We start from the raw sequence: 140100 nt of genomic DNA, 5'->3' as shown, positions 1-140100 counted from the left end.
TTTAAATACTTTGGTGAAAACACAAACCAAAGCCAGAATGATAAACCGCTGTATGAAGTAGCATATGTAGAAGGACACGTACTAACCCATAAGGGTGAAGTCATCTGTAAGGACTTGTGGTTTTCTGTACAGGCTATTTATAGTTCTGCTGTTAGAGTTGCCACGTTGATACAATGTATATAGAGGATAATACTGATAGAACTGTACTATCCTGTTTCCAGATCTTCAGCAAAAGTTACAAAATTCCATCCACTACATTAACACACATATGTTTTGGGCAAACCGTCTCTGGAGCTTAGGATCACCTTTTCTGGACTCCTCAAGAACAGATCTTTGTTGTGATGTTTATATTTGTCCTTTGTCTAAAGTCTTACATACTCAAAAGTGGGATAACTAAATATTTAACAAGAATAACAGGTCCAGAATATAATATTATGTTACAATGTTGGATGAATATACCTCAAACTTATTCTGGGTACACACTACAAGGTTCTCACCCAATTATTGGGTCAATCACACGATAAACTACTGTTCGGCCCAATATCACCTTAGTGTGTACGCTTCAACAATTAACAATTATCGTTCCAAAGCACATCGTGTAGTTTGATTATTTTTTTTTTTTAAACTAAAAATCTTGTTTAACGATGGAACAAAGTCGTTCCAATTCTGCAGTGTGTATGTACTCACAATCGGCAGTGTCCATAAAGCTCTATGGACTGTGCAGAGTCACAATCTTTTCAGCAGATGATTATGACAGATAAAGAGCACAGATCTGAAGGTAAATCTTGTAAAACGTGTATAGCGTGTACGCATGAATCGGCAGCTGATCAGGGCTATCATATGGTAAAATCGTTAAAGATATCGCATCGGGAAAAAATTTCTGTAGTGTGTACCCAGCCTTAGTTGTCAGAAAACTTAGATAAGAAATAATTGTCACTTCCTGCTTGTCTCACATTAAGGAGCCTTAACAGATTGGACTAACTGCCCGGGGACCATCATCCGTATATGCCAGATTTATGTTTTCTTTGGGTTTTAAATTCTAGTGATTTTGGATTCCAGTACCTTCCAGTAATTTCCTGAAAATATATAAATGTTGACAAATAATATTGCTAAACTTGCTAAATACAAATGATGAGTACTTCTCAGAATGCCTAATCATTTGGTATATCAATAATGTACTACACATGTACTTTGTAAGTACAAGTGTATTACAAGTCTTATAGACCAGCAGTGAACACACACAGTGCCTGATTTAATTGTAAAATTGCATCTTTTACACACATACAAAAATGCGTCCACACACTTACATTTCTACAGCTGTATTTTTAAGTTGCACGTCTCAGAATATATGCGACTTTGCGTCCAGGCGTATCTATATGCTTGATTCAATGATGCGGGCTTTATAATCATCAAATCGTAAACTTGAACCAAGCCTGTGTGCACGCGTAACGATGAATCATCTAAGTCAAAATCATTTGCATCTCACTTGTGAAGATCCTGGTCACTCCAAGCAGAAGTATGATCTACGCTCAACTGAGAATACAGCTACACCTGAGTCACATCTTTATATCCAGCTCTAAATCAGGCCCATAACCTGTGACCTGAACAACAGATTTAAATACCTGTTCTTACATTTTACCTGTAAATATATATACTCTTGTACATGTTACTGCAGCTGTTCTTCCCTTCTGTGGCTTTGAATCCACATTAAGGCAAATGTGTGTATTTGGGATTTTCCATCCCTATAATGCACACTGAGTGCAGAGGAACACATGGAGATGCACAAAGGAGTATGAGATATGCTGTATACATTAATACACAGCACTAGGTGAGATCTGAGATAACTATCCATACTGACAAGATTCAAGGTCACTGGACTGGAAGGGGAATTATACCAAGGTAAGAGCATTGTTTATTAGGTCTCCTACAGATTGGCTTTAACAATCAAACCTGATAGAAAGTATCATATCCCTGGCTGCCAGGCAACAGTTATTTTCTTTTATTTTTTAATCTTTGACTAATATTAGAGTGCCCCCTATTTCTATTACTGGCTTGCATGGGTCAGCTGATATCGCTGAGATATCCTGAATCTAATTTTATAGTAGTCCGGTGCTGTCTTTCTACAACTCGCAATAATTTATTCATTAGTCATTTGTAATTATCGATAATTATATTTGATTTTCAGCTATTTTACTATGGATGCTGCTTCCAGACAGACCTTTGTTTTCTTAAAAACATCAGTAGAGACTGGTATGGGTCTAGGGGGGTCTTAAAGCTCTGGATGGTTCTCCACCACCTGTTTAAGTAATTTAAACTCCACAATGATGATGACCATTTTGCTGAGATATATAGATATATAGATATATATATATATATATATATATATATATATATATATATATATTCCCTCTCTCCCTCCCTCTCTCCCTCCCTCCCTCTCTCCCTCCCTCTCTCTCTCTCTCCCCCCCTCTCTCTCTCTCTCTCTCTCTATCCCTCTCCCCACCCTCTCTCTCTCTCTCCCTATCCCCCACCCTCTCTCTCTCTCCCCCCTCTCCCCCACCCTCTAGCCCTATGGCTGTAAAACGCAGATAAGATTTCCTGATTTAAGTATTCTGGAGACAAGGGAGGATCAAGCTTAATTAGCATGGGAATAGCTTCCCCTCAGTGACATGATAATAATGGGGGCTGAGGAAGGAAAGTTTGGGTTTAAAACCCTATGACAAACTATCCTTGGGGGTCAGGCTTTAGGGGATCAAGCTTATCGAAAGCTGTTCCAATTTTGCCGTTCCCCCGCCATGCAGAAAGTGTTCTATTATCTCATTTTTTATTCATTTCATTTTTGTAACTATACATTTTTTTTTCAATTGATTCTGTATCTCATTTGTCACATGTTTTATTACTCCCCGAGCACTGTACCTTTTTTTTTTTATTAAATCTCAGATTTTAATAAGTTTGTCCTTGCCACTATTGAATTCATAAGCCTTTTAAGAAGAGAAGTATTGCTTGGCTGTATTATCCATTTGAATGCAAGTACGTGAATGGGTAACCTGTTTGACTAGTATGTGCCAGCATGTACGTTTGTGTTGTAAAGTTCCAGGGTCGTCTTGACCTAATACAGTAGTTGGTGGCAGCAAATAAGTTCTGTATGGGTACAAGAGAACTGTTTTGGAGTGGGATTCAGCTAGATCAGTAACCGGTATGATAAGTAAGTACAAGATGGTGCTATCCCCTTACATCGCCATCCTTGTCATGTGTGCGGTCAGTAAGCTTGAGTTGAGTTAACAAAAAAGTTGTAGTGAATGAATATATATATATATATATATATATATATATATATATATATATATATATATATATAAAAGCCTAGCGGCGTGTGTGTGTGTGTGTGTGGGGAAAAAAACTTTTCTCAGAAAGGGCTCATCCAATTGACCTGAAACTGACATTATTTGACAAAAAAATTATAATAGTGAAGTCCGCTAACTTCCATCACCCCCCCTTCCCCCCGTGGGAGGGGTAGTAAAGGCTAAATTTACCAGTTGAGGGCTCAAGCTCTTGACCGTGTGGGTATTTATTTACCAGTGCCTGTGTTTGGTCATGGACGATTGTATGTCGCATTTTCACGAGTACGGAGAAGCAGTGATGTGAAGGTTATGAATACTGCCCTTCCAGGAAGACTGATTGAGCACAGCAATAAGGTGTTTAGCAGAAACGTTGTGCATCGAAAGGTTTTAGAACAGTAAGACGATGGAGATTAAGGATGTGCCGATGAAGGATGAGGTGATGGAGAAGAATGATGAGGTGGTGACATGTGGACAAAACCACGTTAAAAAAGGGCGCTTACGTCGGGAAGTAACGCTCTTCCCCTGAGGAGGCCTGGCCTAGCCCCAAATGCATGACAAGAACCTTTTTAACACCTTAAGTAGCTTGATTTGACTAGAATACATGAGTATCATGCACGGGTTAACTTGTATGTGTGTATATATGTGTGTATATATATATATATATATATATATATATATATATGTATATATGTATATGTATATATATATATATATATATATATATATATATATATATATATGTATATTCTTTTCAAAGTTTGTCCCCAGTGTATTTGGTAGCAGTAAAGAAAAAAAAGAAGGGAAAAAATATTGACTATAATGATGCACACAGTTTAAAATAATGATTTCTATTGAGTCACTGTGGGTCATGAGTTTGATTCCCAACCATGGCATTATCTATGTGGAGTTTGTTCTCACATTTCTGTGGGTTTCCTCTGGGTGCTCTGGTTTCCTACCACACTTCAAAAGCATACTGGTAGGTTAATTAGGTGCTATTAAATTGACCTTAGTCTCTCACGGTCTGTAAGTGTATGTTAAGGAATTTACACTGTAAGCTCCAATGGGGCAGGGACTGATGTAAGCTCGCTGTACAGCGCTGCGGAATTAGTGGCGCTATATAAATAGCTGATGATGAATGTTTATATCCAATCAATATGCTTCCACAAAGTAGGCTTCTTTATCCAGAAGGACTATCTCCGTCCTCTATCTACCTTCCATACACCCTTTGTTGGATAGTATAGAATTATTGTGCCTGAATTTTTTTTTATGGCATTCATATGTGAATTGTTGAATCTAAAAGTTTAAAGTTATCACTCATGTTTCCTGAATCCGTTTTAACCATATGGGTGGACAACTTATGTTAGATGTGTTTGGGGGTTAATGGACTTTTCTGTTTGGCTGTCCCTGATCTCTTTCCTTTTCTGGTTGGAGGTTTAATTTTAGTACAGGTTGTAACATTTCTGCAGGGAGGATATTTTCCCAGGAGGGTTTATTAATTATTCACAGAACCCTGGGGAATCTGTGGTTTTTGACATATTTTTCTAGTGTAATTAAATCTCGCCAATATTTTAATTTCCTTGTGTCGCAGTTTATCTAATTTAATTTATTGAATAAAGCAGCATAGATTTATCTGTTAATGAGTTATCATTATTGAAATGACTTGGCTATAGTGGTGCCTTAGAATCATTTGAGTTTTCTGGTATTACTATTAGTAGAATTATTATCTTTTGTAAAGTGTCAAAATATTACACAGCGAGGATCGTGATAACAAGTGTCATACAATGACATGAAACAGAAAGTTAATATGGCCCTGCCAAAATGAGATTACAATCTAAGAGGTGTCGGGTACATGTGATAGGTTTTCTTAAGAAAAAAAAACAAAAAACTTTCTAAGGTTTTTTCTATTCTTAGTTTTCTACCTTCTAAAATAAAGTTGTTCATCGTAAAATCAATACAATAAATATTAATATATTGTTGTTGATTGGTAAAGCATCACCGCTGTGCTGGAAGGTGCGGAGAAGAGTAGAGTGTACATAAAACGGATATAAAAAGTAGATACAACAAGTACAGACGTGAAAACAAAGGGTCAGAGGTTCTTCATGAGAGAGTGTAAAAACGGCACAGATGTTACAAGAGGAGTGAGTGTGACAATAGTGAGGTTGTACCAGTGGGAGTGGGGTAGGTGGATTTTATAAATTATTTAAAGATTTGAAGGGCGGGAAAGGGTTATATCAGTCGTGTTAGGGAATTTCCATAGAGGATAGCGGCACAGGAGTGAATGGGGGTTATCGGGGAGAAGGGAGAGGCTCAGGTCAAAGGTAGGCCTAAGAGGACGTAATGGAGAGCGCTTCAAGATGAGGTTTGAGGTGTGTGAAGGAGTGTTCTTGAGGAGTGGTTGAGTAAATTACATTCTGGAGTATATGGGCATTTTGTGTAGGGATTTGCAGAGTCCTATGGCAGATGTGGAGCGGCGAGTGAGGAAGATCAGTTTTGTAGTGACATTTAGGACAAATTGAAGTGAGGGGACTGACAGATAGAAGGCGCTTGCAGTAGTTGAGAGATAAAATAATGGATGTGTTTTGGATGCATATTGGGTAAGAAAAGGCCATATTCTAGCAATATTTAAAGGACAGAGGCAACAGGAATGGGGCACAGACTAGAGGGGAGGAATAAAGCAGAGGATGGAGTCCAGGGTGACACCATGACAGCAGGCTTGGGAAACTGAGGGAATGGCGGTAGTGTTGACTGTGAGAGAGATTTGAGGGGAGGTGATGGCTCCGGGAGGAGTAAGGCTAATAAGCCCTGTGTAAGACAGTGCAGAATGTGCATGTTCTCCAGTGGTTTGGTGAGTATGACTGATGTTATCCATACATCATGTTGTCCTTCTCAGTCAACATAATAAAGCATTTATGGGACATTCTGGAATGACCACTGAGACTGCATTTTTCTCCATTATCAACCAGGCATAATTGTGGAGGATGGCAGCTTTAATGACCTATTCAATGCCTCAGTACCTACAGCCTGCCCATGGGGTCCCAATGCCCTATTATATCTATCCAACTGCTGCTATCAAATTGACCCAAGTCTCTTTCTCTGCCTGTGTGTGTGTGTGTGTGTGTGTATGGACTGATGCGAGTGAGTTCTCTGTTCAGCGTGCGGAATTAGTGGCGCTATATAAATAGCTGCTGATAATATCCTCCGGAATTCAATTCAAATCACCTGCAAAGCCCTTAACAACACCTGTATATCTATATATCTAAGGACTATCCTTGACCCCCCTTCATCTCTGATAGCCACCAATAACCATTCCACCTATGGAATTGGAGCTTACCCTACACTTGCGCCATTTGTCTCCGCTCTGCCTTTTTTCCCTCTAGACTGGAAGCGCTCTCATGAACAGGGCCCTTTCTTACTCTTTATTTTCATGTCTGCACTTATTTGGTCTTCCCTTGTATGTTCCTGTTTGGTATACGGACTGTTTCCCTCACTGTGTCACCTTACGGATCAATCGCAACAATAAAACTATAATAGGAGAGGTTCAGTGATACGTTTAGTTTGTTTAGTTTAGACTTTACAGCTAAACACTTTCTGGAAATTTCAATATTTGGTTTAAATTTACAAAAACCACTTGTTTTTTTTTTTCCACAAGAGGTCTGTCATCTCTCAAAAATATGTATCTTTCCCAAACACAACTTGAATTTACCTAACGTAAGCTTGTTTGTCAGGCTGCATTGTGGCATTGTTATGCTGGCCACTTGACTTTCCAGGATGTGAGCCGTAGAGTTAGCACTAAAACATAATATTAGTGCCATATACTAGTGTTAGTGTGTTAACCATCCATTCCCACTCAATCTTGTTTTAACATGTTCAGCCTGTAAACTAGACCTTGTCAGCCTCATTATAAAACCATGTTGGTATCTTTAACATAAAAAAAAATCAGGATTTGTCTAATTGTGTGTAGGAAGAGAAAGAGACTTTTTGTTAAATGAGGATTAGGGCAGCTTGGTAATTTACCTCTCTGGAAGCACCAACATGACCTGTTTAGCAGTAGTCTAAAAGGAACCACTGTGTGATGACGTCACTGCATAAGATTATTTAATTATAATTTAAAAATAATTCAGAGCAATTGAGTCTCACAATATCCACTAAACGGGGCACTATCCTCATCATCATCATCACCATTTATTTATATAGCGCCATTGATTCCGCAGTGCTGTACAGAGAACTCGCTCACATCAGTCCCTGCCCCATTGGGGCTTACAGTCTAAATTCCCTAACACACACACACAAAATCAACCTACCAGTATGTTTTTGGAGTGTGGGAGGAAACCGAAGCACCCAGGGGAAACCCACGCAAACACTGGGAAAACATTCAAACGCTATGGTGTTTCCATTGGTCTGGGGTTCCCCTGATTATGCTCCTCACCAAGGTTATTTCGCTATTTCACTGCACTAACATTAGGGACGGACTGTCAGCAATATCTTCTGCTTTCCATTCCTGAAAATTCCTGTATTAAAGTTAGGTTTCTTCAGGATGAAAGCTATGCTTTGTATGGCTCGGGCTTATTTATTGAGCATGTCAAATTTAGATTTGCATAGCTCTACATGATTTGTGGCTATGTTCAGTGGTATAGTATGAGGCTTTTGGTTATATTTATAGTGGATATGGTCTGGTACTCTGCAAAACACTTGATCTATTGTTTTATTTGTAAAAAAAAAAAAAATAACTTTTATTTTCAAAACCGTATGGTATCTAAGTAAGCAGCCATTTATAAATTCTAATGACAAACTTTAGAAGTGGAATGCCATAAACAATGTAGATAGATCTTAATATCTGGGTTTGCGTTGGTCAGAAATTATAGTTCTGCTCTCGCATTTCTGAAAACACAGGTGGTGCCCTCTATTCAGAAAAACTGCATTAATGTGATGCCACACCCCTTTCCTAGTAGGCCACACCCCTTGACTTACCAACTTCACAAACCTCCCCTCTGGGATCTCCCGGTCAGGTGGGAAGTGCAGGAGGGGTGATGCGCCAAATAACTTCATTTTGGCCCCACCACTTGCGGTGAAATGTAGCTGGGAGCAGGTCCAAAATGCTCCAATTTGCCTCAAATCATATCCTTGAGGCCCCCATCTCAGCCTCTTCACTAGGAAGTGGATGGAATCCGGGAGAAATTTGGAAGTTTGACTAAGTGGTTAGCACTTCTGCTTCACAACACTGGGGTCATGAGTTCAATTCCCGACCATGGCCTTATCTGTGCGGCGTTTGTATGTTCTCCCTGTGTTTGCGTGGGTTTCCTCCTGGGTGCTCCAGTTTCCTCCCACACTCCAAAAACATACTAGTAGGTTAATTGGCTGCTAACAAATTGACCCTAGTCTCTTTCTATGTCTCTGTCTGTCTGTCTGTGTGTGTGTGTTAGTAAATTTAGACTGTAAGCTCCAATGGGGCAGGGACTGATGTGATTTTTCTGTACAGCGCTGCGGAATTAGTGGCCCTATATACAATAAATAGATAAATGGTGATGATGAGAGTAGACAAGCGTATGTACAGTACATGCACATATCATGTCTGCTAAGTATAAGTAAACTAACTGACTGACAATTAACATTCTAATTTGTCTTCGTAAAAAACAAACAGATGATTAAAAATCAGCATTTTCTGCATTCACTACACTTTTGAATAGAGGTGTTCAACTTATATTCAATATTTTTGCACTCTCTTGTGCTATGTGTGTTTAGTTCATTTTTGGTCAGTTTCAGTGTATTATAAAATTAGTCTGAAAAATATATTGGTCGTCTATGGATTTTGTTGAGTTAACAGACATGGGAACTCTGCTTATAGTCGGTCATTGTTTACTGACTTAGAATTAAGCTGTTTCATGGGTCTTTCCATCTTACGAGGTGCAGAGCTCAGGTGGGAACAAAATCCTCCGCCTAGCTGGGCCATCCTCCTTATTGGCTAGTGGGAGTAGGCCTGCATCATTGCAGATATTAACACTTTCAAACGGTATATTCATTGATATAGTCAATATTCTTTTAATTTGGAGAAATTGCCTATAGCAACCAATCAGATTCTAGTTATCATTTATTTAGTACATTAATGACAGCTAGAATCTGAGTGGTTGCTATAAGCAACATCTCCACTTTTTCAAACCTCCAGGAGTCTCCCGAATTTTGGGGAGACTCACAGAAAAGCAGGCCTCCCTCCTGGATCCCACCCACTTCATTATTGAGGTGACTAGAGGTAGGGCTTGATGGCACAATTCGCATCATCATAGCCCAATCCCCTGCACATGCCATCTGACCTTATAAATGTTGGCAAGTATAATTTTTTTTATATGAATATCTTAATTCTAATTTTAAAATTTACTATGGTCAATCATGAGAAAAAAATAATTTTTGGGGATCTGATTTTGTCATTAATACCGAAATAAAACAGTTCCATATTTTTACCTCTTGCAAACCTACTGCAGGCAACTTAATTTTAAGAGCTAATAGTTGTCACCTGTTTCATATCCTCATAAGTTCCTGTTGGTCTTCAGGGCCTGTCATGATTGCTTTAATTATTCATTTTTTCACAATGAATTGACTGCACTGTTGGGTGCACACCTATGTAATCCTATTTCAGATGCACTTTCTGTATGATTTCACCGATTGAAAGCCCTGATCTCAACTCTCATAGCCATCTGCTGAACAGAATGTGACTCTGTCCACACTCTACAGATATCTGCCTACGCTGATGGTCGTGGGTACATATACACTTCCACATTTTCCTGACATCGTTCCATCGTTGATCTTGGATTTTTAGGAAGTTTAGAAAACCAAATCAACGGATGCAATATGTTTTGTTATGATAAAACAGGGATACACATTCTGAACTTACTGTTGTAAATCTTGTGATCTGCACAATAATTTCATTAGTGTGTACCCAGCTTCAGTCATTTAAGCCACTTTATCTCTGCAGAGGACAAGATCCTCTTTCTTTACTCACTATCTACAAAATTACTGGCATTCCATTGATCAGGCCATTTAATAAACGTGCCTTTTTCCCTTTTATCTGGAGTGTGTCCTCACCAGTCGTGACCCGGGCTGGGGTTTCCGAAGTCAACCCCTGGTCAACCCTTCGTCTAGATCTGCAACTCTGAATAGAGAACAAGACTCAGTCGGGGGCACTGAATTTGAGAAGAGGTGAGACTAATTAACTGTGAAATCATAGATCTAACCTCCCCTTTCTCCATTCCAGGTACGCTGAAGTACCCAGTAGCCCAGGAGCTTGACTAGAATTCTAATGCAATGTATGTATGTTTATATAATGATATGCACTGCACACAAAATTCAATATGTTGTTTTTTTTCTACACGCAGAATGAGAGAGAATACTAGTGCTGTTATCCTTCAAACACTTCCAAATGTTTCATGTCTTGTCATAAATATAGTACGGTGACTTTTAATTTTCATATACAAACCATTACACTCATGCCCAGAGTAGGTAATGCTTAGATATTATTTATACCATGTATTGAAGTGAGGTAATGTGCTGCAAGCTTGATGGTGTCACAGGATGTGTATATAGCAGAGTGAGCATGTTCCTGCTAGCCGGTGGTTGTCACCTTAACGGTGCTGATAACACCGACAGTGTCTACCACGAACCAAAAAAGCAAAACTGACTTGGGCGACTGCTAATAAATGCTGACTGACCTTATTAATGATACAAGTCCCCGATAGTGTGCAAAAAAATCACGATCATCATTAACAGCGGCAGCGTGTTTTTACGTCATGTTCAATGGCGACCTCTATAACACTATTTTTAAAGCGGCAATGCCGCTTCTCAGCACACCTAACTCTTACAGATAGGCTTATCGTTAGGAATAGGGTTAGACTTAGGGTTACAAATTAACCCTATCCCTAACCCGAAGTCTAACCCTATTCCTAACGATAAGCCCAACTGTAAGAGTTAGGTGTGCTGAGAAGCGACATTCCCGCTTTAAAAATAGTGATATAGAGGTCGCAATTGAACATGACGTAAAAACACGCTGCCGCTTCGCTGTTTGGCAGTCAGATGGGCGAGTCTGGGTTTGGCAGATGCCGGGAGAACATTATCTGCCTGACTGCATTATGGCAATGTGAAGTTTGGTGGAGGAGAGATAATGGTATGGGGCAGTTTTTCAGGGTTTGGGCTAGGCCCCTTATCTCCAGTGAAGGGCAATCCAAGTCATTTTGGAGAATGCCATGCTTCCAACTTTGTGGCAACAGTTTGGGGAAGGCCCTTTTCTATTCCAACATGACTGTACCACAGTGCACAAAGCAAGGACTACAAAGACATGGTTTGATGAGTTATTTGTGGAAGAACTTGACTGGCCCGCACAGAGCCCTGACCTCAGCCCCATCGAACACCATTGGAATGAACTGGAACGGAGATTGTGAGCCAGACCTTTTGTCCAACATTAGTTCCTGACCTCACAAATGCTCTACAGAATGAATGGGCACAAATTCCCACAGAAACACTCCAACATCTTGCGGAAAGACTTCCAAGAAGAGTAGAAGCTGTTATCACTGAAAAAGGGGGACCAACTCCATATTAAAGTATATGTATTTAAATACATTGTCATTACAGTCCCTGTTGGTGTAATGGTCAAGCATCCGAATACTTTTGTCCATATAGTGTATATTAATGCTTGGGTTTGTGGCTTTTTTTTAAAATCTCAATGGGGGTGCAGAGATTTTTTTTAAGCATTGTTCTCTCTTTGTTTACATTTCTAACATTCCACAAAACTAGCTTAGATGACTTTTGGCATATATCCTTGTGTTAAAGCATACATTCACATGCTCTGACACCAGGGCTGATGTGCAGGGTTTATCTCTCAGCAGGTTGACAAATAGACAGGGTGTTTATGTAAAACACCCCGATGTACACAGCAAAACACCATGGTTTTGGCCTTGTTGCGCCTCTATGGTCTGTCCGTACCTTTTAAGGTGCACGTTTCCTCTCCGCTCCCAGTAGCCAGTTACTCAAAGTAAAAGCGTACATTATTGTACACAGATAAAGAAAGTCTTAATAGCTGCACGTGCAAAAATGAAAACGTCACATCAAAGTTCAACCACCTACCCGTTCAGCACCACTCCTTTTAATTAAATAAAGTGCCCCCCTCCACTTTGTTGGCTCGCTGAAACTTGCTCTTTAAACAGAAATATTGTCTCTGCTCTGCAAAACAAGGCCTACTCTATACATCCCTCAGGGCCGTAACGAGGGTGGTGCCGTGGCCCAGGGCGCAAAGCCAAGTGGGCGCAGCAGCCGCCCGCTACCTGCCTTCATACTTTCAGCCCTTAAGTTACGCTTAGAAGAGAAAGAGGGCGAGATTAACTAACCAGAGTTTGATGCTTCACGGCGGAAGTTAAGGACAAGCATCAAACTCTGGTAAGGTAATCTCTCTCTCGTCCCCCTCCCTCCTCCCCCTCCTTAGATGGGGGGCGCCGGTGCCCTGTCTCGCCCAGGGCACCAAAATGTATAGTTACGCCATTGACATCACTAGGCATACTTTACTCTTGTCCCCTCTTGGCTTTTTAATGAAGAACAAAATGGGATTAGGACTGGGCTATAGCAGAAGAAGGGGAGACTATGGGGTCTATTTACTAAACTGCAGGTTTGGAAAAGTGGAGATGTTGCCTATAGCAACCAATCATATTCTAGCTGTCATTTTGTAGAATGCACTAAATAAATGACAGCAGTTTAGTAAATCTAGCCCTAGGTGTGGCGCATCCAATAGGATATTACCCCGCAGCACAAGTGGCTGATGACATTAAGAAATCAAAATCTTAGCAAAGCTTATTACTGACAGTTGAAAATGATAATTTATGAAAGAAGAACTGTTTATAACTAATTTGCATTGAAGCAACCTTAATAAAATCTGTGTAAAGAAGATATATATTTTTGAAAAGTTGAACTCAATGGACGGGAGTCTCTCAACCTTACTAACCTTACTAACAATGTAACTTGGAGCCAGGAAATGAACATTGTATATTATGCTCCACAAGGGGTGAATTGGGTTGGAATCTATCCAGTTGGAAGCTGTCCTTCGTCTGAATAATAAGATATATAAAGCAAGTTACTGCTCCCACAGAGATTGCCATACACTCCGAACAACAGGTACTAGAACACGCACCCGTACACTAGGACTTGCGTAATGAAATGCTGATAAAATGTAGCAGCTAATGACATTGTAGCTGTCAATTTTCTTGTGCTGTTTAGAAAATGAGAGCAAACATCTGCTGACGAAGACCAGAGCAATACCTTACAATGTCAATCGGAGTTGTCTGGTGTCTTAAGAATTAAATGTTTTATCACTTGCGTCCATCTGGTTTTCATGAGTCCGACATGCAGGAGAACTAGTTGAAAAGTGCATAGATGTGAACAAGCCATCCTAAAACACAAACACCCACCGTGCTCTTTATCTTTAAACAATGTGCTGCTTTTTGCATTAATTCAATGACAAATCTGTCTGACCCTTGACTTTTCAAAAATAGACTTATCTTTGTATATTAACTACATACATTATTTGTTTGAAAATAATCTGCACAAATTTGCAGCACTATATCCTGTATTATTTTCACTGTCCTTTTCTGAAGAATGTTCATTGTGTTAAACACCTCCGATCTGTCATGCTCTCCTGTGAGGTATTAGGACCACCTATACCCGTTTTAGAGAGCTTTACAGTTATGCACATAGCTGAAGTGGTCTAAACTGACCCTGTGATTTATTATCAACCTCTGTTATCATGCCTGGCAACGGTCCCGATTTTGTCATGATAAGGGTGTGGAAAGAAAATAATGTTTTGTATGTAATTATTTATTTATTTTTGTCTTTCGAAGTATTATTTGTAGTGTTGACATTTACTGTTGCTGCAGATCAGTCCAGTAATTAGGATCTCTCTGTTATAGGGCAGAATCTATTTCTTTTATGTCTTGCTCTGTGAATAATAACCCCCCACACTTTTTCAGATTCCTCTTTACACACCCTACTTAGGTATGTTAAATTGTAATATGGTTTTCAGGAGATGGTGAGAGACATCCGTAAAGAAGAAATTATAGTGGCCGCTAGACAGCAGCCCACAAAAAAGGTTAGTGAGCATTTCCATCAAGTCTGAAATAGAATGCAGCAAGAGTGAGCTACTACAGGTGCTCAAATAGCCAGGGGAACGAATCGCCCAACTTTTGGCTGCACAAGCCCAAAATACCCATGGTGGTTCCAGAGAGTCTAACAGCAGAATGAGTTCTACAAGATGCCAGGAGAATAGGAGAAGGAAGCCTTCAAAAAGGTTGTTACGTTTGTGGAGAAATGGGCCACATTGCCCTACTGTGTGCAAATTGGTGGAACCGAAGAAGACCCCCCACTCCGCCAACCCAAGATACCAAAACATTGGGAAACGGGAATGGAGGTCTATTTGTAATCTGTACATATATCATTGGCTGAGTCACCTGTCTGCAATATAGCGACATTCATATAAAACAGGTTACACCTAAAGATACCCAAGTTAAGTACCAACATTTCTACAAGTGCACCATCGTGAAACAGTAAATATTATAAACTATTTAATAGTGTTAGGACTGTGATTATTGCTTTACGTTATTGTTGCTTTATAATTTTCACACTGTGTGTGAGTGGAGAGTTGGGCGGCAGTGAATGCGCGTGTGGCAGCCATCTTGCTCTTTGTCATTCCTGGTCACCGTACTGTTGTCATTGATTATTATCTTCCCCATTGTCTCACTTACCCTGTCCAGAATCTCCCCCTCATTAAATCTGCATTAACCCTTTTATTTCCCCCAAAAAAAACACCCAGTTGATTGTTCATAACCACAGTGTGTGGTCCATTATTATTCAGAGGGTTAGTGTGGTCGGGTACAAGGGGCTTCTAGGGAAAGGAGATATTATAGTTTCATGTCATCTGATAAAGATTTTCTGGTGATGCGTCAGTTAGGTTTATAACGAAAACCTACTTCACAAATCATATGATATTGTATATAAAAACGAAGGACCCCATCATTATTATGTGAAGCATAATACATGCATTATTTTTCATATCTTTGAGTTTACCAGTGATGTAGGATTCCTGATAAGACTTATTCAGCTTTGGACAAACAGGAAATTAGTATCACACACTTTCCTCTTCAGCTCTGTGTGAGGGTAGGGAGGAGTCACATGACAAAGTCATATTCCAAGCCATGACTGCGTGCAGATCTCTGAGTGGTCTATGGGCATCTGCTGATCATGTTCTGATGTCAATGATATAACCTGCTTTATTTACAGTGCATTTTATTTCAAAGTAAAAGTTATTAAGATTTCTTATGTCTGCTCGAAGTTCAGTTCCTCATTTTTACCTTGATTAATTGCCGTTTGAATATGCAGCCTATCAATTCACTAGGAACTAATCACGACACTAAGGAGGCACTTTGTGCCTTATGCCTCAGTGATATCACTATTTCCTAGCACTGAATGCAACTGAGAAAAGACAATTTTATGTTTCTTTCTTTCACCATTTTTATTTGTGTTGTTTTCAGCTTGGTATTCAACCCACACCTATTCTTCCCAGTAAAAAATAATGGATACACTAACAAACAATTACTAAAATAACTAACAAACACACATGTGTTTCATCTGTGGCCCGTGAAGCAGTATTCTTCTGGGAAGTGATTGAAGGTCCATAAATCGTCACCTCACAATACCCTGCAGTATACATCGGTAGGTGGATGAAAAGGAGAAAACTACCAGCAATATGAATAATAAACTAGAAAACAAGTGTGACATTAAATAGAGTCTCCGGTTGGGACAGGTTGTCAGAAGAATTGCTGTGTTCTTCTCATGTCGGCCTATCCCTGTATTGTGTGGATCATCAGCTGAACACCGGACATTCCAGTGCTTCTAAATGGAGTTATTATTCTCGATAAGAGGCAGAGATCAATAGTGTAAAAGCAAAGACAATTTTATAAATCTAATTCCTTCTACATTATTGCATACTGGAAGAAAACAAACTTTGCCTTTGCCCTGGCGTGTATAGGCGGAGATTACAGACGCCTGGAATCCCATCTACACAAGAATTAATATGTAAAAGATACTACGAAAGGTTAAAAAAAAAAAACCTCACCGAACTGTATTACACTCATGGATTATGATGTAGGGCCCTTTCATGTAAACCACACATTTATTGTTCAGTGTATTAAGTTAAGTAAAGAAGGAGATTTTCATCCTGAATTACCTGATGGGCCCTGGTACAAGCACAGGAGGGACAAGGAGGAAATACTTCATCCCCGCCAAATCATCCCTGTTCTCGTAGGATTGACGATAAGGGTACACCAGAGGCTGCGCACTTATATATTTGTAACAAGAAATCTTGTGATATTGTCATTTGTCATCACTGGGATTTCCTTCCAGGGTAGAAAAACCTATTAAATAAATGTATGTGCAAGGGAAAAAATTAAAATGCGATGGCAAAAGTGACAAAACAAAAATAAAGAATTATAAATAGTACCTTGGCTTCTGGTGCTAAAACAAACCTCAACTACCTCTCAAACTGCCCTAAAAAAGTACAGTAATCCATTATGCTTCCAAGTAAAAGCCCCATCTCTCCTGAAAAAAACAATATAAAATGTATCTACTAAGGTTTTGAAATAAAAAGGTTGCACCCGGCAAACGTGCACAAAACAGCAACATTGTTCTAGTTATTAAGGGGTACATTAAATATGTTCTTGAAGGGGTTGTGGACTCCCAAAACTCAGTTTTTGGGTACTCAGTATAATGAAGATGGATGTAGTGACCACCTGTACCCCTGGATCTGATACTGGAAAACTGTAGAACTGTCACATGTTCCTGTGCTTTAAAAAACAAATCTCAAACCTCATACACATTAACTATAACAAATATTCCTGGAATTTAGGAAGTGAACATTCTTACAAGTCTGAAGATCAAGCCTGAACTGAAATCTATCTTGCGGGTTATCTAACACGTAGACGTTTTCACTATTGCTCACTCTTTACACAGAAACACGTATATCTTGCTCTGTTTGTTTTACATGTGTACAATATTTGTACATTATTGTATTATGTTTATTACATTATACACAATACATTATTATATATTACTGTCAATATCCCCAGGACATTTTGCAAACCCAGAAAAGCTTGGGGGTTTTGGGGTCCAACCCACTTAACAGAGATAGATATTAGATATACTAATAATATTTACAAATATTCAGCAGTGTATTGGAGATATGACCAGTTTACATAAAAGACAGCCCTGGTCCGTTGCTATAGGGTCCTGTAGCAGTTGTATTTGTGACTGGGCCTGGGTCTTCAGGGGACCACCACCACGTAATGAGCCATATGTAGGACTGTGGTTGCAGGTCAGAGTTGAACCTTACAGGAGCATAGGAAATGTTTCACTCATTCATCTCTGGTGCAGTGTGTTTCAGCAGATTTAAGAGACTTTTCATTGTGAATTTCTTTTGATATTTGTAGGTCATTTTTATACAAGGGAACACACATGAGCGGTAACTCTTGGCTAGGAGGACTGACTTTTACTTGTGAAAAGGGCAAATAGCCGCACCTAGGATGGCAGAATTGCAGTGGTGCCGCGTTGGCCTGTTCTTATTTTCGATGCATATGTAATTTTTCTGGGATAAGGATGTGTTTTTTTGGTTGGCCAGCATAAGCATCCCAGTTGGCCAACAAAAAAAGTCCATGTTCATTTTTAATTACTGGCATAATACATTTTTATAGTGGGTATGTGGTGGAGGTTGGTATAGCGGAGCTCTGTGATTGGTGGGTGAGGCAGACAGCACAGCAAAAGTTGCTTAGGTAAGCAAAAAATTAAAACCATGTCTGCTGGTGGGCAAACTATTATGGGGTCCACATGATTGCTGGACCTTTTAGATATTTAGAACAAACAGCTATTATGGGATTGAAAGGCAACACACAGTGAGCCAAAAGTGCCCTCCCCCCATTATTAATATAAGTAATGTTATATATTTATTGTTTGGTTAAAAGAATGTTTAGTACAGGAATGTAGAGTTCATCTGTCTGGGGTTCAGGTTCGGGGAACCGCCAGCAACTCGGCTATACAATGAGAAGTCTTTCTCTAGAATAAAGTATAAACGTTGTACAGATGAGATGGAAAAAAAAAACAACCACTCTTAGATTTTAGAGTGACATTAAATAAACTACAGAAGCCACCATTGAATACATAGCTCACCCAGACACTAGGGACGATGTCCTAGGAATCATCATATAATCTCTTTCAGGTGAGCATATTCGCTTTGTAGCTTCTTTCAGATTTTTGGCTTTGAAAACATTTTACTTTTATTGTTTGGAAAAATATAAAGCGTCCTAATGCGGAAGGAAGTGGGCCCACTAATCACAAATCCAAATCATTGTGTGATTTCTTCATGGAGCTCAACTGCACGGAGAAGGTAGGGTCCCATGTGTATCTATATATAGTATACAGCATATACACCAATCAGCCACAACATTAAAACCACTCACAGGTGAAGTGAATAATATTATCACGCTACAATAGCACCTGTCAGGGGCTGAGATATATTAGGCAGCAAGTGAATAGTCAGTTATTGAAGTTGATGTGTTGGAAGTAGGAAAAATGGGCAAGCGTAAAAATTTGAATGCATTTTGACAAGGGCCAAATTGTGATAGCTAGATGAGTGGGATAGAACATCTCCAAATCAACAGGTCTTGTGGGGTGATCCCAGTATGGTTAGTAGCTATCAAAAGTGGTCCAAGGAAGGACAACCGGTGCACCAGAGACAGGGTCATGGGCACCCAAGACTCATTAATGTGTGTGGGGTTTGAAGGCTAGTCTGTCTGGTCCACTCCCACAGAAGAGCTACTGTATCACAAATTGCTGAAAAAGTTAATGCTGGCTATGACTGGAAGGTGGCAGAACACAGTGCTTTGCAGCTTGCTACGTAGCTGCAGACCAGTCAGAGTGCCCATGCTGACCCCGTCTACTGCTGAAAGTGCCTACAATGCAATGGAAAAAGGTGTCCTGATCTGATTAATCACATTTTCTTTTACATCATGTGGACGGCCAGGTGCGTGTGCGTCATTTACCTGGGGAAGAGATGACACCAGGATGCACTATGGGAAGAAGGCAAGCTGGCGGAGACAGTGTGATGCTCTGGGCAATGTTCTGCTGGGAAACCTTGGGTCCTGACATTCATGTGGGTGTTACTTTGACACGTACCACCTATCTAAACATTGTTGCAGACCAAGAACACCCCTTCTTGGCAACGGTATTCCCTGATGGCAGTGGCCTCTTTCAGCAGGATAATGCCCCCTGCCACACTGAAAAAAAACGTTCAGGAATGGTTTGAGGAACATGACAAATAGTTAACGGTGTTGACTTGGCCTCCAAATTCCCCAGATCTCAATCCGATCGAGTATCTGTATGATGTACTGGAAAAACAAGTCTGAACCATGGAGGTCCCTCCTCGCAACTTACTGGACTTAAAAGATCTGCTGCTAACGTCTTGGTGCCAAATACCACAGGATACCTTCAGAGGTCTTGTGGAGTCCATGCCTCGACGGGTCAGAACAGACTTTCTCCATGTAATGTTATCTTTTTTTTATGTATTTTTCTAAATATCCATTATTATTTTTTTACCAAATAAATAGTTAAAAAAAAATATAGACAGAGACTATGTAATATGTAGGTTTTGAGAGTCTGATGGCTTGATGAATTAAATTTAACAGCAATGAACATAATCTTTAAAGTTTATCTTCAGCAGCTGGAAATGTAAATAGAAATACACTATCTTCGTCAACACAAAAGGATGTTTTAATATTAACAGTCAACTTCAGACACAATGGAGGCAATAAGGAAGCTCCCTCTTGTCTTTATCTAGGGAACAGAAAGTAACAAAGAGGAGGCCACTGAAGATGTCATGAAGCTCTCAAAAACAGCTGCAGAACATGAGAGAGAATGGTAGGGATGCACTTACACACTGGAATCTGTTAAAGCAGTGTTTCCCAACCCAAGTCCTCCTGACCCACTAACAGTGCATGTTTTTCATATCTCCTTGCTGGAGCACAGGTGGTTTCATTACTGACTGACACATTGTAACAGATCCACAGGTGGTGTAATTATTTCCCTTGTCAGCTGGAAAATCTGCACTGTTAGGGAGCTATGAGGACTGGGTTTGGGAAACACTGGGTTAAAGTGTAATAGAATACATCAATCTACTATATAAATGCCTAGTGGCGTGTGTGAAAAAAAACAAAAACCAAGCTGCAGTGCCACCTGCTGGGCAGAGTTATACACTGACCTATATATTTCTTGAAGGAGAAGTGACAGTTGGGAGTGGTTGGTGGTTGCCGGGGGTGACAGTGGGGAGTTTTTAACACCTTAAGTAGCTTGATGAAGGATGTAGCGATGAAGATGAAGGATGAGGTGATGGAGAAAAATGATGAGGTGGTGACATGTGGACAAAACCACGTTAAAAAAGGGCGCTTGCGTCAGGAAGTAACGCTCTTCCCCTGAGGAGGCCTGGGCTAGGCCCAAATGCATGACAAGAACCTTTTTAACACCGTAAGTAGCTTGATTAGACTAGAATGCATGAGTATCATGCACGGGTTAACTTGTGTAATATCTTTGTTCAGTGAGCCAGGAAGAGATCATATTTAGGAAAGGATCAGACGTCCTTCGGAAGGTATGGTCCCTTCCTTATCACACAAGCAAATAAAAATATTAAACCCACAGTTATCAGCCTATGTAGTATTTACAGTACTGTCCCTCCAAATAAGGCATTGGAAATGCAGAGTTACCTGTGACGTCGGCAGTTAAGAGGTTAAACTATGTTTTAATTTTAATGTGTATTGAAAAACTATCAGGATGCAGATGAGTGTTAATAATTAGAATGCGATGAGTAAGTGTCCCTCTTTTGAACACATCAGATGTTGGGAGGTAGGCACCCATGGTGCACACTTATAATAAATTAGGGCTTCTTTAATAACATGGTGCAAACAGCAATGATGTACTGTAATCCGTATCAGCCAATCAGATACCAACACTCATCAGCCTAACGCAGTGTTGAGATACATATAAAGCTCAGAGGGCTGCCTGTTGTCCATCTCTGGTCTAATGTAGCTAACACCGCTGATTAGTTGCTGTGGGTTACACCACAACATTGCTATGAAAGATTGGGACATATTTCTATGATATTTTAAATAAGATTTTACTTATGCAGAATAAGAACATACGACAAGAGATACTTCCAGCAAAAACAACAATAGAATTGATTGACACAGCACAGCTGATGAGTATCAAAACCAAAGACACTTTCAGGAGCTTGGCCTGTCGGTGATAATAAGGGACAGTTGGGAACTGTGTAAATGTATCGGAAAACTCTGAACAGGAAATTCCTGCTTCAAAGCAATGCCGAGATGACTCATCCTATGTGACATGTGTTACCTAGTGGCTGGCATAAACTTAACCCTTTTAACACGAGCAACGTATGTTTTTAACTTTTTATCCTGGGCAAAGTTTGATGTCAGCAGTTCCTCCACCCAGTTGCCTGCCCTGAGGTGTGTGCTATACTCACATGAGAACATGAGACTACATACGCAGTCATCTGTCCCTAATTTTTAAGGACAGTGCCAGCTTCCCTGGAAACGTCCCAATTTTTTCATTATTGGCCAACTGCACATTAAAAATTTCGCTCAGCATGGCAGATACGATTTCTGTCATATATTTTACACTCTACACTTTGTAAGTCAATACTTGCTGAGGATTATTTGAAATGCAAAACAGAACACTATTGTCAAATTCACTAAACATGCTGGGGATTGTAGTACTCCGAGGCCTGCTGCTGTGATAGTATTGCATGTAATCTGCATATGTATATACATATGTGATAGAAATCCTTTATGACAGAGGTGTGTACTTTCCAGCAGTTGTATCATTGCATGTCCTGCCAGCTAGCGGCTGGTAGGAAATCCTCGTATTCACGGTTTCACAACAGCTGCAGAGCCAGAGATTGCCCAAACCTGTGTTATGACATAACTTACTCAATGAGGATCCACTATTTGAGTATAGTCTGCAGAGTCTACACGGAGTGAATCTGCACCTCTATCTATGCTTCATACATAGGTGTACAACCACATTTCGCTTTTGGTAGCTGCCTCTGTTAAATCACTGTGCACCTTCTTTGATGGATTGTGGGTCTAGTTAGAAATACACATTGAGGACAGAGTAAAAAGGTTTCTGTCTACTATCACTATAGAACCGTCCCTAATTCCAGCATCAATTATACATACCTCCCAACTGTCTCTATTTTGTAACGAGGAACATTAAGGGGTACATTTACTAAACTGCGGGTTTGAAAAAGTGGAGATGTTGCCTAGGGCAACCAATCAGATTCTAGCTGTTATTTTGTAGAATGCACTAAATGAATGACAGCTAGAATCTGATTGGTTGCTATAGGCAGCTTCTCCACTTTTTCAAACCAGCAGTTTAGTAAATCTAGCCCTAAATGTGGCACAGCTTTGTCCCACAATGGATGTTTTTTGGGGATTATTTGGCTGGGGTTTGGGCAGATTAGAGGTGGGGCTTATTTGTCCCAATTTTTCATGTCTCGTTGTTGAGAAGTATCATTTATTTATTAAATCTCACCAAAGAGTGATGGGACAACAGAGCTGTATTATGTGTCACAATTATATATTTGAATATTTTCATTACATTGATAGAAATTAACTTTCTCATATAAAAAGACGAGTTTGAGACCCAACCTCTACTCCTCCTGGGACATGTAAAAATCAAGTCCTATTGCCAGGAGAAAACCCCCATCTAAATAAGGAACACTCCGATAAATGTTCTCTGTTCATTTCTTGAATCACATTTAAATATATTGTCCCACAAACCTTGTTTTTGCATGCGGCCACAATACAAATGACATACGAGTGCCCAGCCCACATGTAACTAAGAATATCCCCATCTGCCAACTTCTCCCATCTGAGGATACAAAGTTTGGAGCCAGCTTTTCGCTCTTCCATAAAAACTGACGCAGTTCATCAGAAATCCGTGTATGATATCACAGATGCCATTTGCGAAGAACGTGCATTTTTCATAAATGAACTTTACCATCCCTTAGAATAAGTGTGCAATAAAGTATACAGAAGTAGTTTTCTGTGCAGATAACATATCTTATACTATGTCCATTTCTATTCATGAATACGAGAGGTAGTTGGTTCCATCCTTATAGAGTTAAGTATGATAATAATACTATTAGAAGATACTTATTTTAATTATACTACTGCCTAAGAGAGCTGAGTGCAGAAGTTTCACTGAAGTATAATTATGGTTGATGTTTCAATTTATTTCAGCTGAGCAAGGAATATTGAACAGCAGTCACCACTCATGTTGATTAATGCAGAGAAATAAACATTTCCTTAAGGGTACAAATGTAGGCAATACTAGAATCATTATTGTGGTTTCGCCAGGCCCAGTGGGTATTCTAGGAATGGCATAGCCAATATAATAGTTACACAGGAAATTTGACAGCCTGTGGGGCCATTTAGAAAGCCAGTCCACATAAGAGCAGCCTGTGGATTACAGTAATACTTAGCCGTACATTGCTGTGGACTATCTGAATGTCCTAGATAGGAATATCCAAGAGATGTGATGCAGGACCTTAGGGGGAGGTTTGTGGTTGGTGAATACAGGAGCAGGATAGTGAAAAGTGATATTGTTAAGTACTATTTGATTAAGATAATTAACGTAAGATTAAATATTTAATCTTTATGGAATAGAGTCCAGTGTTGGCTAACCTGTGACACTCCAGGTGTTGTGAAACTACAACTCCCAGCCAACCCTTCCAGCAATAAGGTGCTATATATTGGCAAAGCATGCTGGGACTTGTAGTTTCACAACACCTGGAGTGTCACAGGTAAGCCAACACTGGAATAGACGGTAGCTGAGAGAAGGGAGTAGGTAGACTAGTTATGTGCACAAAGTGGTGGAAAGACTGAAAGTAATAAATAATCTCGATAAGAGAGATAATATATAACTGTTAGTATAAGAGAAGACGTATGTGCGAGATAGTGAATCTAGTTATAGTATGTGTGGTGGTATTTTCACACCACACATACATACGGCCCTAGGGCCGTGTGGCCCTCCAAGCCTTCACCTAGCTCCTAACTGCTTTATTGTCCGGTTTATTTGTTATAGCTTGTAACACTTGTTTAAGATGCCTGCTGATCTGTTATTACAGATAGGTGTCTTTCTCTGATTAAATGTATTGTTTTAACTTATTACTGAGACTAAGCGCTAGATTTACTAAGCTGCGGGTTTGAAATAGTGGGGATGTTACCTATAGCAACCAATCAGATTCAAGCTATCATTTTGTAGAAGGTACTAAATAAATGAAAGCTAGAACCTGATTGGTTGCTATAGGCAACATCCCCACTTTTTCAAACCCGCAGCTTAGTAAATCTAGTCCTAAGGGTGATGTGCGGCCCTTTCGAAGGTCAGAGGGCCGAAACATGAGGCCTCCAAAGGGTGTCAGCTTGCCTATCGCTGCTACAGAGGATGAACAATTGTGTTGAAAATTAATATTAATCTAGATGGGTAATAAGGATCAGGAGAGGGGGATATGTGATAGAAAGGAAGGTAATATGTGTTGGTGTGAGATAGGGAATAAGAGAATGGAATTCAAATTAGAAGAAAACTGATTAATGATAACGGGTCAGTTATCAGGTGTGATCAGAGTGCTCAGAAAAATCTTATAGCTTAAAATCATTTAGAGGACATAATAAACCAAGTAAGTTAATAAGTAAATATAACAGTGAAAATGTATATGTTATTTGGTAAATAAATGTAGTGTGTTAAGCAGTGATATGACTGTGTCAGAGTGAGTGAAATCATAAAACGAGTCAACACTAATTGGTATACAATTATAATGACATAAACCATGCATATATAACTAATATATAGAACTAGAGATAAAAATGTAAATAAAAATAATGATATAGAAAAAAAGCAAAATGGAAAAAGTAATGAAATAATGACAGTGCAGGGAATTGTGCAGTAAGATAAACAGTGATTGGGGTAAAATAATGCTGTAAGTAGGATTAGTAAAGAAGGTAAATCAGTAATTATGCGAATGATAAAAGGATGATTAGTAAAAGTTAATGAAGAGTGGATATATGAATAATAAATAATAATATAGGCAGCGGTTGAAGTAGAAATTTAGAAGTGGCGATATGGAAAATGTAAGTGAATGGAATTTGATAGGTTTACAATTAAAGCAGTAGGAGAAGTGGGGGTATGGCATATTATTGTTCCCACTTATTTATATAGCACCACTAATTCTGCAGTGCTGTACAGAGAACTCACTCACATCAGTCCCTGCCCCCATTGGGGCTTACAGTCTATATTCCAACACACACACACACACACAGACACACAAACTAGGGTCAATTTTGTTAGCAGCCAATTAATCTACTAGTATGTTTTTGGAGTGTGGGAGGAAACCGGAGCACCTGGAGGAAACCCACACAAACATGGGGAGAACATACAAACTCCACACAGATAAGGCCATGGTTGGGAATTGAACTCATGACCCCAGTGCTCTAAGGCAGAAGTGCCAACCACTAGGCCATCGTGCTAATACCTGTTTAATGGCATACCACCGTATACCGGTCCACTTCCACCACAGAATATAGGTCTTAATAAGTAATAACAAGAATTGAAAATGTTATGCAAACTGTTGCAGTTGTAGCCTGCTATGTAAAAGTAGTTTCAAACGTTTTCACCTCCGACATTGGCTTCCTCACAGAACTCACTGATGAAGCCACTATCTGTGACCAAACACGTTTTGTATTTTAAAACTAGTGAGTCTAATGCATTTGAAAACTACTTTTACATAACACACTGCTACTACAGTTTGCATACCTTTTTATTTCTTGTTATTACTTTTTATGAGCTATTAATTAGCCAATTAGGCTTTAAATATCTATGGTATTTTATAGTAAGGTTGCATGTCATTTTTTTTTCTAGTTTATGATACTTGTGATAGATTTTATTTTATATTAAAACTAGTCTTTATTAATGCTCTGGTGTAATGTAATTATATATAGTATTAAAGTAACGTCTGTGCCATTGAATAGACAAAAACATAAATGGCTACTGGTTAGCATTAATACCTGTTTATTAGGTTTGTAACTAGCATAAAATAAGACAATGCGAGCCTTAATCATTAAGGAGAGAGAGAAGCATAAACAACGAGTATATTTACACCTGGGCAAAACCATATTGCATTGGAGGGGGAGGTAGATTTAAAATGTGGGGATGGATTTTTAGTTGGGGTCACACATGTCCTAGATCAACTTTAAATTTCAGTGTTGAAATAAAAATATCAAGTATTTGTGTGCTACATGAAAAAAACAGCCAGTATTTTCCCTATGTGCAAAATAATAAACTAATTTGCACCCCTTGCATTGTAACATGGTTTGTTCAGGAGAAAATGTTCTCCTTTTTTTTTTTTTTTTTTTTTTTTTGCTTTGAATGACTCAGGATGCGCGTATTTTTAGATTTATTGCCAGTTACTGTGAAACCCACACTTTTAGTGCTAAGAGCACCAGTCATCAGTTTTATAAATGCCCCTTATTGTCAGCCCATATTCAGCTCATTGTGAGATGTGAAGGCCAAGGGAAAAAATTAACTAGCGTCTTGATTTGAAGAAATGCGTGGCTAATACGTGTATAATAATCACTGCACATGCATAAGGGGCGTTTTACAGCGACTTCTTAAGTCCCCTATTTATCTTCACAGCTTTTTCTGTTCAAGGAGTACATATTGCAGGCCCTTAATGGGTTTCCTGCAAAATATTACCTCAGGTTTGTAATTAGCTTTGCAGCACAAGCCTCTGTGTCATGTGTCACAAATTATGCTCTGCTAGCAAACCATTCTCTTTCACTATAAGATCCCCCTTTCACTTCCTCTTCATCAGGGGAGGGCTGGCAAATTTTAGCCCAGGGGCAGAACTCAACTCAGCAGCCTATTTTGAAGGAAAAATAATGCAGGTGTCCCACCCCAATGTAGTCCACTATGGGACTGGCTCGGGGGCCAAATGCCCCCCCCTGCCCCTGCTCTTCATGTATTTAAACAACTTTGCAGTCTTCCCAGAGTCACTCAGAATTATTTTGCCAACATTACACAGTAAACCCACATTTATGCTTCATTCCTTGGAGAGAAAAAAAATCTGCATGTTTTCTATTTAGCATTCTGGTTTTAATGATTATTTTCTGTACTGAGCTACCTGACAGCAGGCATTAGCTGATAATGTTAATTAATTATGAAGACAAAGGCTGCATAATGACAAAATGGTTTATAAAGAATAGGACAAAAAGCTGGTTGTGTGGAAGCTTTATTCAGGAACACAACAAATGGAGGTTGTAATTTATATTTGAAGCACCTGACTGGAAAATTAGACAGTTTAGCTGCTGCAAAACCTCTTGGACATTGTATCTATCCCCTTAGCTTACAGATTTTATGAAATAGCTTGACAAAAATAGTGGGAAACTAATTTTCTAGACAGGTTCTGAAGCAGCTGTGTCTCTTGCAGTAAGAATGCTGAGTGGATAAGGAAGTTAGTCCAGGACTAGTTCCTCCTGTGGGGACTGCTTCTGACATGATATCTCAGACAGCATTATCCCCTTTATCAGAGTAAAGCTTCCAGTCTGCACGGCCAGGCGGTGGTGCCACAAGAGTTTGCATTTTGCAGGCTAGAATATGCCACTCAGCGGTCGTTGTTGTCAGGCACGTCTGGAAGGCTGGCTGCATACTGTAACTCAAGGTAGCTCCCAATCAGAGAGCTGAGAGAGGGCAGAGCCAAGCCCTGCCCAAACCCTGTGTGACTGTCACACTCTGTCCCTGTGGTGCTGCTGTGTATGTGTCAATCCTCTGAGCTCCGGACATCTGGGGCTGATCCTGCTCATTACCAGCAACATGTCTACAGACACAGGTGGAGGGTGAGTATAGATGGCACCTATGGGCCTGGCATAGCCAGCTTGTGGCACTCCAGGGGTGAACCTCTCGATCAGATGTTTTGCTGTATGTATTGGACTGCGAATTATATCCCTTCAGCAAGTTTTGTTACATGAATCTCTTATGTAAACTCTAGAATGGAAACCACACACACTACAAATGAATGTTGCAGCACTTTTTGTGGAACGTGTGTTAATGAGAAAAGTTAAGATATTCATAAAGGTTTGCATATATAATGTTGATATGTTTATTACCAAAACCACAATTATTAATCAAGTAGTCTCATTGGTATTTATCTTTTGTAGATTGCATGCTCTGCGGTCTAAAAACAACTCCCTGGCATTTCTGAGCACTTATCATGTGTCTTTTTTTAATTGTTTCATGCAGATTATTTCCTCTTTGTTTTCCAAGCCTTTGAACAACAGGCTGGCTGCAATATTCTATTATTTCCTACAATCACAATTTCGCTATCCTGATGTTATTATCCTACAGTTCCATTGTAAATGCCAGTGTTCTGTTCTGATTGAGTAGAGTGCATATATAAAGACTCATCATGTCCTTTATCTCTGGCTCATTAATAATATACGCTTGTTGCTGTCCTGGTAACCGCTAATTATCCCTGGATAGTGCTGCATGGTGGGAATTACGTGGGTTGTTCATTCAGGGGTAATAAGGTATAAGTAGAGTTACTGATAAAAGGGACATTTGGGTCATCCAGGATTTGCATCTACAAAGAGGAGTAGATGATGTTGAACAGAGAGAGCAATTTCTGTATGATGCATTCGAAATGTACAAATATATAAACAGCTTGAAAAAGCCAGTGGAAATGATCTCAACTAAAGTTCACAAGAATTTTTGATTAAAGGAGCACTCAAATCTGAATCAGATATAAATCAGGTATGTAAAGTTCAGAGCTAATTTAACATTCCACTGCAGCTTGTTAAAAAAGTAAAGTATTACCTGCTCAGTCCATTACAGACAGCTATAACTTCTTCCGCCTTATTAGCACAGTGTCTTAATTGAATCTGAGTCATAAAAGATGAGAATGCAGTCATTTTATTTACTGTGACATCAGCGTCCAGTGTATGAATCAAACAGTTTACGCACTGCTTTTCTGCAGAGCAAGTCTGTTAAGTGGTCAGTCATTGCCTGCCTATTCAGTTAGAGAAGCACATCCAACCTAACATGGCAGTTTGATGCAGACGAGTGAAAGACAGCATGGTGCAAATATTTAAGTATAATCACTTCAGTTATTTCAGGTATATAATTCAACTCTGCTATATACAGCCTTTGTCATATAGTAATGGATTTTTTTATCCCTCTTAATATATAAATATTATAATTATTTTAACTGAAGCAAATAATAGTATATTGTCTGTATATTCCTTATAAAGCAAAAAAACAGCATGCCCCACTTCCCAGAGGCTACCAGCCTGCTCTGAAAATTGCTGGTGCTCTTCCATGCCTGGATGATTACCAAGATTGGGACCCTTGGAGTGGCACCTTTGCCACCCCAGTGCTCTCAGTATAATGAGCAGGGTTCCCTGAGACTATTGCCCATAATACCAAAAGAATGAAAAAGAACAAGGACTAACAGTTTTAAAATAAACTTTATTTGCATAACGGAATACCCAGAACCCACGTTCCCCCGGTCAGCCAATCACAAGTGGCTAGCGTGAGAAAACCCTTGTGATTGGCTGTCTAGTGTGATTGCTGGTAACCCCCAGTTATAGTCATTTTGCGTCAGTCAGTCATAGTGTATGGGTGCGTCAGTTTTGTACAGGGATTGTTTCTGTTTTTGTTCAGTTACTTACATTTTAACTATGATCGATCCAGAATTTTATTTTTTTTTTCAAATTTGGACTACAAGTGATTAAGAAAAGACAAAATAAAAAGTGGGAAATGATGCTATTGAGGAGTCTTTTATTCAGTTAAATTTTATTTTAAAATTCTGTCTTGTTTATATATGTTTTATTTTTTACGGATTCGATATAATAGACGGGGATCTTGCGGTCTCTATCCACTCCAGGAGTACATCTGTGTCCCCTCCCTCCCTATAGAGGCACCAGGCCTGTGCTGGCCAGCCTGGGGCTAGTTTATACTACAGCGGGGAGCACTGTCAGAGATTTGCTATCTAATATCAGAGTTGCCTGTTACTGACATTATCTGTCATGTTTCACTTTCCTTCATCTTCAATACACTGACTATTTATTCAGAGATTGAACTGCTTACTTCTTCATAGGGAATGTGGGCATCACGGTGGCTCAGTGGTTAGCACTTCTGCCTCACAGCACTGGGGTCATGAGTTCGATTCCTGGCCATGGCCTTATCTGTGAGGAGTTTGTATGTTCTCCCCGTGTTTGCGTGGGTTTCCTCCGGGTGCTCCGGTTTCCTCCCGCACTCCAAAAACATAATGAGAGGTTAATTGGCTGCTAACAAATTGGCCTTATTCTCTCTCGGTCTGAGTGTCTGTATGTTAGGGGATATAGATTGTAAGCTCCAATGGGGCAGGGACTGATGTGAGTGAGTTCTCTGTACAGCGCTGCGGAATTAGTGGTGCTATCTAAATAGACGATGATGGAGGGAATGCCTGTCACACAAGTCCAGATGAGGTGTAGAAAATGATCTTAGAGTGTTAGTAAGTTGGAATTTGAAACACCGTTTCACTTATTTCACCATACGCGTTTCTTGAGATGGCACCTTGAAACGCGCTTCGCAGGCAAATAAGTGCAGTTCAGGATCACATTTTTTGCAGGTCAAAAATGAGCCTTTCTGACTGACCACTAAATAGCAGTAATGCAGCTGACTTAGTACACCACCTCTATCCAAACTGTACCGACATAGCAGCTTCTTATCAGCAGAGACTCAGATTCCAGAACTAGTTTGTCAGTATAAAATATCCATTTATCACGTTCGCATGTATTGATAGATGACTTAAAATGTTCTGTTGCCACTACCCGTACTGCTACCTCTTTTTGTGTTGGACATGTATATATAGTTCAGTATAATAGGGCTCATTTCTCCTGTCAGTGACAGTCCCGGTAGTAGTGTATCCGGGGGTCGATACGTTTGGCTCCTGGGCACAATCAGTAAAACATTCAATGTTGGGCCGACAATGTGGAACGGACACCTCAGCGGTTGGAGTTGCTATGGAGACATTATGACATCATCAGGGAATTCTTCTATTAAAGTGGTGACCAGGGGCTGACTGTTAAATTTTAGCCCCGGGGGCGAGACTTTATTGCCTATTAGGAACATTTTAAAGGAAAAAATGCAGGTGACCCAGCCCTGCCATAAGGGAGTACTTTTAATATATCCCTAGTGAAAAAAATACAATTTTTTTTTTTTTTTAATGTAATAAAAAAGTCAAAGTGAATGGCCCACCAACTCCCTCCCAGCACATAAACACTGTGCCACCTATTAATATTAATATTGCGATAAGACAGAAATCAACTGTCAAGTTTGTTTGCTCACTTTCGTCCCTGTCTTACTTAATCCCACCATAAAGACCTCTGCGCACAGATGCTTTGTACCCATGTGCAGTTGAAGCATATTTTGCATAAAAACAAACAAAACAAATCTCTATATTCCATGGAAAGCGTGTTTCTTTTGTTCCCGTTATGCCTTTTATGTTTTATCTACGAGTACCCATGAAATTAAAAGTACCTTTATAAAACGGTGCTAGAAAACGACGGCACTATCAATGCTCAGATAAAATTATAACACCAGGGTAGATTATGATGTGAAAAAGGTATTCCTGGTGACAGACACACCTTCGAGACTTGGAATTTAGTCTGGTCATGAAGGTATGACCCAGACCATTATGAACCAGGGAAACCGTGTCATCATTACATTGCATTTTCCATTTGTAGTTCAGACAGATCACTTTTTAGTCATATAATGTGTGTGTATAGATAAATATATATATATATATATATATATGTAGAGATAGTTATATACAGAAATGTCAACTTCAGTGTTAACATTTTTTATTTTACAGTGAGATTGATTGATTGATATATTTGGAGCCGCATAGAAGTTAATACTTGTACACGTGTCCTACCATAAAGTGTAATGTCAATATTTACTATGCATGGTATGGCAAAGATACTATGTACATCAGGGGCAAACGCAGGATTTCTAGAGGCGGGTTTCAAAATGTTTGATTTTGGAACAAAGCAAAAACAAACTTGCTGCAATAAGACAGCAACAGACACTTTTTTTGTAGTTAAATTGTTTGTAAATGAGAAGTTTGGTTAAGTCACAGAGTGTAAGATGTCATCTAATAATAACTGGTGGAGAAGCAGCTACTGAGGGGCGTTTGCTCCACTTTCCGGTTTTACTCCCAGTTTTTGGTAAAATTGGAAAATTTCATGAAATCCCGGTAATTCTAATTTACTTGAATAATGTTTAATTATTCTGAAAAAAACATGGGCCGCCGCCAGACTTTTGGTGGGGCATACGCAGTGGAGATTTTCCCAAATGTGCAGTAGGAGAATGACCTGAAGAGAAGTGGTACTATGCAGTGTCCATTTGTATAGCATGGATATGACATAAAGAGAAGTGGTACTATGCAGTGTCCATTTGTATAGCATGGATATGACATAAAGAGAAGTGGTACTATGCAGTGTCCATTTGTATAGCATGGATATGACATAAAGAGAAGTGGTACTATGCAGTGTCCATTTGTATAGCATGGATATGACATAAAGAGAAGTGGTACTGTGCTGTGTCTATACAGTCAGCATAACAAAACAATTCAGAATTGCACAACAAAAATTAGTCGTGCTATATTCAGATATGAAACAGAATTAAAACAATAAAATGTACCTAATTAAAACAATAAAATGTACCTAATTAATACATGTTACAGAAAAATTAATGAGGCATAAAAGAGCCTATTTATTAATCCTGTTTCACAGCAAAATCCCCCGAAAACGGCAGTTTTCAGGATACAGCCACCTTTTAAAGTAAAATTGTAATTTATTAATAGGGCATCGCAGCAGATATCGTGCCTTTTTCTTTGATGTCTATGGCAGACTTGCCAACTCTCCCGAAATATCCGGGAGACTCCCGCATTTTGCGAGAGTCTCCCGGGCTCCCGGGCGAGTGTGGCAATCCCCCGCATCTGGATAATTCTGCCCACTTCCTAGTGAAGTGGGCAGAATTAAGTCCCAAACGCCGCGATTCCCGGTGAATCGCGGCGTTTGGCCCCGCCCCCGCTGTCAAATGACGCATTTTGCGTCATCACGTCATGGGGGCAGGTCCAAAATGACGCCACTTAGAGCCCCGCCCCCCTGTTACGCCCACCTCCTCTGCAGGCTCCCGGATTTCACCAACAGAAAGTTGGTAAGTATGGTCTATGGGGACTGCTATTTTGCACTATTTAACAATCAAAAATTTTGGAAACTTGTGCACAATGGCATTGAAGCCTATGGGGGGATCATTGCAGTAGAGGGATCTTCGAATCCCTCACCACGTCTTACTGCTCTCCCCTCCGGTCACTGTGTCAAAGGTGGTCACTTTGCGATAGTGACCATAGAAGAGATAGGATACAGGTGTTCACAGGAACAGCAGTTTTTCGTGACTGCTGCTCCAGTTGAAGATTTTTAATAAATACAATATTTCAATAATTATCTTTGCGATAAGGATTGAAAGGGATGGTGGTTAAAAAGCAGTGATTAATAAATATGCCTGTAAGTAGCTGTACATTAATGTGAACACTGCTTTACATAAATCTGACCATCTAACCAAATTAATATTACTCTACAAAACTAAGTTAATCTCCACTCACACCCAATTAAAATAAAAACTATTAAAATGAGTGTTCTAGTTAGTTTCCCAGTGCTGCATTTCAGACTGCAGATGATAACAGGTCATTTACTTTCTGTATTTTCTATGTCAGACAAACACTAGAGCACTAAGTACAAAACTGTAAAAATATTACACTAGAGAGAAAAGTGACGGTGCCCATTTTGTTGAGGCCAATGTTCATGGGAACATATGCAGAGGCTCATGGAAATGTGTTCTAGGCTTCAGACAATGTGTGTTAGTGACTTTATTATACATACTAACTGGGAGGTACCATGATTACATAAAAGGGGGTTTCTGGGTAACTGGAAACCCCATCAATGTTCTCCCCTGTACATTATCCAAATGGACCTTTCTCTTTAAATACCTTTTATATAGCCTCTTATACCTCCAAATAGCCAGTAGGCCTCTATATAGCTTCTCCCCCATTTAGCCAGTGTACCTTAATCTTGTCTCATGTGGCAGTAATTAGCTATTATCCCTATAGTCAATATACCCATATTGTTACATACTCCCCCCAGGCATATAAGACTATGTAATATAGCATCCAGTTGCTGTCCCTATAGCACGGTACTCTCCCTATCTTGTCCTCAGGAGCATAGGGTGGTCTGTGGGAACACATGTTGGGGGGCCCAACATGGCCCCATGACTTTCACTGTAACTAATCATTTGGGACCAGAATTCAATCGCGCTGCTCATAAAAGCCCAACGTGTCACTGATGCGTTGTCATGGTGCTGATCATGTGATGTGGGGGACACGCGGCTGCCAGCGTGCCGTGCAGCATTGTCATTGCTTAAATGTGACGATCACTGCACCACTCCACCACCGATGCACAGTTCTGCTACTTAATAAAGTCCTAGAAATTTGTGTATTTGCAGTAGAGTAAAAGTTACAGTTACCATCTACACTCTACAGCTCCTGTAGTAACTAGGAATATACAGTACAAAGTTTACCACATCACATTAACTCTTTGGTCCAAATCGGCATGCAGCTTATAGAGTACATACCGTTGAACCTTCGCTTGAAGTTGGGGAAGCCAATAAACTTCTCTCTCAAGGAGAGGTGGGCCCAGGTTCAAAATTTGTCAGGGGACCCATAATTCTCATGGGTGGCTCTGCTCAGGGGTAGCTGTAGTCACTGGTCCTCTTGTCTGTTTGACCCCTACCTGTCTGTCTCTATTAATTTAATAGCATAGTGCAGGGAGTGGGACAAAATTACTAGAGACTCGGCTTGGCCAAAAGTGTGTAACTGTCCAAGAGTACATGCGGCTGTGAGAGTTGTCAGGTATGTAATTAGTTTTCACTTTTTTTTTTTAACAGGAAACCGAGATACCCCTGTGATGTTAAATTTGCTAAGCCCATAAAACGTCACCTTTATAAAACAATCTAGAATTATTAATATTAATAAGGTCAGGGGTCTGTATCCACAGCTGTGTTCAGGAGGAGAAGGTTTCTCCTAGAAAAACAAGGAGAACCCACTTCCAGACACAGAACCTTTAAATCTAACAAAGTGTTAACCTTAAGAAGTTTGGATGATGCAATGTGTCAGTACAGCTGATTGGATAAGCTATGTCCATTCCAGCTTTATTGAGACATTGCATTGGACTGAGCAATGCATGCATTCAAACTTCTCTAATTCTGCAGGATTTAACTGTAAAGACAAAATATAACAAAGCATGATAGGGACTGGGCCTGATTGCATCAGAATAATATACCCATGGCAGGGAGATTAGGGATCTTGGAGATGCGTTTATCCAGTGCTGACCTTTTGTTTACCAAGGGCAGGAATCTTCAGAAACACAATATGACAGCGATACAGTAACTTTATCCTGTTCTCCACGGTTTCAGAATCCAGCACACAGCTACACTTTAACTGGACAGACTGGTTTCAACTGTGTGGACTTCCACATTTGGGTAATAGAGCAGAACGAGAGTGAGGAGGTCTATACACACCTCTGTCACCACCTGTACTGCGCCTGATTCCAGAGGCAGAGTGCAGCAGCACTGAGCAGTAAACATCATGGTTACTCTGGAACACTTAGCACAATGCCTGCCAATTATAGACCAAGGCATTGCGCAGGGAGAGGAGGCGTGGGAGGTAACGGGTTAGGTGGCACTGTCCCATTCTCCTATCTCGTGTGACACATGGCAGCTGCCTCATTTCACACACACCCTTCCCCTGCCCGGCACCACCTCTGTGACGTGACCTGAACACAGGTAGAGAGTGCAAGGCAGAGAGACAGCGAAAACAGGCAGCTCACCTGAGATTACTGGTTATGTCAATGTTGACATTACGTTTCCCAGAGGCTGCTACCAACAGGGGAGCAGGTGATTCTTACCAGAAAATAGTCAAGGAAAAAAACCATGTTGTAATATTGGGCTCTGTTAATATAAAGCCTAATTGGAGCCGTAGGACAAATGTTATGTTAAAGCATTAAAAGCCTGCGATGATTTCCAATAGTGTTAACCATTTTGTTGTTATTAGATTTATATTTCCACTCTTTCTTTTATTTTTACAGCTAACGCCATCCATTAATTTTCTAGAGGCATCGGGTAAATTTTATTGAGGTACACGGCGATGCTCCCACTGTCAAATACAAGTTAAGCTGTTGGCATTATTGTTAACCATGTTAAAATGGCCACTGAGATGGCTGTGTGACCAATAGGACGCCGCAGGCTATGTGCCTCCAGCTTCGTATTGGTACGCATGGTCACACACCTCTCTGCAGGTTTCGGGCAGGGCTGTGAGAGGAACCACAAAGTCATGGGACATACTGTATGTGTACATGGCAGGGGCGCACGGAGGATTTGTCAGGGGGGGGTTTCCTCCACCCCCGGAGAAAAAAAACAAAACTAGAAACCTGCCGTGAATGCGCCCGCGCATGCACGCCAGCTCCATTTCGTCTGCACTGTAGTATACAGCAGCCACGATGCTGTCAAAGAAGCGTCTGCGCGGTGCTGTATACAATACAGCAGTGCCGCGGACGCTTCTTAGACAGCGCCGCGGCTGCTGTATACCACAGTGCCGATATGTAGGGCACTTTTTCAGCGGAGGGGGGGGGGGTTTCTGGGTCTCCAGAAACCCCCCCTGCGTGCGCCACTGCATGGAGCAGGTCTGAGGCTCTACCTGAGAATCCTGCTTTAAGACCCTTGGTTCCATATGCAACATTTGCAGCTTGAAAAAGAGTTATGTATAGTAACCAATAGGATGTTTGCTTTCATGTTCTAGCCTAAACTTGAAAAAATAACAAATCGGTTGATATGTTCAACACCGCCCTATTCTTTTACACCAGTTTCCTTTACATTTCCACTAATCGCTGCAGGATACTCTTTAAGGTGATCTTAAAGATCCACTAAATCATAAGGTGAAATCTCTTTGTTGTAACCACTACTTCCTATAATCAACCTCTCCACCCCACTCCCACTAATGCCTTGACGTGCTGGAGATAGGGGGCCTGATTCATCTATGGGCATAAGTCCATTTGCATGTTGTATCTTGCGTGACAAAAATCTGTGCATGCGTCACAACGGGACGTACCTAAGACTTGAAGGGCGGAACGGGGTCTGGAAGGAACAGACGCATGTAGGTAATGTACAGTAAGGCCGTGCCTGTACATGGCAGATTCAAGTTCAGAGCATCATGTTCGTCCGTGTTTGTTAGCCGTGTCATGGCACCAGGGCAGGTGTAAGTGCCGACTGATAGTGATGACTGACTGATAAACTATGAAAATGCGTTTTATGTGCAGTACACATTAAGAACAACCGGCTTTATGTATTTCATGTAAAAAAAAAAAAATGTTTTTATTAATGAATATAGTATTAGGAGGTGCAAATTTACTTTAGAAAATATTTCTTTGTCATACGTTCTGATGGGATTTTGTGTGGCACAGATAGATGCATGTGTGTATCCTGCCACCACGTCTACTTACAGCAAGTAGCTTATAGCCAGAGCGTAAACAAATGGAAATGTATCTTGAGATCCGCTTGTATTTGAATAAGGCCATACGTGTGTAGACGTTCTGTGCAGTTTTTTTAAATGCAGGTTCTGTTTACATTGTGTTCGAAGGTAAATCAGTCACTGGGTCTCGAATTATACGTTTGTTTTGAACTTTCAAGTTATTCTTCTGTGGGAAAGTGCATTTATGGGTAGTGGAGGTTTATGGGAGGTTGGACTTTGTCACGTTTTTCTTGTTTTATCACCATGTGCATTTCAGTGCAGTTCAAAAATGACTATTGCCGAGGATGCTGGTTTGCTTTTACAATATCTCTTTTATTAGGTATATAATGGTGGCTCATTCTAGGCTTGTAGACAGGGACTGACTGAGGGATGGCTGATCTGCCATTACAGTCCACTAGTCATCCTTGCTCCTATACAATGTGTCTCACAGAAGGCTTGAAGGCTGTGTTCAAGGGAAGAACTGACCAGTCGAGTTTTTCCGTTGATATCACACAATCCTCATTACTCCCCCACCCCCCAATCAGGTTGCGAAAAATTGGACAATTTGATAATCACCAACAGTTGCTCACACACCCATTGAATTACTAGACTAAACGCCAAAATAAATTGACAAAACACAGGAATCCATGCCAGCATATTACTGTTCTTCTGGAAAGATCTTAAGAAGGGGATTTGTGAATAAATTAACTCATTGCCATGTTACATTACTGCATCTAAGTACTGCTGAGTCAGAACTACTTGTCCAGTGTGCTTTGATTATTACAAGCATTTGGGAGCATTATTGGGTATTAAGTATGTTTGTGACACAAATTGGCATGGATTTAATTTTGTTGACACAGGGAGGTCTGGATTCCAATGCATTTATGAATATAGACATATGCATTTTAGAATTATATGATTTCTCAGGCAATTGATTAACACTTTGATCCCATGTTGGCACAACTGATGTGGGCTATTGACTAGAATGTAGGATAGCAGTCATTACACATCAAATCAACACAAGGTTTCAAACTGAGCGTTTTCAGATTGTAATGAAATTTGGTATAATATATGCTGCCATGGGTGTAAAGAAAACCCCCAAATCTTAGACTGATTTGTACACTGGTTTTGAAGTTATATGCCTTTAAAGCTGCAATTTTTTGAAAGAAAAAATAGCTTTTAACATTTCTTTAAATTGCATTTGTAGCTCACCTATTTGAGCTAGAGAGTTGGGCAAGGTCTCATTTTAAACCTCTCTCGTATGATATATAACACGGTATGTTTCAACAAAAATGAAAGATTTTTGACTTTGAGAGACAAAATTGTTATTCCCAAAAAGCCAATTTTTTTAATTTTTGAAAAATATCTCAAATATTGTTCATGCTGTTGTTGATAAATACCCAAAGTTTTATTTTGGGATCATCTGCTACAAGAGTTTTCACTTTGGACTGTTTGTTAAAATAACGAAGATGAGAACTATCTAGGTCTGTTTATTAATTTAATTTATCTCCTTAAACAATCCCTTTGATGTATATTATATACAGTGACACCGTATGTTAATCCTGAAATATTTAGAACGTGCGATAATTTTATGAATTTTTTATGAATTATGAATTGCTTGATAAGTGTCTGATTTTAATAAAATATTTTTCCTTAGCAATGTGCGTGTTTATATGTGGCGACATCTGTGTAACTTTATCAGTTTATCCATGGGACTGATTTGTTGTTTAATTTCTGTAAACAGCAGTTAGAATCTTGTGTTTTATTAAGCTATATTGGCACTTGGTCTGAAAGTTACCCATTAACTGAGAACGCAAAAAGTCCTAATTCTATCAATATTTGTTTACATCAGTGATTTGGTATTAGAGGGCTTACATCTGGTCCCTGAAACGGCCCGCTATGTAATTTTCCCACCTTGGAGGACAATAATGCAGCTCTGATGTGAGTCCTCTGTGGTGTGTTTATCCTGCCTGTGTGTGTTCTTGAGGTGTTACAGACGTCTGTGTGGAGGAGTCCTTGGTGATTTCGCATCACCTAGTAAGAGGAGATTCATGTGTGTTATCGTGACCTAATAGAGCTCTGGGGTTTTATGAACTTTGCTATTTTGTTTTAACATTTTATTTCCAGCTTGTACTGTGCATGCAAATATACCATTCATTCTGTCCAAGGTAGCTGTTTATGAACAGGGCTAGAGAAATCTCATTTGGATATTTTTCAAAACTGGTTTGGCAACAATGTCTGAAAATAGTCACTACAGAGCAAAACATCCTACTGCACATGGCCACAATTGTTGAATATGCCCGCGGCGCTAAAAGTATTACCGTTATTGGCTCAGGGAGCTGCGAGCTGAAATCCAGCGAGAAATGTCCCGTAATAACGGTATTTACGCGCACTATTACGGTAATGACGGTAATAGTGCGTGGGGCGCGTTACTTTTGGCAGTAACGCCAACAATTGAATATGCCCCTAAGGGTAGAGTATGAACTGCAAATAAAAGCGGAGAGAAAAAATACTGTGCATCCTGGCAATGTAAATAACTCCCCCTAAAATTTACCCTCTAAAACCCTTCATCTCATTTAAATAATCTCATCCCGCTGTTACGAGCGTCGGTGGCTCCTCTCTTTCTACTGAGGGCCGCCTCTCGACTGTTGCCCTGACAGCCGCAACACTCTTTCCTTCACTGCCGCGGCCCGGCCAATGTGACAGCAGGGCGCGTGCGCACCACAATCTAATTAATTAACGGCCTTCTGAGGCTTACTGTGAGCTTCTGTGTCTCTCCTCTGCTGATTGGCCCATCTATGTATTTAAGGCAGGGAGGGCTTAGCCTCCCTGCCGGTTATATTGTGTCCTGTGTGCCTCACATTGCTGACCAGCTCCACGCCTGTGGATACTCTGCTTACTTCTTGATTCCTGTTGTGACCCTTGGCTTGCTGACCTGCTCTGCCTGTCTATTGGATTATCCTGCCTTGCAACCTACCCTGACCTCTGGTCTGTTTCTGTTTTTTCTGTTTGCTACTGACCCACAACCTTTGGACTGCTCCTGACAGTCTTCGGCATCTCCGGTTACCTTCCTCATCTGCACCACGGTAACCATTAAATAAACTTTTACTACGCTAGTGTGAAGTACTGGGGGCATCCAAGTACCTGTGAGGGCTCCTAGCTCTACGGGAAATGCGGCTGCTATAGGTGAAGACCTCTATCCGTTCTGTTCTTCTTATTCCGTTAACCATCAGCCGTAACATCCACAAAACTAAATCTTGTTTTGTATATGGGTGCATAAGTAGATGTACTCATACATCTAATCATACGCGGCAAGGAATGCCCCTGATCCACCCAACTGCTCCCATCGGCTGGTGCAGACCTTTGTACCCTGCAGACACTGCATTCATCACTTGCAAAATCTATGTGCTTCCATTACACAGGGTGTACTGCTGCAGAACTCTTTGAAGTAAGAAAGCTTTATTGAATGATAATTACACTGTCAGACAAGTGACATTCATTAAATGTATATGCATTTATATGTCTACACCTGTCTGCTATAAAGTGTAGAAATGTGCCCAAACATATATATATTATATATATATATATATATATATATATATATATATACATGTATATATATATATATATATATATATATATATATATATATATACATGTGTATATATATATATATATATATATATATATATATATATATATATATATATATATCATTGCCCAAAGTTCTGTGGTATCACTGCCAGTGGCCTTCCTCATGTTAGTGAAGCATTGTGAGATATACAGTCTGAATACTGCCACAAAGATTGACAAAGATGCTCCTACAATTTGCATTTATGAGGGTGGTTAAACAGTAGAAACGCAGACACATTTTATTGTCATATAATCATAAACATGACAATAATATCTGTTATTTATAGAGTGCCACAACATTCCGCAGCTCTGTACAGTGGGGAATTGTAATTGTAGTTGGACAGCAAACAAATTACTGAACTAACAAATATACTATATAGTATGATATGGAACATACAAGAAGCACATTCAAGCATAAATGGGAATGAATAAGAGGATAAGATGAAATATTACAATCTACTATTGAGAAACGAGGATAAACAGGAGGGACATTGGGGGTATTAGCGGGGGCAGGCTGGGTTGGCGAGAGCGGAATTAGGTGGGACAATGGTAAGTTTTGATGAAGAGGTGAGTTTTTAAGGAGCGTTTAAAACTTTGAAGTTTGATTGGGCATGGGAAACGTTCCATAGATGGGGAGCAGTACTTTAATCATATTTGTTTTGTTATTACATAAATATTAATATATGATATAACTGCTATAAATAAAAATTTCTACTAATGTAGAACAAGGTCATGTTAACAAGCATATTAGGGTAATCCTCCAGTTATCACCTTCCCTCTTACTTCATTTACATATCAGAGACACAAATCTGCCATATTTAGTATTTGCTTATATTTTCTAACCTGTACCAGAAATGTTTCCTATGCATCCGTTTTCATAAATGTCCCTGTTTGTTCATCTCCCAATATGCCATCCTTGTGTACGTAGGTCCCAACTTGGACCTAGACGGATACTCTTATTACAAAAGAAAGCTCAATCATGTTGTAAATGAGGGCATTATCCCATGGTATTCAGACCCAGATTAAGACCACATATGGTCCTAGGCAGTGTACCAGTCTTGGGGCACGAACCTTCGATTTTCTTGGTGGCATGCACTGTGCCCTCCTAATTATTCCATTAACAGACAAATTGTACAGCCCGCCATTGCCAGTTTCTCTGCATATTACTTATTACAAAAATCCCCAATGGCGGCTCCTTTATTGAACCTATCCTAGCGATCAATTAACAATACATAGAAACTTCTAGTGACTGATTACACAATACTGATAGTATTCTAGTAACTGATTATACAATACAGATAGCATTCTAGTGATTGATTGTAAAATATGGATAGCATTCTAGTGATTGTACAATATGGATAGCATTCTAGTGATTGTACAATATGGATAGCATTCTAGTGATTGTACAATATGGATAGCATTCTAGTGATTGTAAAATATGGATAGCATTCTAGTGATTGTACAATATGGGTAGCATTCTAGTGATTGTAAAATATGGATAGCATTCTAGTGATTGTACAATATGGATAGCATTCTAGTGATTGTACAATATGGATAGCATTCTAGTGATTGTACAATATGGATAGCATTCTAGTGATTGTACAATATGGATAGCATTCTAGTGATTGTACAATATGGATAGCATTCTAGTGATTGTACAATATGGATAGCATTCTAGTGATTGTACAATATGGATAGCATTCTAGTGATTGTACAATATGGATAGCATTCTAGTGATTGTACAATATGGATAGCATCCTAGTAACTGATTGAACAATACAGAGAATTCTAATGACTGCTTACACAATAACGTTCTAGTGACTGATTGATTGAACAAGGCGGATAACTTTCTAGTGACTGAGTCATTGAATAATATGCAGGAAGTTCTGGTGACTGATTGAACAATAGGCATAGCATTCTAGTGACCGACACAGAAGGCTTTCTAGTGCCTGATAGATATATAAATACATAGTGAGTAAGGAAGGAACCTTTTTACAGAAACGGTGATAGATTCCTAGAATAGCTTCCCAGCAGTTGTGGTCAATGCATGGGACAACTATATAACTTTTGTTAAGAATAAATATAAATATAATCTAATATCTAAAATATGAAAAGAAGAAAAGAAAACAACAAACAATAAAACCCTAAACAGACACATAAATAGAAAAAAAGCAGACTAGATGAACCTGTATGTTCTCTTCTGCTGTGAAAGTCTATGTTTCTGTGTATGCCGAGAGACAACTCTCTGCAGACCTCCAATCCTGTGGTGGCTTTACCGTGCAAGACCTCCAAATATCTGCTATTGACACAATGCAGACCCCAGGTATCTGGTAGATTTGCTATTCAGATCCCAGATCTTTGGTGGCAACGCAGTGCAGACCTTAGTACTCTACTTACCCTTCTTGCAGTCCTGTTCTGTCTCTGGCACTGTCCACCAAGGTGCTGGGCTTCTGAAAATTCACATTGTTTATAGGGAAGAGGCATTAAAAGAACATCTGAAAAGTATCTGACGTTCTGAAAAGCACCAAGTCAACAAAAGAAAACCAGACCAGACCCCTTAGTATCCCTCTTGTTTTAAGTTTGGGACATAAAAGGTGGACAGTTGGATAATGTTGACATTATGTATCCAAAAATCCCAGTGTAATTTTCAGTAGGTACGTCATATTTTATGGTGTAAAAGTTATGTCCGGCTTTGTGCTTGTGTAAAATCACTACAACGCTAATTAGGACATAAGTGGAGACTTTTATGAAAATTGGTGCACAGGATAAAGGTGCTGGAACCTTTAACTGATTTAGGTGTTTACCAGACTATGCCAGAAAAGTGACAAATTCTGATTGCTATGGGTTACACAACCAGTTTTCATAAATGTCACAGTCTAGATTAAACACATTTGCCTGCTGCAGAGGTAATTGATTTGTTTGGTAACCTTTTTTTTTTTTATTTCAATATATTGACTTTATACTAGTATACCTGGCTAATCTTATCTAAATATATCCAGATAATCTTGACATTTTGCATTTCTGTAACATTATCCCCATCCTACAAATATTCATTGGCATAGATACAGAGTGCATTTGCTGGGCTAACCTGTCTCGTGTTTTGTCTATCCAGGCAGCCAGTCTCGGACTTAAAGACCTCTCTCTCCGAATGTATGATAGCGCTGGACATGTTCTTAAACAATAACTTCCAGGAAGCTCTCAGCTATCTCCAGGCCAAGTAAGACTCCTCCTAATTTGTTTTGTCTATGGTTATCCCTGTGGATGTTACTATTGGATCGCTCTCCATTGGAGGCACATTCATGATTCAGAACTACTGTGTGCTGTCAGCACAGTACATGTGGGTATGGGGACAATGAGAACAGAGGTTTCATGGAGATGTCTAAACATGTCTGCTGTAAAGTATATCCATAGTTCTTCTCCAGTTAGACACCTTTGTCTGGTGGGAATGTCCTGAAGTGTGGGAGAGATACTGAAAACAATAAGGAGTGTAGACCTACGTCAGGGCTTACTGCAGGACAGTCTTGGTTTTTCCTGTTGTATATGAAAGTATAGTATAGAAACATAACAGTTGGCGACAACATGGAACCAGTTGATCCATCTGATAGTCTCCCTATTTCTTTGGCTAGATTCTTTTCCATTTTGTTAAGGAGAAGAGGGGTGATTTAGTTATGTGGTCTAACAGCAGCCTTATGTTTAGACCATAGATGTTTGAATTCTTTAACTGTCTACACCTCCTCTGCTTGGAGACTGCTCTGTGGCTCTTACTCTTTAAAGAATAACCTCCATGAGTTATTGTCCCCCTCCAGTTCCAGACTCTATGGGGGGCTTTGTCCCATTCAGAGGGAGGTGAAGGGGTGGCTTATCTGGGTCTCCTGCCAACATAAGGGCACCATGGGCTATCGGTGACAAACTCTGCATTAAAGCTCCTCTAATGCCAGGGCCCAGATGTGAGAATGTTGGGGAAACCTCCGCTCCACCTCTGTCACCAGCTTGAGGGAAGGTTATCTACCATGCTGGTCCTATGGCGTTCTGCAGTACCTTATGGCGGCGCCAAGGAGTGCAGTGCAATGCTGTGTAGAGCTCCCCATGTTATACTGGGGTTTACAGACAATATAGACCGCCAACTCTGTAATACCTGCATTATATAGATCATGGATCAGATTTGTTTTTTTTGTCTGATTTATTTGTCATGGTCGGGCTAACAGTGGTTGGGTAAATATGATTTTATTTTTCTCTATAAACGGTGGAGTCACGTGGCGCTGTTCTCTATAAACGGTGGAGTCACGTGGCGCTGCTGTCTATAAACGGTGGAGTCACGTGGCGCTGCTGTCTGTAAACGGTGGAGTCACGTGGCGCTGCTGTCTATAAACGGTGGAGTCACGTGGCGCTGTTCTCTATAAACGGTGGAGTCACGTGGCGCTGCTGTCTATAAATGGTGGAGTCACGTGGCGCTGCTGTCTATAAACGGTGGAGTCACATGGCGCTGCTGTCTATAAACGGTGGAGTCACGTGGCACTGCTGTCTATAAACGGTGGAGTCACGTGGCGTTGCTCTCTATAAACGGTGGAGTCACGTGGCGTTGCTCTCTATAAACGGTGGAGTCACGTGGCGTTGCTCTCTATAAACGGTGGAGTCACGTGGCGTTGCTCTCTATAAACGGTGGAGTCACGTGGCGCTGCTGTCTATAAACGGTGGAGTCACGTGGCACTGCTGTCTATAAATGGTGGAGTCACGTGGCGTTGCTCTCTATAAATGGTGGAGTCACGTGGCGCTGCTGTCTATAAACGGTGGAGTCACGTGGCGTTGCTCTCTATAAACGGTGGAGTCACGTGGCGCTGCTGTCTGTAAACGGTGGAGTCACGTGGCGCTGCTGTCTATAAACGGTGGAGTCACGTGGTGTTGTAAACACTAGTGCTTTTTGAATTGGAAACTGGCAGGCTTTGAATGCTTGCTTTGGCACGCATTCAGTCACTCCTTACATTTAAGGTGGGGAGGGCTCCTATTCTGTCGTACAAGAGTGATATTATCACCATAGCAGCACAATGATGTATATTACACCATTATGGCCAGCTGTGCATTGTTACCTTCCTCTACATTGACATAAAAGTTTGTGACTTTATGACTCACTGGGTTCCACCCAGCATTGTCAGTTATTTATTTACCTGAGGAATGCACAGCTGACGGCACCTTTCTGACTGGTTTACTCACTCTGGGTAGAGAAATTATAACATTCAGGGTCTAAGACATGTCACTGTGGGTTATGTTCTAACATAACTCAAAGGTGTAAATTGCACTATAACTACAATTTGCATTTATTGTCTAACTCTGTGATGGACGACCTGCACGTGCGGCCCTCTAACCTTCAAAAGGGCCACATACTACCCTTAATCTCAGTAATGTGTTAAAACAATAAATTTGCTTAAAGAAAGAGATATCACATGCCCTTAGACTAGACCCGGCATGCCACTCAAATCCAAAATTCACCCCAAAACTTCCCTCAGATCCCTCACAATGCCCAAATCACCCATATGCCCTTTAACACCCCAATCATCTGAAAACGCCTTTCAGACCTCCCACTTTCTCTAAAACACCCGTCAGCTCCCCTCTCACTTATTTAATAAGCTAGAGAGACAGGGAGGCTTGATGGGGCATAAACCACCAGATAAGTCCACTTGACAGATAACAGCTAACTGTGGATTGTGGTTTAGTGCAGATTTACACCTCTGCGCAGTGTAACTGGAGGTGAGGCCTTTTCCCTCCTTTTCTTTCTTGGTTATGAAGACAATGATCGTTTTGAACAGATAATAAAGGAGGATTATAATTCATTTGGAAACGCCCCATTTTGTTTTTAATACACAGGTCCAAGGAGAGTATGTACCATGCACTCACGTATGCCACCATTCTGGAAATGCAAGCCATGATGACCTTTGACCCTCAGGACATAGTGAATGCTGGGAACACCATGAAAGATGCCCAGAGTGTCTGCCAGAGGTTTGTAGGGGCACACAATATTTACCCATTCTCTGGGCATGTGTGGCATATTGGTCACTCACTGGTCTTATGAAGTAGAGTGTCATCTTTCTGGATGGTTAGACTTTATTAGTGTGCACAAATTTGCAACCTATAATCACACGCTTTATTTGCAAATTATAAATCTACCAGGGGAGCTGGTACCATATACAGCTATAAAGGGCATTGATTATGCTCAGAGAAATTACAACTTTTTGAGGTAATCTTATATTAGAAAATATCCATAATTAGTCAGAAATAAAATATTGTCTGTGTATTTTTTTGTACATTTCTGAGGTGTTATGTGCACTGATAGAGCACAGGACACCACGACGCCACCAGAAAATATGGATAAATTCACAAACACTGCACTAAAGCATGGAAAATAATTCCTGTATAACTGTCTATGTTCATAAACACGTAAAAAGTGTAAAAAAATAAAGAAATAAAGAAAAGCACATATGAATGTGTTTAGATGCTGCTCTAATTTGTTATTATTGTGTTTCATTAAGAGAATAAACACTAGCGGGGGAGAAATAGATCTGTGTGGGTGGATCTTTAGACTAGTGCGCTACATGGGCAATTAAATGTCATGTATAATCTCAATAAAGTACATTATGACTAAATCTAATTATATGCAATTATTTGCAAAGAAGAAAAAAACGACTTCCATGATGTCACTTCAATTTGTTTGGAACCTCTCTACCTTCAGTTGCATAACATTGCATATAGTCTATGAATAATTGCATCTCCCATCAAACTCAATGGACACAATTAATTGCATGAAGCTTATGTGATATGATTTCAATTGTAACATGACGTGATTGAATAAGACCACCCCACTACATTGTAGGACATCTCCCTGGAAAATATTTGCAAAACGCACGATTGAAGCTTTGGTGACCTAAATGTAAATTGTACTGTGCTATTGGTGCAACGTGCAAAGTTTAGTATTTTCTTGCTGGAAAAAAAAAAGTAACCTTGTGTAAAAATACAACCTCCCTCTCCCACCAGCGTCTGGTCCTGGTTAGAATCCTGTTTGTTTTTCCTCTCTGTGTTCTGTATGGGAATATCGGCAACGTGTACAATTCACAGTACAGCTGAACACCTTTATGTGTTGTCTCACCTCCAGGTTCAGGAAGAGATCTACAGTCGCAGACTCTTTCAACAATTTAGTCCACGGCCAAAGTCTTGATCAGTTTACGGAAGGTAATTTATTGCTTATTTACATTTCATTATTTAACCACAGCGACAGCTGTATTAGCAGATGACACAAAGTGGGAAGAAAGAGTTTTATAGTGATATAAACGCAGTACTCAGAGATATATTTCTCTCGGTAGGTAGGAGGGCAGAGGAGCTTGTAGTGACATCAGATCATTTGTAACACATTGCATTTTGGATAGGATGAGATGTGTGAAAATCAGAACATATTGCAGGTACAGAATGCAGTGGATTCCAAATTCTCTTAGGCACCCCTAGGGTTTCCATCATTTTTTAAAGACATCAGCCAAAATAATTACCAAGTTGCCCCCCTGCCTTGTGAGATCGCCAAGGTACCCCAGGGGGGCGCACAGTTTGTGAACCACTGCCTGAATCTCTGTGGCAATACGTGTCCGCTGTTCACACAGCCGCAGTGTAAATGCGGGTCATTCTGAATGAGCCCTAAGGATGTTTACCCCCTTTCTCTCCCGTTATTATTATTTGGGATTATTTATTTGCAATGTGACAACATCCACTAATCCATAGCATACAACCATTAGCATTGATTAATCTGTTGCTAGTTAGCAAAATTAAATCAGTTATCTGCTTTCTGGGGTTCTGTCCTTTTACACATTAAGGGTAGCACGGTGGCTAATTGGTTAGCACTTCTGCCTTCCTAGCGCTGGGGTCATGAGTTCAATTCCCGACCATGGCCTTATCTGTGTGGAGTTTGTATGTTCTCCCCGTGTTTGCGTGGGTTTCCTCCGGGTGCTCCGGTTTCCTCCCACACTCCAAAAACAAACTGGTAGGTTAATTGGCTGCTATCAAAATTGACCCTAGTCTCTGTCTCTCTCTCTGTCTGTGTGTGTGTGTGTGTTAGGGAATTTAGACTGTAAGCCCCAATGGGGCAGGGACTGATGTGAATGAGTTCTCTGTACAGCGCTGCGGAATCAGTGGCGCTATATAAATAAATGATGATGATGATGATTATTAGTGAAGGCCCGCGCTCTGCTCAACACCGCCAATCGGCTGAAGTAAACGTCTGCTCCTCCTCCGCAAACACCATCTGTCTCTGCAAACCCATGTGCTTTAGTGGAGGTCTAGGGGCCCCTGGGCAAATGGAGGCTCCTGGCACCTCAAAAAAGGATGTTACACTGCGTCTCCGCTGTGTCACACTTTGCATGTTGCCCAATGCATGCTGGGTAAATGTGTTCAAAATATTTACTTTTCTTTTTTGTCTTTATTGATGTATGACTGTACATAGAACAAAAAATAATCAGATTTTGTCATATTAATGCAGGAATATAAGTAACAAGAATCACTAAGACCCTGACCTTAGTTCTAATAATGTAAAATGACGGCGTGTCCTTGTATTGCAGATGAGATCCACGCGGAGGTGTGTTACGCTGAATGCCTTCTTCAGAGAGCGGCCCTCACCTTCCTGCAGGTCTGACGTGTCAGTGTTACAGTCATCATAGATAATTATCTTATGTCTTTAGTCGCCTTTTGTCATCCTATCTTTTTTAAATATTGAGGCACAATAGCCAAACGTGGATTCCAGATCATATACTGCCATCTAGGGGTTATTTGTGGCCCAAGGTTCACTGGTACCTTCCTTATGGCATGTTTTTTTATCATTATTTAATGATTTTATTTATGTTGAACCATAAACGAGGAAGAGGGAGCACACCAACACAAGTCATTTTCTAATATTTGAGGGAGCCACAATCGGCTTAAGCATTGGGAAATTTTGGGCTCGTTAGGCCCCTTGGACAAACATTTTGGTGTGTTTGTTTAATGGAATCTACCCCAAAAACATATATGTATATAGTTGGTGCAAGACATATACAGGCTGATACGGTGATCAGGCATCAACTGAAATCAGGATTGCCCCATTCTAACCTTTCCCACTCTATGGTGTTACTACGGAGCTGTGGTATGTGTTTAGACATGGACAGCGCAATATGCACTCCTGGAGATGCGCCCGATCACACCAATTGTGTGAATTAGTCATCTGTACATTGACTCCTTGGACACATGTGATCAAACTGGAGACTGGCAACTGGCATACTATACTTCTGCAGCCTACTTTATTTTATTAAGGGGTGTTTGACTAGTGTCTGAGCACCTTATAGTATTAAGTCTTCATCTCCTGCTTGTATGTGTGTCCTCAGTTTTGTAGTGGGTGGGGAGAGAACAACCTGTAGCCAATCAGATCACGGAATGGAATGTTCGCAGCAGCAGGAGATGAATCGGCAGATCTTGTGGGAGGCAGCGACCTGTCCACTTATGTTAGTGGGGTCAGGGCTGCATGGGACAGTGTCATGATGTGAGGAAGAGAATAGAGGCAGCAGACTGATCGCTAAGTAGCAGAAGGAGCAGGGTCCTCTAGCAGCACAGGGTAGTGATTGTAAGGATCCTCCTGTCAGACTGGTGCAGTAATACTGGTGTGTCAAATGTATCTTTATATGCAACAATGTTCTTACATCCAACTTGTTTTTAAATAACAGTAAGCTGCTGCTTAGCATGTTGGTTCGCCTGTTGTTGCTGAAATACAACTTCCATGATCTCCGGCAGATATTAGGAATTGTAATTCAGAAAATAGAGTGCTGAAGGTCTCTATATTTGCAGACTAGCTATTACTATATGCATGTGGCTCTCTACCTATTGTAGAACTGCAAGTATAAAACATCTGGCTGGACATGATGGGACTTGTAATTCTCTAACAGCTGGAGCACCACGGGTTGTCTAAGCCTCTTAAATGAAGACTTCCATAACATGTCTCACATATTTTAGTACTATGTTTTACAAGGTTAATGACAATGTTACAGATTTGAAAAACTCAGTATGTTAATTAATATTAGAAAAAAGCAATTAACATTTTGAACAAATTAAATAATGACTCTCTTAATTACTTCAGGATGAAAACATGGTCAGTTTTATCAAAGGTGGCATCAAGGTCAGAAACAGCTATCAGACGTACAAGTGAGTATTATTCAGTGATAGCGAGGCACATATCACAACATAGAGTAAGAGGCATGTACTAAAGACCCCACCAGTAAAATGCAACCGGATGAGTGAGACTTGGTGATTTACTCATGGTCTTGGTAAAATAGAGGAGGAGCTGATAAGATTTGGAGGTGTGGCTTGGTTGATTGAGGGTGTGGCTAATTCTTATATCTAGTTTAGCAGTTGGCTGGCTCAGTCACATTTTATGGTTGAGTGAGCGAGTTACACTGTTGCCTCCCTGCTTTCTCCTTCCTACTCAGCCAGTTGGCGCAGATGGAGGTAGTCAGTTGGGCAGATTTTACTTTCGGTGTGAAGAATCCAATCTGATTGGATTCTGCCAGTTTAGTCCGACCATTGGGACATGCACGTGGTATGATATGCACCTGATTGGTCAGCAAGAGACCAAACAATGCATGACATCCTCATGCTGCATATATGGAACTTCTGAAATTCTGTATCAATCAATAAATCAATCAGTCTTATTTGTATCTTTTTGTTTTTAAGGGAACTTGATAGTCTTCAGAAATGCGCCAATTACGTGAAGGGAGACAGTCACTGTCACTTTGAAGGTGGAGTGAAGTTGGGCGTTGGAGCATTTAATCTGGTACGTAAGAGTATATACTATACATTTATACTCGCTGCTTAAGGCAAATAGCATAGGATATTAATATGGGGAACATTCACTTAATCTCTGTTATGAAAAATAATCATTCACTGAGAACAAACCTCTTTGGATCACAAAGCCGGGAGCTCTCCCATATTCATTGTATTTCTCCTCCATATTGTTATTAACCTTTATTTTTATAGCACTAATATATTGTGCAGCACTTTACAAAGAATACGTAATCAGTCACATTAAGTCCAGCCCCAGTGTAGCTGACTAATGGGCTAACCAGCTGATTAACTGATCAGACTTTCCCACAGCCTTCAAATCTTTAGACGCTCTTTGAAAACCCATCTCTATTTTAGAGGTGATTTTATCCCCGATAACACTATTCACACTAATGCACCCTCACAACTGTCCCAATCTCCACTCTGAGCCACACTCGCTCCTCTTGTTTCAGCTGTGCCCTCTTCTACTTAGAATGTAAGCTCTCTAATGAGCAGGGTCCTCCATACCCTTTGTTTTCATGTCTGCATTTATTTTGTCTACTTTGTATGTCACTGTTTTATGTATGTACTGTTATCCCTACTGTACTGCTGCGGAGCACTGTGGCGCCTTACAGATATACAATAATAATAAATAATAATAATTAACCTACCAAGCATGTTCTTGGATTTCATAAGGAGTCCTCTTGTCCATCCACATTGCCAACACACATAGGTGGATGAAGAGAGGAGTTAATTATTGAAATAGGTTTCATAACACACTTTTTTTCCCCTAAATAATTAACACCTTGTGGGTAATTTTGCAGACTGGATGCTTGCAGTATCACAGCTGGGTAAATTCCATAGGTGCCAGGTGCCATAAAGGGCCAGGTGGATTTAGTTATTGCTCTCTGTGTAATGTACTTGGTAAAGGAAGTTATGTTTGTTGGTTCCTGATAACTGATCTAAGCTAATACCTGGCTGCTAAGGGTAACAGCGCATAATTAATAAACCTTATGGTGTTGAATCCCAAGAACATACAAGGCTGTTTTAGATGTGCAGAGCAGTGTGCATAGCGTGATGTTGCACTCACGTGCTGTTTACACAGATCACGTGGTGTTGGCTTCTGGTGGAACTTTAAACACCAGGAGATGGTCAGTAAATATTTACTAACTTCCCATCACACTGTTCAAGGACGCTCTGAGTTGTGTCTGCTTGAAGTTTACTTCTTTCTTCACTTCTCTTTGGTCATAAACTTTCCACAAAAACATTCAGCAAAAGATTAAGGGGTAAATGTATCAAGCTGCGGGTTTGAAAAAGCGGAGATGTTGCCTATAGCAACCAATCAGATTCTAGTTATCATTTATTTAGTACATTCTACAAAATGACAGCTAGAATCTGATTGGTTGCTATAGGCAACATCTCCGCTTTTTCAAACCCTCAGTTTAGTAAATATACCCCTAGGACTCTCCTAAACCAAACAAAGCAGGACTTCTAGTCACAGGACGTTTTCCCCACAATCTCTGCACAGTAAGGCTCATTCACTAGCGTTGCATTTAGTTCCAAAATGTGCAGGGAACCACGGCAACAAATTGTCAGTTTGCTTTGATCTGTCTACTGCCAGTTAGACAACAAGGATAATATACAAACGTCAAACAAAATTCAGCAGTGAAGATCTTTATTACAAGGGTCACGTTTTTGGAGAATGCCTCACAGAAATATTCTGATGGTGGGAGCCTCAACATTTAGCTAAATAAGAGAAAATGATAATACAAAATTATAGTTTCTCTACATATCAATGGTATTTTCAAGCATGGTATAAAAAAATGCACAAATGCTGGAAAGTCACAACCTGTGTATAGACAACAGAAATGTTTCCCAATTGCATAATATTAAAGCATTTCAAGTAGAGAAATGTATGTTTCCCCATCACCATTCTGTTCCATCAGCCTAGTTATAATCATCCAACATTTACTGACACTGAAATGACTGCAGGTTGCATGCATTTTGTAAAATTGTAGTATGTTAGTCACTGAATGTTATATAATTAATTAATTAAAGTAATTGACATGATCTTGTTATTTTGCAATAATACTGCTTAAAATATAGTTTCTAAACACAGTCATTAAATATATAATTATCTTTTAAGACACCACTTTATTTGCTATAAGATACACTTTTCAGATACTAACATCTAGGTATGTGCAAGAACGGGTTAGACACATTTTTATCAGAAAAGGATACGACTGTTAATTAAAATAAAGGAGAATAGTGAATCCAGGGAGAAAGTGGGGGGTCAGGAGGGATTTTTCCTGATTGGTGGTTGCTTCATCTCTATCAATTTCAAATATAATCTCGTAGGAGATCCAGAATAGGTTGAACTTGATGGACTGGTGTCTTTATTCAACCTCATCAACTATGTTACTATGTTACTAACATTGAGGTGTATATATGTGTTTAAACTCCTGTAGATCATAGTTTTATCAATGATGCTTTGTGATGCTAAAATTTACAGCAAGTACTTAGAAATGTATTAGGAAAACTTAAAAATGATCATGAATAACTTATATCCAAAAAGAGACAATGAGGCTATTTCCTGTCGCTTGGGTTTCCTTTGTCCTGTATAAAGTCACTCGGACTGTTTTCTATTACTAGTTAAACAACGCCAGAATCTTCTTATAATTTACATTATGTGGTACATTATGTATATCTCACATTCATATCTTCTCCACACAGACATTATCAATGTTGCCCACTAGAATTTTGCGTCTTTTGGAGTTTGTCGGATTCTCTGGTAACAAGGTAAAATACATTGATGTTTGTAAAACAAAATTATTGTGATGCACAATTAGGAATATTCTTTGAAGTTAAAAGTTTCTAAACATGCAAAATGTTTCATAATAAAAACCTACTACTTAAACACACACACACACACACACACACACACACACACACACACACACACACACACTCTCTCCTCTCTATCATTTGTATCTATCTTTCTATCCATCTTTTTAATTGGTAAAATAAGAGGTACAAGTGATGTTGAGGTGTGCATGGAAACGTTATTAGGTTTTATACATGTGGAACATTTTTTTCTTTAGCCACAGGATGCTTCTTCTGACAGCAACAGAGGGAGAAGCATAGTTTGAATTAACCCTAAAAATCTGTGACTTTAGGGTATACATGTGTGACTGTACCTCTAGCAGGCCATGTCTTCAGGGTATACATGTGTGACTATACCTCTAGCAGGCCATGTCTTCAGTGTATACATGTGTGACTATACCTCTAGCGGGCCATGTCTTCAGGGTATACATGTGTGACTATACCTCTAGCAGGCCATGTCTTCAGGGTATACATGTGTGACTATACCTCTAGCAGGCCATGTCTTCAGGGTATACATGGGTGACTATACCTCTAGCAGGCCATGTCTTCAGTGTATACATGTGTGACTATACCTCTAGCGGGCCATGTCTTCAGGGTATACATGTGTGACTATACCTCTAGCAGGCCATGTCTTCAGGGTATACATGTGTGACTATACCTCTAGCAGGCCACGTCTTCAGGGTATACATGTGTGACTATACCTCTAGCAGGCCATGTCTTCAGGGTATACATGTGTGACTATACCTCTAGCAGGCCATGTCTTCAGGGTATACATGTGTGACTATACCTCTAGCAGGCCACGTCTTCAGGGTATACATGTGTGACTATACCTCTAGCAGGCCATGTCTTCAGGGTATACATGTGTGACTATACCTCTAGCAGGCCATGTCTTCAGTGTATACATGTGTGACTATACCTCTAGCAGGCCATGTCTTCAGGGTATACATGGGTGACTATACCTCTAGTGGGCCATGTCTTCAGGGTATACATGTGTGACTATACCTCTAGCAGGCCATGTCTTCAGGGTATACATGGGTGACTATACCTCTAGCAGGCCATGTCTTCAGTGTATACATGTGTGACTATACCTCTAGCAGGCCATATCTTCAGGGTATACATGTGTGACTATACCTCTAGCAGGCCATGTCTTCAGGGTATACATGTGTGACTATACCTCTAGCAGGCCATGTCTTCAGGGTATACATGTGTGACTATACCTCTAGCAGGCCATGTCTTCAGGGTATACATGTGTGACTATACCTCTAGCAGGCCATGTCTTCAGGGTATACATGTGTGACTATACCTCTAGCAGGCCATGTCTTCAGGGTATACATGGGTGACTATACCTCTAGCAGGCCATGTCTTCAGTGTATACATGTGTGACTATACCTCTAGCGGGCCATGTCTTCAGGGTATACATGTGTGACTATACCTCTAGCAGGCCATGTCTTCAGGGTATACATGTGTGACTATACCTCTAGCAGGCCATGTCTTCAGTGTATACATGTGTGACTATACCTCTAGCAGGCCATGTCTTCAGTGTATACATGTGTGACTATACCTCTAGCAGGCCATATCTTCAGGGTATACATGTGTGACTATACCTCTAGCAGGCCATATCTTCAGGGTATACATGTGTGACTATACCTCTAGCAGGCCATGTCTTCAGGGTATACATGTGTGACTATACCTCTAGCAGGCCATATCTTCAGGGTATACATGTGTGACTATACCTCTAACAGGCCATGTCTTCAGGGTATACATGTGTGACTATACCTCTAGCAGGCCATGTCTTCAGGGTATACATGCGGGACTAAACCTCTAGCAGGCCATGTCTTCAGGCTATACATGTGTGACTATACCTCTAGCAGGCCATGTCTTCAGGGTATACATGTGTGACTATACCTCTAGCAGGCCATGTCTTCAGGGTATACATGCGGGACTAAACCTCTAGCAGGCCATGTCTTCAGGGTATACATGTGTGACTATACCTCTAGCAGGCCATGTCTTCAGGGTATACATGTGTGACTATACCTCTAGCAGGCCATGTCTTCAGTGTATACATGTGTGACTATACCTCTAGCAGGCCATGTCTTCAGTGTATACATGTGTGACTATACCTCTAGCAGGCCATATCTTCAGGGTATACATGTGTGACTATACCTCTAGCAGGCCATGTCTTCAGGGTATACATGTGTGACTATACCTCTAGCAGGCCATGTCTTCAGGGTATACATGTGTGACTATACCTCTAGCAGGCCATGTCTTCAGGGTATACATGTGTGACTATACCTCTAGCAGGCCATATCTTCAGGGTATACATGTGTGACTATACCTCTAACAGGCCATGTCTTCAGGGTATACATGTGTGACTATACCTCTAGCAGGCCATGTCTTCAGGGTATACATGCGGGACTAAACCTCTAGCAGGCCATGTCTTCAGGCTATACATGTGTGACTATACCTCTAGCAGGCCATGTCTTCAGGGTATACATGTGTGACTATACCTCTAGCAGGCCATGTCTTCAGGGTATACATGCGGGACTAAACCTCTAGCAGGCCATGTCTTCAGGGTATACATGTGTGACTATACCTCTAGCAGGCCATGTCTTCAGGGTATACATGTGTGACTATACCTCTAGCAGGCCATGTCTTCAGGGTATACATGTGTGACTATACCTCTAGCAGGCCATGTCTTCAGGGTATACATGTGTGACTATACCTCTAGCAGGCCATGTCTTCAGGGTATACATGGGTGACTATACCTCTAGCAGGCCATGTCTTCAGTGTATACATGTGTGACTATACCTCTAGCAGGCCATGTCTTCAGGGTATACATGGAAGAATGAATCCAACTCACTGGTCGGTGAATGCAGAAACTTTCTGTGGAGTGTATTTGGCAGTTCCATATCCTACTGTATATAGGAATGTAAGAAGTGAATACTTTAGCAGTGTAGAGATTTAGAAGCACACTATTCTCTCTGTCTTATTATTGAACATTTATTCCCAGGATTATGGACTAATGCAGCTGCAGGAGGGGGCAGCCGCTCACAGTTTCCGAGCCTTGCTCTGTACTCTGCTGCTCCTGTGTTACCACACGTTCCTGAGCTTTGTGCTGGGTAAGTGTCACCTTCTGATGCCAGGCTCAGTGTTACATCATCACGCCCTGCTCCTGTCCCCCATGGGTGGATGAGGGGCCACAGCACCAGTCACTTTGTTGTTACATCACAGATTTGCACCATATTGTACTTTCCTCCTCCAGGTACAGGCAAAGGAAACATTGAGGAAGCAGAAAGTCTGCTCCAACCGTATCTAAAACGCTATCCTAAGGTACGGACAATATTGCTGTTCTTCTGATAACGGTCTTGTCTCCATAATATATACATATCCTCCATGTGTCAGTAAAGAGCAGTCCCTTCTGAAGATAATACAATCATTCTTTAAGCCAATTTCTCAATTTCTCCACTACAAACGCCAACAGAGCTCAAATAACATCATTAAAACTTTTATCTGTTAGACTGTTGTTTCGGGAAGTTATTACTATGGTAATAATCAAATCTTTCTTCAAACATGTCTTTCTCTTCAGGGTGCCATATTCCTGTTTTTCGCTGGAAGAATCGAAGAAATTAAAGGCAACATAGACAAGGTAAGACAAATAAAGATATAACAGCAGCACAGAATATTTCAGCTCACCCAGCTCCTGCATATCTCTGTGTATTCAACTACGAGGAGCTCAGCCGACATGTAGCCAATCCCAGCATCTCAGTCTAATTGTGCCACCTTTCCTGCAGGCCATCCAGTGGTTTGAGGAGTGCTGTGAAGCTCAGCAGAACTGGAAGCAGTTCCATCACATGTGCTACTGGCAGCTAATGTGGTGCTTCACCTACAAGCAGCAGTGGAAGATGGCCTATTTTTATGCTGACCTACTGAGCAAGGAAAGCTCTTGGTCTAAGGTAATTCAATGCATTCAGCGTTCAGAAATCAGGTACAACTCTGAACCAGACCTGCTATGTCCGAGCAAACGATACTTACGCTCACCACTAAACCATCCACGCGTCTGTGTATTGTTACAGTGCTATGGCACGCTGTTGTTATGAGGACCGTTATTTCTTATAATACATACGTGTCCCCAATGAGTGGTAATGACACGGCGCTTATGCATTCTGTAATGTGCCATGACATGAGGCTATGTAATTATTATTTTTTTCTAAAAAATTGAGTTCTTATTTTAGTAGATATAAATACTACATTTGAAATCATTGTTTCTCTATTACTATGGTGTGTTTTTTCCGTGCTGTTCACAGGCTACATATGTGTACATGAAAGCCGCCTGCCTCAGCATGTTTGGAGAACAAGACTCAAAACCTTTTGAGGAGGATGAAGTACAACTTTTTAGGTTTGTGCCACAAGGCATCTCGTTACTGGGCTCACATGAGTTCTGGGTCACACTGGGCTGAGTGCTAGGCTTTGTGTAGTTTTCATCATTAGTGATGCACTCAGTGTTAAATGCAATAATTGTGCTATTTTAGACATCGGTATACACTGTAGCAATGCTGGGATACATTACTGATATAGCTGCCCTGTAGGGGGAATACAATATAAAGTCAATTCCAGCTGTAACATTTCCATCTTTAAAGACATGCCTGCACCGATTGAGTGCTTTTTAATGGCATTTGACTGCACCTGTTGATATGTTGTTCTTCTCCCACATGTGAGTACTCAATGTTGAACTGGGTGGGGCTACAGCTACCTGTTCAGTTCCTCAGAACATTTGGGGAATGAGTGGCTGATCTTGTGTGGTTATGTCAGTGGGGACAGGACTGCATGGGTGACAGTGTCATGATGTGAGGAGGTGAATAGAGACAAGCAGGAAACCACAGACTGAGAGTTAGATAATAAAAGGAGCAGGGTGCCCAACAGCACAAAGTAGTAATGTGAGACTGCTGTCATACTGGTGTGGAAACATTGTGGGATCAACGTGCCTTTATATGAATGAAGTTAATGCATTAAATTATTATACGTGGCGTGAATCTCTGGGATCACCTCCACTGTCGCACAAAGTACGTGGACTGGATACACCAGGTAGCAGAGTTGTTGATAGTATTTTAGGTATGTTCTGTAAGAATGTAGGGGTTGCTTTTCAGCCTTGTTTTCAAGTATTGGAGCAATTGCTTGTGCACCATTCAGCAGGTACAATGACACTGTCTTCCTGTTCGAATGTCTTTCCCACAGCTTCCATACAAACATCCTTATCAACATTAGTCAATGTATTAATAACTACGTGGCAATCAGACTTTTTTCAGACTATAGTATTAATTGTAGATTTTTCAAAACTGCTTGACAGGTAATCTTTGTGTGCTAGGAAGTCACATGACCTCATGCCACACCCTGCATTTTTGTACGCTGAATGATAGTATAATAATCATACCTCCAACATGCAAGTCCCTGGCATCGTGACATTGGTCGTGGTCACGCCACAACGAGGGTGTGGCCGTGGCTCGATGAGGGCATGGCCACACCCCCAGAAGGCTGCCCATTAGCTTCCCCCAACATTTCTACATGTGGGACAAACATGTCTGAGGGTGGGACATGTATGTAATAATGGCAGCTGCACCTGTGCATGTATGTAACATAGAATATGTTTTGTGTTTCTGTTACAGGCAGGTGCCAAGTTTAAAGGTTAAAATAGCTGGGAAATCCCTTCCAACTGAGAAATTTGCTATAAGAAAATCTCGGAGATATCAACCTCAGAACCCTGTCTCTTTGCCCGTCCCCCCTTTGGTACGCTCCTCGTCTACAATTGTTCATGGTTGCAGTTTGTACAGTTAAATGTTGTTCTAATTCTATTTTTCTGTTCCTACCATAGATCCTCATGTAACACTGATGTTTACCAGTCTCCTAATCTTACACAACATTATAGATCTCACTTACTAACACTGAAAAGATTGTGTGTATGAATATATGTGTGTGTGTATATATATATATATATATATATATATATATATTACACATATACATATACATATATACACTTTTTCAGAATTTTAGTTATTCCCTCTTCCCATAAGTGATACTGTTTATCAGTAGAACACACACCTAGGTATTGGGGGAGATAATTGTGTGTGGTATTGATAACGGTATCTCACCAGATCCTACATAGTGTCAGCCTCACTGACTCATGAGCGGTTTTGCAGTGTTCGGGGAACCTGTTGTAATGACTGTCTTTCCGCTTCCAGGAGATGATGTATATCTGGAATGGATATGCTGTGATTGGAAAGCAGCAGGATCTCACCGAGGCCATGTTAATGACTTTCACGCTGGCAGAGGAAGAACTGGAAGGAGCTGCAGGTAGCAAGTGATATAGTTTAAGGCAAGCACTCATATTTGGGGTGTTTTTGCATGTGGGGACCAGTGACTCATACTACAATACATGTCATACAAAGGGGTTCAGCTGCCCTATGGGTTAAACTGTATTATTCACCTGACGTCCTATAATTCAAATTCCTGATGTCAACTTCAACATCCAGAATTATAGCGTTCACTGTGTTTCTTATAAAATGATCAATGTCAAAGGATATCTAAACATAAAATATAAGTTGATCTGTTGGGATACATATTATATGAACATTCAATACAATATGTACAAATACAACAACTAAGTGTAAGCATTTGTCTTCCATCATATATTATAAAGTGCTCCAGTGGCTTAATGCTATGTATTTTCCACTGACAATGGTACTTCCTGTTTTGAAAAACAGGATAACTGGTGTGCATAGAAAAACTGCTTCCCCCACAGATGAGAACATCAGATATATTCTGTTCACATGTGTATTTGTGAATTTTTAGGAATGTCCATATAAGATTTAGCACAGTTATATTGCTTTTCACCACTAAGAGCCATGTAATTAATACTGCTGTGTTAAAGACATTGTTATGAATAAAGTTGGGATAATTTGTATAGCTTTGACAAGATAATATGTCACATGAACCTTCTTTTCTGAGAAATGGTTTAGTAGAGTTGAATTGATTTAGCAGCTCCAGAAGGCAGGTAGATAATACACACCATTAAACCTGAAAGTGTATAACAGATAATATGCACACTCTTCTTTGCTCTTCAGTGGAAAACCTGTCCACTTATACTAAATATTACACGGTAAAGCTCCTTCCCCACAACTTGCATAAAGTGGGGCTTTAATGTTTAGGATCCATGCCACTTTAGAGATACAAAGGCTTTGTATGCCTGTCACTCAGAACTTGGCAGAATAAAGGTACCAGTTAGCTTCACTCTGCTAGAGAGTGTATCTAAGCATCAATTTGAGATAACATAGGGTCGTGGAATTCTGCTTTATATATTTGTTATGGGCGCATGTTACAATATCGAAATGCCTGAAACAAGCTTTAAAGAAAAAAGGACACAAAGCAAGTTATAACCTCCCTTTATGCAACCTGGTTTCCAAATAGCATCTGTCATTTTACAATGCACTCACAAGGCTATTAGAGGCTTATCATAGCCTGCGGTATCTCCAGCTATGGAATATTGCATTGCTGGACGTCTGTGTTCTAATGGTCTAATTCTTCTATGGAAAGGAAGGAAATAAACGTTCTTTGTACTCTCTGTCAGCCTCTGAGTTCCTGGTGGATGATCAGTGTCTGGTGAAGCTGCTCAAAGGCCTTTGCTTCAAGTATTTGGACAGGATTAATGAGGCAGAGGAGTGCTTCAAATACATCCCTGCAAAGTGAGTATGCACTGCGGACTTTATAATACACAGTTCATTAGTTGTTTGTCTTTAAATGCGCTCTTACATAGACAGGGACTGTTTATTGGCAGCATGGCTGCGTATACTCTATGGGTCTATATGTATTGGGAGCAGATCTGGTATTCTATAGACATAAACATTACAATTATTTATAGACCGTAATAGCGATACTGCCATCCTATGATTAAACAGTAATGCATGCATGAGTGATCAAAGGTGTCAATCATTTCACCAATCTGTATTAACAAATAGGAATGGAGCGTGGCATCAAGGTGCTGTCATTCTCCTATAGCTTTGTGTAACAACTTATTTTCTCTGCAGTGAAAAGAAGATTAAATATGATGAATACCTTGTGCCCAATGCTTTGCTGGAGCTGGCCCTCTTGTATTTGCAGCTAGGTCGGAGGCAAGAAGCCATCAAAATACTTGAAAATGCAAAGTGAGTATTGCAGTATTGTGTATTAAACCGAGCCCAAAATACAAGTAGATGCAATAGGCAAAGTTATCTTGAAACATACACAAAAATATATTTAGAGAGCTCCGATTGCATACAATTCCAGTTGCAATATCTACTGCTACGTCACATACAATTTGGGACAGTTAATATACATTACAGATCCAATTCATTTGATTTAAATCTCTGCATATTGATTATGTTCGGCCACAAATGGATGATAGCGATTCAATATGATTGCTAAAACCATTCATGGGGGGGGGGGTTTCAATTCCCCCCGAAGTACCGCCACGCTTAAACTATTACCGTTATTACTCCCTGAGCTGCGAGCAGAAAACCGGGTTAGTATTACCGTAATAACGGTAATATCTATAACGTGGCGGTACTTCGGGAGGAATTGAATTTCCCCCATAAAGTTACTTATAAAGCCTTCCAAATTTCTTTTGGGTTTAGTCTCTGGGAAGGTTGGATTGATGTGTTTAGGTCATTGTTAGAAACAATCACTAAATAATTTTAATAGGAAAGAAATTCTAGCCCCACAAACTGAAATTGTGCTGTGTGTGGGACCACCAGTGATTGATACCACGTGTGTGGCTAGTTTTACTCACTTGATGTGGATTTTTTTTTCACAGTACAAACAAAGTAGACACAGTTAAACATTCTTTAGAGCAAATATAATTTGCCAGCTACATGCTGTTAAAGAGTGATCCACTTTTGGGCAGCCTGGCTATATATGCAATCCTTTGATGCAGGTCACAGATAGAACACTCCATAACATGCATACAACTTCTGGTCCAACCACGCTGACAGGTTGCAGACGTGAGAGCTGACAGTGTGGCTGGACAGAAGGTTCAGATCTCCAGCTCTGTAGGTATTGTGTACTGTACGCACAGTCTTACTGCTTCATTTGTGGCCCATTTACGTTCCCTTCGCTCTTCTGATGGGATCTGTATGTATATAAGTGTGTGCAGATGTTACAAGAGAACTTAAGATTTCAGAACTGCTGACACCTGGAGTGTTGAGAGCAACCATCCAATCAGGGCTCGCAATACACTAGGTGTCTGCAGCACTGAAATCCCACATTTGCCTGAAGAGATTATCCCGTACAGAGTATCTCCTGAATATAAAATATGTAGTTTGTGTAGACGTATATTTTTCAAGCTCTCCTAGGGGACAATATAGTTGTTGAAAGTTTCAATGTTTCACATTAGTAAGACTTTTACCAAGCAAAGTTAACCGTAAAACTCCTGATGTTTCAACCTTCCTCCCCTAGACAAAACTACAAGAATTACTCCATGGAGTCCCGGACACATTTCAGGATTCAGGACGCTTTACTACAAGCCAAATCTGTTCCTCACAACGGCTGCTGACGAATGTCCCCCAGGAATATCTTATTAGTATTTATTTATCAGAAACTGCAACCTCCCACTGACACGATGCAGTAAAGGAGAGTGGTAATTTGCAGACTAGGTTGTATAAATTATTCGTCCAAAAGTGATTTCCGTGGGGTATGTTGTAGCCAAGATTTTATCAGCATTTTCTTGTTCAACTATCCCATTTTTTTTATTTAAAATTCATGACATGTATGTGGAGGAATGCAAACACCGCAAGATATGTGGAGCCAGTGTGCGCCTAACTCCACTTTAATCTGGTTTATAAGAATATATTTATATTGTGTTTCCACACTAGGGTCAAAGTAGCTTATTGAGCTACCAATGTGCACGTTATAGACAATGTAATGTAGCAGAGCAGGCAGCTCAGAGATTAGTTTTGGAGTTTTGCCACTAGATGGTGCTAGATTATCTTTGCAGTGTAGGATTTAGGCTACGTCCAGATGTCTGTTTTTTTTTTCAGACTGGACTTTGAACAATTTGATGTTTCAGATACGCGCCTAAAACGCCACAACATCCGCCTATTGTTGCATTTTAATAGGATTCAGGACCTTTTACTAAAACTAAAACTAATAATAAATAATAAAAAAAAATGTTCTTAAACGTCTAATGCTAGCTACAGTGTGCAAAATAAAAATGTCCTCAATCTTGAATGCGGTGTGGGGTAAAAAAAACAACTAAACACAAAAATGTCTGTTTGGACGCCGCAGTAGTGAGCTTCTGCCAAAGTGCTCATATTACCTGTGACGTATGCTGGAGAATTATGAAAGAAGTCTGAATGGTGTGTGTGAAAAAAAAAACTCAAGTGGAAAACTAATACATTTTTGTACAGTTTCATCATACTTCATGTTGGTTGTCAAGAGATCTGTTTATAATCACAATTACTTTATGACTGAAGACAACTTTGTGAACTTAAATATCCAGAACAGTATGTGAGTTACAAACTCCCCTGGTGTGGCCCGCCTAGCGGCTTCACTGTATGGAATAAATTTAAGAGCTTCTGAAACGAAAATATTTTTTCCCAATCCCCTATAGAGAAAGTATCTTCATTTAATATTAAAAACCAGCCATACTTATATATGATAATCTAGCACTGACCACGGCAGGGTCTGCTCCTATGTTCTGCCTATAAGATATTATACTTATGTATCTTATTATAGTGTTTAATAAACTTAAGTCGGGGGAAGCAGGATACTGGGATCTCCAACAATGACTGTAAACATACAATATCATACCCGCTGGCCTTTATTACATACATTTTACTGCTACCTGTTCTACTAGTGTTTACTAGAGTTCTGTTGGCATTCCATTAGATTTATGGTATTTGGAATGCATTGTGTTCTATTTTTGTTGTTTATTGCACGTTAACCACATAAGAGGAAACTTGTGGGAGCTTCAAATGCAAAAAACTACCACTGGGTTTGAGGCCCAACACCTGGATAGCAGTTTTCAGCTGAGCATACCTGGTTTTTCCTATTAAAATAAACCTTTAAGTGGCCCCAGTCTCAGAAACTTTCATGACCACAGGCACTCAGTGGTAGTTACATACGTGTGCAAACGTTCAAGGCACTGAACACACCTCAGTCCTTAGTTTTTAATAAACATGATTTTATTTACCATTTTTTTTTAGCGTTTGTTCTCTTGGAAGCAACATGAAGTTGGTGAAGATTGCACTCATGGGTCAGGTGATGCAGACAGTGGTTCAGGGGAAAGATGGTGAAGATTGCACTCCTGGGTCAGGTGATGCAGACAGTGGTTCAGGGGAAAGATGGTGAAGATTGCACTCCTGGGTCAGGTGATGCAGACAGTGGTTCAAGGGAAAGATGGTGAAGATTGCACTCCTGGGTCAGGTGATGCAGACAGTGGTTCAGGGGAAAGATGGTGAAGATTGCACTCCTGGGTCAGGTGATGCAGACAGTGGTTCAGGGGAAAGATGGTGAAGATTGCACTCCTGGGTCAGGTGATGCAGACAGTGGTTCAAGGGAAAGATGGTGAAGATTGCACTCCTGGGTCAGGTGATGCAGACAGTGGTTCAAGGGAAAGATGGTGAAGATTGCACTCCTGGGTCAGGTGATGCAGACAGTGGTTCAAGGGAAAGATGGTGAAGATTGCACTCCTGGGTCAGGTGATGCAGACAGTGGTTCAGGGGAAAGATGGTGAAGATTGCACTCCTGGGTCAGGTGATGCAGACAGTGGTTCAGGGGAAAGATGGTGAAGATTGCACTCCTGGGTCAGGTGATGCAGACAGTGGTTCAGGGGAAAGAGCTGATTATGAGTTGGAGAAGAGTGGAAAAATTGCAGCCTATGCTAGTTCGCTGTAGGTTTGGGAAACCGTTGCCAAAAATATTTCAAAACATTTTAGAAGCTTTTTAATCATTTATATTGAATCTGATGTTTCTTAATGAAAAAGCTCTATGTATTTTTCTATAATTTGTTAAAAATAAATGGTCCTTTTATTAAACCAGATGTACGTTCCCTTAAATGTTTGATATGGCACAACTGTGTGTGTATTATTAGCAAATTTGGTTGATGTATGGTAACCAGCAGGGGCAGGCTGGGCTGGGGGGCATCTGCTCCCCTGGGCCGATCCCATAGTGGGCTTCTTTTGGGCTGGGTCACCTGTATTTTTTACCCTTTAAAATAGGCTGCCGAGTGGAGACTTGCCCCCCGGGCTAATGTTTGCCAGCCCTCCCCTGGTAACCAGGATGCCATTTTTTTTATTTCAGGACAGTTTAAATAGGTGGGAACTTCTCATCCAGAGATTGTGGTAAACACAATTATACCCACGGATCAGATATTGAAACTTGCTGTACCTGTCAATAAGCAGAGTGACCACCAGGGAGCAGTAGAGAGACAGCAGTGAAATAGATAAACACATTGACTGTACAATTATATTCACACTGCAGAAAACTATATAGGACAGTTGTGATAATAAAGGTTTTCCAGTAAATGTGGCAGTGTGATGCATTTGGTAATTGAACTAATTAAATACTAAATTGCCTACGTCTTTTAAATCAGAAAATGACATCATAAGCATAGTATATAGGACAGATATGCCATTTCATCTTTCGAAGGTGTTATACATATGTGCTGTCTGACCTGCAGAGTTATTTTGTTCAAGGTATAGTCCAATAGATTGCCATAGCAGACTCTTCAGTCAATATAGCAATAAACGACCATTCGGGTTAATATCGCATTAGTGTGTATACTTAAACAATGAGCAATAGTCATTCCAAAGTGCGGATCGTCGTTTCATTTGATTGTTCATCAGAACTATAAATCCTGTTCCAATCCGGCAGTGTGTACGCACTCATGATCAGGAGATCCACAGCGTTTAGAGTCACGATCTTTTCAGCCAACGGTTATGACAGATGAAGAGCACAGATTTGAAGGTAAATCTTTTAAAACATGTATAGTGTGTATGTGTGAATCGGCTGCTGTTCGGGATATTATTTTAATACAACAATGGGGCATACAAGCTTGATTTTGACATTTTTAGGGCTTGCGCAATCATTCTGCTTGTTTGTTTACATAGATTATGGCTATCTATAGGATGATGTAGACATAGTGCACACAGGTGCCTTAACAAGGCAGACGACGGAACAGGGGGAGTACAACATGACCTACAAAATGTTCCGTCATCCACCTTGAAAGATGGCTGTGTGCACTTTACTGCTGTCGCACTATGTGAGCTTCCATTTCTTCTCCGCTGTCAAAAACAGAACAGAGGAGAAAGTCTTTCTTAACACTCATTTGTATACAGCATAGTCCACGCTCCAACCAATAGTTATGAGAATGCAATCTAACGCTGCAATTGGAGCCAGTGACATCACTGTATTACTTCTAACATACTTATCAAGTGACAACATTCCACCTCCATCATGTCACCTATTGATAGTGAAGTATTGAATCGGTTGCACTCCTGCGATTATTGATTTATCCGCTTCCACAAGCTGTAAGAAACATGAACCTTATAGGAAATATTACTAAACAAAACATCACAATTATGGGAGCAGGTGGTGGAACCAAATTAGGTCTCCGATTGTTGCTTATTCACAAATCATGCCCTCCATTGTAGTAGCCAGATTCCATGATGGATCCAAAGAGGAAACATTCCAGGGGATTTGGCCTTTCAGGAACAATATGCAAATGTTAAGCACTTTAGTGGCTCTAATATTTTTGTGTCTATTTTTTTTTATTTGTTTAGTGTTCTATTATAATGCAGACACTGTCATCCTCAGGCCCTGTCCCGTTCAGCACATGGTGAATGGAGTATGATCACTGAACCCTATTGATAATGGTTATATTATGCACACTTTACTTTATTAAAGTGTATGAAGGACCAGGGATGCAGTCATATACTAATAAGAATAAATAATCTGTAACCCACATTCTGTAACATCAACTCACTGTAGTGTAAATGCAACAGATGGTATTACTAGTATCAGTAGACTTGTACTTGTGGCACCTTGAAACAATTACCCCTCTTTGTTGTTGGGCATCAGAGGCATGTTTACTAAACAAAATAAACCAAGCTGATAAGATGGTTACCCCATAACACAACTCAATAGATTCTGTTATTGTTACTCGTTTACCAACTATGTTCTTTGACAATATTCACTGTGATGTGAGTGGGGTGAGTCTTTTTTTTTCTTTTTCGTTTGTATAGGTGGACATCCAGGGACAAGACACTTAGTCCAGTGTTTTAAGAAAGTGCTTGTATAATAATGCTGCAGGAACACTTGTATAAAAGAGTTTACGAGTGTATCTATACTAGCCCCAGAACTGGTACCTAAATTTGTTTCCCTACTTTTAAATAGAGGTGCTGAGGTTGCGCTGGGAGAATAGAAGAGCTCAGAAAGTGTTGAGCCTGTTCATAATAGGGTTTAACAATATGTTTAGACACAGGAATGGGTGCAGTAGACAATCAGGAACACAGGTTGTCAGAGTCATTAGCACATCAAAGATAGCTGCACACTTCATGATTCCTAAAAAAAATAAAAAACAAAACAAAAAAAAAACACTGCTCCAACTACTGAACACCTATTAAAGTGTAAAGAGGCTATTGTGACCAAGTCATCAATAACAAAACAGGATGTTATTGGTGCAATTACTTTTATATTATTTCCATAGTTCATATTTAAAAACCATGGGAATTGTTGTGGTAAATCTTACCCTTTGATACAGTCTATCAGTGTCAGATGAATCATACAATCTTTACTTCTGAAAACAGCCACAAGAAAAACTGGTAAAAGTAGACAGAGGACTATGTATCTGCTATATGGTGGACAAACAATTTATTTATGAGGATGGAACCAATCACATAACTAAACACGAGAGATCACAGAAGCGTATAATTACTACCACAATCCTGTATGGGAAATGTTACCCATTGCTAGTACCAGTTTTCATAGATCTTCCCTGTGCACATTGCACCTCAGTAATGTTCCCAGATCATTACCGTGAGGCTGAATTCTCCTGAATATTTATTCAGTCCTAAAGACTGACTGTCTGTAGAGAAGGGGGCATCTCACAGTTTTAAATGAATTTATACCATAAAAGAGAAACAACACAACACCCCACCAGCTTTGTTAAAGGATGCGGAGTTGTGTGATCCTGATTATAGAAAATAAGTGTTTGCAAAGGAAATGAAGTAAAACTTGCATGTTGTGAATTTCTATGAACATCAGCTCCACCTTCCAATAAACTGATCTGATTAAGTACATAAATTTCCCTTTTAAGATCATTTAATACTAGACTTTATCACTTTACACTGGCTGTATGTTTTAATTACACAGACTTAAGCATTTTAATGATCTTTACATTTCTTGCTGCGTGTTCAACACCATACACCTCTCACCTAGAAAGTAGTCCAGCCTGAACAGACCATACTCCATAATATATTACTCAGGTAATGCTCTCTGATGCTTGAACAGATGTGTTACATCCAGGTTCCATTGTACCAAGGAAGAATTGTGAAATGCTCTATACATAGAGAGGTTTCCAATACCGCTGTTACTTACTCACACTGTATAATAGCTTCCCGGGAAGCAGGCTGGACTATATCAAAATAGAATCTATCCCTCCCCTGCGTGTTCTGGCTTGTGAGGCCTATAATAATAACGCTACCAATGGCTGTGAAATAAGCTCAAGCCGTCTTTGAAGCCAGGTGATCCTGTATTTTAGCACAAGGCCACTTAAGGCATAAAACACACACAGTATTTGTAATTTGTGTTACAATACAATGAACTGTTACGTAAGGTAATCTGGTAGTTACACAAAGGGGATATTCTATTTTATAATTCTTCATATTTCATCAAATAGTAATATATTGAACGTACAATGCAATTTGTAGGACTCCTATGGGAAATAACATAAGCATTGGTGGAACTCCGGTGTAATTGCTTTTGAATTTTTAATGTTCGACCACATTCTCACTGGTGTGTGTTTTACCTGCCTTTTAAACTATAGGTAAATGTACAGTATGTGAAAGGCTGCGATACTAAATCACTGTTCTGAGCCCATACCCTACTTTGATTGTGGTAACATTTTATCAGAATGCTTTTCGTTCCATTTCAGTGCATTTGAAACAATACAATGACCTCTATAAAGCTTATCAAACATGTTTTGGACACCTGCCTCTCAGTTGTGTATTTACTAGCGTTACAAAACGCATGTCAATCGTCAGTGAGTGTGTGTGGCCTTAAGAAGCCACCTTAAATGGGATATTATTTCCTTTATTGCGGTGTCCCCTCCCTGCTTCCAAGTATGATCAGGGTCCCTCCTGAGACACCCACATTTACTGCTTTCACGCTGCTATTAGTGCTGGTACAGGCACATCTGGAGAACTTGCAGAGCAGGCAGGACTCTGCTGGAGAAAATCATTCCCCTTACTGCAAATCTGTCCATTAGATGTAGATTTCAGCAAACAAAGCCTTCAATACTGTCTGCAGTAGCGCAAATGGATTTCATGTGAGCAACTAATGAATGATTAATAGCAGGTATACACACATTTTGTTTATTTAATATAAAATACACCTAGGGGCTCAACTCTTAAACCCCCCAAAAAATAAATACCAGCACTACTAAGGGAAATAAACTATAGTACTTCTCAGATAGTACAAGAAGGGCAAATGAATATTGCTTTCCTGTAAAAAAAGGGATTCCAAATGCTCAACTCAGCAGTTTATATTTTCTCAACATATAAGTGAAAGGGGCACTAAAGACTTATTTATTATTGCTGAACCGCTTATGGGGAATTCAATACCTAGCGAGGTGTCGGAGTACCTGCGGCACGGTCATGATGGCACTCAGCGGTTTCTTTGCACTCCACTTAGGTGTTCAGGAAAACCGGTGATGTCCGGGAACTAGCTCAACCAGACATTGCTGTTATGGCCGTTGGGTTCATCGTGGGGAACTGAATTCCTGCTTAATTTGTAAGCAACATTTAAATTCACTGCTTCCAACCCAGTTCCCAAAAAGGAGTAGGATCCCGCGCTGTACTTGCTAAGCAGCTGCCACCGATTATACCAAGATGCAATTAAATAGGATTATCTGTACAAAATAAAATGAGGTTTATAAGTTTTACTGTGCATTCAAGGAGCAATAAACCCAATCGTATCAGTGATTCATTGTTAGATCTGGAAGAAAACAAATAGAACACAACCTGCAAGACCCAAAAATCACAGTAAAAACAAATAAAATACAAATCAGGACTTCTTATGGAACAGGATATAATTGCAATGTAACAAATGTATCAGCAGAGTTTCAGATTGGAGAGCTGAACTGCTGAGAACAGAAGCTATTCAGTAATGGGTATTAAGCATTTTGAAACACAGCCAAATCAGGGTTTTAAACTTTAGGAATACACAGCTTTAATCTGATGCTGAGCTAGCAACACCACTTTGAAAGGCTGATGAAAATACAGTTTGCGTTTAGACAAAATAAACGAAGACAAAAAAAAAATACTGTAGTGATTACATAAACATAAATGTAACACAAATGAGAGTTAATCCCTTCGAAATCAGCAGCCTCCTGTGTTTATGTGCAACCAGAGGCTCTGACATAGGAGGGGTTAATATATTCACACACAAAAAAAAAAAAAAAAATGCAATGTATGTCCTTACATTGAATTCACTGTTTAACCAAACAACCGACTTTATTAATGTGTCACGTTCAAATGCTGCATGATTCTACCTTGCGAGACGGAACTGGCGTCAGCGCTCTTCATACACAGCGCCGCGCAGGCGAGGAGCCAGTCTTGCAACATCGGGAGTTCTTTACAGAGACCTAAGGCCGTGGAATTCCATTTCCAATGGAAAGAATTATAATAATAATAGAAGGTGCAAGTATTTCCTCCGCTCTAGGAGGAGCCAGAAGCCCAGCATTGGGCGTTTCTGGGAGCCAAGGGGTTAAAACTAGTGCGCCAGTTCTTTAAAACGTGAAAGTCTATGATTTGTCATGACACAGCGGTGGTGCCCTGACCCAGGTGGGCGGATGTCTGCATGAGGAAGGAACGCCCCCACTATATTTTGGGGGGGGGTAAAGCATGATTTAGGCTATGAATCTCTGGAAGTATATCCTCTCACACAACCTAGCGGCCGGAAAAGCCAGCTGTGCAGATGAAACGGAGTATTGATCAGCAGCTCCTCTTCTGAACGTCCACATGGAAAACAGCAAAAATACCAGTGCCGGGAGTGACCAGTCCAGGTCCGAGACAATGTCCAGAGCAAGGCCAGGTTCTACCCCATACGTTTATAGACACTGACCCCCACAAATTCACTTGGAACAACATAACAGGTTATTAGAGGAAAGGAGGAAACTGCCGCAGATCAGTGGATATTAGAAGGCAGGAAAGTAAATATTTATGATCATCATATACCTACTAGTTAGGCCTTGTATCTAATGATAGCAACACATAAGTAAACAGAGTATAATTTCTTGCGCACATTAAGAGAAATAGATAATTATCCATTAAGCAGGAGCTGCTGCTTTAAACCCTGGGTAAAGTCTGCAGTAATATAGGGTTCCTCCCTATTCTAGTCTGCCAGCAGATACGTAGGTCCTAGGATGAGTGTGCGTTCTCCTAATCCCTATGCTGGGGCTCTGTGGCCTCAGCAGCCGTGTCCCGTGTGCCAACGTCCAGACAAGGTTCAGTTAGTCTCGTAAGAGGACAGCAGCGCGGCATCCACTGGTTCCATGCAGGACGGGCAAGTGAAGGATCGCATTAGCCAGTCGTCTATACAGTCCATGTGGTAAATGTGCATGCAGGGGAGAAACCGTATGGGGTCACCATACACAAAGTCCATCATACAGATCACACATCTGTGAACAGAACAACAATTAGTCACATTACAGTAAATTGGGAGGGGGTCAGTAAATATCTCATCATGTGATTGACTATAGATATACGCACCATGGAGTAAACCTAGAGGCCAGTTTTATAGTACAACCAGAGAGATGTCGTGATGTACTGAGTTTAGGAGGTCATGTTAAAAGTGAAATTTAACAGTAAATACAATTTGTAGTTTGCAACCCGATTGTCATTATACATATTGTTTATTATTCAATGTTCTGAACGAACCATCAAAATGACTGCTGCACATGGAAAGAATGTAGATCAGTGAAACAAAAGATGATTCATCACTGTTACCTTGCTGAGACCTCTTGTATTATGTAAAGCAGACGTGTCAAACTCACGGCCTGGATGCAGTACAAACGCCTATTTTTGCGGCCCAGAAAAAATAAATAAAAATAAATATCTGATGTAGCTGCGCCCTCCTCCTCCCCTCTTCGCACTAAATGTTGGGTGTGACGTCATCACGCCCAACATTAGCAGTGAGGAGCGCACAGCGCGAAGACAGGTGAAAGGGCGCATGGAGGGCACAGCGCGAGACAGGTGAAAGGGCGCATGGAGGGCACAGCGCGAGACAGGTGAAAGGGCGCATGGAGGGCACAGCGCGAGACAGGTGAAAGGGCGCATGGAGGGCACAGCGCGAGACAGGTGAAAGGGCGCATGGAGGGCACAGCGCGAGACAGGTGAAAGGGCGCATGGAGGGCACAGCGCGAGACAGGTGAAAGGGCGCATGGAGGGCACAGCGCGAGACAGGTGAAAGGGCGCATGGAGGGCACAGCGCGAGACAGGTGAAAGGGCGCATGGAGGGCACAGCGCGAGACAGGTGAAAGGGCGCATGGAGGGCACAGCGCGAGACAGGTGAAAGGGCGCATGGAGGGCACAGCGCGAGACAGGTGAAAGGGCGCATGGAGGGCACAGCGCGAGACAGGTGAAAGGGCGCATGGAGGGCACAGCGCGAGACAGGTGAAAGGGCGCATGGAGGGCACAGCGCGAGACAGGTGAAAGGGCGCATGGAGGGCACAGCGCGAGACAGGTGAAAGGGCGCATGGAGGGCACAGCGCGAGACAGGTGAAAGGGCGCATGGAGGGCACAGCGCGAGACAGGTGAAAGGGCGCATGGAGGGCACAGCGCGAGACAGGTGAAAGGGCGCATGGAGGGCACAGCGCGAGACAGGTGAAAGGGCGCATGGAGGGCACAGCGCGAGACAGGTGAAAGGGCGCATGGAGGGCACAGCGCGAGACAGGTGAAAGGGCGCATGGAGGGCACAGCGCGAGACAGGTGAAAGGGCGCATGGAGGGCACAGCGCGAGACAGGTGAAAGGGCGCATGGAGGGCACAGCGCGAGACAGGTGAAAGGGCGCATGGAGGGCACAGCGCGAGACAGGTGAAAGGGCGCATGGAGGGCACAGCGCGAGACAGGTGAAAGGGCGCATGGAGGGCACAGCGCGAGACAGGTGAAAGGGCGCATGGAGGGCACAGCGCGAGACAGGTGAAAGGGCGCATGGAGGGCACAGCGCGAGACAGGTGAAAGGGCGCATGGAGGGCACAGCGCGAGACAGGTGAAAGGGCGCATGGAGGGCACAGCGCGAGACAGGTGAAAGGGCGCATGGAGGGCACAGCGCGAGACAGGTGAAAGGGCGCATGGAGGGCACAGCGCGAGACAGGTGAAAGGGCGCATGGAGGGCACAGCGCGAGACAGGTGAAAGGGCGCATGGAGGGCACAGCGCGAGACAGGTGAAAGGGCGCATGGAGGGCACAGCGCGAGACAGGTGAAAGGGCGCATGGAGGGCACAGCGCGAGACAGGTGAAAGGGCGCATGGAGGGCACAGCGCGAGACAGGTGAAAGGGCGCATGGAGGGCACAGCGCGAGACAGGTGAAAGGGCGCATGGAGGGCACAGCGCGAGACAGGTGAAAGGGCGCATGGAGGGCACAGCGCGAGACAGGTGAAAGGGCGCATGGAGGGCACAGCGCGAGACAGGTGAAAGGGCGCATGGAGGGCACAGCGCGAGACAGGTGAAAGGGCGCATGGAGGGCACAGCGCGAGACAGGTGAAAGGGCGCATGGAGGGCACAGCGCGAGACAGGTGAAAGGGCGCATGGAGGGCACAGCGCGAGACAGGTGAAAGGGCGCATGGAGGGCACAGCGCGAGACAGGTGAAAGGGCGCATGGAGGGCACAGCGCGAGACAGGTGAAAGGGCGCATGGAGGGCACAGCGCGAGACAGGTGAAAGGGCGCATGGAGGGCACAGCGCGAGACAGGTGAAAGGGCGCATGGAGGGCACAGCGCGAGACAGGTGAAAGGGCGCATGGAGGGCACAGCGCGAGACAGGTGAAAGGGCGCATGGAGGGCACAGCGCGAGACAGGTGAAAGGGCGCATGGAGGGCACAGCGCGAGACAGGTGAAAGGGCGCATGGAGGGCACAGCGCGAGACAGGTGAAAGGGCGCATGGAGGGCACAGCGCGAGACAGGTGAAAGGGCGCATGGAGGGCACAGCGCGAGACAGGTGAAAGGGCGCATGGAGGGCACAGCGCGAGACAGGTGAAAGGGCGCATGGAGGGCACAGCGCGAGACAGGTGAAAGGGCGCATGGAGGGCACAGCGCGAGACAGGTGAAAGGGCGCATGGAGGGCACAGCGCGAGACAGGTGAAAGGGCGCATGGAGGGCACAGCGCGAGACAGGTGAAAGGGCGCATGGAGGGCACAGCGCGAGACAGGTGAAAGGGCGCATGGAGGGCACAGCGCGAGACAGGTGAAAGGGCGCATGGAGGGCACAGCGCGAGACAGGTGAAAGGGCGCATGGAGGGCACAGCGCGAGACAGGTGAAAGGGCGCATGGAGGGCACAGCGCGAGACAGGTGAAAGGGCGCATGGAGGGCACAGCGCGAGACAGGTGAAAGGGCGCATGGAGGGCACAGCGCGAGACAGGTGAAAGGGCGCATGGAGGGCACAGCGCGAGACAGGTGAAAGGGCGCATGGAGGGCACAGCGCGAGACAGGTGAAAGGGCGCATGGAGGGCACAGCGCGAGACAGGTGAAAGGGCGCATGGAGGGCACAGCGCGAGACAGGTGAAAGGGCGCATGGAGGGCACAGCGCGAGACAGGTGAAAGGGCGCATGGAGGGCACAGCGCGAGACAGGTGAAAGGGCGCATGGAGGGCACAGCGCGAGACAGGTGAAAGGGCGCATGGAGGGCACAGCGCGAGACAGGTGAAAGGGCGCATGGAGGGCACAGCGCGAGACAGGTGAAAGGGCGCATGGAGGGCACAGCGCGAGACAGGTGAAAGGGCGCATGGAGGGCACAGCGCGAGACAGGTGAAAGGGCGCATGGAGGGCACAGCGCGAGACAGGTGAAAGGGCGCATGGAGGGCACAGCGCGAGACAGGTGAAAGGGCGCATGGAGGGCACAGCGCGAGACAGGTGAAAGGGCGCATGGAGGGCACAGCGCGAGACAGGTGAAAGGGCGCATGGAGGGCACAGCGCGAGACAGGTGAAAGGGCGCATGGAGGGCACAGCGCGAGACAGGTGAAAGGGCGCATGGAGGGCACAGCGCGAGACAGGTGAAAGGGCGCATGGAGGGCACAGCGCGAGACAGGTGAAAGGGCGCATGGAGGGCACAGCGCGAGACAGGTGAAAGGGCGCATGGAGGGCACAGCGCGAAGACAGGTGAAAGGGCGCATGGAGGGCACAGCGCGAAGACAGGTGAAAGGGCGCATGGAGGGCACAGCGCGAAGACAGGTGAAAGGGCGCATGGAGGGCACAGCGCGAAGACAGGTGAAAGGGCGCATGGAGGGCACAGCGCGAGACAGGTGAAAGGGCGCATGGAGGGCACAGCGCGAGACAGGTGAAAGGGCGCATGGAGGGCACAGCGCGAGACAGGTGAAAGGGCGCATTGAGGGCACAGCGCGAGACAGGTGAAAGGGCGCATGGAGGGCACAGCGCGAGACAGGTGAAAGGGCGCATGGAGGGCACAGCGCGAGACAGGTGAAAGGGCGCATGGAGGGCACAGCGCGAGACAGGTGAAAGGGCGCATGGAGGGCACAGCGCGAGACAGGTGAAAGGGAGCATGGAGGGCACAGTGCGAGACATGGGAGACAGGTGAAAGGGAGCATGGAGGGCACAGTGCGAGACAGGTGAAAGGGAGCATGGAGGGCACATTGTGAAACGGGGGAGACAGGTGAAGGGGAGTAAAAGCGGCATGGAGGGCACAGTGTGGAACAGGAGAGACAGGTGAAGGGAAGTAAAAGCGGCATGGAGGGCACAGTGTCAAGCATCAGGAAGAATCAATTAAAAACTTAAATATTTGTTTTTGTTAATAATAAACCTTACAAAGTTGCATGAGAGACTTTTTTTCTTGCAGCTCACTCAATCTTAGACTTTGATTATTTGGCCCACTGGGGGTTTTGAGTTTGACATGTCTGATGTAATGAAACCAGTATGAGATATTATTTTGTAAGACACACCCTTCATTGTAAAAGTTTATTTATTGGACTGCAACCAAACCTCCCCACCTGTAACTAAGGAATCTTGGGTTACAGGTAGTATAATGATGTGACACTAAAATGTACTTTTTGCTACAACTAGAAAGGTAGTAAAACATCTATTTGATGCAACTTCTACATTTAGAATGGATGACATTTAGTTTACACGTCAGAAGGAATCAGGGCTACAATGAGGACTAGTACTTGTGAGAAGAGGTTGCAGGGGATATACGTACGCCTGCACAGAATACAACTTGTATGTCCCTTTATAGAAGTAGTTATTTTTGTGTCACATTTGATACAAACAGAAAGGGGTCCCCTGTATAACAATGTACTAAACATATAACATAACAGCATCAATCATCTTCTGCAGACTCCTTCTGTTCCCTACAGGTAGGGTGAAAAAACAGCCTTGGTGAAGTGCCCATAACAACTGGGGAACAAGAGGATAATTAATATAATTTATGAAGTAAGAAAGATGGCATTTTGCAGTTCTGTGCTGCTTCTTTAGATGTATAGAATTATGATTTATATATTACTGCATAATCTGCAGTACACGAGGCCACTGTATAACAGCGGTATCAGGATCTTCGGATTCTGTCTGATGTTGTGGAACATTCAGGTCGGGACCTGTGTGTGATATGTAGTCACTATATATGTGTGTACATCTTATACTACGATAACTATTGTGTGATCTTATATTGCACGTGGGCAGTAACCAGCGCTCGCTGAAGTCTGTCTGCGTTTCATGGGGAAGTCTAAAAGATCTGCGATTACCACCTATATTCACAGGATGTGTGTATGTAGAAATCTAACTAGGATTCTCACAACGCAGTTAGTGGTGTCTGTCTAAAGAAAGTTTGCTGTGGGTATAAGACAGGTTAATATATTTTGTTCAGATATTAAATAACCTAATTGAAATAAGCTGCTATTAGTGGCTTTTCCTGATCGCTGTCCTTTACCAGTGATCAGATGTATGTACCAGTGATCATGTCTCTAAACACACTGGAATGTGTCATTCTAGGTTGCAGTTTCAATTAATTCTAAACTGAGCTTCACAAAAGAAAGATCAGTAATGTCACCAAACCAGGTTGTTTCTATACAATGGATCTCATTTGTGTTTGCACCAGATGTGCAGCGCTGAACGACTTGGACTTTGTAGTGTTTACACAAAACCAACACCAACCGCTTTAGAACTTAGATTAAAAAAAGAAATAAATAAAAATCACTGCTCTTATTTATGGCTTAAATTGATCATGAAAGTGAGGGCCCTAGATACACGTGTCACTTACTACTCTGCGGCAAGGAAATAGCTGCGCTTCCTTCTGCATAGAGGAACAGCCCTAAAAGTGCTCTCTCTCCACCTCTTTTTTATCTCACGCCAAGTAAACTCAAGTTCTCGGGTGGAAATCTAGTTGCACCTGCATAAACCGAGGCGCAAGGGGGGGGGGGGGGGGTCTGCACTACGCATCTGACATTTAAAGATTAAGTAGTGACTGATTTGGTCCACATAATGTATTCAAATTTGTATTACAGCATCTCCGCTCTCTACCTCACTGCCAACATCATGGTACCCATCACAACTAAATCACCCCCATCATGTACATTAAGCCCCCCTCCAATCACCCCCCCACACACACTACATCCTGTGGTATGTTTATCAAACAGTAGCTGACAAGATTAATTAGTAGGAACAGAGGTGACCCATCAGAGTACACAGAGGGATAAACTCATATCTGCTTCCCTTATAATCATGGTTATATTTCCAGAGGTACATGAAAGCAGCTGACTAGTGGGATAGATATAATGTAATATACCCTTCCTATACCAAACAGGAATAGGTCTCAGGAGACTTACTCTCTTATCTTCTTCTCTGAACCATCTCTCCCAGGATCATACACCCCCTTAGGCAGGTGCTGAATGAGACCTATCCGTTGCGCTATTCTGATCTGCTCCTCTTCGGTCAGCTGTGTAGCTAGTCGCGTCTGGCTCGGGGTTGGGTGATACACGGGCACTGGGGCTTGCTCCTGAAATACACAAATAAAACAGTTTTAGAAAACAAATGCAGGAAAAAGACAAAGCAGCAACGGTGAGATCTATAGAGGATGGGAGACACCAGACACTGTGTGCAGGTAACAAGAACACTTACACTGATAACAGTCGCTCTCAATGTTACTATATACATTACATGCAATTTCTAATGGTATTCTTAATCACAGGTCAATGAGATCTGCTTTTAGGAAGCCCAAAAATACACAAATCTCTAAATACCCCATAGACTAAAGGGATCATGGAAACGTTTGGCACAAATCATATTTGAGGCACCACAGTAAAATGTTTTAAAGGACACAACCATTATCTTTTGCCAGGTGCTTTATACCTATGAATACAGCAATCTCTCTGCTGTGCTATAATGTTCAAATTCACAGTTGAGTAAAGACCTGTCACAGTTTCTCTATAGCCCAGGTCATGTGACAGTTCCGGACACCACTATACATGGAGACCAATCTCCCCACTATGCAGTCATAAGAACTCAGTGAATGGACCACACATTTCTTGTGCAGTGGTCAATGATATTAATAACCCCGGTCGTGATCAATTGTAAAAAAAAAAAATAAGTATGGCAACATAAGACCCAAAGGGAAGTATTGTAATAAGCTTTGCGGAGTGCTGTAACAGGAATTCCTGTGTTCAGCACTAGAATTACTCCGTTTCAGCTGCTGATCTCCACCCACAAACCAAAGATATAACATTTATCCATAGGTTGTGTGTTTATTCTGTTATTACATCCAGGTCTAAGACCTCTTAATAGCAACGGTGGCAACGCACACGGTGATATTCGGCAACTAGCCCCAAAGAGATATGACCGTGCCAGCAGACACTTTTTGGTTTGGAAGTTCTTGTCTGATGGAAAGTGATCCAGGCCAAGCTGCTGCACCAGCTCTGTAGATGACTTACGACAGATACCGGCCTTTATATAAAAATTTCAATTTATGCAAGACATATCCGTGGGGCACTAAAAGCAAGTAAGGCTGACAATGAAGATCCAGGAAGCCCTTTACCCACATAGAAATTGTTATGGATTTTTTTTTAGAGAAGAGAAATAGAGTAGGGTTGGTTCCTTTGTCACCGAGAGAAGCACCAATTTAGCCATATCTACCGGACATCTCAAATTAATTAGATAGGGAGTTTGTAACAGACATTTCCACACAAAGCAGACTGGGGAATGCTGCATGACCCAGAGGGGGCTGGTTTTTGTAAACCGAAAGACACTCTCCACTGATGGTCAGGAAGAGGGTATTATGAAAGGGGTGTATTAGGTAATGTATAAAGCTGATTCAAAACGTTATTCTCAAAATAAGAAAGGGGGGGAGGGGGGGGGTGCTAGGGGTTTCCAAATCTTTGGATAACATTTTTCAGCTAACCAGCTGCTAAAAGCAGCAGTCTGCCCACACACAGTCCATTCAATTCCAAGACAGTCTTGTCTGATCCGATGTACACCAACTTACTGCTGACCCAGAAAGAAGAGCCGAGTGGTGCCGCTGAACGTACCCTGTCCTGGCAAAGTACAATCACAATGTCTCATACACAGGCTCGCCACTGAACACATTGTCTCCATCACTTCATGATGAACAGCTCAGTGGTTATTCAAACCAAAGTAAAAGTGGATGACAACATTTTCACACGGCCACTAATTAGTTTATTTAACTGGAATCGATTATTTTTGTGTGTCTTCATGTCAGGGCTTTGGCTGGAGTTGGATGGAGAGGTCTGGCACATCCAGTTATCTCAGGAGTCTGAGCTGGCCCGGGCCCGGCTGCCCAGGCTTAAGATTTAATGTGCCAGACAAGAGCGTCCCCTCCCAGGCCAGCTGTCTCCTGAGGCCATGCCAGTTGCTGCCGTCTTACACCATTAAATCACCAGACTGCTGACACATGTGCAACAAAACAGGCTTCTGCCTCCAGAAGTGAAAGCTCATTTGACTGTAAAAAATGTTGCGAAGCCCCCAGGAATATTTTACCACTTTAAAGGGTCCGCTGTCGTAGTGGTAAGGGCGTGAGATATAGCTATAGAGATCCTAGAGAAAGACAATAAGGAAAAGGAGTATTCTTCAGCATTTCAGATAGTTCTAATTATATCCTAAACACCACCCAGGGTTTACAGTCACCTCATGGGGTAATGCTTCCATCACTGGACACTGTAGCCTGTGTCACACAGTGCCCTACACATCCCATCATACCTTGCTTCAGTGCTCTACCTCTCTCTGCTCTACTTCTATCCGTAAGGAGTTGTCTCAGCTCATGTGCAAAAAGCTGTTAACAGCAATAGGAGGCCCCTGGAGAGTCTGTGAAATAGAGGAACGATGCAGAGGAAAAACAACAGGGAGAGGCTGCGGATACACAGGTCATGGCCACTCCTGGCAGCCGAGATCCATTCCGAATTGGGTAGCACCTAGAAGCCGTGAACCTGGCAGAGGTGGCTCTCCGGCAATTGCCTGTGTGCTTCATTGTAAATACAAATGAAGCAGCTGGGGATCATCCTCTGCCTGACATCGGCATCTGTGAGCTGTGTGGCTGCAGAGGTACTACGGCTTCTGCCATACCATGTAGGCGGCTTATAGCACTGCTGGAACTACCCATCAGAGTGCTGGTCTACTGGGTAGGACTGCGCACTGAGAGATAGCATGGGACTGCTGGAGGACCAGGTATGCATTGGGGTCACCCACTAGAGATTTGGGAAGGTCTGCATTGTACAGAGGCCACTAGAATGCCCCCTATATTATAGGGGTCACTATAATAGTCGCTGCATTGAATAATAATCAGATACAACAGGAAGGAGTTGACTAGAACGGACATCCTCTTTTATATATCCCTTATTGGCTATATAACAGCTACACCCACATTAGACAAACTACACATCCATGGATTTCCGATTGCACTGTGAAGAGCTTAGGTCACTTGCTGAGCGGGTAGGATTACCCATCAGCGCCTTTTTATGTTCTCTTTTAGTCAACTGGAAATATTTAAAGATACAATGCTTATTCTAGCACTTTATAAAAATAAAATAAGATAACATAAATCATATACATTACATATGTTCAAGAAAGTAGAATATTTTAAATTTAATAAATGTAATATTTAATAATTAGTCACTTTACTTTTTAAAAAGAATGATACCCAAAGTACATTAAAAAGCAGGAGAGAAAAACGGCTCACTACAGTGTCTAATCCTAAACCACCGCCTTTTACAACCCACAATGTATGAGTGCCAAGTTGTATAATTAGGGGAAAAGCAAAAAGTACTGTGGCTGGATTTACTGCACAAAACACTACACCCTAATCCACAGTAAGAAGTGCTTAGAGCGCTGGTGCAGAAGCCCACACAGTGCTCCCTTATAATAGTTGTATGCAAATCACCAGGATACAACTAGAACACTCACATTAAACAGAAAACACTGAAAGTTAAACGTTATTTATATACACACACACACATAGATCTAAGCACAATATTTACTGTTTGTATTAACATAACAGACTGGACAAGACTTGCTTTCAGCTAGATGACAATACACATGACACAGGTACATACATGTGCTGGTAGAACATATAAAACGCATTTCCATATGAAATAAACTTGTACTTTAGGTTTTGATGCCCTTTAAAAACACCATTTATGATTTTGGTTCAGATTTCTCCACTTCAGGAGAAATGATGGAGGCAACACAATTACTAATCAGACTCTCTGCCAAGACGCTGCTGCATCCACAAAGCTTTCACAGAGATCAGATGCCAATGTCACCTCTTGTGCCCCTTAAGAACACAATTTGCTTTCCCCAACTTCAAAATTAATTAACAAGATGACTGAACTGTTCTAGCTGCCAAAAGGTATATGAACAGGTCTGCACTTAGCATTTCTGCTGCCTTATTACATAAGCATTGTAATGTATGCTGTCAGGAATTAAAAAATAACTATTGTTTTACTTTTATCACGGTGACCAGAAGGTTTCTCACGTTCTACATGTACATGTAAAATCACAGCCACCTGAGACGTCCTGTACTACAGAACTTTAGCACTATACCCCACCTATAAGTAAGGATACTGCAATGACTCAATGCCAACCATGTATATTAATCTAGATCACCAGCTAGTGCCAATTTCACTGTATCGATTTCCAAATTATGTTTTCTTCAAGCCAATAAACCCATCATGGATGAAGTAGTTCCTAATGAAATACAAGGTATTGAACATTCAAGCTTCACCAGCACTTGGTGTAGGTAGAAGTGAGCCTGCCCAAATCATTAATGGGGTCTAAATATAAACATTCAATGGCAAACAGGCCGACTAGGTGGCACTGGAAAAAGAGGTCAATCAGTTGTGGACAGCCGATCTCTGTGGTAATCCTAGGGATAAAGATTAGTGAGAGATTACAGAGCTCAGTACTCCTGAAAAAAAAAAAAAAATCAAATAAATCAAATCCCAGTCCAGACACGGGGAACATTACTTGTTAGAAACTCCAGCAGTGTATAAAAAAGTGAAAAGATGCCGCAGCGGAGATAATCTCTGTCTGCCTGAAATGAACCATGTGGAGAATTGGGAGGAGCCAGAATAGGAAGAGAGACTGCAAGGAGATCTGTCTGTTGCTGGGGGCTCCTAGCTGCCAGGGCGTTGTAGCCATAGTGTCACTTTCTATGGCCGGATACCATTCTGTTACCTGCTCTACAGAGGAGCGTGCCTCTAGTCAGTATATGTACATGCATCTATGTATACAATTAAATTATGTCTGAGCCAGTGTAACAAGGAGCAGTCATTGTATTATGGGTAGAACAGTGGTTCAGTGGTTTACAGCACTGGGGTCATGAGTTGGATCTCCTACCATGGCCTCATCTGTGAGGAGTTTGTATGTTCTCCCTGTGTTTGCGTGGGTTTCCTTCGGGTGCTCCAGTTTCCTCCCGCACTCCAAAAACATACTGATAGGTTAACTGGCTGCTATCAAATTGATCCTAGTCTGTGTGTCTGTGTGTTAGGGAATTTAAGTCCCAATGGGGCAGGGACTGATGTGAGTTCTCTGTACAGCGCTTCGGAATTAGTGGTGCTATATAAATAAATGGTGATGATGATAATGACAGATATTAAAAAAAAAAAAAAAAAGATACAATTGGCACAGCACTAACTACTGAATGACTTATTCTGAAAACCAAGGTACTTTCCACTAAGAGGGGTTTGCCCATTACCATTATCTGGTTACGATACACTTTTATAGCCCCTGAGTGTGCTGAGAATATGGATGCCACAATTTACGGTTTAAACTAACCTCACCAGACCAAACATTGTTTTCTCCTAAAACACACATGACTGAGATGGTTACGTTATGGTGTCATTTACTTCTTGACTCTAACTCGAGGAATAAGATTATTTTGACCTTGCAAAATGACATGATTCGGCCACCCATAACTAGCTGTGTAGTCTTTCATCTTCCTTTACACTAAACACACTGTGTACAGTAAACACATTTACTGATCTGATTGTCAGCGTTAAGCTGCAGGAATGGATTCTACCTCTTGAGATAGAGGGGTGCAAGGTAACAGCCACAGCCCATTGCTCTGTAATAACCTACATTTGTAGAGCTTACTCAGAACAGTGGGTTTTCAAGCACATACAATTCATTAATAAGACAGACGCTTATAATACTGGACAGGCCAAGAACGCAACAAGTTGCGTCCATAGTTGAGCTGGTGGACGCAGCGCAGGTTAGTATACAACGGTTTGATGATATATTTCATATCAGCCACAATTGTATATAGGAAAAAACCCAGAAACCTGAAGACATTAAATCATACTTGCCAACTCTCCCTGAATGTCAGGGAGACTCCCTGAAATGGGGGTGATCTCCCTCACTCCCTGAAGAGTCTGGCATTCTCCCTGATGCTGAGCCAGTACAAGACGTGGTTGGCTTCTCCATCTGTGGCATGATGACACAGTTCAGAAATTGTGTCCTATGTCCATGTATTGATGCATATGGAGGTGGCCATTTTCATGGAGACCAAGATTTAATCAAAGACTGACAGGTAAGGCAACATGACTTCAGTAGTGGAGACAAAAATGTAAATGACACTTCAGTCTCTAGAGATTCATTAGCTGCTTTTCTTTAACACATAGTTGCCTACTCTCCTGGAATGTCCGGGAGACTCCCGCATTTCTGGGCGACCTCCCGGTTCTCGCCCCCGCAATAGATAAGTGGTGGGGGTGGGGCTTAATTATGCAAATAGTGTGTCATCTTAGCCCCGCCCCCTTCCGTAATTGGCCGAAATTGTGACAATCGTTTAGGGGTGGTGCCAAAATGATGCAATTCGTCAAGCCCCGTCCCCACACGCCCACCTCCCCCAGGATCTCCCTGAAGCAAACAACGAAAAGTTGGCAAGTATGAATTAAGCCCTCAGTACACAAAATTATGCAGTAATGTTTATACTGTTATAAACTACTTCTGTAACAATATGGTTATAAATGCCATGTTATATAGTCATGGAGCAACCAAATGAGGTACTAGAGCTCTAATGGTGTTTGTGTCTACCATATAAATACCAGTATGTTTTATGGTTATTTTTATATTTAAAGCGCCACCTCTTCATTACATTTATCCTGAAGACAGATTATTTGCCATTAATGGAATGGCAAACGAAAATAAAAGCATGCCATCTTTCCATCAGATCCTGACACATTAGTATTTAAAGCTCGGTTACTAGGTGCTCTCCGTATGTAATACCACAGAATTGCATGTAACCTACAGCAGGGGGATTAAGGTTATATGCCAATAAAATGAGCTTTTATGCAATAGCAGTTTCTGCTGACTGTGCGATATATGAAGGTTACACCAAGAGCACAGTTATGGGCTTAGCACTGCCTCTAACAAAAGACATACAATTCTCACGTTATATTTTTACATCCACTTTGCAGCAGTGCCGGGTTACACCCAATCTTCCACCTAGGGCTAGATTTACTAAGCTGCGGGTTTGAAAAAGTGGGGATGTTGCCTATAGCAACCAATCAGATTCTAGCTGTCATTTATTAAGTACCTTCTACAAAATGATAGCTAGAATCTGATTGGTTGCTATAGGCAACATCCTCACTTTTTCAAACCCGCAGCTTAGTAAATCTAGCCCCTAATCTTTGTGAAAGCCCTCTACATGGTAGTGCTGCATTAGAATACATGAGTGGAGAGTAGATAAAAACAAAGCGCATTCCTCAATACTCAGGAGATAGTTACACTCCTAATGCACTTGGCAGTAAAGATGGGAGATCCTAAAAAGTCCTGCTATAATAAAGCATAAATAAATGCTACTTCTAATATTCAAAAGTTAAAGTATCTATATACACAGTTCTAAGCAAAACAATCATCCAGGTCTTTTCCCTACAGATATTTTGCCAAGATATCTTATAGACATTTTGTATAAATCAGCAGTTTCCCAGACTTTCCACAGGAACAATTCTTGTTGTATAGTAGTGACTGTACGGTCTCTGTTGTCACGTGTTCAGTATGAGCTCATGAATGGAATAAAAGGGCTCTTTAAACAAAGATCCAAACCAACCTTCTTAGTGCACCTTGAACACGGCGGGGAACAGGCCTAGCCGCACGTCACAGGGCATTGGGCAGAAGAACACATCTTACATAGCGGGGACTCTCCTTTAACCCTGGGTGTGCATTGATAAAGACACACTGGACAGTGTAATCACCTAATGCTATGTGCATGCTAGGATATCAAAGCTTGGTAACATTATTATTTCTATAGGTTTCTAAATAATACATGAAATGCAGAGTTTGCCCAATAGGAGGACATATGGCCTGGATGTCGTCAGAAACTAGACAATATAGACATTGAGCTACTGTTACCATTACCTGGGCTCATCTGGGTACGTGGCATCGATATATACACAAGGCACATGTTTAGAACAAACGGCACAACAACATAAGAAGCAATGTTGGTCAGATAGGTGCTGCTGAACAGCATAATGCACTAGAGAACACAACTAACATTTGTTTGACTGGCACAAATCCAGAAACAGAAGGAGGTGAGAGTGACCTAATCTTGAAGACTATGAATACTGACAGTGAGATGTGTACCTACTGAGCCACATGAACAAGCTGCCAAAACAGGTTTACACAACATCCGCCATTCACAGCACAGGGAGAAGTTGTGATAGAACATGAATGGGACAATAACTGATCAGCAAGGTAAACGCGTACTCCATGTAATGAATGGACACTCGCCATTCACTACAGAGAGTGCGTTTATTACTGCGATGTCACACTAATTATACTCTATGGTGCTCTTATCTCTTCACACCTAAACAATATGCTGCGTATTCTTCACGGAATACTTGTTGCGTTGCCTTTTCAGACATTATTGTGGCGGTTGGCACAGTTACCATAGAGATCAGCTAATTGTAGAGCACCAAGGGCTTCACATCAGTATGTCCTGACCTCACTGTATGAAAAGGGATCTGAACAAGTCTTGTAGAGCACCCAAATGTCAGTAATGGCTCCTACACGTATAACAGACCTGTCATCTACACACTCGAACAGACAGCATATAAATAAGCACAAGTTCTATTCACTGTGTGTCAATATCTTCTAGCCCCTTGTATAGTCAGCATTGTACATGTCTGCATGAATTTAGTGACCTTCGGGATATGTATGAAATATTAAATATTGTGATCGTGTGAACGGCCCATATACTGGAGGGCAGCACTGTGGCACAGTGGTTAGCATTGCTGCCTCATAACTCACAAGCATGATTCCTGACCTGGACTCTATATGTGTACAGTTTGTATGTTCTCCCGTGGGTTTCCTCCCACACTCCAAAGACATACTAGTACAATGTTGGCTAACCTGTGACACTCCAGGTGTTGTGAAACTACAAGTCCCAGCATGCTTTGCCAATATATAGCAGCTTATTGCTGGAAGGGAATGCTGGGACTTGTAGTTTTACAACACCTGGAGTGTCACAGGTTAGCCAACACTGTACTAGTAGGTAAATTTGCTGCTGGCTAATCACCTAGTGTGTGTGGTAGGGAATTTAAAGTGTAAGCTCCAATGGGGCAGGGACTAATGTGAAAGACAAATATTCTCTGTACAGCGCTTCATAATATGGCAGTGCTAGACAAATAGGAGCATACTCACGTGGATCCTAAGAGACTCTTACAGCTGTATATCAAGAAAGTTGTGCGTTTTAACTGTACAGAGCAATTTGGCTTTTACTCAGACTATTAGTGTCAACGTTAGATCTTCACAACTGCACGACACTTACACAGCATGCTACACTTCAAACAAAAATCATTAGACATTGTAAGATGAAAAAAAGCTGGAATTACAGTTAAAGATCACGACCCTCATAGGTAAACATGTGCTCAGTATACACTGAGGCTTTGGCTGCAACCGAAACAAAGCAGATTCTGTACTTCATGTATCCAAAGCGGGAGTGTGATCACAAAGAGCAGTGATATGATAGCTGCAATTCCAGCTTTGTTCTCCCGGCAGTTAATGCTGCTTAAAATGTCAGGAGACAGAATTCTTCTGTTTGTTTTTAAAGCAGTGCGTCCGCTTTCCTTCAATATGCACCCGCTTGTTATTTACAGTCAGGTTTACCGCCGTCGTGATGAATTCTATAAGCTAAAAGGTACAGGCTCCAATGAGCCTGCAGCAAAGCGTATATCAATGTCCAAACACGAACCCCCCAGACACCTTGAATGTGTAAACTGGGTGTTTCTCCTGCAGAACAGGCTGTTACTGCCGATTCTTTCATGACTTATGGGTGTTTCATGGTGGTTCTAGCCCCAACTGTACTGGAATTTTCAAGTGCTCTAGGCTAGAATGCCAGCACCTATTGTAAAAGTTATACAGGTTAGTGGGGCCCACGTGATGCCACCAACTGTACACGTGCAGTTTTCATGCCCAGGTCTATGTCCTGCCAGTGTCACCATCTAGCTCTCCTCACTGCACGCTCTGGGACCTTTCTTGCATGGAGCGCTGAATAATACATGTGCTCATACATCCATCTTCTTCTTGATAATTCTGCAACTTGATGTTCAGGAAAACAAAAAAAAATAAGGCACCGCGGGTACAGTAGATGCAGAGAATTTAGATCTACATAGGACAGAATTTCCATTTAACATACCCAAGAAATCTACCCTATAGTTTCAGTTTGTGAGATTAGAAAGGTTATTCAATACAGGGACTGGTAGGTCTATTAATATTTAGATAGCGTAAAGTAACTGGAAGCTGACATTGTGCCGAGTGGTTGCGGGTGGAATTATATATCGGTCATAGACTTCAATGGAATAGACAGAAAGGATTCCTGACCACCAGGAGGTACATTAAATGGATTAAGGGGTACAAACAGCTCAATTAAACGCAATAAGATACAATATACATGAAAATGAATTTAATTTTTTAAATCTATATTGCTTGAAATGTAAAAACAAATGGTCACTTGGCAAATATACACAGATGTTTAGGAATAAGTTTACACACTGGGATTGGTATAAACGTGAAATGTGGGATATGGGAAAATCCCTGTTTCTGAGATATTCAAAACCGTCTGGCACCAGCAATCATTACATGATCAAAGACACTTAGATCACAATTTTTTTTTACCATCTGGTGTTTGGTCTCAACAACACCTGAACCTCTTGACCATGTCTGCATGCTTTGTGTTACCATTTGCTTAGCCGGTTAAATATTTGCATTAACGAGCAGGTGTACAGGCGTATCTAATGAGAGTATATACACTACATGGCCAAAAGTATGTGGATCCCTGTGAATTAGTGTGCTCGGTCATTTCAGCAACATCCAATGTAAGCAGGTGCGTAAAATCAAGCACACAGCCATGCAATCTCCATAGTCAAACATCAGCAGTAGAATGGGTTAACTGGAGTGGTGTAAAGTACACTGCCATTGGACTCTGGAGCGACAAATCACACTTCCCAATCTGTTAGTCTTACTGACCAATGAGGGTTTTGACGGAAGTCAAAAGAATGCTTCATACCTAAATACGTACTGCCAACTGTAAAGTTTGGTGGAGGTAAAATAATGGTGTGGGGTTGATTTTCCTGGTTCGTCCTGGGTCCAGAGAAGGGAAAACTTAATGCTACAGCATACAATGACATTCTAGAGAATTAAGTGCTTCCAACTTTGTGGCAACAGTTTAGGGAAGACCCTTTTTCTGTTTCAGTGCCACAATATCGCATGCACAACGAGAAGTTCGTCAAAAAATGGTTTCCAGAGTTCGATGTGAAACAACTTGACTTCACTGAGACCTGACCTCAACTTCATCAAACACCTATGGGATGAATTGGAACGCTGACTGCAATCTAGGCCTCATCATCCAATCATCGATCAATGCCCGACCTCACTAATGCTCTTGTGGCTGAATGAATGCGAATCCCTGCAGCCTGGTTCCAATATCTAGTGGAAAGTCATCCCAGAACAGTGGAGGCTGCTATAGAAGTACAGGGAAGGTGGGGCAACTGCATGTTAATGCCCATGGTTGTGGGATGAAATGTTTAACAAGCGCATATAGATGTGATGTTTGGGTATGTATGTATGTATGTATGTATATATACAGGTGGGTTTTGTGAAGGCAGAGTTTAGCATATAATTATTTTTGGAGGCACAGACTAGTTATGCGCTGGGCACAGCATGTCGTAGCAAACTACGCTGGGCACAGGCTATATATAATATGTTAGTCATTTGGCCTGTTTACCACATCATTTGCTGATCATCGTAAGGTATGATACTACCCGACAATGAGCCTAACTCCACCCCCAATAGTTTATGAGCGGCTCATTATTGTTAATTATAAAATAACTGGCTCCTGGTCCTGCCTACTAGTGTGTGAGTAAGTATGTCCAGGCCGAGTTATGAGGTCACTTCATTGTTTATTCAGAAAATGTTTTATTATAAAGAATACACCCCCTCCCCACTACACATATATTAAGAACATTACTGTAATTTCTGTGACCTTTACAAAGGGTCTCACACTGCAGCCTTGCGCCTTTATATGGTAAAGGACTGTACGCTGACTTCAAATATCCTTGTGATTTACAGTATAGGGTCTATTATACCATATATAATTATATGGTCCCAGCTTTAAAATAGTACACCTAGAGGGAAATTCAACTGGCCATGTGACTGACGAAAGTAATGCGGCCTGCGCACCATTACTACGGTAATAGTGCGCTCTACTACAGTTAATACAGTAATTTGAACCCAGATTTCTAGCAAAAATCAACATTAAAGATTACCATACTAACGGTAATAATGAACACTATTACCGCAGTAACTAATAGCGCACAAGCCACGTTACATTTAGTAGTAACGCAGCCAATTGAGCCCCCCGAATACCTATATATAAGCTTCAGGGGCATTACCGAATTTGAGATATTGGAGAAAGCTGTGAATGAGGTGGGAGATTTCTTTCCTATGTCTGGCAGATTTCCTGTTGGTAAAGCCACTAAAAGGACACAAAGCCTAGCCAGTATGTGGCCAATATAAAAATAAAATAATTGCCAGCAAGTGATATCATGTAAAACGCTGCACAATTTAGTGGCCCCGACGTGCGAATGAATCAAAAATATAAATGCACGGCCAGTGAAATGCACATGGACTGTGAAACTGCCTTTGTTCAGTTTTCAGAGCTGATCACAAAGAGACCTCTTGAAATCCCTTTGTCTCCTCCTATGAAGTACAGACTAGGCCTCTGTACCAGCGAAACAATTCACAAAGGAAACGTGCTGACCAAGTCCTGCATTCCGACATGTATATACCGCCACCCTTCATCAGTACCAGGCTTACAGGTCATGATCTGCGCTTTTAAAAACCAACAATGGAAAACAGAGCATCTGATACAGCACTGTTAAATAAATAAAGGTCAAGAATAGAAAACCCTATGTATTATTCAAAGAGAAATCATCACTGCAAAACGAGTTATCCAGCTAAAGTACTTTTTGTTTTGTTTGAAGTAAAATCAGGGGGTCAATAACTGAGCAGCTGCGTTCCAGGAAAGTTATGTCTGCAATTGAAAAAGAAAGAGGGCGAGACTGCAGACCATGAGCTCACCATCTCCAACATAACAAAGGAAACTACAGAGAGCTACTGCTAGGCCCCAGCTCTGCACCCAAACACAGGAGACATGCTGACCTCGGGGTCAACTCCCAGCTGACTAATGTGTTAGCAGATCACAGAAAACACAAATTATCTCTAATCAGCCTATCCAGTGCCAGGGAACTGCAGAACTTCTGATTAGTGTCCTTGGGGGGGGAGATGACATCACTAAAAAAGCATGCAGGCAAAAAAAAAAAAATTTAATAAAAAAACTTTAACCGCTTCAATTCCTGAAAAGTAGCAAGTTATTGAAGCCGTTCATCCTTGACCCACCTGTCAAGGGTTAATAAATAGCTTTCCATTTCCCTGACATCATGCAAAAGATGACCAGGCAAAATCTCAAACCGTGAATAAAAACAGAAGTGATCTTATGCCCGGCGTTTTACACGGTTACATGTGATACAAATATATGAGGTCCAGCACCCTAAGACAAGGGACTTATAGAAAGCAGAAGGAGGTGTGTGGCCCATTCATCACAACACAGTGCGCCGCTGTTTGCCAGTGACACAGAGGGGAATGAAAGTCACGCACCATGTATGATATTTACTTTTCAATTTGCAGAGCTGGCAGATTTTACACAGTCAAAAACAGTCAGATGAAGAATAAAATAAATGAATATTCAGTAACAGGGTAACACAAATGGTAGTCAGCCATTTGATAGCGTAAGTTTGGCTTGCATTAATGTGTCCAGTGTTCTTCCCAGGACCTATTTCCCAGGTGCTCCATCCAGCTATTTTTACTTGCCACCCAGCTTTTCGAGTTTGAGTGCTATTATAATCATCATCATTTATTTACATAGCGCCAACATATTCCGTTGCGCTTTATTATAATAGGACAAACCATTGTTCCTCCTATTATAGGCAATGCGTGAGCACTGTGTTAGAACACTGACCACCAGTCATGGCAGGCAGACACTCAGCAGGGAGGCATTAAAAAATTAATTAATTCTAAAGAAATATAAGAGTCCAGTCAGCAAGTGGGCAATAACCGCAATTCTTTACAAATAATATAAATGTTGGCAATAACCTCCAATATTTTTCGTCATTATTACTGCAAATTATTACACTGCCCCAACCTGGCTGCTTCTTAATGTCACCAGGATAGCAGCATTTTCTGGGGAGAACACTGGTGCCCATATAAGCCGTCATCTGTTGGTTTGAGACCTAACTGCCACAAATGGTGTGCATAGGCCAAACATTACCACCGATCCTGATCAGAAACTACCCAAAGCCAATTGAGACCGTCATCAAAAGTGGTCAGGTGATGACCATGATCTGACCGCGTACGGTCATCAGCGGACAGGTGTGGCCAAACTGGAATATAGATCAGATTGTTGGATCAACCAGTGCATGGACACCCTTTGACCGGGGGTCAAAGGGTATCCAAACACTGGTTGATCCATATGGACATTTTAATAATGAGCTCCATTAAGTAAATCTATGTTTATTAAATAATTACAAACACAGGTATCCTTTGAAATACTATGATTAAGATTTGTGACTTACTATGCCATATTGTTATTTATCTTACCGAAAACATTTCACTCATCTGTCATTTAAGGTTTCCTGCAATGATGTTTGTTAAATGTCTTCAGTTCCAAAACAACTTTGGAAACTTGTCAATATATCTGTGAATTTTACAAATATTTTCTGTATATAATGAAACTTGCATTATATGATTGGTGTTCTTTTATGCTGCCAAGGACAAGGTGCACATGTTAAGGGGCACTTCTAAAACTATTTTGCAAAAGAAATATCATTGGGGCAAATTACTGTCAAACAACAGCTTCACTATAACAGAAAAAGTTATAAATAAAAAAGGAACAAAGTCAAGATGGTTACAGTATTACAGTCTATCCTCACATGGTCACTAAATAACTAGGACCGGCAATTCATTGTCTCAAGATGTTCTGCAGCAGCTGTCACCTGGGATGGATGAAAAAAGCTCCACACATACATATTGGTAACTGAAATCTTTACTGAACATTGATAGGCCCAGGATACACAACTCTGGGAATGTTTTCCTACAAAAGGTCAAAGAGCCAGCTGAGAACACACAACATAGATTGTAAAGCAGGTATGGGAGATACACAGTCCATATACAAGAGATGACAACACAATAGGTAAGAATAACATATTTATACAGCACATATCAGGTACATAGCAGACAAATACCAAAACAATGAATGCAGCGTGACGTATGCAGGAAGTAACACCCAGGTATAGATGTACAGGTGACATATAAAATCTGTTACAGAGGTAACAGGTAAACAATTATCCATATAGGCAACATATACAGCACACAAACACCCAGTTATACCTATATAGGTGACATGGATAAAATCAGATAACAGAAATAACAAGGTATCCCTGTCACACACCTAGCACATAAAATTAGGCACACAGGTGCCCTATACTACATGGGTAGAGAGTACCCTGATATACACACACTACATGGATATGGTCACGAGGTGACATACATGGTGGATATATATATATATATATATATATATATATATATACACACATACACACACACACTACAAGGTACATCACCCTCCCCCAGGTGACATACATGGTGGGCACATTGTGTGTGTGTGTGTGTGTGTATATATATATATATATATATATATATATATATATATATATATATATATATATACACATACGAGGGTCACCCTCCCCCAGGTGACATACATAGTGGGCACATTGTGTGTGTGTGTGTGTGTGTGTGTATATATATATATATACATACACACACACACACACACACACACACACAGACACAGCATGCTAGGGGTACATCACCCTCCCCAGGACGTACATGTTGGGCACATAGGTGACATTACCTGATACGGGGGCGGTGGCTCCTGGTCCCCCTCAGGCCCATCCCCATAACTTGCTCGGTCAGACTGGGATTCGTGCAGCAGGGAGATGTCATCCGAGGTCGGAGACTTTAAGCAGTTGCCCATCTCTCCGCCCGGAGTCTGTGTCACTGGGGGTAACCCGGGGTCTGCGGTCCCCGCCCGATACCTGGTCCGTACAGGGGGCTGCCGCAAAGATCCCCTCCCGGTCCGTGCCGTCTGCGGTAAGTGATCCGGATCCCGGGCGTTACGGAGCTTTCCCCGGACCGGTCACCCTCTGTCCCCGGCCGCCATTACTGAGCTCTGCGCTCCCAGACACGGCGTGACGTCACCGCCAGCCGGGAGACCACGCCCCTGTGCTTGTGTCTGGAAGGAGGGCGGCGTGACGTCACCGCCAGCCGAGAGGCCACGCCCCTGTGCTGGTGTCTGGGAGGAGGGTGGTCACGTGGTGCCGCCTGCTCCTTGCTGGGATAGAACGTTGTGTTATTGTCAGTGTTACTTTGTATTGTGCTTCTGAGAATTACCCTCCAGGGGTTTGTTGGGGTGTGGGGCAGGGCAGGTCCCTTAGTGGGCTAACTTGGGCTGGGTCACTGGGCTACCTGCATTTTTTCCATTTAAACTGTTCCTAATAGCCTTGCCTTCATTCTTGCCCTCTGGGCTAAAATTTGCCAGTCAGCCCCTGCCCCCTTCCTTTGTGCTGTGCTTCTCACATTACCCCCCTGTTGTGCTTCTGGCAAATACCTCCACCCCCTTCAGGTAAAACTGGCTGCATCCCCTATGCTACATCTCTATCTGTTCTTATTTTAGTCAGTGATTACTACTGGGATATTTAACCCTTATGATGACAGAGGTGTATTTATTGTTTTTAACCTTATAGGTAACTTGTCCAGTTTTTCCATGTTTGCATAGATGAATATCACTGACTCAACTGCAAAAAAAACATTGCAGTTATAATCTCATGTGGACACAATGTGACACACAAAATACTTATTCATTGTAACATTTAGCGCCTGGAGACAAATGCCTGATCTAAAACACACACTTGCAAAACAACCAAAACCTGTAGATATGCAAAATTGTAAAAAAAAATTAATGAATTTAGCAAATTAATCCTTTGCTGTCTACGCAATTACTGTGGAAATATATCCATATATCTGTTCTGTGACTTCTATTGTTTATAGGGTTGCCAAATATGTCAGTTTTATAAGAGGTTTTGTGTATGTTTGTGGGACATAAGATATTGTATGTTCTAGTGTGTGTGGAGAGGTTGTTACCTCAAATTTTTTTGTTTTATTTTATATTACCTCCTATAATGATGGCTACATTTCTTTGAGGAGACCAAAAATTGATAAGAGAACAAGAATGTATTTCACTCCTAGAGGGCTTCTCCATGTCTGTCCTCCCAGCTTTGTAGTAAGTTGATGGTGATGTCCTAGGCTGACCCTTACCGTCCTGAGCAGCAGTGATCTTTCCAGAAGACATTCACCGGAGGGATCATCATCATCTATTTATTTATATAGCACTGGACAGAGAACCCATTCACAGCAGTCCCTGCCCCATTGGAGCTTACAATCTAAATCCCCTAACATACACATACACAGTCCAAGAGAGAGTAAAGGCAATTTAATAGCAGCCAATTAACCAACTAGTAGGTTTTTGAAGTGTGGGAGAAAAACAGAGCATGCGGAGGAAACCCACGGAGAACATACAAACTCCTCACAGATCAGGCCATCGTCGGGAATCAAACTCAACACCCCAGTGCTGTAAGGCAGAAGTGCTAACCACTGAGCCACCGTGCTGCCCACATGGCAGAACAGAGCCATCAAATGGGGATTAGAATAGTTTGGAGGTATGGGTGCATGTCATTATTGGGCAGTATCTGCACCCACCGTCTGGGTAACATGGGTACAGCATTGACTGGCAGATGGGATGATAGGATGACCATAGGGTCATCCATTCGGTTACAGAGGTTTCCAGTCATGACATAACAACAGCTGCACCACAGCCAAGGTGCACACTTCAAAATGTCACCGATTATAGGATGTGATCAGCGTGATACCTGATCCCTCTGTATTTACTGAGATTAATGTATGATATGACCATTACTTTCGGGACTTCAAGTAGTACTGCTGCCTGGACATAATATTCATGTTACATCCATGGCAGACAGATGGCTGAATTATGTAAAATGATGTAATGAACATATTGTGCTGTAGACTGCGGTGCCTGAAGACACATGGGACTAGATTTACTAAACTGCGGGTTTGGAAAAGTGGAGATGTTGCCAATAGCAACCAATCAGATTCTAGCTGTCAATTATTTAGTGCATTCTACAAAATGACAGCTAGAATATGATTGGTTGCTATAGGCAACATCTCCACTCTTTCAAACCCAGCAGTTTAGTAAATATACCCCATGGACTGCAAAATCATTTGCTTAGTTCCACCTGGCAAGAAGTGGTCCTGGAACTGTTTATATTTCACCATCATCACCATTTATTTATATAGTGCCACCAATTACGCAATGCTGTACAGAGGATATTTGACATTCACACCAGTCTTTGTCAGCAGCCAATTAACCTACTGCTATGTTTTTGGAGTTTGGGAGGAAATTGCAGCACCTGGAGGAAACCCACATGAACACAGGGATCACACAGATAAGGCCCTGCTCGGGAATGAAACTCATGACTCTAGCTGCTCTTAGGCAGAAGTGCTAACCACTGAGCCACCATGCTGCCCATATATATGACATAATGCCAGCCCTGCTGTAAATAATATGGATGTTAGAAGTAACCATATAAAAAATAAAAGCACAAGCCTACAGGTAAAGTGTTTTTGCTCAACTGACAACAATCTGTAATAGTTTCAAGTCGAGGGTTCTTAACCGATTCTAAATCATGACATTAGAAGTTACTGATTATTTATTGGCATTACTTGTGTTTTACATACGAGACAAAAGTAATGCTAATACAATATATATATATATATATATATAGATATATATATATATATATATATATATATATATTATACAAGTTAACCCGTGCATGATACTCATGCATTCTAGTCAAATCAAGCTACTTAAGGTGTTAAAAAGGTTCTTGTCATGCATTTGGGCCATAGCCCAGGCCTCCTCAGGGGAAGATCGTTACTTCCAGACGCAAGCGCCCTTTTTTAACGTGGTTTTGTCCACATGTCACCACCTCATCATTTTTCTCCATCACCTCATCCTTCATCTTCATCGCCACATCCTTCATCAAGCTACTTAAGGTGTTAAAAACTCCCCACTGTCACCCCCGGCAACCACCAACCACTCCCAACTGTCACTTCTCCTTCAAGAAATATATAGGTCAGTGTATAACTCTGCCCAGCAGGTGGCGCTGCAGCTTGTTTTTTTTTTTTCACACACGCCACTAGGCATTTATATAGTAGATAAGATATATAATATATTTTATGTAATATATATATATATATATATATATATATATATATATATATATATATATATATATATATATATATATATATATATATATCCTGATCCCAGATGTTGATTGGGACTGCTTGCCAATGTTTTTGGACATCCAATTTGCTACATCTACAGACTGCCATAACATGCAATTATGGGAATGAATTCAGAGGTAGCAACGCCTGATGAGCCAGCAGTCATGTCATCCTCCAGCTGATGAAGGTTATAATTTTCTGTTCTGAAGCATTGTGGTGAAATTGTTTTTCAGCTGCTTGTGCTACTGTAGTCATCTGTAACTTAGGTTCTATATACACTATATGGTGAGTTATTGCTTCTTCTATCAATATCACCCCACATCTGTAAAATAAAAGAGGTTGAGGAGACAATTATCCTCCTGCCCCACTTGCCAGCTCTCTACTGTTTGCCAATATTTTGCCCATCTGCTGTACATGTATGGGGAGTAATAAAGACTGATTGATTTGCACACAAAGCTAATCTTCACAGGTAGGTTATACAACAGCACTCTCTGCTGGACAAAAATATAATACACTCAGTCAATGTAAAAACAGGAAGACAAACATGACTGGCTTGTCTGTGGAGTTTATGTACTGAAAGCACCACAATGGCTTAGAATGTGGGAATTTCCTAGAAATATAACAGACCAGTATATTTTTTTTGCAAACAATACCTTATTTTGGGGGTGAACAGAGCAGTTATTTTGGGAACAGTTCTGATATTGGTATATATGACAAGAGAAAAGCAGAGCATTATATGTGAACAAATGGGCACAAGTGAACGGCTCTTTTCTCTTTTCCACGGAACTAAGAAATTTTTTTTGTTGAATCCGGGAAAGTGTAAAATGAAGGGGAAATGTTAAAACACCCGAATCTTTAAGTAAAACAAAGGGACAAACACACATGGAAATGTGAAATTACCCACAGTGATTTATTGAATTTAACAGCTTTTTTGAGCATGTACAAAGTTTCTTCATAGTGGACTCTCCATGAAAAGTAGAAATCTATACAGTAAAATAACATTTTAACATGAGAGGGGGGATGGATCTAATTTATTCTAATCTAGTCATGTCTAGAAAAGTACAGTATTTTAGAACCTTTTACATTACTGAAACATGAGCATTTTCAGTAACAACAGGAAAAACTACTGTACTACACTATAACAATTCATAATATTGTATCTTGGAAAATTGTGTGATGTTAATTATTGGAAAAGGTAGTGTAAAAACAGGGAAATGGACCTAACAAAATAAATTAAGGATCGAGAGACTGTGGCTCAGGCCAAGCAACCAGATCCAGAGTCGTAGGGTACAATCATACTTGCCAACTCTCCCTGAATATCAGGTAGACTCCCTGAAATAGGGGTGATCTCCCTCACTCCCTGAAGAGTCTGGCATTCTCCCTGATACTGAGCCAGTACAAGACGTGGTTGGCTTCGCCATCTGTGTCATGATGTCACTTTTACCTTCGCAGTATGGCTGGACCGAAATGCAAAATGTAGACTTAACCACATGTATCAAACTCCCATTGTTCCATAGATTGTAAGCTTGCAAGCAGGGCCTTCTCACCTCACTGTCTGTTTTACCCAGTTTGTTTATTAGTTTACTATGTTTGTCCCCAATTGTAAAGAGCTACGGAATAAGACAACATGACTTCAGTAATGGAGACAGAAATGTAAAAGACACTTCAGTCTCTAGAGATTCATTAGCTGCTTTTCTAACGCATGGTTGCCTACTCTCCCGGAATGTCCAGGAGACTCCCATATTTCTGGGAGACCTCCCGGGAGAGTAGGACAACCTCCCGGTTCTCGCCCCCACAATAGATAAGTGGCGGGGGCTTAATGATGCAATTATCGCGTCATCTTAGCTAAAATTATGCAATTCGTCAAGCCCCACCCCCGCACTCTCCCCCCTCCCCCGGGATCTCCCTGAAGCCAACAAGGAAAAGTTGGCCAGTATGGGTACAACGCATCCTTGGCACCTTCAGAAGTGTCCCCCGTCTTGGACGCTGCACACCGCTACCATGGTTTCTTACATTGCATTCAGCAAGTGTGTGTTGAGTGGGGGAGATGCAGTAGACAAGCAAGGAGGGAATGTCAGCTCTGCTGCTCCCCTGAGTCACTACTAGGCTGTGATTAGGAAAGGGAGTTAAATTGAAACCTAGAGGACAGGTGGCGCTTAGCGCGGGGCTCCGGTACAGGTAATCACACTACGATGTCTCTCATTCAGTGTTTTAGGCGCCCCAGAAATGTTGGTACTCTAGGTGATCGCATGCGTTCTTGCGTCCACGCACGCCACAACTTGGGTTAAGTTCTAAATTTAAAATTGCCAAATTAGCCACCTATATCACTGCACCTATGGACAGCATTAGTCGCAATTGGGCTAACGACGTGTATCACAAATGCTTTACAAGTAAAAAGTACAAAACAGATTATTTTTATTGGTGTGTTACAAATACTTCTACACTTATAGTACCTACCATCAGCACGTAGATCTGCAGCAAGTGCCCCCATCCCTTTGCTTGGAGTACTAGCCCCTCTGTGAGCAGGGGCGGATCTAGAAAAATGCTGTACCCGGGGCGAGATATGGGGAAGGGGGGGGGGGGGGGGATTTAGGCCCCGCCCCTTTCTAACACCTTAGGCTGCTGACGGCTGCACACTATGTGCAGGTCCGTCCAGCCGTGACAGGCAGGGACAGTGTGCTGCCCGGCTGCTCTGATTGTGTTTTAAACACAGTCAGAGCAGCCGGGCAGCACACTGTCCCTGCCTGTCACGGCTGGACGGACCTGCACATACTGTGCAGCCGTCGGCAGCAAGTGTCTGCTAGGGGGGGGCGATCGCCCCGATCGCCCCCCCCCCCCTGGATCCGCCACTGTCTGTGAGAAGGCTGAGCTCCTGCTATATTTAGTATTAACACTGCCCATGGCATTATGAGCGGATACAATTAGCATCAGGTATACTTATGCCCAGTGGTCGAAGTGACGGTATGTAATGGGAGTGTAAGTGAATATGATAGTTTTACAATGAAGGCAGTAAGATAAGTGGTGGTAAAAAGAAATAAAGTAACAAAATAATTTAAATGGAAAAAGTAAACACAGACAACATGAAATTATTTCCATTCCTCGCTCCCGAAAAGTGCCTAGTTTGCCTATATGATAAATACAGGTCTGATTAGTACTCTGAAATTAGTGGTTTAATGGAATATTTTGCATGATACACATGGATCGTGTAATAGTTCAAGTACTGCAAAAAAAAACGATTGCACACAGTTTATATTTAGAACTCTGGGTACATTGGACTTTTTGCCTGGAATTTGCTGTTATCTTTTCATTGGAAGTGCATGAAATAATCATGTGGACTACATTTACTGCTGTGAAATTTCTTCAGAGTAAAACGTTTCACTTGTACTCTAAGTAATGCCAAAATAAAGCTTAATATATACTTGTGCCCTCTAATTGAACCAAAATCTAGGCAAATTCTGCAAATTGTCTACTGCAATCTTGGTGAAATAAACTGGGCCTTGTAATGTATTTGAAAATTGGTGTCATTCAAAGTTCACATTCAGCTAATTGATGCCTACACAACCTATGAAGAAACAGGCGTTTCTTGTCCGTACCGTGGATGGCTAGCTGCTTGCCAATGTTGTTTGGCATATTTAAAGGATCACTAAAGCTAAAACACAAGTGGCTACTACTGATAACATCCACAAATATAGCCACAAAAGTTCTCATACTTTGTCAGAACTGGAGATGTTTGACATTGTATTGTTATTTGCAGTTGTGCTGGTTATAGTTCCCTGTTATCAGCCGTTTCTCCTAAAAGTTGCTGGTTGCAGTGTCCTTCAATGGCATTTAGCTGTCCACACACAGTCCGAACTGGGTAAAACAGACAAAGACAAAGAGGTGAGAAGGCCCTGCTCGCAAGCTTACAATCTATGGGACAATGGGAGTTTGATACATAAGGTTAAGTCTATATTTTGCATTTCGGCCCAGCCAGGCTGCAACGGTAAAAGTGACTCATAAGCTAAATGATCCTGTCACACAACAATGTTGGTTACGGATGGTAATAGGGTAATAGGGTAATGTAGTGAGGTTAAGAGGTTGAGGAATACTATAAGCTTGTCCGAAGAGGTGGGTTTTCAGAGAACGCTTGAAAGTTTGTAGACCAGAGGAGAGTCTTATTGTGCGAGGAAGAGAATTCCATAGAGTGGGTGCAGCCCAGGGCCGGACTGGCCATCTGGCACTTCTGGCAAATGCCAGAAGGGCCGATGGCCAGATGGGCCGGTTACTAGCTGGCCGGCCCCATCGCTCAGCACACAGACTGTCATGCCAGAATTCGGCATGACAGTCTGTGTGCTGAGCGGTGGGGTCGGCACTACACTTACTTCCTGGTGTGGCCACGCCTCCCCTCCTCCCCTCTCTTCTATGAATGGCTCTGGAGATGTCACATGGGACGAGCACCATGTGTTAGGAGAGACTACACAGCGCGCCGCGGAGGGCACAAGGTAAGAGGGGGGGGGTTAGTTTGTGTGACAGGGGATCTATATGTGTGACAGGGGATCTATATAAGTGACAGGGGAGCTATTTGTGTGACAGGGGATCTATATGTGTGACAGGGGAGCTATTTGTGTGACAGGATCTATATGTGTGACAGGGGATCTATATAAGTGACAGGGGAGCTATATGAGTGACAGGGGATCTATATGTGTGACAGGGGATCTATATGAGTGACAGGGGATCTATATGTGTGACGGAATATATATATGTGTGACAGGGGAGCTATATGTGTACAGGGGATCTATATGAATGACAGGGGATCTATATGTGTGACAGGGGAGCTATTTGTGTGACAGCAGCTATTTGTGTGACAGGGGATCTATATGAGTGACAGGGGATCTATATGTGTGACAGGGGATCTATATGTGTGACAGGGGAGCTATTTGTGCGACAGGGGATCTATATGAGTGACAGGGGATCTATATGTGTGACAGGGGATCTATATGTGTGACAGGGCATCTATATAAGTGACAGGGGATCTATATGAGTGACAGGGGATCTATATGTGTGACAGGAATACTATTTAATGTCAGGGCTAGTTGGAGGGAAATAGATGTATTTATCAAATGTGAATACTAGTATTTTAATGTTGTGGCTGCAGTGAGGCCTAATTTTAAAACATGGATGCTATATTGATTTAAAACCAGGGCTAAATTTCAACTGCTCATTTTTTTTCTCCAAATAGGGCATCCAACATTCCAGGATCCAGACAAGCAGCAACTGATCTAAAGACACCAGCAGCCACAAGTGGTGACCATGACAAGACAGGTAGGAGAGACCAGGACAGTCTGCCAACTGTTCTGAATTTGATGGGTGACTGTCCCACTTAGTCAGGATTTGGTCTGACTACAAGGACAGTTGGGAGATATGTCCTGTTTCACACTGTACTGCTTGTTAAGGCAGAACTGTGTGCACCTAACAGTAGTGCACACAGTATTGCCTTTGTATTTGTCAAAAATGTGTCTAATAGCCAAATTACATCATAGGAGCCCCCCTTACTTAAGTGCCCGAGCCCCCCGAGCCTTAATCCAGTTGGTCAGCAGGAGGATCTGTGCTCTGTCCCGGACAGGGCACAGCCTGCAGAGCAAGCCGAGGAGCTCTAAGTCTCACGGGATTTATTAATCTCATGAGACTAAGAGCTTCCCTGCTCACTCTACAGGAATGTCAGCAGCATCAGAAGCATAGATAAGTACAGTGGGCTGGGGGTGTCATAATGTATCTGGGGGGGTGGCGTAATGTGGATGGGGAGGGTCTGATAAATGTAATGTTTTATTATAATGTATGTATCAACGCACCATTTTGACCACGCCCCCAACATAATGTAGCTACGCCTTTGGCGGCACCGCCACTGCGCTACGGCACACATTTTTTTTTCCTGCTAATCAACAGAGGTGGGCCTGTGTGCTTTAAATGCCAGGGCTGATTTTTAGTCCCAGTCCGGCCCTGGTGCAGCCCGAAAAAAGTCCTGTAACCGGGAATGGGAGGATGTAATGAGGGTGGATGAGTGACGCAGATCTTGTGCAGAACGGAGTTGCCGAGTTGGGAGATATTTTGAGACAAGAGAGGAGATGTATGTTGGTGCAGCTTTGTTGATGGCCTTGTAGGTTAGTAAAAGTATTTTATATTGGATTCAGTAGAAAACAGGCAACCAGTGTAGAGACATACAGGGCTAGATTTACTAAGCTGCGGGTTTGAAAAAGTGGGGATGTTGCCTATAGCAACCAATCAGATTCTAGCTGTCATTTTGTAGAAAGTACTAAATAAATGAAAGCTAGAATCTGATTGGTTGCTATAGGCAAAATCCCCACTTTTTCAAACCCGCATCTTAGTAAATCTAGCCCACAGAGTGATTCAACAGAAGAATAATGATTTGCAAGGAAAATCAATTTTGCTGCTGCGTGAAAAATAGATTGTAGGGGTTTGAGTCTGTTTTGGGGAAGACCAGTAAGGAGGGATTTGGAATAGTCAATGCAGGAGATGATAAGTGCATGAATTAAGGTTTTTGCAGTGTCTTGTGTGAGATATGTGCGAATTCTGGAAATGTATATATGTGTGTATATATATATATATATATATATATATATATATATATATATATATATATACACATATATATGGAAATAATCAATATGTGCGCATTCCTGTGGGTCTCAGATGTGCGCATATAGAGATTCACAGGTAGTAAGACCTGGAGGAGACACAAGCTTTTTTCCCATGACGCCAGGTGAGCTCCATACCTGCAAATTTTATTTGTATTTCACAAATAAAAAAAAAACAACAATTCACCCTTATTGCATAGAGCTGCATCAGGCTCTGTGTGGACTTTGAACACTCTGAGAGAAGCGATATTTGTCTTTTATGTTTCTCTCTTTTGTTTGGTGAGAAAACTCCACTGTGTCATCATGCAGGCAGTGTTGTTTGCTGTTATCCCTGTTAGTAAGACCTGGCCTGGAGCCCAGGATTGGAAGCTAATGTCATTCTAAAGTATAGTGCAGGAGAATGGAGACAACCTGTGCCCAGGGCAGGCTTTAGGAGACTCAACAGGCCTAGGTCCCATAGGGGAAATGTGGATGGCCTTTGTCACGCAGTGTAAAGCTGAATGTGTAGGTCTGAGGCATAGAGACCAAACTTCAACTGTCTAGTTTGTGGAGGGTGAGTTCCAATGTTTGCGTGGGCAAAAACATGTGAGGTCCAGTGGCTTCTTTGACAGCGCCGCAGCTGCTGTATAGTACAGTGGTGCCGAAACGGAGCTGCTGCGCATGTGCGGACGCATGCGCAGCAGCTCTAATTTTTTTTTTATCATTTTTTTCGGTGGGGGGGAAACCTCCCCCTAACAATCCTGCGTGCGCTCCTGAGGTCTCAGGGAGTTGTGTGTTCGGCCTAACAACTTTGACGATAAAGCAGACAGGGTGAGCTAGTGATTCTGTGCCAGCTGAGGAAGCACTAGGAGGAGGAGGAGAAGGACTTTGCGGAGGAGTGACCCTCTGCATAGCTCTGCCCATCAGGGAATGAATTTGCATAGCTCCGCCTACAAAGACCTGACTTCACTCCTTAGAAGTCCCACAACTTCCCTCTCTACCCAAGGACAAGTAGCCAGGATGAGGACATCCGCGTACACAGCTGCCGCCATCACCCCAATCCCTGCCCCTAGGCATGGAGGGAAGGCTTCCCCAAGAAACGTGCTTATACCTCCCAATAACCCCGATGCAGGACGTTCCTGACTCACAGACTCCAGAAGGAGCAAATCCCAATGGAATGTGGATGTGGTTTCAAGAAAATGTGGAAATAGATGGGCGAATCTTGGCATGGTTGGGTGGATCTGGGGTGTGGTTTTGGTGAAATGTGGACTGGGCTTATTTGTCCTAATTTTGCTTTTTAAAGTGTTCAGCAGTCTGTCGTTCTTTGTGTTTTTGTTTCTTGGATCATTTACTTGGCGTCCTGGCCAAATGTTGGCATCCATCCACTAGTAGACATTGCACTACTACAAATGTACATAATAACAGAATCTGACAGAATATTAGGTTAAATATTTATTTTATAGGTGTGTTTCCTCTTTAAATAAAGGCTTCCCTCCTCCCAAGCCATTTCTAATAAACGTCTTCCTTTATGCGCTAGAGAGAGGGTTAGAATTTTGAAGAAACGCAGCACAAGGCTCAGAGATAATAAACAGCCTTTGGTAGGAAGTTATTTAAAAGCAGTGCGGCATCCTGAATGTGGAAGTCAGAGAACCGCACCATGATTTATAGGTGGATGCTAGTACATTTAGATCTTGACATATGCTTTGTTATTACAGGTTTAATAAACCACAGGAAATAGTTGGTTGGCTGGTAGAAATCTCAACTCATATAGAGATTAGATACTTGGAAATGAACCATAAAATAGGGCAATCTGTATGTTTAGGAGATGTAATGATACGTTTAAACGCAGGCAAATAGCTGTAAAGCGGAGACGTGTTGGATAATACACACAAACAATGCTAAATAGTCAGAGGAAGTATGTTATAAATACATAATGTAACGTGTGTCCTGGAGGGTTTGTAAGTATTTACACCTGAACTAACCAGAGCCGAGTCATTCATTAGGCAACCTAGGGTCTCACCTAGGACCAGTGGGCACTGAGGGTCTCGGATCACCCTAACCTGTTTTATTGATCTCTTTTGTTTGTTTATATTGAGGGGCCCGGATTACTCAAGCCCAGTGGTTCCCAAAACGTGTGCCGCTGCTCCATGGGGTGCCCCAATGATCTCACAGGGGCGCCACAGTCAGGTGGTAAGCAAGGTGGGGGGCTACTTGGTAAATATTTTGGCTTAGGGGTGCTTTGAAAAAATTCTAAAGACCTTAAGGGTGCCTTGAACTGAGATAGTTTGGGATCCACTGCAGTCTAACGTGTTATTAAGGTGTTTTTTTTACATTTATTTTGTTTTTCTTTTTAACAAAAAGAGGAAGGAGAACGGGGCCCAAACAAGTATTTTTCTAGGGCCCTGTGGGGTTTAAATTAGGCTTCTAGGGCCTGATTCATTAAGGATCTTAACTTAAGAAACTTCTTATTTCAGTCTCCTGGACAAAACCATCTTACAATGCAAGGGGTGCAAATTAGTATTCTGTTTTGCACATAACTTATATACTGATTGTTTTTTCATACTTTCCTATAGTTTGTGGGCCTTACTGATGCCGGGGGCCAATATGCCGGTAGTGGTGTTAATGGATCTCCACTTATCATTGGTTGGGTCTGTTGATGAGCTGGGAACCGTCCTTGGCTGATGCTCTCAGAATGAGATGGGCACCAACAGTGTATTATAAAAGAGTGGTTAATATTTCAGGCTCACAATTCACTTTAATGAAATTAGACACCAATGACCTCAACTGCTTTCCTCTTTATTCTGGGAATAGGTTTTAGTTTACTGAACTGAAGCTGCGGCTACAAGTCATCACTCTGGCTCTCCTTGTCTGCCACCCAGAATGCTTTGTGAAGACAAAATACATTGCTCAGCATTAACCTCACATTCCTGCGGCAGGATCTGGTCAGTTGTTGCATCTTCTGTTGGGAGAAGCTGGGTGAGACACGACCTTTACCGGTCAGCGCAGGCTAGGCGCATAAATGTGGGATGAGTATTTAACCAAGATTGAACGGGGTGAAGGTGCACTAATACGGGAAACTCACAAAAAAAACCTGACAAAAGTGGCACATATTTAAGACAATACCAACAACACATTACTCTTTGGGCCTGATTCATTAAGGAAAGTAAAGCAAAAATTGAGTAACTTTGAATCTTGGCAAAACCATTTACATTTGGGGTACAGCATGTCCTAGATCAACTTTAAACTTCAGTGTAAAAATAAAGACCTGGCTTTATTTGCTATACAGGCAAACTTGGCACCTGCCTAGGGCAGTCATGTTCAGGGGAAAACTCAGACATAGGGCCTGATTCATTAAGGAACTTAAGGAAGAATTTGAGTAAGTTTTTTCTTACTTAAGTTTTCTGGACAAAACCATGTTGCAATGTAAGTAGTGTAAATTAGTATATTATTTTACACATGAGTTATATTCTGTCTGTTTTTGTAGCACATGACATTTTTCAAGTATATAAATACATTTTTACAGTTTCTCTTAATTGTACTAGCATGCATACACCTCTATCATCACTATCAATTGACCCTTACGGCTTGAATTGCCCACTTGAGCGTGCACTCTACCTTGTCTTACTTTACATTGCCTACATTAGTCCTCCCATTCCCCACACCCCTTCCTCCTTTTAAATCGTAGGCAGTCGAAAAGTGTCATTTGTGCGTGAACATGAATTGAATGCACTTACGTTCACTAGAGTAAGAATTGCTATCGCGCAGGCGCAGAGCGATGTTGTCAGGCTGAGAAGCCGCTGAATCACCGAGAACACCAACTGGTATTTGCGCCACTGAACTCGGAGGTGCGGAGTCTAACGCACCCCTGGTTTTCACTAGGGACCCCCGCAAGGAAGTTTGGGCTGAGCTGCAAGGGGTACGCAGGTCACGGTCCAACTAGACAGTTACCAACATGGTGAAGAAGGGTCAAGACGGTCCGGGTCAAACCAGCCGGGACAGACGGTACAACGGGGAGATCCAGAAGCGAAGTCAACCAGGCCAAGGTCAGGGGTCACGAGAATCCAGAGAATGGTCAGCAAGCCGGGGTCAATAACCAGGACGCAGGAACCAGGAGAACGGTCAGGGAAGCCAGGTTAAAACCAATAGGATAGGTAACAAGGAACAATGGAGGAAACAGATAGACCAAAATGGAGACCTGATACTCTGGCACCCTAATGGTGCCAGAGTGAGGTTGATATAAAGACTGGTTGCAGGAACGGGAAGAACATAGCTTCCCGTTGCCTAGCAACGGGGCGTGGCCCGCATTCCCCCGACAGCAGGAAGTCGGCTGGGAACGCTGCGTGCCTGTTGCCTAGCAACAGGACGCCCCCGGTCGGAAACATCAGACGACCGTCCCCGCTTCATGGAAGAACAGCGGGGACGGCACCTGACAGGTATTATGCAAGATACAGTCCATAAATTGACTTATGTTCCTTAATGAATCAAGCCCAGCATGAGCAGATAATCCAGAAGTAATCGAGTCTGAATCACCAAAGTTTAAGTGTAGTCAGTTAGACAGTCAAGGAGTAAAAGAAGTATTGTCACAAGCTGGGTCAATACACATGGGGACAGCACCACAGAGCAGATCACAGACCAACACTGATGGTAGAAAGACCATATAACAAATTACAAAGATATTTTTCCCCACAACAGAGTCAATAATCTTATTTTGATAGCTGCGCCCCTTCTAGAAGGCCACAGGGAACCTGAGAGGTAGCCAAGAATGTTTGTAAAGTTAAACATATTTCGCCATCCCTGGTGATGCCAAGTACGTTACTACCCTCTGCTTGTGAAACTTCATCCCATGACCTCTCAACATTAACAAGACGGATTAATACATTTAGTTTCATACAGATTGCACATTACATATGTTTCTATAGTATCTACTAAATCCAGCTAGTTACTAATGTAATCTGTCCTGTTGTCTACAAATGCACTGTTCTGGCTGGTCCTGGTTTCTGTGATGTTTAGGGTGTTGGATATAATGTTTTTTGCCAATCTACAAAAATAGAATTGTTTTACTTCCAGTTCCAGACCTACCTCATAGCACTGCATTGCTCAAGAAGAAAGTACATAGTTGTATTATTATATTATTTTAAAAAAAAATAAGCACAGAGATTTGCACAAATTATTGGCCCCCAGACCCATGTACTAAACACCAGGTTTACTGCTAGTATCTTCTTCCGGTGAATCTCAAGTTGCTGCTGTACATAAGGTTGACTGCAAGATTCAATGAGATCCTTGATTGTCAGTTGACTCCACAAATTTTGAAATCGTGGTAATAACAGGGGCTATTGCAAACCTTGACTAACGCCTTGTTCCAGCAACTCTTGAGCATCTCTTGTATTCCTTCTGTGTCTCCTCCTTGCCCATATGTACCCAGTTTTCAAGTGGGCTGGGACAACCAGTACCCAATAAGATCATCAGAATGTTCACAGCAACACAGAGGGGCATATTCAATTAGGTTTGGTGATCGCGATTAAGCGCGGCTGAACAAGTTCTGTTACCGCAACTCCGAAGATTTCTATACGCACCCACCACATAGAGTTGCAAAGAGAAATCCGTAGTGTTGCGGTATCGTATTGTCAGCCGCGCGTTATCGGGACCACCAAACCTAGTTTAATATGCCCCAGTGTGTTTCAAGAGATAAATGATCTTCTGGGAGGGAGAGAGCTGTCCAGTCATGTTCTTGTGTAAGTCAGGACACGGCTGCATATTACGGACAGTGTCACAATATGGGGGGTAAAGGAACGGAGGTAAGCAGGTTGGATTATCTGCCCCTCCTCCCATTGACATAGCTCTTCATGGCTCTAAGTGACCCCCGGGTCATCTGTATGAATGAAATAAGTAATAAAAGAAATAAGTAATTACCAATAACAGTCAATCCAGTAAATAAACTTTGTCTATTGAGCTGGCAGACATACATAATTAAAACATGTGGTGAAATGTTGTAACAAGAGAATCCTGCCACCCCTTCAGTTCTGGTACCCTAGGTCTAGTCTATGAAGCCTTTACTCAAATCCGGGCCTAGTTATATAGTGGAAGGTGCAGGGTCCTCAACAGCACAAAGTAAGTATATGAGGATCCTGGCACTCTGATATGGGAAGATATCAACACAATTCTCTATGATACAAAAGTCATTCATCCAGCGTGTTTGTGTTATATTCACACTCTCTCCATGCTTCTCCCTTAGTTTAATATTCTACCCAGGAGACTCTTCCCCCTTATGGTGATGGACAACACAGCAATGCCCATTGGTTGGCACTTCCGAGGCTGTTTCCTTTTCTTAAAGACTGGATGACACATAACTGGATTCTAGCAGTAAACAGAATTAGTGTTTATAGACAACTGACACCTTACAGCCACTGCCAGTAGCTCCAAATATTTGGACGTTTACTATCCTACCACGTTCCGTCATTCTAGTCCACGGACCTTTTGTGGCCACTGAACGATGCCCAGGGCTGACACCGTAGCAGCAGGCTGCAAACATTTTGTTACATGAATACACAGATTTGTCTTTTGTGAGCTCTGAAATAGTTAATACATGAACTAGTTACTGGATTTCATGCCTGTAACTGAGCGCTGTCAGCCAAAAGCCTTTTGCAGCAAACGGTCAGAGACCATCCAAGACTCAGGGCAGAAATTCTGTGTTGTGAAAGCTGCCAAGATAACAATCTTGTGCCGTTCGCACCATTTTATAAGCCGCAGTCCCTTTTGGGAGCTCTCCCAGCCAGTGATCCTTTCCCATGTTTATACATGTAGAATATTTCTACAGTGTGAGGGGATACACTGTACAAATTCACATCTCAACCAATGCCCTAATGTCATCTGTGGTAGAACATCATAAATGACATTACAGCCTTTCAGTGTCTGAGCTTCAAAAGAGAGGATAAAATGGAGTTTTTATTGAAAAGGGCTGAGCAACTGTGGCTGAGTGTTTAGCTTTGATGTGGTCAGGGTGAGCGCTGCTGTTGGTTCTAATGTAAGGCGCTCATTGTATTGCAATAACACAGCTGTTCACCAGCCCCAGCACACCTGCACTGCTGTCCCTAGTTCTAAGGCTGCTTGCTGGAAATATAGGGCCTGGTGCACATCACAGGATGTGTACCGAACAGTTCACTGAAATATGAACCAGATTCACTATCCCAAGAACTTTATAGCCATATAACACACTAGTGACATCAAAATTTGTATGAACTTCTGCAATTTATATCCTAGTTTTATATATATATATATATATATATATATATATATATATATATATATATGGACATTTTGCAATGTTCTGACTTCAGCGTACTCATCTCCCCAGTTGCCACATTTAGATGCTGTGACCTCGGCCGTCAGCCGGTGCACTGGGACGCCGCCGGCTCTAACCTAATGTTAGTGGCTCTGACAGGGCTTGATGCAGAGCTGGACGCAATTGATGCCAAAAACATAAGCGTAGATTGCGTCTGTGAAAAATACGCAGTTTGCATAATGTGCAGAATTGCAGCTATCTTAAGATATTTGTAGGCTGCTTACTACACAAAATGTATATATTGGAGTAAGATACGCTTAAAGTGGGACACTTTAAGTGTATCAAGAGGCTGAGATGCCAATATTATCATGATAGTCATATGTATAGGTGAATTCCCTAAGGGGATTAGGTCCCCCTTCCTAGGAAACATTTTTGCTGAAAAAACAAGGGCTCAACTCACACCCCTGGTGGTGTCACACACCAGACCTGCTGATCGACGGGCTCTCCGCTGTTACTAAATCTATTCACGGTGGCTGGGCTTCTCCGGGACAGACGACGCGGCTCTCCTGGCGGGACGCCATGTCCTCTAGTGAACTGCACATGCTCGAACTGGCACCTGTCCCCATTCAGTTCCTTCAACCAATTGGATGCAGATCACCACAGCCTCTGTGTCTACTCCACTATCCTGTGGTAACACTCTGCAGATTATTGCTACCAGTTCTCTAAGTTTCTAGGACATCTAACCGCAGATCATCACAGCCTCTGTGTCTACTCCACTACCCTGTGGTAACGCTCTACAGATTATTGCTACCAGTTCTCTGAGTCTCCAGCACATCTATCCGCAGATCATCGCAACCAGCCTCCTGTAAACCTGCATACTCTCCGGTTGATACTTGCACTCTATGTATTGGCTCTACTGTTTACATGGGAAACAGTCTCCTATCTTCTCAGTCATTCTGATACTTCCCATCCATGGCATTTTCAGTTATTATCTTGGTTCTCAATACAGTCTCGCTCATCACCCCCTAAAAGGGCTGCGATCTGCGGTCTGGGAGCAGCGAAGTCCAAATTCCCTTGCGGGAGTCCATGGCGAAAACCTACCTCACTGTTAGACTCCGCGCCTCTGGGGAGGTAATACCAACATGAGCCGACTGTACGGGCATCACTCTGACCCTAGCTCAGTAAGAGGTGGGGTGTAATTTCCAAAATTAAAGTGATAGTATAGGATTCTTACATGGTGTACTACTGGTCCCAAAAAGCCCTTAAAGGGTATGATGATGCTTGTAATAACCCCTCAGGCGCTGCAGCTAAATCTGATTGTTGCAGAGCCCCGCTCAGAATGAGTGATCGGTGTGGGTGCATCTATAGTCTATGGAATGTCCATGTCTGAGGTTACTTTACAAATAAAACAAACTATGTAATGTGTGTATCTGGTTGTGGCCAGAGGTCCCTTATGAAGTGCATGCGATGCACACTGCAGTACACCGCTGTTGATGGATGTCTCTGCGACCTGGAAATGAGCCTATTTGTTCGAGAAGCAGAAGTCAGACTCCCCATTAGAGTTCCATGACCTGGGAGCCCTCAGTGTATTCTAATATCAATAATCATTTACTGAAAAGAGTACCTTATTACATATATAATACACGTTTGAAAAAATCTACCTATATAATTTTATGCAAGAGAGATGTAGAGCCTTTATCCAGTAACAGCTTCATAAAGTTATTCTGCGTGGTATATCTTCCACTAGACAGCTGTCAGAGTTCCTCTAAATCTAGATGTGTCTTCTCTTCACTAAAGGTCATTTATGAAAATGCAGCACAAGTGCTCCGTTGCGATACCATACACCTACTAATGTTGTTAAGATGGCCCTGGTCCTTGGCCCACAATGGGGTACTGCAAAAGTGACAGATTATAATAGGGGGCAACGATATCAACCCAGCACCCAGACAGCAGCAAAGCCGACGGCTCTGGCCCTATCAGACCTGGGAATATGGAGGGCCAGATTAAACAAAACAAGGATGAGTGAATGCGCGGATTAATAGCAAAGATCTTGTGGCTTCCTATTGGTCACTGCAGTCACACCCCCTGTGAACACACATATCCCCAGCCAATGAGCTGATGCAGCGGGGCCTGAGCTCGCACCAGTCATCCTCTACGATCGCCAGCAATTAGCATTTTGCACTGACTGCTGCTGACTTATAACAGTGAATTAAGTAGAAATATTCCTCTCTGCTCACCTTAGTACAAGATAACAGCCAGGCCCTAAATGTATATTTAGTGATCTTTGATAGAGGGGATATTTGACAAACTTTGATAAAGGGGGATAGGGATACTATTTAAAAGTATGATTTAACAGCTTGGGTAAATGGAAATCAGACATTATAGTGAAATCATTTATTTATATGGACAATACTGCATTTATGATCTCAGTGATGAGGAGGAATATAATTTGCCATCATATCGTGAGACATCAAAGCATGTTTTAATGATCACCAATTTGAGGAGAAATAAGATGTGCAATTATGTATTTTAATATCAAAGGAAGTAATGATCACAGAATGTCCATGAACTCTTCAGTCTGATATGCTGCAAATGTAATATTCTCATATAATTCTGTTTGAGAAGGAACGGAAATTTGACCCCTATAACATCCCTATCTAATGTAATAACACGTGAAGTATGAATGGACTTTTTATCTGATGCTATATTAGGATTAATCAATATGTAATGTGTCTGACACTTACAGGGTACAATGTCGTTATCATGATTATTAGCAGAGTTCCAGAAGGTGAATTTATATTCACAGACTAGATTAGTAACATGGAAGGGAGAGAAAAACTGTGTATATTGATTTTCTCGGATATCATTTACAGGTTATGGAGCCCTTTTTAATTAATATGAATATTTTCTCTATTTTTACATTGTACTTCCCAAGTGCACGTTCTCGTTTTTCGTAATTGTATATCTAGTTTGGAAAATGATATCCCTTTGGTTTTAAATATATTAGTAATAAAGGATTGTATTTTAATCTACATAATTAGATAATATATGGTGATATCACAGTAGTGAATGCCTGATTCATAAAGACAGGTATACTGAGTGCAACGCGCATTTGTTTTAAAGTGCACATAAATCGGCTCTATGTACTCCCGAATTCAGCGAGGAGCAGATGTGAAGCTATGTGCGCTGATGAACTCAGGTCTAGGTCTGTTCCGCTCTACTACATAAGACACTGCAGGATACATCCAATATCTAGGTGGAATATAAACTTGCAGAAGAACACAAACAAACATAAAAGTATTGAATTAATGTCACCTGTTAATAATATAGGCATTAATGATAAAACAGTAATGAAAAACAAATTGTTGGGTTTTTTTCTTTTCCCCCATGAAATACATTTATTAGGATGTCGTTAATGTCTACTGAGCATAAAATAATTTTTTGCAGTTGCTCCTGATTGCAAACACATGTTATAGCATGCAAATGAGACTGTCATCACTACTGATCAGGACTTAGACTAGCCCTGTAGCTGGAGCAAGAGATACGGCAAAAAAACAAGTAACTTTGAGACGCTTAGAGCTGGATTCGTGTGCCCCTTCTCCGCCCCATTCACTCCACAAAATCGTAGGCTGTAGTAAATGTCCTTTGAGTGCGATGACGGAGCGGATATGGCAGCGGTTACTGGCGTATGGTCCAGTTCCGAGTACGTGCAGAGTAATTTTGCAGACGATACGCTCAATATCAGCAGATACGTGCTATGATGAATCAGGTCGAGAGTGTCATTTTTTTCTCTTTCATTTTAAGTTCTATATTTTCACTCTAGAGTGCACCCCGAATAGATAAATTAATACACAGGGCAGTCTTGAATATTTGGCAATTTATATGTTGGCCATATAACAGCCCTTTACTCCAGCTAAGGGGTGTATCTATAAATTCTTTGTGTGTGTATCACTTACTTTCTCACTTGTGCCTCCATCAAGTCTTCTTTTAACAGTCTGTAGGGTGTGGATGATATGACCACCAGGGGCGGCTTGGGGACCCCCTGGAACCACACAAACCTTGCAAAGCACAGACACACGAAAGGTTGTTCTTGTATAGAAAAATATTTACTTTGAAAATATATATATGTAAATAGTTGTACAATTAGTGACTAAATGATAATTAAAATCACAAACAAATGAATGAGTTTAAGTACTACACTCAATATGGATACGTTATTAAAATGAAATGTAATAATAGCAATTATTAATATGTACAAGTTTCTCTTTATGCAATAACACTATGTCTAACCCACATATATATATATATATATATATGGGTTAGACATAGCGGGTTTGAAAAAGTGGAGGTGTTGCCTATAGCAACCAATCAGATTCTAGCATTTTGTAGAATGTACTAAACAAATGATAACTAAAATCTGATTGGTTGCTATAGGCAACATCTCCACTTTTTCAAACCCGCAGTTTAGTAAATATACCCCCAAGGGTGGAGAATACCTTTTATAGCCACTGTAGTGTAAAAGCTAAGATCTGATTGGTTGCTATTGTGTACAGCACCTGGTCTACTTGCATTATTCAAGACAGGTTCAAGAACTATTAACACCAACTGTGTGCTAACATATAAGCATTACAATTTGCAAAAGTGGAATTTTTAGCATTTATATATATGTCATTACTAGTCTGGAAAATTCTTTCATAATTGCAGAGCTTAAATGAAAGAGCTCAGTAGTATTTTAATTTCAAACCAAACTTCAGCTTTTCCTGTGCCTTATACCAGTCTGGTGCACACTAAAGTAATGTAAACAATCTTTTGGTTGAAAAAGAGGGATAGGCTGCGCTTCCTCCAAATATATGAAGCAGCCAAATGCGAACCTGAGAGTGTGTGGGGGACCCCTAAACTCCCAACAATGTTAGATACGTATAAAAATAGTCAGGTTCTGGGCGCTTGTAAAGGAAAGATATATCAATTTAATATGGATAGGTCCACAATACGCTCCGGCCGGAACGAGACAGCTTAGATGTGTTAAACAATTAACATGCATCAATTGACACTGCCGAAAACAATGATAATGGTAAAAAACACTATAAACTCAGTGTGATTGAAAATATGGTTAGAGTGCACTTGCAAGCTACTAAAATATGAAATGACAATTGGTATGAACCGCAAAAAGGGAATGTAAGGAAATATAATGTCCAGAGTTGTAAAATAAAATGTTGGTGATGATGAAAAATGCAAGCAAAAATGAAATTGGTAGCCGTTACTCACATGAAGCAGGGATGTCTGGCTGTCTATAATGCAGACAGGCACTTAGTAGCGGTCCCAGAGTCTGTGCTGATGAGGTTAGATATAACGTTGATTTCAATGATAAAAAGCACCCAGCAGAATGCCAATTATTAAAACAAGAATGAGGAAGAAAGTTCTTCTAGTTCCTAAAGGGAAATCCTCTCCTTGTTGAAAGAAAAAATGATCCCGCTCAAATAGCGTGTGCACGCTGCGGGATATCTTCGTGTTGAGATTAAATGTATGGATATCAAAATGCCTCCAATAATGGACAGGTACCCAGCAGAATATAGGTGGTGATGATCCAAATGTAGTCCTCCTAATCCCCAACGTAGTCTCTCTCTTTCTCATAAAGTTGAGGCTAAACAGGGGAAGCGGTAGTGCCGCTACGGATGAGCGCATACACGCTACAGGCTGGTCTCCGATGTGGATGTCTGTATATGGTAATGTAAGATGCTAGCATGCTAGTAAGTTGAATAGTAAGTTACTATCCCTGAGGAAGCCCACTGGCCATTGCCACCGGGCGAAACGCGTTGGAGACTGTCCCTCAACTCAGTTTTATTCAACTTACTAGCATGCTAGCATCTTACATTACCATATACAGACATCCACATCGGAGACCAGCCTGTAGCGTGTATGCGCTCATCCGTAGCGGCACTACCGCTTCCCCTGTTTAGCCTCAACTTTATGAGAAAGAGAGAGACTACGTTGGGGATTAGGAGGACTACATTTGGATCATCACCACCTATATTCTGCTGGGTACCTGTCCATTATTGGAGGCATTTTGATATCCATACATTTAATCTCAACACGAAGATATCCCGCAGCGTGCACACGCTATTTGAGCGGGATCATTTTTTCTTTCAACAAGGAGAGGATTTCCCTTTAGGAACTAGAAGAACTTTCTTCCTCATTCTTGTTTTAATAATTGGCATTCTGCTGGGTGCTTTTTATCATTGAAATCAACGTTATATCTAACCTCATCAGCACAGACTCTGGGACCGCTACTAAGTGCCTGTCTGCATTATAGACAGCCAGACATCCCTGCTTCATGTGAGTAACGGCTACCAATTTCATTTTTGCTTGCATTTTTCATCATCACCAACATTTTACAACTCTGGACATTATATTTCCTTACATTCCCTTTTTGCGGTTCATACCAATTGTCATTTCATATTTTAGTAGCTTGCAAGTGCACTCTAACCATATTTTCAATCACACTGAGTTTATAGTGTTTTTTACCATTATCATTGTTTTCGGCAGTGTCAATTGATGCATGTTAATTGTTTAACACATCTAAGCTGTCTCGTTCCGGCCGGAGCGTATTGTGGACCTATCCATATTAAATTGATATATCTTTCCTTTACAAGCGCCCAGAACCTAAACAATCTTTTGGTTGATGTCATTAATGTTTTAAACAATTTGCATGTGGATATCAATGGTTTTCAAAAACCAGTTATGGTTTATGAAATGTAATCACACAGTTCATTTATGGTTTATGAGAATTAACTTTTAAGTAAACTGTTTCCAGCCAGGCGATCTTTGTACATTTTGTAACCAAGAGTTCTGTAGCTCTTGTACTGTGATCTAGTGTCTGAGGACCATGCTCAGTAAGCGGGGATTTTAACTTGAGGGCCAAGCTCAGAGTTCAGGAAAAATGCCATGCACCTGATCCACATCTAAGTTTGTCCAATCACACCCTAGGGGCATATTCAATTAAGTCGGCACATAGCGGCTAGTGTCAACATGTTACCGCAAGACCACAGATTTATATTTGCACCCCATAGGGTTGCAAAGGGAAATCCGAGATGTTGTGGTATCATATTGACACTTTAAATGCGCAGCCGCGATGTGTCGGCCTAATGGAATATACCCCCTTACGTCATAAAATTGTGACTGTTGTGGGATATGTAACTTGACAGCAGTTACGGACAGTAAGGGTTTCACACATTAATTAATGCATGGAAAGTGCATTAAAAATAGGACAAATAAGACCCAATAATGCCAATCCCACCATTGTTTTAAAGCCTTGTGTGAAATTTTAGACAGGCCCTATTTCTCTTGCGTTCTACATGTTCTCTGTGTACAGGCGCGGGCTGGGAGGTATCAGCCCGGGGGGCGCACAGGCGGCCGCATCACATGACACGCGATGCGGCCGCCTGTAATATAGAAAATGTTTTTGCATCCACGGCGGGGGACGGGGGGAGGCAGCCGGCCCGAACAGCCGCTAGACTGAGCGGCCCGGGTGCCCGCTGCCCCCCTGCCCACTGGTCCAGCCCGCCCCTCTCTGTATACAATCGGTTGTATTGGTAAAAGTGCAATGCATATAATGAGCATGAAAAGCAATAAAAACTCATTACTGTTCTAAGTACACATTAGTTTCCATGTCTTTTTTACCCATTTTCTCAGTGCATATGTGTGAACGAGCCCTCAAACCCAGGTCACCAATACTGACTCTACACCCTTTATCCTTACCCACTGTCACCTGTAATTCCATGGGTATAAGGGTTTATTCACAATTTATTTGTGCAGGGTCAGATTCGCCAACAGGCACAGTACAGATATGCTTTGGTGATAGTCTCAATCAGAAGCCTACCTGTGTCTAGTCAGTATCATCCACAGAGATACGGCCAACCAAAGCTCGTACCCCTACTCTCTACAATGGCTGAGTGATGTTAGGACTTACAGATTCAGTTACCAAACTTTGTCATACTTCAAGAAGTGCACAGGAATCTATTTGAGGCCTAGGGGAGAGAGATACAGATGGTCGTGTTACATGCTAAATGGATTCGGTGGACTGGCCAATATTGTGAACAGTGCAGCTAGACATTCAGAAGGTCGACAACATTAGGTTGACGGTTCAAATTTAGACAGTATTATTAGGTTGACGATTCAAATGTAGACAGTATATGGTTAGTGTTAGGGCTGGGGATAGGGTTAGGGATAGGGATATTATTGTAGACTTAATAATACTTTCCACATTTGAATTGTCCTCCTAGTAATACTGTCTACATTTCAATTGTCGACCTAATAATGTTGTCAATGTCAATGTCACTATTGGTGACTTTCCAACTCTGCCTAAATTATGGTGTTGACCATATAAATGTCGATCACGTAACTGTCGAACATATGTATCTCACCTGTATCTTATTGTTTGTAATTTGCTTGTGTCATGATCCCTGCAATGTATAGCAGTGCATAATATGTGTCACACTACTGTGCTGAGAACTGGAAATACCAGCTATGGAGCCTGGAGTATGGTGAAAGCATATAACATTTATTGAGCAAATATGATCCAAATATGTGATCCAGATAGTGCAGAAAATGGTACAAACCAAATATTGCAGACACTGAACAATGAGTGAGGCTGAAAGCAGGTAACAGCAAAGAATACGGCTGGTGCAGGTGAACAGGCTGAGTGAAAAGAAACCAGGATGTTGGCTAGCAGCTTGCAGTAGTCCCAGGGAACAGGACAGCAGAAGTAACAGGAGTAACAAATGAGAACAACAATATCAGGAACATCTACATCAATGACCAGCCAAGGGGAACTGAGGGAGGCAGGCATAAATAAGGACATAACAGGTGCAGATAATTAGCAGGTACAGCAGGTTATTTATGCTACTAGTGAGAGAAAAGGCAAGGCATGATAGCAGCACCTCTGGTGGTTCAGGGTACATTAAAATGGTATCATGTCCAGAGTAGTCCAATAGACAGGAGCTGCCAAGACAAAGCAGCATGCTTAAGCAATGCTGCAGTAGAATCGAAGGCAGATTCTGACAATATGTCAGTGTTTTATAAAAACATAATAATAATAATAATAATAATAATAATAATAATATCATTTCTGTTCTTTTCCTGCATACCATTACATAGTTACATGTTAGTTAAGCAATTAGTAAGGTGGTAAAAATGACACAGGTTCATTAAGTTTAAACGTTCAAATGAATAACTGCATAGTGCTAAATCTCATGGGTGGGTATGTACCCCTAGCAAAATAAGGCTCAAATTGTGAACAAAGCAATAACGTAAAAGTGTATTTTTACTGTATAATATTTTTTCATTTCAATTGTTTTTCCCCCTCCAATAGTTGTAATGTGTGTCGAAAGTCAGAGCATGTTTTAGTTATCACTCTTTAGTGGAGCCCCAATTTCTGAGTGTGGATAGAACACCCTGTAGCTAATCAAACTACCAGAATGTTCACAGCGGCACAGAACATTTAAGGATACGAACGTGCTGATCTTGTGGGAGGCAGTGACCTGTGTCCTCACATGACTGTTTGCTGACATGTCTACGTGATATTTACCATCTCAGCTTATTGAACAATTTTCAGAAAATATGTTATTATAGTGAACAACTATTCCCTTGTGGGTAATAAGACTTTATTTAATAAGTGATGTAAGAGTCTTGTATAACAAGGAGTTGCATAAGTATTGAGTGTCATATGATTAAATGGCCCCGGTTAGGTAACATTGTAAAGTACTTTTAATTAAGAAGGTATATGAATTAATGGGTATGTTAGTACTCTCCAAATTCTTTTGCAGATATGATTGAGGCATTATCTAGTTTACCAGCAAGATACAAGACAGCTTGTTACAGTTGGTTATTGTTATTAAATATTAGTATTAAATAGAGACCCTGCAGTTATTTTGAATATCTGATTCAAGTAAATTGAGTGCAGAGAAACTGTTATGTAGCTAAATGAAATATAATATAAATATAATATATAATATAATGATGGTGATTTGTGGTGTTGAGTAAAACATTTAAATTATAGAAGAATATATGTATCTGAAAATCACATGCAGGTTTTTAACTGCTATAGCGACCGTTTTTTAGTTAATGCAGCGTTAAAACTTGTGCGTTAATCATTTGTGTTTGCGAGTTTTTAGGGGAGTGAAGGGGACTGTTTAACGCGGTCATGTATAACACAAAAAAAAGGATTGGCATACATTTTCATACATTAGATTGCATTACACAACATATTCATTTGATAATATCTACATTACAGTACTTTCCTTAGCATATTTTTTTTATTTCACTATTTTTTACTATAGAATCATCTATACTATGTCAAAACACATTAGTACATACATATTTGTACCAAAAACACACATAAATATATTTAATTATTGTTTTTTTTGTATTATTTGTTTATGTTTTTTTTCATTATTTTTTCACAACAAAATCAACTTCTTATTGTTATGCATTACTAATAAACATAGTTTATCTTTTTTTTTTCATTATTACATGATCTCAAATAGTTTTCATAGGTTTTTTATTTTTAGCACACCCCAAAGAGGTGCGAGATAAAACAGCATATTGGACTGTTTAACGCGCAGCGTTAAAAAACAATTGAATAGCTTTTAACGCGGCTGCCTCTCGCGCAGCCTGTACTTTCAATAGGGAACAGGTGGTAGGGTCTCTTTGTGGTGAGCTTACCTTGGGCGTCTGCGCTTGGCGGGAGTGTCTTAGGGGTCGGTGCTGCCGTTACGGATTCTTCGGATGTTCCGGTTTCCGAATTCGTTGTTTGCCTTCTTGTTTTTGCCGTGGCGCAACCTGGGGAAAGAGAAGAAAAAGAAAAAACGGAAAAGAAGGGAGGGAGAGGGGGGGAGGGGGGAGGTAGAGGTGGTATGTAGGGAACACGGTAGATATGGTACCACCAATATACTTATGGGGCTTTAAATGTTATAGCTCTTTTGCTGGTGTTGTTTTATAGCTTTTTGCACTGTATATTGGGGTGGATTGGTACCTTCTGTGTAGGGTGTGATTAGTGTATCTGTAGGGGTGTTAAGAGCTCTTGGTTGGCTAGAGCTGTAAATTAGAGGCACTTAGTGTTATGATAGCCTCTAATTGGTAGTTATTATGTGCTGAGGTGTGCTTTTAAAGTGTTGGGCAGATGTTGTGTGCAAGATTACAAATATAGGTTTAAGTGTTATGGATTAAGGTGTGTAGCGAGATATAAAGTGTTTGACTTTTGCTTAGATAGCTCTTATAAGAGCAGTTGGATGTTCGTCAGCCTTTTCCTCTCTCTGGTCTCCCGTTTGGCGCTAATTATAAAGAGCTGATTTGTAGCGTGTACCGAGCGGTGGCTTGACTGGGACCGAGCGGGTGCTGCTAGTTCACCTGAGGTGCTGCCGCCGGACTTCCGGTGTAGTTGGAGCGCACTCTGCGTTCCACTGCAGGGTTTGTCGGTGCTTGTTCTTCTGTCTCAGCGTCAAATCCTGGAGAGTCTGCAAGGGATGTTTCTCCAGGGGCAGAGGTGAGTGTGCATAGATACTTGTGCGGGGTGTCGTTATGTCCAACGCGTTTCGTCCTTAGACTTCGTCAGGGATGTGGTTGTGCTTCTGTTTTCTTGCGTTTTTAAACTGTTCTGATTTAACCTGTGATCTTCCGGAAGGGGAGGGGATGCGGGGGCGGGAGGAGGGATACAGGGGGGGGCGGGGGGAAGGTTATCTGACGGGCGGACTGGGGGTTAAAAATATTAGGGTGATAAGTATTGGTCCTATCTTCTAGTGTTTAATTCTGTGTGGGATGCTTATTATGATGAGTTTTGGAAGGGTGTCCTGCGTTTTACTGTGTGTTCCGATGGGGTCTTAATGCTAATGGTATGATTCATTATGCCCCTATTTTATTGGGTGAAATGTTGTAATGCTATTTTTATTCTGTTTTTAATTTTATTTTTATTGGGAGCTTTACATAGGGTGTATTGGGGGGGAGAGGGGGGGGGGGGGGCTGACCGGGCGGATGTCAGATGTTGTTACGATGAACTGTGGTTATGCTATTTGGGGTCTAATATGAGATGCTTAATCTAGGGATCTTATTATAAGGAGGCTGATATTGCGCAGCCTGTACTTTCAATAGACCTTCCACTGGAGCGCGAGAGGACTGTTTCATGAAAACAAACTGAGCTTTAAAAATGGAATTGAATCGCGGGTAAAGTTAACCCGCTTGAAAATGATTAAAAAAACAGCATTAAAATGACTTAACGCAGTGTTAAAAAATATCTTGCGGTCAATTGAATTCCCCCCATTGTGTTAGGCGCCTAGCCTGGAGTCTAGCTGTCAACCACTGGACCTGGCATCATGGTTCTGGCAGCATGCTGCTGGGTCATCGCTGCTCCCCCACTCAGTATAGCAGCAGGCGCTCTGTCTGCGGTCATATGGACGCTAACGTCTTAAGCCCGCCCAAGCAAGAGTGCTCTGTTATATAACGTCCAAGTACTTGTTTTGGCGTTTTATGTGATTACCGACTTCTTTATTGTCTGCTGTTTGGTACCGCTTCTATTCCTGATTCATCAACATCATCATCAACATTTATTTATATAGTACCAGCAAATACCATAGCGCTTTACAATTAGGCATAAACAGTAATATAACAATACTGAGTAATACATAGTCTTAGAGGTAATAGGGCCCTGCTCACAAGCTTACAATCTATGGATTGTCACTGACCAGGCCTGTTTTGACATTCCTTTTTGTTATCTGATTTAGCACTCCACAGAACGTCAACTCAGTTCCTACTTTCTGTCCGATACCAGATCGTCAGACCTGGAGGCAGGTCAGAGGACTGTGACCGGCAATTACACCAGTAACAAATCCCAAACTGGTGAAAACCAGTGGGTTGTTACACTTTTCGCCTCTGTTACCGCCAGCGCTAATCCAGATTGGCAAAAGAGAATCCACTAATCCGCTAGAATTGTGGCATAATGTCTTACTCCAAAACTCTTTCGTTTTACATACGTTTTTTTAAGGTGTTAGAAAAGTCCCTGGTTTGAAATCCAAGTTAAGGCCCTTAGGATATAGGGTAACTAGCATGTAAATCCATTTGGCTTCTTCGTGTGATAGTAGAGAGAGTTGCCATCTCACCATGGTTTCTTAACTTTTTGATGCCTAAAATGGGCACAATTGGTGGCATGGTGTGGCCGCTACAGTACCCCATGCAGGAGACCACCTGCCCCCTATTCAGAGCAGGGAGCAGGGAGATTACAGCTGCATAGCCGGGTCCCTACCCAAAATCTGCTATAGGGCCGTCCCTGGTGAGGTTGTGGTTATGTTTGAGCCGCAAATCTTTGGACATGCTCTGTCTGGTAACTTGTTTCTAATATGTTCTGGTTTTTAAGCTTCTTATGGTAAGCATGGGCAATGTAACACGTAGACTACTCATTTTGCCTCACAGGTATATTCCGTGGAATGTTTTATCAGAGGAAGTGGAAGAGCTTCTTGCTGTCTAAGGCTCTTAGCTCTAGTTTGTATGCATGCCACACATTAAAAGAACCCTTTCTTATTTGCACCTAACCATCTGGTTTTTTTTTTATTTGTTTTTGTTGGAATTAATCTGGAAACTAAAAGGTTCTTTAGATTAAAAATAAAATTACTCTCGACTTGGTTGGAAGAATGGATTTTAAGTCCTCATTCGCCAAGATTTGCCTTTAAACACATTGCTGTTTTAAATTTAGCTGTCAAAGCAGGGGCGGACCTGGACGTAATTTTTAAGGGCGGCGGTTTTGCATAATCACACCCCTCCTTTATTCTGATTGGCTGGCCCTGGAAAACCACACCCACCACCCGCGATTGGCCCTGCCCCCTCCACATGTTTTGATCGGCGTGTTGGACCCAAATTTAAAGGACTTGTGCTTCTAGGGGCTCAGATCGCCCCCTTTCCTGGATCAGCCACTGTGTTAAAGTCCCTGAATATTGGCGATTTGCAAATATCACTCCTTAGTACATTTACCCCATGATCTTCATGTCAAAATCATTTTTTATTTATGTAGTTGTAAAGTTCCTTTTGTCCCATTTCCCCATATCTTCATAGACTTTATTAACTATGGTGGGGTCAAAATCTCTTTCTAGAAATTTTCTTGTTTGCTAAAAGTAATTTTCTATTTTGGAGTTGCTTATCACTAGTCTTTTAAATTATTAGCTCCCTGGAATAATGTTAAGCCAGTTTTTGTGTTGATTGCTGGTTGCAATGTATGTATGAGAGTCCACACTTTATGTAGATCCTGGTGTGCAAAGAGTGGTTCTCTACATAAATTTCCAAGTCCACAAATACTACTTTCTCATGGTTTAAGTGGGCTGTGATTGATATTAGTGTAGCTGATAAATAATTCTAGTTGTTTTTAAGTGCAACTTAGCACTCCAATATAATCTATGTATCTGTTTATTATTGTTTCAGATGTAATTATTCTCCCATTTATTCTTAAATAAATTTGTGGATCTTGGCACAAAGTTTGTACCCATAGCAGTTCCACAAACCTGTTTATAGTATTTGCATTCAAACCAGAACTAATTGTGATTTAAAATTAAATTGATACATTGTTCTATGTCAACTTGTGTTGGTGGTAATGAGGATTCTAGTTAGTGTAAACTGCTTTCACAATGTATATTATAAGAGTGTATTCTTTACTCCATACATTTGTTTTTATAATATCTAATACTTGGGTAGTTTCTTTTAGACTGCTTCAACTGACTGTATAAAAAAATCTATTTATTTAAAAAGATTGGATTCTATTGCTGACATTATTTTCAAAGTCTTTATGTACCTAATGTAGACAATAACAAATGAATAATCCCATTTGTTATTAATTTGGACATTTGTCATAGCTAGATAGCTGTGTTCTTTTTTGGTTAGCATTTCTTCCTGTTGTCCTACATTTAGCAGTTTAGCATCAGGTCATTTTTTCAGACGTTGATAGTGAAATTGTCTGATAAGTGTCTTTCAGCTTCTGCCATATAATCTACTTTATATAATCCAACAATCCTCTCACCCTTAATAGCTGGTTTTAAGATAACATCCTCATTGTTCAATGATTTAAGGGCTTGTTTATCAAATGGGGTTAAATGTGACCTTTTCTTTATTAGGTATGCTGGCTTTGTTTACAATATATATAAAATCATACAGTCACTGACCCCCGTGTTTTGGTTTTGGATCTGGATTAACTTTGTGTTTTGGTTTTGGCAAAACCGCCCTCGTGTGTTTTGGTTTTGGATCCCTATTTTTTTTCTAAAATCCCTATTTTTTGGCTAAAATCCCATAATTTTACTATTTTTTTGTTCTTACATTATTATTAACCTCAAAAACATTAATTTCCAGTCATTTCCAGTCAATTTTTGTTAAGTGACAAGAACACTGCTACCCCTCCTGTTTCTGTATGAGCAATGGCACTGGAGACTGGAGAGTGACAAGAACACTGCTACCCCTCCTGTTTCTGTATGAGCAATGGCACTGAGCAATGGCACTGGAGACTGGAGAGTGACAAGAACACTGCTACCCCTGTTTCTGTGTGAGCAATGGCACTGATCAATGTCACTGGAGAATGGCGAGTGACAAGAACACTGCTACCTCTGTTTCTATGTGAGCAATGGCTCTGAGCAATGTCACTGGAGAATGGCGAGTGACAAGAACACTGCTACCCCTGTTTCTGTGTGAGCAATGGCTCTGAGCAATGTCACTGGAGAATGGCGAGTGACAAGAACACTGCTACCCCTGTTTCTGTGTGAGCAATGGCTCTGAGCAATGTCACTGGAGACTGGAGAGTGACAAGAACACTGCTACCCCTGTTTCTGTGTGAGCAATGGCTCTGAGCAATGTCACTGGAGAATGGCGAGTGACAAGAACACTGCTACCCCTGTTTCTGTGTGAGCAATGGCTCTGAGCAATGTCACTGGAGAATGGCGAGTGACAAGAACACTGCTACCCCTGTATCTATGTGAGCAATGGCTCTGAGCAATATCACTGGAGAATGGCGAGTGACAAGAACACTGCTACCCCTGTTTCTGTATGAGCAATGGCACTGAGCAATGTCACTGGAGAATGGCGAGTGACAAGAACACTGCTACCTTTGTTTCTGTATGAGCAATGGCGCTGGATCTCCTGGGGAGGGAGGTACTTATGGAATCCAAACCTGCAAGATCCGACAATGCAACAATGATGTTTCGCCTCGATTCAAATCCGAGGACGAGCAAAAGTACAGAGCCGGCCCGTGAGCCTGCTCGGATCCCCTACGTGCAGGTGGGCAGAGATGCTCAATATATATATATATATATATATATATATATATATATATATGTATATATATATATATATATATATATATACACAAATTAGAGATGCTCAATATATATATACATGTGTATATATATATATATATATATATATATATATATATCCATACACCCCCTGTAGTACTGTATACATAACTGTGGTTTGGAATTGGGATAAGCATTATACACTGATATATACTGGAGGGATGGGACTTTACAATTTTATATATATATTGTAAAATACTGCTGAGTATGCTGGCACTATATAATTACAATTCAATGATAATAATTATACTACTCCCTCGGCAGTTTACAATTAATCACACAGCCCCCTCTCAACAATCCAAAGTCACGGTTCACAATTCCTTGCCTCAGACTTTAATACCTACCAGTAAACTGGAATCTTGATGAACTGAAGACCAATTTAGAAATAATCCCCAATTTTCAAAATAACCCAAATTTATTTAAAAGTACCAACTGCAAATAAGCTGACACAGTCATCTGCTGTTTCCACGTACTCAAGAGAAGTTCTGTTGTGAAGTCTTTTTTGTTGGGTTTAGTGATGACCTCATACGATATATAGTGCATGCAGTATATGTTTTGATGATGTCATGTTTGCGTTGTCTGGATTAGCTCTCAGTATATCCTGTACTCTACTAATTCTTCACGCACTGTCCTTAGCGTTTCCTCTACCCCTGTGATTTACATGAAGTTGGTCTACTCCAGCTCGATGAATGAAATAATACATGTCTTGCAGAATGTGCTGGCAGTCTTGTTTCCTGGAGTGCAGATGTTTATGTAACTCTTAAACACCTGTATTTGAGAAGCTTGTAGGTGCTCCTAATTTTCGGTATGTTTTCAGTAACTTGACACAGCATTTCCATGGCCGCAGGACTTTTGAAAGCTTGGGTTTATTATGATACTTCACCACGTCTGCCAACTAAAATTCTACTTTCACCCTTCTGAAAGTTGCAATCAAAGTTTGGACAGGTTCCCGAACTGTCTGAGTGATGACTGAGGTCTGTTTTTTTCAAGGGGTTTTTTTTTTTCGGTTGTACTAAAATTGGCAAGGGAAAAACAGGTAGAGTCCAAAAAAACAAGTAGAGAATGAGGCACAGTAGAGGCACCAGTGTTGCAAACACAAGATTTGTAATTTGTCTAGACAATTATCTAATCATACAAAAGTTAGCCAAAGCTTTACCTGTGTAGCTTTGTTAATATATTGTAATACGTTAGCATTAAGGAGGTATTAGCAACTGGCACAGGTGTTCATATAAACATTCCAGGAGCTTTCTGCAGCTAAAAAGATGTTTGAGATAAGACTGTAATTATGTGCAAAGTACTTTTTGCAGTTTTTCAGTCTTCCTGTAAGGAAACATTTGGAGCCTAAAATGTTTGTTATCAAAAAACGTATTTGATGACATGGTGCCATGGGGCTTTCACGTGCTGTAACCCATAGTAACCAAACAGATAATAAGATGGGATTTTGTCCAGCAGGGTTTACAAAAATCTGACTGGTTGCTGCAGGTTACAGCACATTTTTCCATGTTATGCTTCAGAGAAAGGCCACAAACAACCTGGAAAATAAATTAGTTCTGCAATAATAAGAAGTGAATCACAAGGGGGAGATTGTATAGTCAGGGGAGCAAGAAGGGTTCAGGGTCAACCTGAGACAAACCAATCACAGTAGCAAATGGTCCAAAAATAGATAACAGTACATAACTACATACCATGGTACAGATTGTGTTGCCCAGTTTGGTCAGTTTTGTTTTTTTTTTTAAATCCGTTTTATTAATAACATCTTATCTTGAGCAATGTTACAGAATTCTTGAAAGGTACATTAGCGAGATAGTATACGCACATGTAGAAATCAGGATGTACAACACACTCTCTCAGTGCTTTTACAATATATATTAAACTGTATGTTAATCTAGTACCATAAAGATGTTGTTTTTTTGAACAGTATAAACAAGGGAGAAGGGGGGGTGGTATAAGGTATGGTATAGGGTTAAAGGGGGAGGTAAGAGAGAATTGGGAGGAACTGAGGGAAGGGGGAGAGAGTTCACACGTTAAATAAGAGGGAGTAGTCTAATCTGCTAGTTAAAATAAAGGTCCAGTCTGTGTTAAATTTGGAGCAGAGATTGGTTGTGGCATGTCTAGAGGGAGGAGGGGGCAGGGCACGGCGAATCGCGTCATTTTGGCCCCGCCCGTGCCATAATTGCCGTTTTGTCACAAGGGTCGGGGCCAAGATGACGCAATTCACCACAAATTGCATCATTTAAGCCCTGCAATTGCGGGATGCGGAAGATTTGCCAGCTCTCACGGGAGTCGGTGAGACCGACCCAAATTTCAGGAGTCTTCTGGACATTCCGGGAGAGTTGGCAAGTATGGGTTGTGGTATGAAGCCCATGGAGACCAAACTTTATATAAAGACACGGAGGAGCCCCTCAATGATGTGCTCCATCTGGTAAGTATGCCAACCCCGACCACAGACCACTTGAAGTGTTGGGGGTGTAGGATTTTTCCAAGAGGCAGCTATTTGACAGGTAGCTGCACTAATTATATGCCGGAGAAGCTTATGGGTATTTGTGGGGTGGTCTGGGAGAGGTAAGGGCAGTAGAACAAGCTTAGGGTCAGAGGGTATAGGGGTATCAAGGACTGCTGAGGCTAGCAAGAGGACCGCTGTCCAGTATGGGCGTATCCTGTCAGTTTGGTCATTTTTGGTCAACTATTGTGCTGTGTGCGGCCCAACAAATTATTGGCCTAAACATTTATAATCAGTTTTAAATAGATTTGATAGGCACAGATAGGAAAACCAGGTGACCCAAATGTACCATATAGTCACTTTTGTGAGGTTATATCCCCCTTCCCCTTACAGATATGCTTACTGGTGCTAAGGGCAGAGTAGCGTGAGATCCTCAACTGCTAGACCCACTTTACAAGATGTTGACCTTTAGCAGCCCCCTGTCCAAGGAGCTTGGTACGTTTCACAGTACTCGGTTGATTTTGCAGGGATCAGGAGTAGACAAGACAATGGAATCGTTTAAACAAGCCGTATACTGTGCGCAACGTATTTTACGCATAAGAAGGCAAGAATGGTAGTGACCGACTCATCAAGCAACGGATCTCGAGATACGTACCAAGATGAATCGGTTCTCAAGTTGCAACATTGAGATGTGCACAACTAGGGATATTAAGCAGTGAGGTCAACATAGCCAGCCCTTGCTAGATGTAAACCTCTAAACCTGGGAGGTGAGTGCATCTGATCTAACTGCATTTTAATGATGTTTAAAGCATATGTAGCAGTGTAGGACCTGCATATAATGAGGTGCCCTTGACGCTGGGATGCAGGCTTAAATGTTTTGATCAAAATATGAACTAATACCTCATGTTTTCAATTTGCTAGATACACACAGATATGCAGTGTTATGGATAAGCGCTGACAACTATGTTTTTGTTTTGTATACATATATGGGCATTTGTATTGCCACGCAGCTGGTACCATACACAATATGAGATATACCGAGCGCAGGCTTATTGCCATTCAGCTGGTACCATATGTAATATGGGATATACTGAGTGCGGGCTTGTTTTTCCTCATCAATTAAAAAACAGCAACCAAAAGCTTATATTCCCATTAAAATCAGAAAATCATACCTTAGCAGCAACACATCCCCTAACTAATAAATTAATGAATCTGAAACCAGTGTTCATATACTTGACCGCAACCAGAATTCCTATACTTAGCAGCAACTAATAACTGTCAACGCGTTTCTTCTGTTAACAGACTTTTTCAAGGGGATTGGGTAACCAATAGCTTGCGTTTATTTAAACCAATCATCTTTTCCCTTGATGTCTGTGATTGGTTGCCCTATTAGTTATGGTAATTGCACTAACAGTGTTGGAATTTTAAGCATCAGTCCTTTTCGTGGTTATTATTAAAATATGAAATCAAATGACATAACCTGCATAACCTGGATGAATTGTTTTGCATGATACATATTCACAACGCTGGTTGACAGAACATAATAACATAGTGAAGAGATGTATTGTATATTAAAAAATATTCAGACAACTCTTTTGTGAATTGAAATATATTGAATGAATAAATGAGATGCAATAATTAAATTAATTAAAATATAATAGCTACTAAAATTTACTCATTTTGATGTCACACCAAACATATTAAATATATCATTTAAAAAAGTAGAAGCAGTGAAAGCAATTACAATAATAAATAGAAATAATTGTAAATGTGTTTATGGACGGCAAGCTAAATGCGTTTAATGTATTAGACAATACACTGTGTAAGTGGCATGTGATTAACAAATTTATTGTATTATATAAAGTACGGTTGTAAAGGTGGTGCTTGTTTATGCCCTTACTATCTACCCTTTGTGACCTTACATTAGATTATTGATTCTTGATCTAGGTATGAATTAAAATTGACCATGATAGGCACATATATAATCAATTGTGATTTGTTTGATATTCTCGCTGACTATACCAATTGCATTGTATTGTGCGTAGGAGATTGATCTATACCAATTATATCATTCGAACTTACTCCTCATTAATAAGGATTCTGACCAGGGGCGGACCAAGACTTTATGTTTAGGGGAGCGATTTTGCATAATCACGCCCCTCCTTTACTCTGATTGGCTAGCCCGCATTTAGCCCGCCTTGCGCTCGTGATTGGCCCCACCCCCTCCCATTTTGATTGGCGGCTGGGACCTATTTTAAAGGTAGGCTTTCTGCTGCTCGGGGGGGCGAATGGCCTGATCGCCCCCCCCCCCCCCCCTGGATCCGCCACTGGTTCTGACCCCCTTACTCGCCCAATCTTATCTGATTTCAGAATTTGGGAACTCAGATTTAATCCAACAGTAAGACTTATTAGCACACACATGGAAGCAGTATACCTACCGTACCAGGTGGTCTCCCATCCTGCTACTTACCTATACATAACATATCTGGTTAAGTCATATTCAGGCCGTGAGAACTTGCTTAATGCAATAGGATATAAAAACTATAAGCAGGTGAAAGTGATTTGTTTTTCAAAGGTAAAATTCCATACATATATGTAAACTCAACAGATCTGTAACCGCATAGTATTTAGCACAGTGACATCACAGAAAGACGGCATATCAGCATTATAGTGCTGTAGTGTCGCGAAATGCTGGCACATCCAATAATAATATTGTGAGGAAACATTGAAAGGAGTTATCATAACTGGCTCCCATCCTACCCTCCCCACCTCCTAATTGTCTTGATAAGGATGATTAACAAATTGTGATTTATACCATGGATACCAAATCTTATTATATTTGTGAAGAGCCTCTCTACTAAACATCATTTACCAGAGCAATCCAGTTTGAAACACCAGGAGATTCAGCTGCCATCCATCCTCGTGCTATTATCACCTTCGCAAGTGAGGTTACATTGAATATATATTTAAATAATATCTTACTAAAGTATTTCTCTAATGTGAGACCACAGAGACAAATTCGTGGACACAAAGGGCCTCATTTAGAATCGTACGCAAAGTCCATTTCAGGCGCATCCTGCACATTTCCACTGATGGGGCATGTGCAGTAAGCTACAGGTCCCTGCAATTCCGTCTGTTTTTCAGACGCAGTGTACACTTTTTGACAGTTTTCAGTACAAGGGAAAGGGTGGAACACGGAGTTATGTTGGCGTGACCGTGAATAATTCAGATACTATGGGCGTCTACCCGCAAAAACTACCCTAGTCGGATCAAGATGCAGGCGGAACACACGTGAAAACAAGACTGAAAAAATGCGGCAGGAATTAGGTGGTGCAAGTAGTTAGCTAGCTGTGGGAACTGGTCTCAGCTTGGTAAGGTATTATGAGTAGGACGCAACTGGGATTGCATGCCACTCGTAATACCCTATAAAACTGCGGCACACTCCCACTCCTACTCTTTCATGTAAGTCTTAGACGCATATTGCGTCCGACTCTGAATGAGGCCCAAAGCAACCTCTAGTGTTGATAAAACACATCGCCACACAGCGCTCCAAAAAGTTTGCACCACAGGGCCCACCCAAATCATATGCCAGAAGGTACCTGAGGGAGTATTGCATTTGGGACGATGGGAATTATCATGACCTCCCAATTTATGTAATCTAGTGGGAGTAATATATACTCTATGGAAAATATAAAAAAATACTTGTTGGAATGTTAAACACGAGCAGTCTTCTCTAGTGCTACTAGTCATGATGCCCCAATACTCATCAGATCAGGTCAATTTCCCAATTGGCTCTAAGAGGATTTAGACCCTCTGGCGACAACTGTGGTAACAGATATTGTCCTGCCCGAGCCAGCCATGCGAATCAAGCTTTTCAAGGGGGAGCCCATAAGTTGAAGTATGTTCCCACCAAACTGAGACCTTAGGGCATGTCTAATTTGCAAATATCTAAAAAAATTGGATTGTGGGAGTTCAAATTCAATTCTCAGTTATTCAAAGGATTTTAAATGGCCATCTACATAAAGATTGATCATGATTGGGCCTCAAGGAGTCGAGGTAGGTTGTGGTTCCTAATGATATATCAAGTTCTACATTCAGACCTCATGGTACTAAGGTTTTTAAGGTATATATCACTTTTGTTTCCTCTTTATTGATTCTTTTGATCAGGTCTCCACCTTTCCAACTAGCATTTACCTTTTTCATGCCAAGAAAGGTCAGGCCTGCAGGGTCACAATTGTATACCGTTTTAAAGTGGTTTGAGAGATGATGACTCTCAAAGCCTATCTTGAAATTTCTTAGGTTCTCTCCTATACATGTCATCATCATCATTTATTTATATAGCGCCACTGATTCCACAGCGCTGTACAGAGAACTCATTCACATCAGTCCCTGCCCCATTGGAGCTTACAGTCTAAATTCCCTAACACACACACACACACACACACAGAGAATAAGGTCAATTTTGATAGCAGTCAATTAACCTACCAGTATGTTTTTGGAGTACGGGAGGAAACTGGAGCACCTGGAGGAAACCCACGCAAACATGGTGAGAACATACAAACTCCACATAGATAAGGCTATGGTCGGGAATTAAACTCATGACCCCAGCGCTGTGAGGCAGAAGTGCTAACCACTGAGCCACCGTGCTGCCCAATGTTTTCTGATAGAGCGACGAATATACTTTTCTCCACAGGGGCATTATATTAAATAAATCACACTATCGGAGCTACAAGTGATAAATTCTCTGCTCTTGTAATTTTTGTTGTCAAATGTTGATTGATTCTGGGAAATAGATTTTGTACTTCTGCAATTTACAGTTTTGCAGTTAGTACATTGAGCGCCAGAAAAATAAATCTGGTGTTTGAGTGACCTTATTTAGACAATTCTCTTTTTTGTTCCTATTGTTGTTCCGGATATGATTGGAGACTAACGCTTTCCTGAGATCTGGGGCTTTCCTAAATATGATTTCCGGATGCTTTGGTAGTATATGGCCCATAGTTTCGTCTTGCTGTAAGATGTGCCAATGTTATCTGAGAACTCTCTTTGTCTGGTTGGCCCCACTCGAATACTCTGAAACAAAATAGATTTTTTCTTTCTCACCTTCTTTTTTAGTATCTTTAGCCCCATCTGGATTTTCCCCTATATTATTTTTTTTATATTTCAGGAGAGTGTTTCCGTCTACGATGATCAACTTTTTAAATGTTTCATTAACAATTGCTTGGGATGAGCCTAGTTGCCTAATTGATGGTCCGGCTCTGATCATTGCACCTATGGTTATACCAAGCGGTGTCATTAGCTGCATTAGAAGAACAGGCTTTATGCTACAGGCGGGTGAAACTGAAGACAGCGTTCCTCATCCCATACAACATCCTTAGGGTAAGGTCACACAGGGTTACAGAACCCTAGCAATGTGCAGCTAAATTAAATATCCACCTGTCTCTCACCATTGTAATTTATGTAGGGCGTCAAAACCCTGTGTTGAACTGTTAAACACTCGTGTGACAAGAATCTAAAATGCACATAAAATATAATGAGCTACAAAATTGTGCAACATCACAGTTAATTTCACAGTTTTCTGATTCCAGATGTCATTCACAATCACTGCAATGACACTTTGCCCACCTGGGGGCGCCAAGATTCATTATTTCATTGTAGTGCAAATCTTCAGTAAACTGCTAATGCCTGTGTATATATAAATATAAATGTGTGATAACCTTTCACTTATACCCAATAGGCTGAAACAACGATTTATAGTCAGCTTGTGGTGAATACAGTATTCTAAGGCCTCGTACCCACTAATGTTTTTTAAATGCTCCTTGCAATTTTAACGTTTGCAAAATGCATATCTAACGCGGATTAAATGCGTTTATGTTTGCTATGTGGCTTACTAGCATTTTTATTGGCACTTAAAAATGCCTAAAAAGTTTCAGTGGACATGAGGTCTGACATAATTATCACAGATTATGGGACTGTTTCATTAAGGAAAGGAAATAAAAAAAAAGGAGCAACATTGCACCTGGGCAAAACCATGTTACATTGAAGGGGGAGGTACATTTAAAATGTGGTGACAGGTTTATAGTTGGGGTACGGCATGTCCTAGATCATCTTTGAATTTCAGTGCAATCATAAAGCTATCAAGTATTTGTGGGCTACATAAAAAAACAGCCAGTATTTAACTTATAGCAAAATAATAAACTAATGTGCACCCCTTGTATAGTAACAAGGTTTTGTCCAGGAGCAAATTAACTCTTTTTCTTGCTTCTCTCACCTTAATGAATCAGGCCCTATATCTTCATCTGATCAATTATAAGAAACAGGCAAAGAAAACATTCTCATTAACTTAATTTCTGCTCACAATCATGTACATGTATGACCGAAAAACGACTTCTGCGTTGTGTAAAGGCAGCTTTAGACCTGCCGCGTGCATTGCTTTTTCTGATTTATTTAACCCAAAAACGAGGCTAAACTGGATAGTATTTTAGGAGAAAAAGGGAACAACTTGATTTATTTACATTGAATGGCGTGGTGCTAGCGAGGCAGGAGGTTGGATGTGACATTTACAGTTGTCAGGCGCTGTCCCCGCACTGTGTATAGGTGCCGGGGAGAGACGCCTGCTGCCTCCTCTGTTCCACGTCCCGTTGCTTAGCAATGGGATGTGGATCAGGGTCTCGCCAGACGCGCATGCGCCATGGGGCCGCGTCCCGTTGCTAGGCAACGTGGCGCTTCTTTCTCTAACTTGTTGACGGTCAGCTGCTCCTGACCACCGAACTCTACAGCCACCAATCAGGGCTCACTATAGGGTATATCTTGCACCCCCTCTCTGCAGCCTGTGACAGAGTATTGGTTTCACCAGCTCCAGCGCCCTGTATTCTGTTTCCTGCTGGTCTTGGTTCCTGACTTTTTGCTTTGTTTCCTGACTATTCTCTGCCCTGTGTTTTGGCCCTGCTTGATTTCCGCACTCTGACCTTCGGCTTCCTCCTGAGCACTCTCTCGGA

General features: G+C 41.5%; 2 protein-coding genes across 4 annotated transcripts; one reads left to right on the top strand and one right to left on the bottom strand.

Annotated features, from left to right (window-relative positions):
* Window positions 1–28074: 28074 nt before the first annotated feature.
* TTC39A (tetratricopeptide repeat domain 39A) lies at window positions 28075–67538 on the top strand. 3 transcript variants are annotated; one of them, XM_075182061.1, is made up of 18 exons: window positions 28079–28366; window positions 44876–44980; window positions 47623–47754; window positions 48905–48981; window positions 50352–50419; window positions 51893–51957; window positions 52486–52585; window positions 55306–55371; window positions 58466–58574; window positions 58718–58785; window positions 59042–59101; window positions 59247–59408; window positions 59760–59851; window positions 61116–61236; window positions 61692–61803; window positions 63077–63191; window positions 63534–63650; window positions 64939–67538. In XM_075182061.1, exons 1-18 carry the CDS (start codon window positions 28344–28346, stop codon window positions 65033–65035), a joined length of 1689 nt encoding a protein of 562 aa, XP_075038162.1. In that variant the 5' UTR covers window positions 28079–28343; the 3' UTR covers window positions 65036–67538. The 3 variants fall into 3 exon arrangements, with proteins under 3 accessions (XP_075038163.1, XP_075038162.1, XP_075038164.1); XM_075182062.1 differs by lacking the exons at window positions 63534–63650; window positions 64939–67538 and having other exon boundaries at window positions 28075–28366; window positions 61692–61825; window positions 63077–63159; XM_075182063.1 differs by lacking the exons at window positions 28079–28366; window positions 44876–44980; window positions 47623–47754; window positions 48905–48981 and having other exon boundaries at window positions 50360–50428.
* A 5234-nt stretch (window positions 67539–72772) lies between these two features.
* Window positions 72773–97259, bottom strand: RNF11 (ring finger protein 11). The gene is made up of 3 exons (XM_075182060.1): window positions 96891–97259; window positions 80743–80912; window positions 72773–74380 (listed from the first exon to the last, which is right to left on the bottom strand). Exons 1-3 carry the CDS (start codon window positions 97011–97013, stop codon window positions 74209–74211), a joined length of 465 nt encoding a protein of 154 aa, XP_075038161.1. The 5' UTR covers window positions 97014–97259; the 3' UTR covers window positions 72773–74208.
* Window positions 97260–140100: the final 42841 nt, after the last annotated feature.

This window comes from Mixophyes fleayi, chromosome 8, assembly GCF_038048845.1.
Source record: "Mixophyes fleayi isolate aMixFle1 chromosome 8, aMixFle1.hap1, whole genome shotgun sequence".
Lineage (NCBI taxonomy): Eukaryota > Metazoa > Chordata > Amphibia > Anura > Limnodynastidae > Mixophyes > Mixophyes fleayi.
Note: the sequence above shows the minus strand (reverse complement) of the source record. Positions and strands in the feature narration are given on the sequence as shown.

Excerpts from the sequence above, each read along its gene's own strand:
- RNF11 (XM_075182060.1), bottom strand. The coding sequence starts at position 97,013 with ATGGGCAACTGCTTAAAGTCTCCGACCTCGGATGACATCTCCCTGCTG. Across the intron at positions 80,913-96,890 it reads AGCCACCGCCCCCGTATCAG|GAGCAAGCCCCAGTGCCCGT; the intron begins GTAATGTCACCT and ends TGTGTATTTCAG. Across the intron at positions 74,381-80,742 it reads TCAGAGAAGAAGATAAGAGA|ATGTGTGATCTGTATGATGG; the intron begins GTAAGTCTCCTG and ends TTCTGTTCACAG.
- TTC39A (XM_075182061.1), top strand. The coding sequence starts at position 28,344 with ATGTCTACAGACACAGGTGGAGG. Across the intron at positions 51,958-52,485 it reads AACAGCTATCAGACGTACAA|GGAACTTGATAGTCTTCAGA; the intron begins GTGAGTATTATT and ends TTTGTTTTTAAG. Across the intron at positions 63,192-63,533 it reads TTCAAATACATCCCTGCAAA|TGAAAAGAAGATTAAATATG; the intron begins GTGAGTATGCAC and ends TTTTCTCTGCAG.